General features: G+C 36.1%; 6 protein-coding genes and 1 long non-coding RNA gene across 24 annotated transcripts in view; 3 read left to right on the top strand and 4 right to left on the bottom strand.

Annotated features, from left to right (window-relative positions):
• The window catches only part of LOC136831230 (uncharacterized), a 55,522-nt gene extending 54,490 nt beyond the window's left edge, over positions 1 to 1,032 (bottom strand). The window contains exon 1 of one of the 4 annotated variants that reach the window (XR_010850802.1): positions 728 to 1,032. This is a non-coding gene — a long non-coding RNA (uncharacterized lncRNA). The remainder of the gene's footprint in view (positions 1 to 727) is intronic. The other 3 variants (XR_010850800.1, XR_010850801.1, XR_010850803.1) reach the window with 3 other exon arrangements.
• A 6,470-nt stretch (positions 1,033 to 7,502) lies between these two features.
• Positions 7,503 to 22,315, bottom strand: LOC136831229 (protein IWS1 homolog A-like). Of its 2 annotated transcripts, none has more exons than XM_067091264.1 (9): positions 22,130 to 22,315; positions 19,864 to 19,966; positions 18,046 to 18,108; positions 17,349 to 17,511; positions 16,421 to 16,511; positions 13,718 to 15,466; positions 12,087 to 12,216; positions 9,372 to 9,496; positions 7,503 to 7,901 (listed from the first exon to the last, which is right to left on the bottom strand). In XM_067091264.1, the coding sequence occupies exons 2-9, from the start codon at positions 19,923 to 19,925 to the stop codon at positions 7,660 to 7,662; spliced, it is 2,625 nt and encodes an 874-aa protein (XP_066947365.1). In that variant the 5' UTR covers positions 19,926 to 19,966; positions 22,130 to 22,315; the 3' UTR covers positions 7,503 to 7,659. The 2 variants fall into 2 exon arrangements, with proteins under 2 accessions (XP_066947365.1, XP_066947366.1); XM_067091265.1 differs by having other exon boundaries at positions 22,124 to 22,294.
• Positions 22,316 to 28,835: 6,520 nt separating this feature from the next.
• Positions 28,836 to 92,962, bottom strand: spg (dedicator of cytokinesis spg). 12 transcript variants are annotated; one of them, XM_067091258.1, is made up of 40 exons: positions 92,709 to 92,898; positions 86,658 to 86,744; positions 85,483 to 85,579; positions 84,778 to 84,874; positions 83,851 to 84,014; positions 83,493 to 83,577; positions 82,778 to 82,816; positions 80,905 to 81,053; positions 80,253 to 80,334; positions 78,458 to 78,646; positions 77,214 to 77,331; positions 76,157 to 76,289; positions 74,587 to 74,701; positions 73,104 to 73,263; positions 72,492 to 72,764; positions 71,919 to 72,109; positions 70,206 to 70,306; positions 69,424 to 69,667; positions 68,489 to 68,675; positions 67,504 to 67,649; positions 65,418 to 65,519; positions 64,636 to 64,914; positions 62,771 to 62,930; positions 62,339 to 62,487; positions 60,467 to 60,552; positions 60,287 to 60,304; positions 58,668 to 58,830; positions 57,906 to 58,148; positions 56,311 to 56,505; positions 55,676 to 55,825; positions 55,020 to 55,178; positions 54,646 to 54,828; positions 53,864 to 54,028; positions 52,228 to 52,311; positions 51,478 to 51,638; positions 51,131 to 51,287; positions 48,822 to 48,964; positions 48,298 to 48,437; positions 45,969 to 46,054; positions 28,836 to 30,448 (listed from the first exon to the last, which is right to left on the bottom strand). In XM_067091258.1, the coding sequence occupies exons 1-40, from the start codon at positions 92,743 to 92,745 to the stop codon at positions 30,413 to 30,415; spliced, it is 5,553 nt and encodes a 1,850-aa protein (XP_066947359.1). In that variant the 5' UTR covers positions 92,746 to 92,898; the 3' UTR covers positions 28,836 to 30,412. The 12 variants fall into 12 exon arrangements, with proteins under 12 accessions (XP_066947359.1, XP_066947363.1, XP_066947361.1 ...); XM_067091257.1 differs by having other exon boundaries at positions 30,136 to 30,448; positions 48,298 to 48,440; XM_067091253.1 differs by lacking the exon at positions 28,836 to 30,448 and adding an exon at positions 37,187 to 40,431 and having other exon boundaries at positions 48,298 to 48,440; positions 78,470 to 78,646; positions 92,709 to 92,962.
• A 10,952-nt stretch (positions 92,963 to 103,914) lies between these two features.
• LOC136831672 (splicing factor 3A subunit 2-like) lies at positions 103,915 to 105,260 on the bottom strand. Its single transcript, XM_067092301.1, has 3 exons — positions 104,969 to 105,260; positions 104,602 to 104,832; positions 103,915 to 104,372 (listed from the first exon to the last, which is right to left on the bottom strand). The coding sequence occupies exons 1-3, from the start codon at positions 105,258 to 105,260 to the stop codon at positions 103,915 to 103,917; spliced, it is 981 nt and encodes a 326-aa protein (XP_066948402.1).
• Positions 105,261 to 109,668: 4,408 nt separating this feature from the next.
• Positions 109,669 to 117,793, top strand: sta (stubarista 40S ribosomal protein SA). Its single transcript, XM_067091248.1, has 7 exons — positions 109,669 to 109,780; positions 114,647 to 114,782; positions 114,931 to 115,136; positions 116,230 to 116,388; positions 116,519 to 116,640; positions 116,752 to 116,995; positions 117,693 to 117,793. The coding sequence occupies exons 2-7, from the start codon at positions 114,650 to 114,652 to the stop codon at positions 117,768 to 117,770; spliced, it is 942 nt and encodes a 313-aa protein (XP_066947349.1). The 5' UTR covers positions 109,669 to 109,780; positions 114,647 to 114,649; the 3' UTR covers positions 117,771 to 117,793.
• A 4,045-nt stretch (positions 117,794 to 121,838) lies between these two features.
• Positions 121,839 to 141,800, top strand: LOC136831224 (probable tRNA (uracil-O(2)-)-methyltransferase). Of its 2 annotated transcripts, XM_067091246.1 has the most exons (9): positions 121,839 to 121,931; positions 124,040 to 124,085; positions 124,831 to 125,404; positions 128,151 to 128,273; positions 129,897 to 130,099; positions 130,249 to 130,497; positions 131,959 to 132,561; positions 138,629 to 138,814; positions 141,632 to 141,800. In XM_067091246.1, exons 3-9 carry the CDS (start codon positions 124,843 to 124,845, stop codon positions 141,782 to 141,784), a joined length of 2,079 nt encoding a protein of 692 aa, XP_066947347.1. In that variant the 5' UTR covers positions 121,839 to 121,931; positions 124,040 to 124,085; positions 124,831 to 124,842; the 3' UTR covers positions 141,785 to 141,800. The 2 variants fall into 2 exon arrangements, with proteins under 2 accessions (XP_066947347.1, XP_066947348.1); XM_067091247.1 differs by lacking the exons at positions 138,629 to 138,814; positions 141,632 to 141,800 and adding an exon at positions 136,449 to 136,490.
• On the top strand, positions 132,921 to 135,489 carry LOC136831226 (uncharacterized). 2 transcript variants are annotated; one of them, XM_067091250.1, is made up of 3 exons: positions 132,921 to 132,992; positions 134,185 to 134,372; positions 134,546 to 135,489. In XM_067091250.1, the coding sequence occupies exons 2-3, from the start codon at positions 134,307 to 134,309 to the stop codon at positions 135,047 to 135,049; spliced, it is 570 nt and encodes a 189-aa protein (XP_066947351.1). In that variant the 5' UTR covers positions 132,921 to 132,992; positions 134,185 to 134,306; the 3' UTR covers positions 135,050 to 135,489. The 2 variants fall into 2 exon arrangements, with proteins under 2 accessions (XP_066947351.1, XP_066947350.1); XM_067091249.1 differs by having other exon boundaries at positions 134,543 to 135,482.
• Positions 141,801 to 144,179: the final 2,379 nt, after the last annotated feature.

The following is a 144,179-nucleotide window of genomic DNA, read 5'->3' as shown; positions in this document are numbered from 1 at the left end:
GACTACATAGATATAGGCGGTAGAATTATAGGGTAGGTGAGCGTCGCCGAGGGCACTATAACTTGACCTTTTCTACAGTTTTTTGGTTGCTAGTTATGAATTTACCTTTTATTATTGGCGCTCGAGTCTAATTAACCTGTAATTAACCCCAGAAGTCCATCCAACAAGGGGTTTCCATACGCGATCTTCACAAGACAGTGTTTCGGACGGTTCATATCCCGTCCGGCAAGTGCAGTAACTTGTTAACGTATGGGTACCCAACCTCCCCCGGGTCAGTACTAAACACGGCGAAGGGACATCCCATTTGGCCGACAACAAACAGATGCACCGCCAGTATCAGAACCCCTAAAAGTGTAGAAAAAAAAAGCTGAAAAGGTAAAAACAGAATTACCTTTTGAGGTCGCCAGTCAGAGAAATACCCAAGGCTAGGCTTCGTCACAGCTTAACCAAAACCCAGAAATACCTTCACCTCTTTGCCTAGTGACAACTTCCATAGGAAGAAACTTACTCGTGCTTTTCGTGGTCCGGAGGGGGTGAAGCCCCCCCACCAGGTCAGGTCATGGTGTCCTAAATCTGGTGAGGAAGGTTACCACTCTTTGAATTAGCCAGCAAAGAACTTGACACTTGGGACCACATGGCCAATAACTTATCAAAGGACATATAGGTTAAGTTTAACAAAACAGCCAACACTTTTTTACTAACGAAACATCAATATAAATTAACTTACGAACTAATGGTGGGATGGCATATTGTCACCGTGAACATTAAAATTTCCTGAACGTTATTTGTCTTACACCCCTATCAAGGACTTGAGTAGTGAGTAATGGCCGACCAGAAAACAGCAGCACAAAAATTGGTCTTAGAAGCTCTGTGATGGTTCCTACGAAATTTGAAAACCAATTTCAAGTAATTTTCCGTCCATTGTAAAACATATGTAATTTACAATATTAAACATTATTGTTATTTTGACAAGGGAATTTTATCCTTTCAAAAGACAAAGACGTTATCGTTGTATATCAGATCGTCTGGTGTGAGAGTAGAACCATCAAGAAGTTAAAATTAAAAATAACTTTATATGGCTTCAGTGGGATATATGTGGTCGTAGTAAAAGGGATAAAATAAAAAAAACTAACTACAGTTCTCCCGAAATTTCTTTTAAAACATCTGAAGTAAAAACAAAAAATGCATAGACATTAATTTACATAATATGATATACAATATAAACATCAAAAGGAAATTGTAACTAAAATGGTAACTCTTAGTTTTTCATAAAAAAAAAAAATAAGAAGTGGTTTATTTTATAATTCGTCATATATTTAAATGAGAATTACTACTAAAAATAATGCAAACTAATTCTTGAAAAGAAATTATGATGACATTCAGATAAAGTCACATTAAATTGACAAGATCTAATATTCCTAGAATGCTACTTGTCAGTAATATACTATATATTCTATATTAATTGATCAATATACTTACTGGATTCACCATAATTCTGGGCTTTACTTTACTTTCGGAAATGTACTATCGCCGCTATAGACATCTGATGACATTTTCAGTAACTATAAAATAAACACGACCAATAAATACTAAATGACAACTACGATACTTGGTTTACATATAAGATATTGCCCTCTATTTTATGGAACATTAAATTTTACCAAAATAATATTATATATTTATTATTAATTTATCATTCAATAAAATCTATAATCAAATAATTATGCTAAAAAATATAAAAAATAAAATTAAAACAATGCTTGGTAACTTCGGTGTTGCATACTTGACTTTTATAAAATAACTATTGTCAGAGATTAAAGTATTAATTTATAATATATAAATTCTTATAATTATGTTTCAAAAATAGATAAAAATATTATTTAATTTAGTATTTATTTACAATAGATTATATATTTCGCTTTAAAGAAAAGAATTGTGAAAGGTATTTTCCTATCTATGTTTGGTAAACAAACTTTTGGGATTCGTCTGCTGCTCCTATTACCAAATGCAATTGACGAGAAAACCCTAAAATATTCCAAATAGTTTAGTAAAATTAACTATTATTAGTATTAAATACTATTTTATAGTAATAAATTTTAAATTTTATTATAATTTTATACATAAAAGAATAATACGTACAAAAATCAAAACTTTGGACAATGGTTATTTACTTTGCGACAGCTTAAGCAATAATAGCAGGCTGCTATTTTTATTTATTGGAAGTGTTTTCTTCATAAAATTGAATTAAATTCACTATAAAAATAAACTAATGTGATCCTGAAACTTATTTCTTACATTTTTTGATGAAATTCTATACATTTTATGTAAAATCAAAGGTCATATTATCTTCAGCTAACTTTTGTCAGTTATTATTTATCTTTTATTTTGTCTTTCTAGTTATTTAGTGTCATAGATGTCTCTAGTGCGGTTAACGCGGCCGCTCACCGCCCGCGTTCTAAATGCTAAATGCGCCTAAGTACAGTTATATTCAATCATCACTTTCGGTTTCAGTTGTAAAAGTAACGCTTTCCAGAATGTTAGTTATTATCTTATCAGGTAATAAATGTGACAGTTTTCTTTTTATAGTTTCGTTTCTGGTTTACAAATTCATCTTTTCTAGCCAGCTTTCTTTATCTGCTTAGAGAGGGACTATATAGTATAACTGATAACTATTTTGTCTATTTATAACAAATTCTTAAAATACTTACTCCCTAAAAATTAGTTCATTATTTTTCAAAATTCACGTTTATATTAAAAGATACGGGAAATAATCGCTTCATTACTGAAAAATTAGGAAACCTTTTAAGTTTTTTGCTAAACTTGTTTTGATAAAACAATCAAAGCAGATGGAGAGAGAGAGAGAGAGAGAGAGAGAGAGAGAGAGAGAGAGAGAGAGAGAGAGAGAGAGAGAGAGAGAGCGGGGGTGGCCGCCCACGGGACGGTTAGGGATGAAGAGACTAATTCCTGTTTGATGGCAAATCAAGTAAAACTTATGAATGAACCAGTGACAGACAATTTATAGTACAAATTTTACTCACAGTACAAATCCTGATAATCAGCAATCAATCAGTCCTAAAAATCTAAGCAAAGTGTTAGTAGTAGATTAAGGATTTTAAGCATATTTCTAATAATATTTCTTAACGCACAAGAAAAATTTCTTATTTTATCCATATCTAACGGAACTAACTGTTCCTCCTTTATGACGCAGGTGATGAACAGAATCAACAACAGAGGAACTACCCGTATATTCACCTTACACTGACAAGGCCCAGCACTCATTTCATATGATGGCAGCACTTAATATTTCAGAAAAGATCAAACTTAATTTGACAGTATGACACCAGGTAATGGGTTATTATTCATAATGCAAGATGCAATTAAATGAGATTTATGACTAGAAATGAAGCAGACGAATTTTTAAATAGAAAGCAAATTAAAAACAAAATTATAACATTCAGATGAAAATCATGTCTAAATAAGAAAAATTTCTAAGATATTACTATTCATTAAGATTACAGTAAGTATTCATACTCAGGAGGTAATTTTGTAAACAGATTTGCTCTTATAGACAAACATTGAGGACAAAACGAAAATTAATACATCTGTTATTAAAACATTTTTGGTGGTTTAAACATGTTTTCAGATGTATTTTTTCCCAATGAACTGTCGTGAGAGAAGTTTTAAAGCTAACTGTGACAAAGTCTGAGACAAGGAAAATAATGTGTTCAAAATCTGGCAAAGGAAATGGAACGTGCAGTGGCAAACTTATCGACTGAATTTATAAATGTCTTTGCAAAAATATCCATATTTTCTAGAATTAGATATCTGAACGGAAGCAAGGGTAAAATTTGTAGAGTTTTGGCTAAAATGTGTTCAATGGTGATAAACTGAAAGGCAAGTATATTTGCCAGTTCAATAAATATTATATTTTCAGTAAAACAAGACTGTAATTAACCACAAGTCTGGATCATTAGCTTGCCTGACGAACTGGGAGAGCTAAGTTTCTCAGAGGACGTGGTTGGTGGTGATCGGGGCAAAAGAACTGAAATATTTGTTTCCAGGTGTCGTTGGGACCCTCCCACAACCCTGCTGCACGTCACGTTATCGCCTCCGTACGACGTAGAGTATAAATAGTAACTGGCAAACTATTTTGTTTACACCGAAGATATAGCCTTTGATTTTACATAACACGTACTAAATTTCGTCAGAACGACGTAAGAAAAGAGTTCCAGAATAAAATTATCTTACTTAAAATTGAAATAAATTTTTATATTATCCCGAAAACGGCTGCAACAAATATCAATTAAACGAATAATTGGCAGATGTTACTAAGCGACTGGGGCAGAAAATAACTATGGTCTAAAGTTTTTATTTTGGAAAGTATATTTTCTTATACAAATCAATTTCACGAGTCTCCAATTTTGATAATTTTAAATTAGTGTTTTATACTAATAAAGATAGATTTTATTGAAGAATTCTAAATTCTTAAGGGCTTTCGTCATGAGCATTTGGTAATAAAAGAGGCAAATGAACTTACCCAGTTGTTTTACCAAACAGGGACGGTATGATACCTTAAGATTTTTTTTCAGTGAAAAGTGTCATTAATGGTGTAAAATCTTCATCTTTACCATTTTTAATTCCTGCAATCAACCCCTAATATGGTTATTTTTTTAACAAGCTCGTCCATGAAAAAGTAGTTTGTTTTTAGTATGAATTTTCTCTATCTTTGGCAATAATTATATTTAGACTGCAAATAAATAGTAAATTTTGTAAACCGCATGTCATATTCTATTGATAAAATTCAGTACATCGTCCATAAAACTGAATCAATATCTTCTTTGTAAACGAAATACTTGACATGTAGCATTGTATGTGTGTGCCGTGTATGTGTGTGTTTTTAACTACTGTAACTAGATGTCCATATCAGCTATAGCACGAAATGAAAAAGTAACTGATGGATAATGTCGCATTCCACTCCCCTCCTGTGTGTGTGTGTGTGTGTGCAAGACAAACAAAACCATAGCAATAAATTACCCTCTGGAGCGATATTGGAAGATTGAAAGGGGAAAAAATAGCCTAACATTGTTATAGCATCATTATCAATGCAAATTTTTGGGTATAGTGGTTAAAACCAGCATCGAGACTAATACAATACATGGCTAGGCCGGAAGGTCTTGGTAGTCTTTATATCGTTTCATGAGATGTTCCAGAACCAATCCTTTCAATATCACACAGGCCTGCCACTCGACAAAAAAAAAAAAAAAAAAAAAAAAGTTTCTTCGATGTTCACAATGTGTAGGATATCCAATGTTTTATTATGGAACCTCTAATTATAAACAGAATAGCAACCACAAATACATGTGTGGTCTGGACTTTACTAAAAAATATGCAAAAATATGCATGCTTCGATTATCCACCAAATTTTAGAGTAGAAACATTATAATCTTAGCTTTCACCTATGGAAAATAACAGTTTTTATTTTTTAAAGTCTTCTTTAAGGCAAGGCAGGAAGGTCCCTCAGTGAAAGGGATTTCTTAATCAACAAGAGGCCACGAGCAAAATATAAGCATGACAAGATTTTGAAGCCCGACCTGGGAAAATCTGAAGCTTTTTACTACAAAACTCTTGGAGAATGTATAAATTACATCTTTGAACTGTTATATGAATTCATCTTTCATCGATAAATAACTTCATTATCATTCCATTCAGCTGACTAGACAAACGTCGAAAATATTTCACATACTAAATTCAGCGCCACAAATATTGGACATTTACATCGTTAAAAAAATAAGTTCCTTTCCCCTGTATGGTTAGACCATCTGGATAAAAATTCTCACATCTATTCTAGGTCGGGAAATATTGAACTTATCAGACAGGAAAATTTTCAAGTTCTCACCTGTCATCTTTAGAAATGCTATGGCTCTGTTACACCTTCGTACTTGAGTAATACTTCCTCAATTTTCCCTTTAGAGAATCAACAGGGAAGAACCTACTTCCGATTTTAGAGCCCATCACACTGACTTCTGCACACGTACAGGCCACAACCAAGAGAAACGCAGTAAACAGACTTTCTGATCGTTTAAATCTCTCAACAGAACTATTTGAGCAACTCTCAGCCAATCACAGACGCCTGTGACGTGTCTTTCAAGCAGAGGAAAATAAAAAGTCCCCTGATTGGCTGAGGGAACAAACAAGGACTCATCAGAAATAACACCCTTTTAAAGACGTGATGTCAAGAAGCGTAGCAGTGACATCTGTTGGTGACTTGGAAACTTTGAAATAAATGAATGAATTGAGAGAGAGAGAGCCAAGACTATGCGGCTACTGTGGCATTTAATTTTGTTAATAATTCGAATAAAATACGTATCAAAGCAACGAAAATGTTGTAAAACAATGATTTTTGATGCTGTTTCATTAGTTTTTGCGATGTCGTAAATTTAATTTTAATTAAAAGGTATTTGTTCTTATTCACAATCAAGAGCGACAGATATTGCTGGCTTTACGTCAGGATAGGATCTTGCACCTAGGACTGCCCAAAACAAAGTAACAAATTTAAGAAAAGTTTTTCTTAATTCACCATCTCTCGTAAGTTTCAAAACCAGTGAATTTAGTAAGTGTTAAATAAATAAAGCCATATTTAATGGCACTGATCCCGTTAAAAACATTCGGGATGCTATGTACGTGTCAGAGAGAGAGAGAAAGAAAGAGAGAGACAGGGAGGGATGGGGAGAGAGAGAGATTTTTATCTATTTTGTAGCAACCTCAATATTTTGATGGTTAATTGTGCCGTTTTCTTTTTCACTCACTGGTTACATTAGACGTGAAAAATATCAAATGTTAAGCCTTAGTCATTTTACCTGGTCTTTGGAAACTTTTCTGAACTATGGGTCACCAAGAAAGTTAAGAGCAATTAAGTAGAATACATTAATGATACTCCAGCATCCTTCCACCTAGCTTCCATAATTTTGGTCAGTGCTTGGATGGGTGGTCCCCCAGTGAAAGCAAGATGACACTGGAAAGCTTAAATGACCATTTTCAGGGCATATAAAAAATGCAGTTAAAACTCATTAGGGTTGCACACATTATTTCTGATGGTCGTGGCTTGCTTGAACTTACCAACATATCCCCAAACCCTAGTCTCCATGCACTGTTTGTTGTTAGCCTTGCTTACTCATATGTTTGCCAATTACCGATTGTGATTCCTCGTACTTTTTGTAACGATGTATTTTTAATAGCCACGATGTCCTCTTAACTTTGCAATTTTCCTAATACTCGTATCACTACAAGCCTTGAATCCAGATGGGGTAAAAATAGAGCCCTGGTCTTATGTAGAGGGATTCACTCTCACACACACACACAAGAGTGAGGTTACCAACTTGCCCAATATGCTACAAAGCATAGCAATTATCTTGCTCTGCTCTTCTTCTTTTATTTGTGTGGCTTTCTTCTGTACTACATTTCTTGATTAACCTTACCACAGAGGGAAAAACAAATTAAATACATGTCCGTAATTATTTTATTCCATACTATCTTCATCTACATTTATAACAATAAAGTTAGTTCCATATGCATACAACAATAAATATTTATAAATTATTTTCATATAACAATAAAATTACATATCAAAGTATAGGCTCAATTTATTCCTTATGGAATAACCTAACCATAAAAGTCAAAATCATCGTCAGAGTCATTGTCTCCTCCACTAACTTCGCAGGACTCCGAGTCAGAGTCCAGCTTCAAGTTAAGCGCTCCTGAGGGTTTGGATTTACCTTTCATTGGTTTAGTTCCCCCTGCAGGTACAGGGGCAGCTTCCTTGGCTACAGGTGGCTTTGACTCTGTACTTGAGGTTTCTGTCACTTTTGCTGGTTCTTGGTTCTTGTCCGAGGAATCTGGTTTCTCTGAAAGAAAAGGAAAATGTACATTTAAAATGTGAAAATTAAAAATAACCCTGTTTTACGCAACTATTGTAAGAAAACAAGACTTGTAAAAAACTCATTGTAGGTAGAATGCCAAAAATTAATTTTTGTTTTATTGCAAACACCACTTTCAGCAACATACGTGTGTTTGTGTGAATCTTACACATTGTGTTTCTTGGAAAGTCAAAAGATCTGCTCCAGGTAGGCACTAATTGAATCTTACACATTGTGTTTCTTAGAAAGTCAAAAGATCTGCTCCAGGTAGGTTGGTACATGTGCTTACAATCACTTCAGGTCCGCAGTGATTAACTGACTTATTTTGTGTTTGTGTTGACACAGCTGCTCAAAATCTTCCTTAGACTTTGGACTGTTCAAGATGACCTTTTACATTTTTTCCTCCTCATTATATCTTTTCATCCATTTCCCAGACATTTGTAAATTATTTTCAGTCACTGTGAGTACATTACTAAGGGGGTTCTGTAAAGCCTGATTGCTTTTGATTTTTTTTTTTTTTTTGATTGCTACCAGCACAGCCCCACAGGATTTGCTTATTAGATCTCAGTGTAGATGTCTTGGTCTGGCAGGTGAGATATGTGGCTCCTTTTTATTCATTCTTGAAAGACAGTCATCATCTGAGTAGTGTTTGTTCATTCAGTTCTGTCCTTAATGAATTTACCTACGAGATTTATCAAGACAGGTCCCCTAACCACAGGAACTGTTATCTTAATAGAAAGAGATACAAGAGAAGTTCCAGACGTGTCACTTCTTTGCCTCCTTAGTCATCTGTGGTCTCGTGGTTAGCAGCAAGTGCCTCTCTTACTTCAAAGGCCATATTCTGTTGCCTGGGGCCCATTATGCTTGTAGCTCTTAATTCCAGAGCCATGACAACTTTTGCTTCCCTTCTCAGTTGTCTGAATGTGAATGTCATGGGTTTTTGATAAAAATGTAAATTTTAACTTTGGTGCTGACCTTCCACCACTGCTGTCTTGTTGCAGCTGTTCAGCCACCACAAAAAGTGAGGCAGTTAACCATTAGGATCTGAGGTAACCATCAGAAGAGCTGATCTTCTTGCTTTTTCCAAAGATTAGTATCTTGAGCTTCGTGTACTGTATATATGCATGACTGGCTATGTTTAAAAAATTTAATTGTTTTTATATAAAAGAACGTAAAAGGTAACCCACAAACTTCTTGGTACACAGCATAATATACAAATTCACTGTTGTTATATAATAATTCAACAACCCCCTACTGATTATAGGTTTGTCACCATTAACAAATTAAGAGTACATCCATGAAAACTTAGCTGAGAACAAACTGATAACATGCTGGAACTTACACCAGTATTCTTACAATTAAATGCTATTTTTCAACTGCAAGAACTGAAGATTCAATTATGTCCTCTTACAATCGTGTAACAACTCTATGTAAAAAGTCATAATTCCAACTATTTACCTTCTTTAACCTTAGTCATTGCTGCTTGTATAGCAGCTTCCACACTGTCAACACTATCAGTGTCAGTACTAGGAGGTTTAGGCCGCAGTGATGGAATACTTGAAGCAAAAGGTCGGAATGTTGGTCTGTAAATTAAGAGGAAAAATTAGGAGTAACTTTATTACCTGAAATCTAATTCACATTTGCACAGAATGGCACTGTAAAGGATTGTATTAACAGCAATAAAAATTACACCGTCCTGACTCAACTCAGAAGAGTCCATCCAAGGAAATACAGTAAATAGAAATTTAATAGTGAACAAAATGGCATTCTCATTTTAGAAAACATAAAATTTTGTATCAGAAGTACAAATCATTACCTTTAATTTCAGTAAGCAGCTATAAATCAATCCTTGTCCACTGACATAAGCTACCTAAATTTATCATCACATCTTGGTATGAAGCTTCACTCTTTATTTGATATGTCTGTGGCAAACTGACAGGGAAGGAGACCTAAGTATAAGACAATAGTTTGTTGCTACTAGGCACACAAAAATATTCATATAAATTAAAAATCATTTCAGATTCACCAAATGGGATTATAAGAACATGACATAAGATAGCTCAGAGTTCAGGTTTTCAATTTGAAACCATTAGTTTGGTAAGAGCTGACCTAGAAGCTGGTTGACTGACTGACCAAGGTTGTCTATCCTGCTAGGGATGGTGAAGTTGGAGGTAAGTTCTTGATACCAACCTAGAAATCTAAAAACAAGCTTAGCAGCTGAAATTACTCACAACCTAAATTCAGAACACTTCCATAACCAAATGGGTTATCAATGCATAGTCCCTTCCACGTGAATACTATCTGGGGCCTACTTTAAACCTTATTTGCCATACTGCAAAATACAGCCCTACTCACCTTGACAAAGTATCAACCTTTCACAACATACCTTCACATGCTAGTAATTATTCTATAACCTGGACTCTCCTCGACCTTCATGTTCCAGTGGGTAGACAACATAATCAACTCACCATTTACTTCATTAGCAGACATCGGGCTCAAATATGGCATTGGTTGATACTCATATAACCGCATATATTTTCTAAAAATTTGCAGATATAACCACTGTCTTATAATCAGGTTCATCCCTCTTATCCAACTAGGCGCAGATGCTTACGAAAGCAAAGCTTCAAACAAAGCAAGCAACTTGAGTGAGGGTTGAGGTTACATTCCACTTACAGACCATCTCTCATCCCTTGAAATTCAAGATGTTCATAATCATAAAAATATTAACCAATTTTCCTAGTATGGTGGCGATTTACATTTGCAACACATATTTAGATTTGAAAAAATCAAGGTTACATCTACTATATTTAAGAATAAACACAGACCAATGAATTGATCAACTTTAATGGGACGGGCCTATGTGCCATGGGTACTTTGCATTTTGAAGATACTGTTAACTTAAGAAATATATATCCACCATATGTCCACATTTCCTTGTCAGTTTTGGTTTTATTTGTATGTCTGTTTGCAACATTGTTCTCTGATTAAAAAAAAAAACATACCATCTCCATCTGTAACTGTGACAACAGAACAACAATAAAAATAAAAACTTCTGATCATGAACATGATGGAAGTTCACTGGATGATCTGTTAGAAAACTGAGTCTGAATCCAGTAATCACTTGCCAGTATGGTCAGGTTCTAAGACCTAGTTGTAAACCTGAGCAAAAATTGGCATTATTGGAAATTCAAGGTGGCCTACATGCACTGTCACAGGGATCTTTTTTTTCCCAGCATGTGATACCCTGCCACCAATACTGTCCCCAGATGACACTTGCTCTATCACTTAGGGTAAATTGTTTCTTTTAATATCTAGCATTTTCCTTACTTCTTGGGGTAGTCAGTATACATGCACTTAATGCCACCCAGTTTGTAAATAAGTTTATCAGAACCTTCTGCTTCTGCGACAGTAACCAGCTCTCTGTAGATTTCGTTTAGAAACACTGAAGGCTACACACTGTAGGATACATCAGCAATAAAACTGATACTTATTGTTTTACCACAGTTGTTAAAAGATAATTATATACAAGATATGTTCTGCAGTAAGGGTCTAATAGCACTAGATGACCATTCTCCTATTGTACTGAAAGTATATTTCCATCAGCTGGAAGCATACTGGATAGGTTACGCTTCCACTGCAAACAATGGTGCTAACCTTTAGGTGCAAGAAGACAAATGTAAGTAACATCACTTCTGCTGCCACCACTGGCAGCTTCGGATAAGATCTGGCATCAAGATGCAAAAAGATGCTAAAAATATGCCTATGCAACAATGCCCTAATCTTACGAGTGAGTGAGAGGTGGCCTTAAGTTACCATAATAAATTTCTTTTATCCTTTGTAGAGTGATCATAATCTACAATATTATCAAGATCAGTTTACCTCTACTATAGGAATCCCTACCACTCAAGCCTGTGCTAATCTAGCATTGTTCTATCTAATCCTTATGAATATGTTGCTGGGGTCTTGTTACTTCCTAAAATATCACTTCCTTTGTCTGTCTATTTTCAAGCTGACAAGTCTAATCTACAACTAACAGGAAAATTCAAACACTCAATATTATGGTGATAATGCTGTAAAATCTACGAAAATGAAGTGACATACTATGATCCAAAAATTTATACCAGTCTCTAATTTAATACAAGAAAGACACCCTGTCTCATAAACACTTACTTCTTTACTGGATTCCCTCTCACAGTTAGTGCAGACATTTGTCCCTCAATGTCATCACTGTCACTTTCAGTAGGAATCCCTGGTCCTCCAATAGACATGTCACCCACAAGGCTTTTGTAAGCTCTTGATGCTGAGAGGAAAATAACAAAATTAACACTAAACCACATAAAGCAGTTATTCAAATGATGGTGCGTTATAGCTGAAGGAATGTCCCCCTCTCAAGTGACAAGAATGTATAACACCCATCAGACTGCCTGAGTATCTTATCCCTGATATTTAATTTGCTCCGATCAGTAATCTCTTCTATTGATATTTTGGGTATTCACACCACTTCGGATTTGTATTGGAGCACTTCCTTTACAATTTGGGTGCTTTCTCCTTGGGTTTACTTCTTTACAAGGTTGAACTGAGGGCAATTAATCTAAACAATAACTCTACCCTCACTTCCTTTGTAAAGACTATTTATTTTTGCTAAAAGATAAATCTCACTCTGCTACACAAAGTATTTTAACTATCAGTTATATTAATGGGTGATTAAGATATCCAGTTACATCTTTAGACTGAATGATGATCTACTACTAATTAATGGAGTTAAAATGTCATAAAAACTCTATCTCCTCCCTCTCTTAAACAGCAATTACGTAGTCCTTTTTAACGTTAGTTTATTTGCTTTGCATTTTGAATGTGAAGTCCACTCCTCTGCACTATTTCTGCAAAGCCATTTTTTGTCTAACATTTATAATGCTGAATTGCAGAAAAGTAAGAAACAGAATTATCTAAATGCAAGCTGGATTCAATCAAAACCCATCCTACTTTCATTTCCCTATCTCTTACAAAGTATGAATCACAACACTAGAGGGTGATCCAACTTCCTCCATGAAAATCCATTGGTATATCTAAGCTCTTAGAAAACGACAACATTCAGCCTTACATAAGGAAAGAATAAAAACTGGCAATGAACCTTTACAAATTGAAAATTAAATTTTACCTACGCCAATTCGACTGAGTAATTAAATAACAGTGAAGGAAGAATAAGACTACAGTAAACGCCCTGTATTCGCGTTCTCAAGATTCGCGGACTCATGCATTCACGGATTTCTCTGTGGAACATATCTACCAATCATTTGCGGAAAATTCGCCCATTCACGGTATTTTTCACTGAGAAATATTCACTAATTACTGTATTTTCATATATTTTCATGAATAAATGCACTTTTTGTGATAAAACTATTAAAATACTCAGGTATAAGCATTTTTACAGGGTTTTTCTTGTGTTTAAACTATCAAAATGGGCAGTTCTAAGTGCTTTAAGAGGGGTTTTAAGTATTCGCGGGTTTTAGCTATTCGCAGGGAGGGTGCGGTATGCATTCCCTGCGAATAAGGGGGGTTCATTGTATAACACTTCAAATAAAGTACAGGTACTGCCTTTTCAGGCAATCTAACAGATGTTGGTACTTTCTTCATGAAATTAATTAAATATACTGTATTGTATTCTGAACTCTTAATTTCTTATTTATTAAGTTATTTATATACTGTATTGTATTCTGAATTTTTAATAAAGTAAAATTACTAAGCCTGAAATTATTTTCACATTACAGAACTCTGATTCAGTGAACCTCTCTACTACTCACCAGTAACTGGTATTTCTCTGTCAAAAAAATCAGAGTCATCATCTTCATCAGCTTTGTTAGCTGTGTTCTGAGGATATGACTTGGAGAAACTAGTGTCTCGAGATGGTGACTGGATAGTTTCACCATGAGTACTTCTTTTGGGAGGTTCTGGTTCCTTATCATCACTTGTATCACTTTCCATTGTAACTATCCTCTCATTATCAAGAGATCCTGGGGTCATGTCCTCTTGTCTTTCTGGAACAGATTCTGATTCTTCTTGGCTACTTGTACTTGATCTCTGCGAGTCACACACTTCTGGGGTCTGTTTTTCAACAGGATCTACCTCGACCACTTCTGGGGTCGTTTCTTCAACAGGGTCTGCTTCAGTCTGTTCTGGGGTTTGTTCTTCAACAAGATCTGCTTCAACCACTTCTGGGGTCTGTTCTTCAGCAGGGTCTGCTTCAGTCACATCTGGATCCTTTTGTAGTCCTGCGTCATCAACTGATCTCATTCCTAAAGTAGATCTATCATTATCAACTGTTACACCATTCCTTTGCCTTTCATGTGGAACATCATTAAGAATTTGAACATCAGGGCCACCAACTTTCTCTTCCTCTATAGAATCATACTGGTGTGAAAGCTGTTCATTGGCTGAATGAAGTGACTCAAGAACATTTCTCATTTCTTCTTCTTGCTTAATATAAGCCTCATAATTAACATCCTCCAATCCCAGGCCCCTTTCATGGGATGACGGATCATGCAGCACTTCTAGCTCTCTCATTGAAACGACCTGCTCAGCTGATGGACTTCCTTCCTCTTTGTGACTTGCATCTGGAGCATGCAGATTTACAATTCTTCTATCCTCCATTTGATTAACATAATCTCTAGATGATCTTGAAGTGACTTGATTAGTAGGTGATGCTGTATGGGCTGGATGGAAATCTGTTCTGGCTGTACTCTCCAGTGAGGTTTGTACATTATGTGATTTGGAAGGTGCCGGTAAAGGATGATGCACAGGTTGTAAAGATTCTTGTGGATAGTGACCAGAGCGAGCGTGTGGCTGCAACGTGTTATCTTGTGATGACAATCCTTGTGCATGATATGTAAGGTTTGACGAGGGTTGGAAAAAAGGCTGCTGTTGTCCGGATGCCTTTTCTGGTCCTCTTATGAAAGCATGGTCATCAGCAATTATAATGTTCCTGCTAATCCCTTCTAGTTCACTGTTTTGGTAACCAGTTCTTAAGGATGCTCTATTCATGTTGCTAATGGCTGCCTCATCTTCATCAACAACTATACCCTCTGAAATCTGCTCTTTCCCTGGAATTGTTTTTGTTATATACTGGCTTCTATTACCTTGCATGTGTGCTGCAAAATTGTCCCCAGAAAGATGGGAGTCACCAGTGGCCCTTTTGGCAAGTGTCTGGGGATTATAAGCAGGATCACCTGAATTATAGGCACTATTTCCACCATAATAAAGTTGGTTACGATCTGAAGGACCCAAAACATTTCCTTCACTCTGGGGCACTGGCATTCGAGGAAGGTTTAAATGCTCTGCAGTCTGAGGGTAGGGCATCACCATGGGGCCTTGGGCTTTACCGCTTGGTAGTTGTGAACTTGCAGGGATAGTACTGCTTGAGGGATACACATCTTGAAAAGATGGTACATAGAAAGGAGCAAGAGGATGCCGGATTTGCTGTTCACTGAGTTGAAGTGATGTTCTAATAGCACTAATTGCATCTGGCTGAGGTCTGAGTCTGTCACCGTATTGTCCTGTAAGATAAATATAATAGTGTTTTAGAAGTTTGTTAATTATTTTACAGAAGCCTTATTTCCCTGACTCTATAAACCAGACAAAATATTTAATTCCAAATTTCTTATTAGGCATACAACTTGATATAATTAATGAACACCAAAATGAAACAACTCTGGTTACAATTTAAGACTTTAATGCTCAAATATGTATACAACAGACCTAAATAATACTGCAAGACAGAACAGTAACTTTCACAATAGAATCAAAATCAGAAACAAATAAAAGAACTGGAATCCGTCAAAAAGACCAGGATTAGAGCAATAAAAAGAAAACTGGACAAACAATTAATAGCCTAAATAAAAGAAAACAAAACAAAAATACAGGAGTCAAGGGAAGAAACTCCAACTCCAAAACAAATAAAACCTAAAAACCTTTGAATCTAAGGCATCTACAAACAGAGGAAACTGAATGTGCAGGCAAAGAAGAAAAAAATAACAAAACATCCAATAAAATGGCATTTGATAGTGCTTTAGTTTATCTTATTAGTAACCTCTAAAACTTCTTCCATACAAATGTTTGCTGATTTTGAATACCAATAATTATGAGTTTCATTTGGTTTTTAGATGGTGTCAGATAATTTAACTGCAGAAATATTATCTAAAAATTGCCTTTAAAATAACATAAGAACAAGAAAACATAAAGCTGCTGTATATAAAACCCATCTTTCTGTTTATGATAGGCAAAGGTTGAATAAAGATGAAATCCTTCAACCATCAGAAATAAAATACTGAACCATCGTCAGTTCTTACAAAGAGCAATGTAATGTAAGGTGGCTCTGATGGCTGTATTTCAACTTAAATGATCAGTACAGATGTCCATTACAAAGAACCTAACTACTATTAATCTGGTGGTCCAACCTAAGTTAAATCAGAAGTGTAGTTTCTACATCTCATGAATTATGAACTGCCTACCTGGATCATTGATGTTTTGGGCACCATAACTTGAAGTCCCAACATAAGCAGGCCTTTGGCTTGAACTGGTTACAAACAGTTCAAACTGACGCTGAAATAAATAAATTTATGTTTAATTTAAAGAATTTTCTAAGAATACAGTATGGTTCAAATAACATACGTGTACTACAGTATTAAACTACTTTTTACACACTACAGGGAATTTTACATGATGGTAATTAATATTTGGTAAATAGTCAAATGACTATTTACCAAATATTAATTTTACAAACTTTGAAAACCAGGTTTCTAAACAGGACAAGGCTATACACTTGTTATTTGCAAATCTTAATTTCTTTTAAGTACTCTAATTTCTAACCACGAATCTTACATTAAAACCTGCCTCATTCGGTGAAAATATTTTCTAGTATACCAACTACATAGGTTCTAGTTCATAAACTTTACTTTACATAAGCTTCATACAATACAAAACATGTATATACTAGTACAATATAAAATGTAGATGTTCTGGTTCATAAACTTTACAAGTCTGCCACTGTTTAGTGCACACCCAACCTTTGTAGCAGACATACATTTGAAGACTATAGGAGCTATGAACTGGGTGAGAGGTACTGCTAAAGATTCAAAGGGTTTCTGCAAAAATTAGGTTGAGAGGCATTAAAAATGAAAAAGTTAAAACTGGATATAATTTTTTAAGTTCAACATAAAATCATCAACAGAATAGTAAGATCTGCAAAAATGCACTTTTGTGTCTAAACCACAATTAGTAAATGGCAACTCTTATCTGGCTCCATCCAACACAGATTTTTCTCAGGAAATTCTTGACAATACAGCAACATCTTTCTATTGAAATCTAATAAATAAAAATAATTCTCCAATGGGGAATTTAGCTGGAGTCGAAGAGAAAATGAAGTACATGAATACTTACCTTTTTCTGGCGTAGTCTTTCAGTTCTAGCCTCTAGCAATTCATACTCCCTTCGTACAGAGTCTACCTGAGACAACAGAAGAGTTACCCTTTGGGTAGACTCAATCTCTTCTTGTATTAATTCCTGATGTAAAGCTTTGATCTTGGATCTCAACTGGTCATGCCTGGTATGGGAAAAGCAATTGATAACATAATGCTTATGAAAAGATCACTTTACTACTGATGTTCAGAGGGCTTAAACCTACTTAATAAAAATGAATAAGACTAGTGTACAAACTGGATATTATATATCTAAATATGGCAAATTTTGAAAGTAATTTGTATTTTCATAGATTAGCAAACCATAGTCTTTCATATATGGAGTATCCATCAGTACAAGAATTGGACCAGCTGTGAAATAACTAACAAGGAGGGTATCCTGGTGGACTTTTATAATTTGGACAAGATTGCTCCAAGTGGCTTCTTTTCCCAACAACGGCAATTACGATTTGGAATTTTGCACCTCCCAGTAACTAAGTCTTGTATTTCCAAAACTATTTAATGATTTTTCTGGCAGTACAACTGGTGCTGATGCTCATAAATTTAAGAGAAACATTTATACTAATTTAAAGTATCATTCATCATTACAATAGTTATATAGATATACTGTCTCATTTGAAGTAATGATATTAAGAACTGAAAAAACAAATGGATCATACCTCTTTTCACGGCGCTGAAGCCTGGCTAAGTGTTCTCTTTCAAGCTCAAGACGATGAAGTTCTCTGAAAGGCAGAAATCTGGTCATGACACTATTACACATATAATAATGCCACTTGAAACATTGGAGAGTTCCCCAGATATTTTCTCTAACAAACAGAAATGATCGGATAAACTTAGGAAGAAGGAAACAGACTGGTATTGTACACTCAATTTTTATGCTTTAATAACAATATTAGTATGTCTCAAAGTAATATTATTCAATGTGTTATTCTTTACATGGTATACTGATGAAAACACAACCTGTTATGTCACTGTTACTGAAATCATTTAAAGTAACTAAGAGAAACTTCCAATTTCCTACATGAAATACTGGTCTGTTTAGCATCTACACTACTTCCAGAAAATTATATCATTTTCACAGACATTTTGTCAATAAGATCCCAGTCCAGGAGAATACATTACAGTCTACAGATTTTTTCATACTATACACCTTGTTTGCAGAGCTCTAGTACTGTAATAGAAAAAAAGCTACATAGATGAGTAAAATGGAAGGTCCTCAAGATCTTATGTCAGAAGATAAAAAGGCACTAACAGAAAAAGCCAAGGAAGAGGACAACATTTAAAAGATACAAGAGGAGAATGAAGAAGAGAGGACTGATAATCGATGTAAACAGAAGCATAAGTATGGTGACCAGAAAGAAAGCAAAGAAGAGAGTGTGGTCCTGAGAAAGTGGAAAAAGAGTAATTGACTACGATGCTGCACTAGCAAATGAGAGCATATTAACAAAAAAGAAAAAACTTTCAAGAAACCTATATAAAATCTGTGCTTCTTTACACAGTGGAGACACACAAACACTCACATACAAAATGGAGGACATCCTGATGGGGTGTGATAGAAAATGCTGATAACTGGTGTTAGAATGCACTGCAAAGCTTGTACAATACATAAGGAAGCTGCCAAGAGATGTGGTGTTCAAAGGCTGGAAAAGATTATGATGATCTGGGCACTTGATAAGAAAACAAGTGGATTAAACAGTTATGTAAGTGTATATACAGAAGCAATAGGATGTCGGCCAGTAGAAAGACACCAAAGCAGGACAGATAGACACCTGGGTCAGAAGGCAATTAGGCTGAAAGCGCACATAAATGAAGAAACTGGGAAGAACTCGTGGGAAATCTACCCAAATAAAGGGACAACCACAACTGGTGAAATTACACCTTACAATTAAACCAGAATCATTTGATATTGCAAATACTGAATATGACTGACTTCACAAACAGATGTCAGTCTGCCATGAATGAACAATACCAAAAGTCATATCCCATGAATCCTGTTTCAAAAAGCACAGTTTAATCCAGCTGCTTTCAGAGAGATTTCACAGAGTCTACCCCAACTGACTTCTCTAGGTCAAAAAATCACACTTTTTAAAGTAATTTGCATTTTTTCTAAGTATACATACCAAAGCCTTTTATAAAAGAGTATTCTTTAGCTAATTAACTGCTGAAGTTTCAACAGTATACACTAGTTTTACTAGTAACATAAAAATTGAATAAGAAAAAATTCGGTTTAGAAAATTCTATTGTTTCACGTCTGTTATCTTTGACTCGTAAACCCAGGCACCTAATTACATATAGCATATAGCTACTGCTCTTCAAGTTAACATACACTTCAAAAGCAACCTAAGGTTTTATGCTCGATACTAATGGCATGTAGACTGAAAATAAAAACTGATTCATTACATGCAGACATTAATATAACTTACATTGACCAAAAAAAATTGCAATTATAAAGCCAAAACCTGTTGGAGATGCCTTACCTTTCTCTCAAAGCCTTTTGCAACTGGCCAATCTGCTGATAATATTCTGTGCCCTCTGTCATGATGCATCATCTAATGCAATTTCAATCTACTTCTCCCTTGCCTAAGAAAAATATATCAATTACCAGACATACTATAAAATACCTAACTTAGTTTACCTGTACAAGCCAAAAATGACTTATTGTATACTGTACCACTGCTTTAAGCATACTTTGAGTGAAAAACAAAGCTAGTAAGAATAACCAATATCCACTGGTAAAATGTTTATCACAAGACAAAGGAATCTAGTAATACAGTATTAAATGACCTCTGGTAGCACCAAAGATTTGTTACCAGGATCAACAGTATATGTTGTAAGTTGATTTTCTGAGTAAATCAAAACTCATATAATTTCTTTGTTCTCTGGCAAGCGGCAGTAGTCAAGACCAATTTGCAAAACACCAAAATACAAAACATTGCTATTCAAAACTGATATCTTGTTTCTTGGATAAAGACCAACTTAACAATTATCATCAATCATATAATCTACTTGTATTATGAGTGCTTCATAGTGTTTTGTCTTAAACACACAAAACACTGATGGTTTACGGGTCTCAACAGACCAGTGTCAGGCAAAAATAATTACCTTGCAAGGAAGCATACGGATATCCAAGCTGCAAGTACATCACATTGCCACAGGCTAAAAGGCTAAATTTTCTGAATACAAGTAGGATAACCATACTGACCAAGGCATCATATGGGCTGGATGTTGTTTACATTTTTCTTTAATGTAAACTCATAAAAAACAATGAGCAAAAAGAACACTTTTCAACAGAAATTATTTGCATACATTAAAAAAAAATTATCTTTGCATATATAAAAATACTATTAAAGAATGTAGGCTCATTAAGGTTAGGCCAATATTAATGTTGTACCCTAAAAAATTAAAATAAATTATGCAGAAGATTTATAAAATAAAGAAATGTCATACATAAACATATGAAATTCACTCTAGCAAAAACAAATCAGCAAAATGTCAAGCACCTACCAAACTGGTAATAACGGATAGTCAAGTGCAAATTATTATCTACATCAAAAACAAGGCCACGGCCAGTCTTGGAACCACACCTTGTACATTAGCCTATGTCTGTTATCCTAAATATTAAAGGATAAGTCTAATTCTTAATATATCACAAATCTTTCCGTAACCTACCCCTTATCATTTTATTCTGCCAACTTTCAATCTAGCCTCAGCTAAGCCTAAAGGCTAAAGTAAAATGGCGGATAATTCCTATCATGTCAGGTAAGGCTTTGCTTAGCTAAGCGAGAAGGCCGATTCCTTAACCTTCACTCAAAAAACACCGCTGGGCCTAATTGGATGCAGAGCTTTAACCTTTAAAACTGATTTTCTATTTTTTTTTTAACTTTCATTTTCATATACCTTATTTTATCTGGCCTTGCTTTCACTTGTTATTTATGCTAATGTAGCTTCCACTTATATGATTCTAATTTTAATTTTACATATATGGTTAATTTCTCCTTGGAACTTCACTAATCTTCGTGTTTGCTTGTATAAAAAAAAACACTAATTCTATATAGGCTATTAGCTCCGCACCTGTTTTTACCTTTTCAACTGGTTTTTTTCTACACTTTTAGGGGTTCTGATACTGGCGGTGCATCTGCTTGTTGTTGGCCAAATGGAATATCCCTTTGCCATGTTTAGTACTGGCCCGGGGGGTTGAGTACCCATACGTTAACAAGTTATTGCACTTGCCAGACGGGATATGAACCTTTCAAAACAGACGTAGCCGTGCTCTGTCTTGTGAAGATCACGTATGGAAACCCCTTGTTGGATGGATTTCAGGGGTTAATTACAGGTTAATTAGACTCGAGCGCCAAAAATGAAAGGTACATTTATAATTAGCAACCAAAAAACTGTAGAAAAAGTCAAGTTATAGTGCCGTTGGCGCCGCGGAGCTACTATATAGTTCTACCAAAACACTATTACCTTTCCCTGTAAAAAAATATTTAAAATTAATTTCTTCGTGAATGTACCCTTGCCCTTGTCCGACCACCTCATGAGAATTATATAACTATTTAATTCCTATTTCTCTACGAAATTTCATAATGAAAATTAACTGTTTTTCTCACTGTTAATGTTTATAGTTTTAATAGCCAGTTACTATTCTATCGGGCTAACAGCGTGATGATTAGCTCTCAAGGCTTTTACAGGCTTCAGTCTAAATATTTTAAATGTAATTGAATTTTAAATGTAACTGACTTTTACCTGCGCTGATCATTGGTCACAATGCGTGTCTCATCTTCCTCATATGTCCCTGGAAGAACGCATTCAGGAGCAACAGTTGCAACGAAATCATTGCCAATCCAGGACTCCACGTCCACAGCGGATCCACCAACACAACCTGTGAAAGTAAACAAATGTTTCCATGGCAACGGACATGGCGGATCCACTGACCTGAAAATGGGAACTAGAGTGAGAGATATGTTAAAATTGATTGCTCGGTAGGTCTCAAAAATCTTAAATGAATATCAGTAGTTGATTACTGCTAAATATAAACGCTTTAACTGATTGAAATACAGTTGCTGAGTCAAGTCAGGCTGTATCTAAACGATTTTTGTCTGGACAAGTAAATCATACGCTTGTTGGGGATAGCCATCTTACCACTCCGTATGTACTTTGCAGGTTATTATGATTACTCGTGGTGGCTGGCAAGGTCAACATGCTGATTTGGATTAAGCTGCTTTACGTCAGCAAAGGTTCTTGCACTTCATGCCGTAACGTGTGAAAAGAATTAAGGTGGACCTCCAGACTTCTCCGGTCAACTTACTTCTAGTTGGACACAGATACGTACATGGGGTCTGCCTAAGGTTTTTTGTTTGAATCGCAGTAGTACATTTCATTGGATAATATTGTACAGATTGAAAATTTAGGTTGGATATTGTCTGCTTTGGTCTTCCTTGTTAATCCCAAATGTTGTTTTTTACCGGAGTGCTGGATTCTTCACTTTTTGTTACCCTATATTCTTTCAAAATAAAATAATTGATTTTTTGAGTCCCAATTTATTTTGTATGTATATACGTATATATATACAGTATATATATTGTGTATAACATACATATTTGTTTTACTGATAGCCTGCATGTGGCTTGTCAGGTTTTTTTTTAATGGGGACACATTATCGAGTTAATTTTATTAGATGTTTTATTACCATTTTTCACTTTGCTCATCTTTCCATTTCCTCATGGTTTACAGAATCCTTGTACTTAATAGGAGTAAAGGACTTCTTACTCATTTTTGGCTTTTCCTTTTGAATTTTTAGTTTGGATGTTATTTTCCTTGGAATTATGTTTATATTTCTTTCTGCACTTTATTTGTAGAATTGACATTTTGTTCTAGTGTGATGGTCTTAGCAGCAGTCAACACAATATGATGATCTGTGATACCTCTGTAGGTGGTCGATAGATCTGCACTGTATACAGTTGCTTTTATTTTTGCCTATATTTACTACAATTTTTGCACTTCTGAGGTTTGTCACTTTTGCCATTCTTAAGGATTCAATGACTTTGTTTTTCTTACTACGGTTGTACTGTAGACTTTATATTTACATGTTACTATAACTTTTGTTTCAATATTGTAGTTATCATGTATCCTGCGCACTAATCACTGCATCAAGTTCTGTTACTTTGACACTGATGATAATTGAAAGAAAACACACAATTTGGGTCACATGGCTGAGCTCCAGGGGTGGGGAGGCCATCACCACCAAGGATTGATTTTAGCTTAATTAAATTAACAAGACAGCTCTATGACTAGTTTTTTTCTTGGGTGGCTTCAACCAACTATTAAAAGCATAAGATAAGCACACTTGTTTACAAAACAAGGAAGTTGGTTGTTAAAAAGACAATGGTGGATCTGGTAATACCATCGTTTTCTGACGATAGATCTGTTAGTCTCCTGGAACGGGTAAGTGGTACCTCTATACTGAGGTCGTCTTGAAGATGACAATCAATAGCATGAGCAATGACAGCATAGGTTACTGAAAGTAACTACGTTTCCTGATCAAAGGAGAGGCAACCACAGCATCAGATGTGGCTACAGGAACAACACTTTTATGATGCTTCATATTATTAAAGCTTTTCAGTTATTTTCTGCAAATAGGATCATTGGCAAACTTATCTCCTTGTTTAAAGGATTTATTACCCTATGTGGACAAACCACAATTTATAGCCACACTTTCCAGAAGTCTTCTTATACAAACAGCTCTGCTTCTAAAAATGACTTTACATTCTACCCCATTTATGTGATGGTCGAGTTTCAAACTGTGATAGCATGTATTATATGCTCTTTTGTACGATTAATATAATCATTAGTACAGTACTGTATTTTAACCAGATCATTGAATTAAAATATTTAAGTATCCCAGGTCTGGCTCAAGAGGTCTTCGGGTTCTAAGATATGCAAGTCATGCCAAACTGCTAGCGTGGAGGTATCGCCTACTGTGTCTTGTTCAGCACATTGCAGACTGCACTAAAGGTTCCTTGCAGTGACCTTTTGGCTCCCTGTTGCAATGCTCTTTTGTCTTATACTTATCATCCATTTCCTATGGTCTATTTCCGCCAGCTGCCTGACTCCTTGAACTTTACCTTGCTCCAATCTTTACATTTTCTTTGAGAAAGTCTAATTATGTTACTTTACAATCAATAAAAATACTTATGGTATCTTAAACACTTATGTGGATGATTGATAACTAACTTGAGATGGTGTTGTGGTGTTGGTAACCACACCAAACACATCCTTCTAACTTCATAACTTCTCAACTCAATTATATTATTTCAAACCGGTTTTTCTACATTCCAGTGACTGGCCCAGGAAATTCATTCTTCAGAGCTAATACAAGTGTCTGTTAACAAACTTATATTCAAAGAAAGGATAAAGCATAAAATAAATTACCGTAATGATTTTATTGATTTTTGTGATCTAGTAACTAATAGCATCATTATTCCTTCTCAAAAACATACATTACTTTCCTAATCAAAATAATAAAGTAAATTCACAATTTGTTTTCATAAAAATTATACCTTAATTGTAGATTTATACTGCCAAGTCATCAGCTTCATATATACAGCTCCGGTGTGCTTAGACCAATTTTACTATTCTAACAAATTGTACAATAAAAAATTTACAATTACAATTCTTAATACATTGTCCTACTTCTCAAAGAAGAAGCTAAAATTGTATTCAAGCATATATTTCATTTTGACAATGAACGGTGATCAAATAAAATACAAATATTCAATCCAGACAAGGTATTAGTTCACACAAGTATAATTCAGATAAAACATTATATTTCACATCAGTCATTCTGATTGATATGTTTCAACTTACCAAAATAGGATGTGGTAGGTGCAATATGTGAGATATAATGCTCTCAACTGATAAGAATAGCTTTAATTGAGCAGTGACTAGGAATCCAGACCTTTATAATTTCATCTGAACCAAAATACAAAGCACAGTTGTACATCATTTGAAAACCTGTTCTTGTAGTTGTTGTTGTAACTGTGACAACTCCAATATGCATGACATGGTCTGTTCATTCTTAAATTTATTATTATAAACACAGATATGCAGTTTTTTTTTAGTAAAAAATACTCAAACTATAATCAAAACAAAATCTAAATTAATGTCAATACTATGATCTTCTTTTATCAGATACTGCCTTACTCATCTACCCACAACACAGATTCTTAAATGACTAACCACAACTTTTTTTCCCTATCTATTGGATGGTAATATCACAAATAAAATTGACATTTCAAATAATGTACAGTTATTATGAACTGAGGCATTACATATGAATATAAGTTCAAAGGAGGAAAATATTCATAAACTTATCACTGACCACAGCATAATAAAGTTCACGATGAAGTAACAGCTTATTAAAATAATACTTTTGTGAAAATTGAATTGTACTTACATAAAAAATGTTCTGTTATGTTAACCTAGTCAAACTGTACTAAATTATTGAAAAATAATGCATTGTTATATAAATGTCCTACAATATATATATATTTATAAATATGTAAACTTAATATGCATACATAAAAAGACTGTTAATGGTATATATATACACATGCAAAAATATATGCTACAATAATGTATAAAGAAATATTTTGATCTAGTCTGAACCAAGTAAAATATCGTATTTTACAAAATACAGAGGCAAGATGGAGCACCTTTTCATTCACAAAACATCTTTATGGTGATGACAGTCTTTCTGAAAAGGAAGGTTACAGCTGCATCCTTTGTCCCAAGCTATTACCCTAATCTCGTTCATTCTTCAAACTGTTGGGCTGGCAACGCTCGAGAAGTTTCAGAGGAAATCAAGATATTTTATGCATACTAGTGTTAATCTATTCAATACTGCCTAGTTGTCAGCAAATACTGAGATATCCTTTTACTAAGTGGACTAAACACTGTGCCTATAACATTTCACAGAATAAGAGGAGACTGCCAAGCAACTTCAAGCTTTTTACTATAAATTCACTGCATTACCAACTCATATTTCTTTGGCCATTAGACTGCACTTCCAAGCTCACAAGGACATCGTAAGTCCAGTTTCTGCTCTCTCAGCAGCAGATAACTACCAATGTACGCTAGTCTAGCTACAATTAACTACAATAAATATATATACTGTCCCACATCCTTGGTTTATCCTGTAAAAATCTTGTCATCAGTTCAATTTTGTTCAAAAAACCTTATAATTGTTTTTATAAAGGTTCAAATATTGTAAAGATTGTAAACTTGTACCATTTTCTTAAAAAGTAACACTTCCTCTAATAAAATTACCTATCCACTTTTGTAAAGCATATAAATTACTGTGGAAGTAGTGTATGACCTTTAGATATTGGACACCATAAAAATTCCTAATGCACTAAAGCTTATTTTAAGACAGAGAAAGTAAGCATGGACTGAAGAAAATCATATACGGCAATGCCTAAGTATGCTGCAGGTCACAAATATTTTTGTCCAACATAATGTCACTCAGTTTGTGGTCTCGGTTTTAAAACCCTTCCATAATTTCTTCAAAAGTGAAAGCTATAAAAAAATCTTTGTTCATACGTGACATACGATACAGATCTTGTATATTTCCCAAAGCATTATTTGGTCATCTATATTGTGGACCACTTAGCAATGAAAAGCATTCTTCAAAGCCCATTGTAATAAAAAAAAATAGAATAAAATACACACTAACTGTAATGTATTCCCCCAAGATCTCTTATTCCTTGTAAAGAAACTGAGAAATTTAAAACTAATATTTAAGGGATGATATCTCTGAAGGTATTCTGATGAATTGCCAAACAGGTGGACTTCAGACTATCATTATCATTAACAAACAGTTTTACCAGACCTCTGAGTCAACATTCTTAACTCTTATAGGGCTGGTCTGTTCTTACTTAAAATTTTGCAACTCATACAATTTAATAATTAGATATATTAAAAATGCTGAAGATTCTACAAAAACTTCTTTCAAGGATTTGTTTCTCATACTTAATACACAGCGTCAGTTGATAGCTGGACAATCACTAACATAATATGTTTAACTGTAAGTGTGGTTCCATATTCTTTACATTCATGGACTGGGCCATACAGGATAGTCATCAGTTACCCCTGGGTCAGACAAGTTTGACCAATATGAAGATGATAGTAATATAGTACAAAAATTTATTCATTCTGGAGTGAAAAGCACCACAATCCAACAGCTGATATAATCTATTTCACAATGCCTGCCTTTCACTAAAGATGACGGGTTTTAGAGATACTGTACAGTAATAGCGTATCACTGACAGGACAAGGAATATTTCATCTAGTCATAGGCACAGCAGCTATGACAGCTTTAGCTGCATCCTCATTACTTTAATGCCAACACACAGAGGGACTAAAGATATTTCAACTTTTGTCTGGCATCATAATTTGTGGAATGAAAACTAGTGTAAATCTGCTGGAAACATAGACTTTCATGACAATTTTCAAAAGCTTCGAAAGAACTTTGAGTTGATGAAAGTGACAAATTTCTATGGTGGCATGCTTTGAATAATCTTAACTAATGATCACATCACAAGCAATTTTGCTATGAAAACTGATGCATTACTGGGTGACAAAAACCGACACATTCCACTGGACAATATTACAGCAAATTTTACACCAGATGAAGACTTGAATCCATTTGTATACACTGCAGAATGTGGACCTTTACATCTTAAATGTCTCACTGAATGTTGCTGGTAAGTGTGGACAAACAAGTATTTTGTGGTGGCAAAAATGGGAATACACTAGGCATGAACTAAATTCAAAGCAGTGTATAGCAAACAGTTATCCAGACATAAACTAATTTTATTTCCACTTGGTAACCAATTTGTGGTACTGCTTATTTCAAGGAGATACAGTAATGTGTCATTCAAAACACTTCCCTGAATGATATCATTTTCTAATTAGTGTTTGAATAAATGTTATCTATTAGCACCTGAAAAGTGTGTCCAGTTTGGGGCTTTTTAACGAACAGAGGTAGGTGGCCTTGGATAACATTGTTGTGCATTATAGCTTTTTGGAAGTCAAAAAAATACTGCAATTGTCATTTCTGTTCAAACTCTCTTTGAAGTACTCTTTCAAAGTGATGTATTGGGTCACATATAATTTTATTTTTGTGACCTGCATTGGGTAGGGGTATTTTCTTTCCAAGTTTTGATTAGATGCCATTTTGTATGGCGATTTTGTGAATGCCTGTCTAATTCTGCCATTCTGCTAGTAACTTAATTCACTGTCTGCACACTTGGGGTATTTTTGTCATCAAGCATTTTCTTACATCGGATGGGTTTTGGAAAATACGGTCAGAGTTTCTTCCTGTCCAAAAACAATTATTGTAATTTTTAATGGCATGTGTTTGATTTTTGCTATCTTTATTGACATTCCAAGATTTTTTTTTTTTTACTTTGGATGGTGTATACTTTTACTTGCATGTTATTGAAACTATTTATGGGAGTCAAGTACTACCACTTTACTGGTTGGTTCTTCATTTCCCTTTTCAGTAAAACTACTGCAAACTGGAATAGTTCATTGTGGCATGCTGTGTAAGACTGACATTTACATTATGGAGTATCCTAATCGACGAGTAGTCTCATGATTGCCAAATTTGGTTGCTTCCATTAACCACTCAATTTCAAATGTATGTCTGAAAGATATTTCTTTCCATACACATCTTGTTAATAAGAAATTTTCATGTTTAGTGATTTTACTCTTGTTTCTGTTTTGACAACTATGATCCTTACCAAGGCTGGGTCGAACACCTTATTTTTTTAACATTTTTATCTTCATAAGACTTAAGGGTCTTTTACTAGCCGAATTCTATGGCTGTAAACGGCTAACTAATTTTAATTATGGCTTATACTTAGGGGCTTGCTATGATGGCAAGGTGTTAAGAGTTGGGGGAGGACACCACAGTTAATAGGAAAGATAAAATGGACAAATGCATCAATACTCCCCCTCCATAAGCGTATTCAAAGGGGGAGAATTTGTGCCTTGTACAACAACAGACATAAATGGTGTATGTTACTGTATACGAAGTGGAGAGAAAGATAAATATGGCAGTCCAAATACATTACACAATCTGCTACAAACAGACCACTGAAAAATCTGATCTACACTCTCAGATCCCCACAGGTCAATGGTGTTTTACTTGTCTTTTAAAATAACCTTACAACAATGTGCTAAAATGACAAAATGTAACTTAAAAATCGTACAAAAGAACACACAAAAAATATAAAGTCAAATACAAAACATCTGTTTTCCGTCAATTGTAGAAATTTTGTCTCCTCTACGAAAAAAGCATGAGTAAATGCAAAATTATGGCTTATATAGCTAAGAGAAGAGCAACCAAAAGATACTATGGTTGGTAGATTGAATTACATGATTTCCAGCATCTTTCAACATCTTGTCACTAAATTATTCACCATGTAGTCAATATTACATGTCAAAATTTTTGTCAAGCTTGTGTGTGCGTATGTGACACCATCTTAACAAACATTTGGATGCTAAGAGATTCACAATTTCGTGAAAAACAATTTGTGTAATAAAAATCCACAATTTCTATAGTAAATAGATTACTATATAAAATAAACAAGGAGTTTCGAATACTTGAACGATGTTCCTCATCAGTGCTAACTTTAGCACTGATGAGGAACACTGTTCAAGTGTTTGAAAGTCTTTGTTTATTTTACATAGTAATTTATTTACTATATAATTGTGGATTTTTATTACACAAACATGTGGATATTCAGTTTGCTAACAACACAAAAAATACTGGTTACTTGGTGCAATATTTTTGGGCAAGATATTAAAAAAATTATGGTAAATGTGCTTTTGTGGTACTAATTTATCATAGCAAAATATATTTCTGGTGACAAAGCCTGGCTCAATATGTTAAGAATTTAATTACAATTACAACATCTCCCAGCTACATAGGTCATTACTACATGTAACCTCAACTTTTCCTACTTACAGTATGTTGCTATAAAGTGACTGAGTTCGTATCTGGAAAATAAAATGGCATAGTTTACAATTTGTTTCTGTGCTCTTGAAGATAGGGTCGATGTCTGACAATATTACCTGTCACATGACCTTATTTTCATAATGGACAACTAGTGTGCACTATATCATAAGCACAACAAGAGCCAACTGCTTTGTGCCGCACAACGAATCTTTACAAAACAATCTAAAACTTGTTCCTTTAACTTGCTTCGGAAAGTAAGCCAAATTCTCCATCTACAGCCACAGGGGAAAAAGCACTCTCACAATCAATCTCACTAGTGAACTATAAAATATCACTTACTCTTGCCAGATAGTATACCAGGTTGGATACGAGATTTAAGCTTTTCAAAAACAAGTGTAACAAATAAATGCAAGAAAAGATCAGGTAACCGCTCTGTAATATCAATCAGTTTATCCACATGTTAAAATATAATTGTAGCATTGGACATTTTACCTGCTTCACTAAGTCGGCATTCATGAAAAAATAAGATTTACATAACAAAAGCATGAAAAAAACTAGGACAAAAGACAAAACTACAGGAAACTATTACTGAACTTTCAATTTCATAGTGATCAGTACTTTTGTGAAAAAAAAAAAAACTCTGAGAATGCAAATCTACTTCTATGAGATAACACAAAAAAAAACAAAGAAGCAAGTTATATAAAAGTGGAATATTATATAAACTGTCTTTTGAGATGAGAAAGATTCAATAGATCCTCCAGTGTTTTATTGCTTTGATACACACAAGGCATCCCTGCACTTAAGATTCAAAATTCTAAGACATCTTTGGCACAGATGAAAGGAAAGCAAATGACAAAAGGCTTAGGCTGGTGATTGTTAATGTACGACAATGCTGTATTTGATCAAAGTGATGGAGACTTACCTAATTCTGAGGAAATGTCTGAAAATTAAGGATTAAAATGAGAAGAGTACAAAGTAAAGTTCCGGACTACAACTCCAGGAATTCCGAACAGACAATGTATATAACAATATAAATTTGATATCTAAATAAAAGATAGCATCTTACAAGTCATGTAGCCTAAATCTTAATGTAAACACTTTAATTTTCTTTCTGGAAAAATTGCTACAAACACATTGAAACCGAAAAATGTAAGAGCAAATACACAGAACAAAGCTTCCTTTCTTCTTGTAAAATGTAAAAGAAAAAAAATCATGAGACATAACTGTAAATGAGTCTACAGAATTACACAACAATATATATTAATCCTACGAAAGTTTGTTTAGCTAGCCTTCACTTATAAGTATAAAAAAGGTAATAAATAGCTATTTTGAAAAATCCGATCAGATTTCTATAACAAAAATATATTGCATAGTTTTCTATGGAAAAATTAATAAAAACAACTTATAAATACAGCATACAAGATAATAATACAGCAAAAGCTATGAGAAGCCTGTCTGGATGAGAAACTGAGAACTGCAACACTGTATTTGAGAGAGATGAAATACATCATCTTGCATGCACTTACAAAACAGTACGCTGTACTTAAAAATCTACAAATAAACTTTCTATGTACATTATGGGTACCTACCTATTTGAATGTAAAGCATAGCATTTCATGACAACATCACATATTAAGGAAATCCAGAAAAAAGTATGCAACTTGGGAAGAAGAACACATTATTGCATAAAATTAGTTTGACAGGGAAGACCAAAACCTTATACTTCAAAAAAAAAAAAAAGCAGGAGCGTTGCACATCAAGAACTCACGATAAAAGTTCTAAGGACTGCACATATGAGTGGAAAACTTATCTAATACCATTACAAAGAAAAAGAGAGAGTAAAAGACATTTATAAATCAATCTTAATATTAAATGTCAAACATTACCTTCCTTTACATGTACTCTAGTGATTATTTATAAGCAGTATCATAAGAAGTGTATACTTGCTGCACAGAAATAGAATTAACATATATTATGAGCTTGCCCTCACATTAACTTACTTGAAAAATTTGATTCTATAATTCACTAGCTGTGAACAATGGCTCTCAGACTACAACAGAGAGAAGTGGTTGGATAAATAAGGCATAGCAGCCTATACTAATGTATTTTTCAAAGCCTGGCCTTTACAACAAGAATAAGGCATACTGCTATAAAACCACTTAAATGGCTCTCTACACTCAAGAGGTCAACCCATCTGGGGAAGTTTTACAAGTGTATGAACTTTACATACAGCAAAAAAAAAAGAAACATACCAAAGAGAACTATTATAGTAACCTTACCAAGCTCTCAGTCAGCTATTTCATGGAGCTTACCTAAATTATAAGATAATATCTAATCTGTCTTTAAAGAATATTACAGATATGAATATAAAAAATACAAAAATAGTATTCTTACAAAACTGAAACAAATCATTTTCTCTTCATAAAAAATCATCACTGATTTTGGTTTAGGCATTACATTTCAAACAATTTCCAACTTCAAAATGAGGATGAAACAAAGACTATGGGAATTTTAAAAACGATCCTACTTATATATAAAAAAAAAAACTTATTAAAGAAAACTACTGGGTTTTCTATCATCACTAACACACAAAATGCTTTACGCTATTTCTAAAGATAAATATTAAACAAATAAAATATTAATTACTCACAATGTTGCTATAACAAATGTTCACATATATGTAGAAGGAATGAGAAATTAAATTACCACAAGGGAAACAAAAAAAGATTGAAGAAGCTGAAAATGAACTCCAAAACAATGGTAAAGGGTATATGGAGGAGAAAATGCCTTGCTTTGAAAAGAATTTTAGAAGTTCAGGAAGAAATATGAATTCAAAACAAAAGCAAAGAGCTGGTAATACATACATCAAGAGACCAGTATTTCACATAAAGGAATAAGTTATGCATTGAAGGACAATGGGTTGATTACTGCCATTTAAAAGTTCATGACAAATTTGAGATTAAAAATTATTTCAAAATTAAGAGCACACATCCCTACTCGAGGAAGTGGTAGGAAAAACAGGAATCAGAATAAGGTCACACGTAAATACTATAGGGTCTACAGAAATCTTTGAAAGTTGTGAAAAGCTAAAAAAAATATTGCTCAGAGCTAGAGTGAATCAAGGTAATCCTTGTCGTTTATGAAAATGCGCCTGGGTAAAACTTGTTTTCTAATAACTGACACTCATGAGAGAATAATGTCACAATGTTTCTTCCTGAATATGTATATATATCCCTTTACATACACACTTACTTACATACATACAGGCTGTATTCCTAAACAAATATAAGCATAACTGCAGGTATATCAGAAAAGAATTACACCTCTGTAACACAGGTTTTGTGCTGCTTTTTAAACTGAAATTTTACACTTTTGATTACTTTTTTCACATATGTCACCGATTACTTTCCCTAACTCTTACATCCCCTTCACACTTTCTATTCCCTTTCTGATCAACAACAGATTCCATAAGGTCCTATTCATAAGAAGTGTATACAATCTTACCGTGGCCTTTTTATTTTTGGAAAGCAAGGAAATCATATAAAGTTGCTCTGCATGCTTACAAGTTACATGTCAGCAAATACTGGACGTTTTTTTCTATTTGCTACTTGATAGTAATGTAATCTCAAGTCTGCCCACTGCTATGCAGTAAAGTATTCCTTCAAATTAAACGGGTCTTAAGGAGTTCACAACAACCCTTCCCACCTGCTTCGGCATCTATCATGCTGTATTTTGTACATCAGTATCTGTCCTGAACAATAGGTACATAGGCTTAATAGATCTGGATATAAATATTTAACCACTGTAACTCACCAAAATCATTTCCCTTTTGTTCAATTCAATCTACCTATGATCTGTGTCTTACCTCAAGTCTACTTGGTAATACTCAGAGTAACAAGAGAAGGTCGGAAAGTCACTGCCCTTCATATATCCACGACTTTAGTCTCAAAACAGTATTCGGTTAGTCGCATTATCTACCTATAGCTTCACTCTCTTGCTATTAAGCTGGTTTTCACAGTGGTTTCTCACCTGGTAATACTTCTCCAGTGTAGTTGGAGGTGCTATATCTCCTATATTTGGGAGTATTCAACATGAAATTCACTTTCCAAAGCCACAGGTATTTGTAAAAAGAAGATGCTACAGTTTATACTATCAGATGCATAGCTGTAATGCATTATGGCAGTGTTAAATTAATTGCTGACTACTTTGACATGTCTACAGGCAGAGACTGGTTGATATATACTGTTCATTTTGATACAGTTTCTATGCCAAGCATAATAATCCACTACAGTATATCTGTTCTTTCAATAAAGATTGCCATCTAACAAAAGATGTGTTGGTAAAACTTTCAAGCAGGATTCATAATAATTAAGGTAGTGAGTTATAAAAGAATTCCTAGTACAGCTAATGCCAAAGTTTCCATCATAACTGTTATAATCAGCATCACTACAACCATTTTGTTACAGTTCAGAAGACTACATGCAAAACAAATCTGAACTATATAACTGAGGAAGCTTCTGTAACCTCAAAAATAACTTATATCCAAGAATAACATACCACCAATCACTCCAGTTCATCTCAGTAATATTTATGACCAATTCTCTCAATTATTTTCTGACAATTTTACTCCGCTTTCTTAACAATCTCTACCTTGTCTTCTAATGTGACTGATCCACAAACCTGTCATGAATGATATACCAACTGCTACTTTCTTATCTTGTATTCCAAATCCTGTCCAAAATAATTTCACTTCCTAGTGCTGATTGCAAACGATAACTCGTGAAACCAGCTTTCTGCTTATTAAAAAACCACTACAATTTTATACCTCTCCACTCTTCATATTGTTTCTCACAATCCAACTGCAAGTACATTTTAAATGAGCAGATGTTTTAAGATAAATAAACTTAATAAATATAGAAAAATTACTATTATCATTATAATAAAATTTACTGAGAACACTCAACCATACTATCATCATAGGACCCCAGAAGGATTTGTTCTTAAATGTGATTGGAAAAGAGAAAGTCAGGTTAAAGATCTTAAATAGCTAATTAAGAACAGGCTACAAGGATTGGATAAAATTACTAGGCTGTAGCCTAGGTACTCCATGAACTTACTATTCTCAGGGTAGATTGCAGGTCAGTGGACCAAGGCTATACCTGGCGAAACACTAATGATCACGTACAGCAAGAGCTGTTTTGTGTGCTACATGTGAAAATGATCTAGCTATTCAGTCAACTGCATGTGGGAGATTCAACAAATTTACCATCTTCAGACATTCAGCCAAGTTCCCTATGACACAAACATGAGTTACGGATTACTCAGTCTCATAGTCCTTCCAATTCCAGCCTAGTGGTTTGTCAAACTACTGGAGTGTGATTTGAACACTTGTTTTCAAACAAACCAATCGCATGCATTGGTCAACCAGGGTAATACTCTAAGTTTTTTTTATGTAATAGGAATGACTTTTTGGTCATCCATATTTACTGTGAGCCCACAATTGGCAATTTTTATTTAAACCATAAAAACAGACGGAAGGTTTGAAGAAATTGTTGCGATGTGATATCACTGTATATCTTATGAGGAACTCAATGTCTAAAAAATTTCTTTGCCAAGGCAACAGTTTTTAAAAAAGCAACAATTTTCAACAAAGTGTGAGAAAGAATTTAGCCTTGTTTATCTAGCCCCTCAGTGTCCCCCCCAAAAGAAAAAAAAAAAAAAGCAGCTGCTTATAGACTGCAGATAGTGCTATACTGCCATCAGGATGCAAGTAAACTAAAAAAAAAATTGACATCAATGATTTCAAATAAGGGGAAAAATACTGATTTAATGCTTTACTAAGGGGAGTTTCAGGCCATACCCCGCAGGTGGGTAAGCAAGCTAGTATGGTAGCGTTAGGGCAGGATGTGTGGTCAGGACAGTTTTCAAAGCCCCAACTAGGTATGCATATTAGTATGGTTAGGTTATGAAAGTGTGGTTGAAATGGTTTTCTGACTGGGATGGAAGACTAGGCCAATGCAAGTGCTTTAACAGTCATGGGTAAGTTTGCAATATGACTGGTCAGTGTGTCTTCTAGATTACAGAAGAAATGAAACAAAATTTACTTATTGTTAGTTCATAACTTTCAGGCCAATTTAGAATGACGGCATTTTTCAAAGTATCCCCTGTCAAGGAATGAAGGACCTGGTGTCAACCTGTGGAAAATGGCACTTTCTGCTATAATGCTACTTCTGAATTAATGACAACATAAGCCTGAGATAAGTCATTTTCATTGCATTTCTTCTCAGAAAGACATTTGACTTGTCAGTACAAAAATACCATAATTTTTGTTATCTCCCATAATAGTTATTAATGATGATAAATGGATATAGGATAATGAGAGAGAGGAATAGAGGGTTTTTCATTCCCCTAATACAGAAATTTTAGCTGAAAATACAGTACCAAATTGTTTGCTAAGTCAGTTGATATATTAGTTTTCATTTTAATCTCTTTTCTTGTAATTACCTTTGATTTCTAAATATAAAAAAATAAGAGATGATTTTAGATCCATTTTCCTTTCACTTCAACCATATTTCTGAGATGAACATTTCCTAAATACTTATTACTTCAGTCCTGTTGCTAATATAAAACAAAAACACACACACACACACACACACACATACAGATGCTTGAATTTTTACTTTACATGACCAGGGGTGGGATGTATTGTGTAATTACCAGATAATTGCCCTTTTAATTAACAGATTGATTCCCATTAGCATTACAATCACATTTCCGTCTTTATTTTTGTACCGTATAAGGTGAAACTCTTGTTCACAACAATATAGCCGTTTGTTAAAATCTTGGAAAGTTAAAATAGTTAAAATTGCTGGTTGAGACTGCCACTAAATAGTTATTAGTTATGTGCTCTACTGCTCTGTGCGTATAGACTTCAATCAATAGAAATATTTAGGATAAACCCCTCAATAGGTTACAGCATATGCCTGATACATTGCCACTGTATTATACTGCACTTTGTTATCAATGATCAGTGAACCCTATACAACACTAATCAGCCGGCTGTGTCACTCTCAACTTCCTTTCTTATCATCAGATTTGTATTTGTACCCTTTCATCTTCACCTTCAGTATCACAACACTAAAAAAATAAGTCAATAAACAACTAAAAATAAAAAACACTTCCACGGCATTAACCACCTGGGAATTCTGAGACAACATTATGCAAAGTTTTGACAGTAAAAATTTTACTTTTTGCACAGCTATGGTAAACAGGAGTCCTAACTGTAATGTCACTTTATAGGCCTTACTGGGCAAGGACCTACATAAATTCTAAGAATCCACAATGACTGCTTGACTAACTGAATGACAGAATAGATTTCTAGCTCTTGAACTTAGCAGCTCTGGAATCTTTTAGCTACAACATTGATTAATTTAAAAACATATTAAACGCCTGAAATAATGAAATACCCAAAAATAGTTTTATTAACACCTATTCTTCACCCCAAACTGAATTTTATACTTACTTCCTTTATACCAAAACAGACATAAGTAAAAAATTGCTATACATACTCTATTGATTAATAAAATGTTTTCTTCATTCAGCGTATGTCCTCCCACTGAAAGTAAAACTGCAAGTACCATCCACTAGTCTTCTGAACATCATTTAAAACTTGCCAAATCGATACGCTGGAACTTACATCATCGCTACTTACTCTCAGGAGTAAATATCACATCAGGTTTCAAGTTATTCGTTCATATTAGTACAGAAAAATAATGTAACCTCAAAATAACAAGAAATTAAAAGGGTCTTTGACTGACATTTCCTCTACATACAGTCTATCTACAGAACTGTCATGGTACCTAATACAGATTTTATATATGAAGAGATCTATCAACCCTATTATTTCTACTAACTGAAGAAAATATTAAAAACGACACAAAATGGAGCACTCAAAAGTAATAGTACACCAACCTAAAAGACTCTGAGTATGAAATATTTTTCTTAATTTCCAAGAAGCATTGCAAGCTGAAGGAAAAATGCTTTCTGATTCTAATGTGTCCAGAAATAAGAAAAACTTCTGCACCTCTGATTCATTAAACAATTCTCAGTCTTGTTTCTTGCCTAAGAACAGAGCCTGACACCACATCTAAAAGCTTTGCAAAAGACTTCGCCCTAAAATTGTACCAAATAAACTAGAGCGCACAGGTACCGGAGACTAAAAAATAACCTACTTTCCTAGAACTTCATGTAAAAATAACAAAAATCTTCTCTCAACTACTTTCTATAAGCCTTTTGCTGCCCGCTGTGACAAAGCATTGTCATATTTCAAAGGTGAAGTGGCAATATTTCATTACGATTTCCATAACAGGCATAGAATAAGCAAATCTAGTCTTCATTTGTGCACATAAAATTTTGACTATATCGTGGAAAGGGATATGCTATTTCAAGAGTAGCTTTCAAAGAATGATTCACAGTATATTCTTTGCCCTTAGATACAAGGTCTTGTTTTGAGTCACTACCAACCGAATAAGTAAAGGATATAATGTACGATAATAGATCTAAAATGACTTCCTTGGATTTGATTTCAAATTAAGATCTGCAATGCTGCAACAGAAAAAACATAATTCTTTAATACCTAAACTACATTCTAATTCTATGTAATCATCCTGATTTGATATTTGCATTTAATAGTCTGCAATTTTTGTAAAACTTTCATCAGTAATGTGTAATCTCATATTCACTCTACAAGGAATATGATTACAATTTATCACCCTCACATTCTACTATTTTGTAATATGCTGTTGTAATATGCTGAAGTCATGAACAGCAAAAAACTATAAATATAAAAACTAAACAAAAATTTGTTAAGATTTGACTGGACAAACAAGTTTTAAATTCCCACTACATGTAATCAGTATATGCAAATAAAGTTACAACTGGTGAGGGTTATACGTCAAAGAAGAAACAATATTAATTATTGGAACTATTCAATAAATTACCAATTCCATTTTTCATTAAATAACTCCAATATTCAACAAGAACACAGCATACCAAATACTGTATAATGGAGGATCTAAATCAACACTTACCACTGAGTAAAACAGGAATAAAAATCAAAACAAAAAGCTCTTCAGCTTGAAAGTATTTACAAAATAAAATCTGAACATTTGGGTGTTCAATTGCTGTCTCATAAGAAAGTCTTAGTATTGTCTGCTAGACTAATACCTTAGCGAAGAAAAACTTAAAAAAAAACAAATATATAATTTATATTAGTCTCTGCATTGCTATACTTACAAAAGTAAAACTGACATAAGATTCAGATAGAGTAAGTGAAAGAAAATGAGTGAGTTAAGAATGAACAACAAAAATAAAAGCAATTATAGCCAGTGCAAACAGCATGACAGTAACAAGTGGTGGCACATTGGTAATATACAGCAATGGTTAGTAATGGAGAACGAAGGTAAGAAATTAGTAAAATATTTCAAAGCAAGAAACAAACTATATATATATATATTATGTATATATATTTACATACACACTACTGTACAGGTAACACAAAAAGGGTACAGTAGATTTAAAAACATAAACAATGAAACACACACACAACGCAAGTGAAAAGAACCAATAACAAAGAGAAAAAAAAAAAAAAAAAGGTTTATTGAGAGGGAGGGGGAAGTTGTGGCTGGAGTCTGGTTGGCACGGAATAGTTCTCGTGAAGGCTGTTATGTGACCCATCCAGATGCTGATCTACTATGACATTAGTTGGTGTGGTTGGTGTCAGGTCATCGCCAGAGGTGTTGAGGGTGAAGCTGGTAGGTGGAGAGAGCGGTGTGATCGGGGTGGAAGTTGTCTTTGGAGGTATGGGTGGAGGTGGGGGAGTGCGATGGTTACGTGGGGAGAGTAACGGTGGGGTAGTCGGTGTGGATGCAGGTAAGCCGTTGCTAAGGCCATCACCACTACTACTGCACCCATCCACATCATCACCCAAAAACTGATCAGATCCATACATGGCAGGAGATGGACACTGTGTGTAAAATTACTTATGAAAAGACCCATAGTCATTGCATATAGTCGCTGTAAGCAACAGAGGGAGAAATTTCTTCTTTATATACAATTCATCATTTGTGCTATGGATGAATTCTAGTAGCCCCTCAGTGAGACAAATGTTTTAAGACTTACAAGGCCATGACCAGAAAAAGAATGACTAAAAATGAATTCTTTCATATTTACAAGTGTAGAGAGAGAGAGAGAGAGAGAGAGAGAGAGAGAGAGAGAGAGAGAGAGAGAGAGAGAGAGAGAGAGAGAGAGAGAGAGAGAGAGAGAGAGAGAGACTTACAGTGTATCAAGAGTGCTAATGTGAAAATCATGTTAAGCAATTAAAACCACAAGAATACAAGGAAAGAACATGATTAACAATTTCTTTACAGCCAGCTTCCCATTCCACAGAGTCTAAGAACACAAAAACAATACAAACAGCTCAAAAAACCAAGGACCAATGTAAAAAATTTTAAAAAGAAAGTCTGCACAGTAGATTTTGAAGAAATAACCAATGTTCAAAGCATAAACAAGATCACCAAACAAAACTAAAGAAGAAGAATAATGCACGCAAGACAAAGAAAGATCTTTGTATATTCATGAGGTTTCAAATTAGCTATATAAATATGCACAGACAAAAATGCACTCAGGATATATATAAATTACTTTTTTAGTTACAAAATCATTAAACAGGTTTTTCTTTATTCTGCTGTGACTGCAAAGTTAACAAATTTCTCAAGGGAAATCTGCATTTATGTTCTTTGATAATAAAATCACCTTTTTTATTCTATAAAAAAATTTTTCATACAAAAATTTTCTAGGCAAACCCATTACTTTTACTTAGCCTATCTGTTCATGTGTGTGAATCTCCACACACAATCTACACAGAAAAGAAATAGCAGTAGTTCTCTGCATTCATGGTAGGGTAGTTTACTGCATTGACAGCTGGTTTCCTTGGTCACTTTTAGTAATCTCACATCATGTACTGTCTGGAAAGTTACAATAGAGGTGGGCTCTTATGAGGAAAAGTTTTTGTATATAGAGAACAAATTAAGCTTAATAAAATATTCTGTACATTTATTTCATAAAAACTCATCACTTCAGTGGGAGAGGATAAGCTGCTGGAACCCTGGAATAAAAGAAAGTGACTCAAGAGGAAAACTGTTTGGAATCCACTGACCAGAGTCTAACAGAGGTTCAAAGACTGGACTGGGATCCCTTTAAAAAAGCTGTGATTTGAAATGTTTGTCTGATTTCGGGTGAAGTTGGGGATAATTTTCCTAATCCAGATCCCCTAAGGAAGGGAGAGGCTAACTTGCCACAACATCCAGAACTAGAGAGATAGATTCCACAAAATTGTACAATCTTTTAGTAATCATAACAAAATTTGCAAAAGTTGTCTGGAGGTAGAATTGAACCGAGACCCAAATTTCTTTTAAAAAGTAATGAAGTCACCAAAGCCCTGGCTTCATCTGCTCAAACTTTGACATTAGCAGCAGCAGCAGCTTCTGAGACGGCCTCTTACAGTGCTGCGACAACTTGTCTGGCCAAGGAGATGATGTTCTTAGTGACCTGCGCCTTAATCAGATAAATGGATAAAAATATAATTTAATTATCCTTCCTCATGGCTTTGTCCTACTGGCAAGTGTAGAACATCATCCCTGCTTAGAAGAGAGAATAAAGAACTTAAAAACATGACATGGGGTGATTTCAATAACCCGACTTGTTTTTGCCTAAAAGTCTGGAATGAAGGGGAATTTGAGTTCTAGTCCTACATCTCTGCAACTGCTGGATGGGGCATGAAGTTCACTAGCCCTATGAGTAGAGACCAAGCTAAAAGAAGGCTAGGGTAAGGTTCACCAAGGAAGCCTAATTCAGAGGTTCATAAGGAGGGCATCTGAAACTTCTCAAGACTAAGGGAGGGATCCCATTTGGTCATCTTTATTGATCTTGGAGGTACTACTCTTGCAAAGTTCTGCTAGAACTTCTGAATATGTGATGTCTCAACCTTGGTGTAATCCCTGATGGTGAAAAGTGACATTTTCTGTCACATACAAAAAAGTAGAATCCTCCACTTGGATTGTTGGAGATTGACTGCAGATACTCACGAGGTCCTGCACTGGCCTTGGTGGCCTCTCCAAAAAGATCATTTCTCAACAAGGCTTCACTGGATAACAGCCCAGCATGGAGGGCTGAGCATATCTAGGTTTCAGGGAAACCTAAGATGTGTGACTGCACAAAATGGTTTTTCCCATTTGGATAGCTGTTGCTCTGTTAACAGGCAAAGGAAATGACACATATTACAACTGTGGACCTGAGAAGCAAGATGCACAAGCACTAACTTACCAAGACTACATGGGACTACTGCTTATTCTTTTCTAATATGACCGGAGTGCCTGGGGATTTTCACAGATGCACAGATAGGCTAAGTAAAAGTAACGGGTTTCTTTTGAAACAATTACTGCATACTGTCTTTCATTTGCCAAGCTCAAAGAGTACACCATTCCCGGTCCCAGTCCCAGTACCAGTACCCACTAGTGTAGCTTTATGGACAGGACAGCCTTTGAGGCGAGGATTTCCTTGCCAACCTTGCCTATAAGTTTTTGTAAATGCAGCTGTGAAGGTCAAATGGAGAGCTGAGAATAAAAATCTTTTTAAAACAATGTTGTGTATAAGAAATCAAAAACTTTACAATTGCTCATGTTCATATGAAAGTACTGTGCATCTCTTGCTTTTAGAAATCTCAAATCACTAATAAGGCCAAAAGCAATTGCAGCCTACTTAGCTTTGGCAAATTCGTATTCATCTGCTATAGTCACATCAAATCTGCATTAACATTTAAATTTTAACAAACTAGAGGCAACTTACTTTTCATAATGAGAGGCCTCACTCTATTTACTATAGCCCAAAATATGCCTGAGACAAGGTCTGGCCTTATGAAATAGCAAAGAAAGCATATAGGGAATTAAAAGCAGTACCAATGAACTGAGATGACAAAACTGATAATGCACACTTTGACAGACAATACAACAGTATGGGTAAAAAGATCTACTGAGGTTTCAAGAATACGTGAGTGAAATCCTCAAAGTAGTTGCAGGTGATGGACTCCTTCAAAATCCAGTTTTGTAAACTTGATCAATAATATTATGATTAACTTGCTAAAGTTCTAAATTTCTTAAGTAGTTGCCTAAGTCAGCAAAAGATTGATCTTATTCATGCACAGATTTAGTAGTGTATAAACCCACAACTTTGAGAATTGGCTTTCTTTTTCTTGAATGCCATACATCCAACATTAGCAATGACAGTAATTCTAGCAATCTGACTATTACAAGGTGGTACTGGCCTACCAGCCATGATTAACTAACAAAACGAAAAGCATTGAAGGAATGGTTTGCACCTTCACATGAACATGTTTTCCACAAATGACAAGCAAGGTTCACATTAACTTCTTGTTTAAAGGACACACTACCACTTAAAAAATAAAATGCATCTACTGGAGGCATACCCTCTACCATTTGCCACAATTTTACTGCACATAAAATCCCAAAGAACAAAACTGGGAATATTGCATGAAAGATATTGTTCAATTATGTTTTGTCTACTTCACAATCAGAACCTTTCCTTGAAGCAATGGAATAAAAAAAAAAAAACAAATACCAGGATATCCATGATAAAAGGATAATACTGAAAACTAGATGCTAATAACTTGCAAGTTTGTACAGACACCAAAGTCATTATCAACTGACAGCTAATTTCCATTAATATTCTTAAGAAAGTTTCTTCAAAATCAGTTTGCTATCAGCAACATTCACTCACAGAGGAGCAAACTGTAGCAAATATCTACTTATCTACCAGTAACCACATGAAAATGTGCCACAACATGAGTGGAGAGATATCTTTGGTGCAGGGATTTCAATAAAAAAAAATTCCTAGCAAAGCTGTAATTGTAAAATTTTTTCATTAGCAAGTCACAACTGGAGAGTCCTATTTTATGCAGAACACTATACCAAAAAGAATAACACACAACCATTCTAAATATAAAGTGTGCTAAGTTCTAAAATAGAAAAATGTTAAGGGTCTACAGCTAATCTAACACAGAAAAAACACAGCAGTATTTCAAAATCTACAAAATCACACTTAAAACCAATGAAGAAAAACTTTTAAAAACATTTAAAGCAACATCACAACATACATACACATCCAACACACAGATGACAGAAATAAGTTGAGAACTTTAAAAATGTATTGTAAATTGTACCGCCTAAGTGCTAACATCACCAGAGATAAAAACAGTAACAAACCATGTGTATTTTTTTAAAAATCCTATCTACAACTGGCAGAGGGCAGCCTTTTAAAAACTAAGAAGCAGTAGAACTACAACACTGCAAGCTAATATTTTTTGAGGAAAATGCATCTTGCAAATTCATCTGCAGATCAGCAAAAAATAAAAAAAAAATCCTGTTGGTTTTGATTAAAGTACCATCCAAGTATATAATTCTTTCTGTTTGGAAAACCAAAAAAATTATCTATATCCTGAGAACATCCTTGTTTTTAAAGGACAAAGGTGAACATACAAAAGGCAATTATACTCTTTTCAATTTCATTGTCTCCATTAAATGTTTATAAAACAAAATGACTTGTGCTACCATTCAGTATCTCTTGAGATGACATAGCACCAGTCTAGCACACCACACCATAAATGACTCAAAAATCAACATCTGTCAAATGCAAAGAAAACCTTCCATGATATTACCTCAAACTGTGATACTACTGTATTACTATACCTTAACAACTAAAAAAGCAGTACTCCAAAGTTACCAACAAGCAAAATGAGCTTGCTAGCAGTATGATTTCTACAAAACAACCCTTAAGAATAAACATGCCGCAAAGTACAGCTAATACAAACATCACCTTGACATGTTCCAACTCCTCTCTACGAGGATTAAAAATCCAATGGAAGATAGAATTTTGATCAATATTCGTAACAACACAAAACATCCACACTAAAATAAACTGCCAGTTCCAAAGTCACCCTAGAGGACCTTCGTCCTACTGGCATTTAGAAATAAACAGGAACTTCAACTTTCCTTCAAAAAGAAACTGACACATAGCAATAAACAGGAACTTTGACTTTCCTTCAAAAAGAAAAAGAAACGAACAAGACAAAATACTCATACAACAAGAGGAAACAAAACCTTCACTCAAAAACAAAGTATAAGTACATGACTTTTGAGGAAAATATATTCTATGACAAACTGTCCTAGTTCTTTCCCGACATGACCTGGTAATTCTGAATAAGGATAAACCATCAAATCAGCTCATTCCACATAGCACTCATGATTTTTACTTGTTACAGGATTAATTGAAGTGATAACTGCAAACCATTAAGCCCTATAAATACAAGAAAATGTACTATATGCTTCCTTCCCAACACATACATAATATATGAAAATATATCTTCCATTTTATACAATAAAAAAATCACGAATCTTTTCTGTCTCCTACGGTGAAACTAGATGCACGTACCTTTTTGCCCATCCTTTTTGGCAGTACTGGAGGAGGTACATCTTCCTCTCCTCCAAGACTTACAGACCTAATTTGCTTCTCACTGCCTGAAATAGATAGGGGAAAACATTGAAAAAGTCACATACTATTTTAGGAAAAGTTTTCCATAGAAGGGGTAAGGGATGAAAATTTATAAAGACCCTACCATAAGTGAGGCCAATTAAGACCATCAGAAATAAAACTTGCAACTGATCCAAGTACTCAAGTACTATAATATGAAGCTTTTGACTAATGAAAAATCTGGGGTAGAAGCCTGACTTCACTAAAGATCAAAGCACAAGTATCCATCGTTAAAATGTTTACCTGTTTTCTGGTATCTCTAAACCATGTACAGTAGTAACCGACTTCACATTTGCTGGCAAACGATATTTATCACAACTCTATTATTCACATAAGCATATTAGAGGTGTTATAATATCCTCAGACGCTTCACTCTTTTCTTTAGCTGACCGAAGACGATCAGTAGTAGCACAATGTCCACACCACCTAGAGCCTCAGATACCCATCAATCACCTGTCTCGCTTTCAGTGCATTGACAGTGGTGTTAACAGCTGAGCAGACCCATCTCCAGGACCTTGATGACCTTGATCGCTCCACTTGGGCTGCATGACCACAGATGATTTTTGCAGAATTCACCTCCGCAGACAATCCAGCAAAGTGTCAGAGGTAAAAGACTTTCATCAGGTGCAGTTGAGGCCATCACTAGACCTTGCAGAGCTCCAACCACTAACCTATACCAAGCCAAATCTAATTCCGTCATTAGTGCAGTGAAATGGGCATCAATCAAGTTGGCTCCATTAGTTCTTTAATTATATATTTGGTTTTTTTTCCATCAGATTTAAAAAGTAGTGAATCTTAGCCAAAGAGTGTCATGGGGATTTCCTCCTAAACCTTTGAGCTTCACAGACAATGTGCAAATTCTTCAATGGAACTGAAATAGCTTATTCATCCCTTTGAGAAGGTTCCTTAAGCATCAGAATAGTAGAATACAGAATTTAGGTCAAAGGCCAAGCTCTGGGACCTATGAGGTCATTCAGTGCTGACAGGAAAATTGACAGTAAGGTTTGAAAGGTGTAGCAGGAGGAAAACCTTGCAGTTGCACTGTGAAACAACTGTTACAGAGGGTGGAATGTTTGATGGAAGAAAGAGAATACGAACAGAGGTACAGTAAAAGGAATGAAAGAGGTTACAGCTAGGGGCTGAAGGGACGCTGCAAAGACAATAAGTAATGCCTACAGTGCACCATGTCAGGTGTACTGACAGCATTACCCCCCTATGGTGCTTAAGCATTAGAGCCTTTGGCATCCCTCCCCTGGCATCCATCATCTAGTTACAGAAAACCTTCATTGGCTCAGTGAGGACAAAACATCTATACCCAAGGAGAACCTGATTCCAAAAGCTGCAACTCCACATTGTTGCTTTTTACAGGTCAATCCAACATGCATGTTTTGAAGATCATGGTCTCCTACTGGCTCAGGTAAGTCATCCACAGGGTTTCCAATGTATCAAACAGCAAAGAGGCACATACAGGAGTTCTAGTCTTTGAAATCAAGAGCCCTCTTTAATTCTTTGACTTTTAACTGTAATTTGTAAGTGAACATTATATCAAACTGGTCTCTGGAGAGGGCAAACTACATGTGCAAGCCCAAGTGGATGGGTCTACATTCAGTGAGATAAGTTTTAACCTTCAGAACGACTAGGCTGAATCACTATCATTTTCTTTCTCATTATCTCACCTCACCTCTCATCCATTTATATATAATATTCCAAAGTTGCAGAATTCTGGTGTTAATAGCTTCTATGTCACACATTTACATTAAGAGTAACGGATTTCCTGAATCAGCCAAAACCTATTCACTTAGTTTTTAATTGTAACAATGCTCTTACCAGAACCTAGTAACTAAACTACCCTAGTCTTCAAGTACTCTCCTGGATTCTTCAGATCTAATCACCACATTGACAGGCATATATGAAAAATCCAGACTAAAAGAAAGTGGGGCTGATGATTTTTGGCACTTGAGGTTGCAGGTGGCCCACGTGACAAACTATTACTGAATTGTCAGCTAGACAAAACCCTTCATGGTCTAGAGGCATCTGAAGACCATGAATATGGGTATATTTTAGTGCCTGGTTTGTATAAAAAAAAAGTTAATTTTGCTTTTGATAAAAATTGTGATTCTTGCACCAGTTTTCATAAACATGGAAAAATGAATGTAGGAATTATGCAAGGACACAGATGAGAGGCTTCAGAAAGACAAAACATTAGCTTAAAATGATTAACAATGCAAACCTCTTGGAGGCAATGGAGGTAGAGATTCCTGGGATCCTTGTGAATCACTCCAGGATGTATTGAGGGAGTCGTGGGTTCCTGAGTTTCTTGGTGCATGTGGACTTGGAGGTCGGGAGTGCCTCCACCTTTGGCTGTCGTCACTTCTGGGAAAGGAAAAATATTTTTAACTGATAGATACTGTTACAGATGATGTCTTTAACAGAACACTTACTTAATGTTTTACATTTAATATGGAAAAATGTAAAGAGTTTAGATTTTTGTAAATTCACTTAAAAGTAGCCTGTCTCTCCCTGTAGGGGGTACTACTTTAAATGTGCCCTCTGCAGGATTGTCAATGGCATCAAAGGTTCTCTGCAGTAGATATAAACTACTGTACTTTCAAACTTAGACAAAATTTCTGCACCATGATTACTCTGTCTTCAAACCAGTGGGAAACTTTACCATAACACACACACATGCTAACATAATACTACCTTTCCATTTACAATGTAATATGCAAGATACATTCTAGCAACTGTACTTACACTGCCTTCGATGATGGTACTATCACATAATCACTGTTGAGGGATTTAGTTAACGACTTGGGTGAAGAGCCTCTGCTGTCCGTAATGAATGCTGAACGAGGTCTGGAATCCCGTTGACTTCCTCCTACACCTTCATCCCATTCCTATTAGTTTTGACAAAAGAATAAATCATTAGTTGAGGACCATAAATAAGAATATTTCCCATATTTTCCTTATATTTGAAATTGCAGTGTATAAGCACTAGAACATCATAAACTTGCAGTGTGGTACATAAAATTTAATTAACACTCTGAGGATATACATGTATTAGTATTCTGTTTACAAACATTATTTTACCTAGTCTTTTCCTTATGCAGGTAAAACAAATCTCTTGGAAATTAGTATCCAGTTAACTACAACTAAGTGTTAGATGACACAAAATATTTATTCTGCTGGTGTACAAAGGACCAAGCTTCCTTGTTGAATGAAAACTATGAAATGAAGCACAGGTTTTAAAACACAACATAGAAGACTTTTGGGTTGAAACAAGAGCATTTGAGCACACGTTGTAATCTAGAATGAGAGCGAATATATTCACGACTTCTTGTGTCAGGCAGCCTATAACTGCTCCTGAGTACTCAATGGTTCCCGTGGCCATAGCAGCTGTTGCATCTTCAACTTCAACACTGCTCTTTGTCTGTAATTTGGCTGTGCCCTGTCTTCCTCAGGACCTCACCCACGGGCTATTCCTCTTCCCACCAACTTGGCCCCTGTGGAACATCTGTCAATGGTTTTAGGTGAAATGCCTCCTCCTCCTAGGAGCACTCCTCTCCCAAAATTTCGAATACTGAGACGAGAGCTGACCCTTCTCACCATATCACGAGGCCTTCTAAGGACTCAACTACCAGCAGTCTCATGTATGCAAGTTTTCTCAGTCTCCCCGACAGTCATGACTTGTACTGGCCTTCTACAGGTCATTGCAGTAGTTCTGAGTCACTCCACCTAGGAAAAGTCAAGTTACTAACTACCCACCTGTTGACTGTAATGAGGCCAAAAAAGACACCACAAACTGAGCTTCTGGATCTTTCTGTCCCACAATTAGCTCTCTTCTTGTAATCCATACATGAATAGTGCCACTACCTGACTGTCTTCTCTCCAACTGTGTCCTTAAGTAATGCTTCTCCTCACACTTCTCCAAGTCATTCTTCCCTCCCTAATCTCCTTCAAATGCCAACTCACCATCTTTAAGTAAGGTTTCTTTACACACTCATCCACCAGATCCCATGGACTCAAGATCCCCACCCACCCCCGACACCACTGTACTCCTATGAGCCAGTTTTGATTCTCCTAAGGATAGTGTTGATCTCTCAAAACTCAGATGAGGCAAATGCAAAGGATTTGCAAGCATTGGACAATTCCTTCATGGAAATCCTCAACTATGCCTACAACAGTTTTTCAAAGAACAACCCTCCCAATCTTTGCACGATGCTTTGGCTGCTGCTCCTTAGATAATGATGATGTATTGAGAATGAAGACCTTTGAGCTTCCTCTGGGAAAGTCACTGAATTCCATTCTTAAGAGTGTCTTGCTGCATACAAAGGGTAGCAGTTCCAGCTAGGGTTTTGACCATCCTAGTAATGCTCCCCATCACCTTCCTCTGCCAGAGTAGTGCCTTCAAAGATTTTATCAAATAAAGGGCTGCTCTTCTCAGACTAGGATTCCTTCATTCATCATCAAGTTAGTAGCTAGGGATGTGCTTCTGTTCTTGATGTTAACTATATCTACTACATGCTGATGAATGTGATGATCAAGAGGAATAGAGATTTCCATGGCCTCTACAGCATGGTCTGGGCATACACAATAGGGTCTTTCATTTTTCAACATATACCAACGTCCTAAGGCTATGATATGTTAGCAAAAAATTAAGACTATTTATTTATCATAAATAGGTCTTTAGGAAAGTTTTTAATTGGAAAAAGTACTTACAGGTCTCAATCAATACTAATAATAACTTACATAACCTCAATCCATTTCTATCCCTTTCGAGAGAACCCTAAAAACACAAGCTACAGGCAGTCCCCGGTTATTGGCAGGGGTTCTGTTCTGGTGTGATGATAACCGAAAATCACCTCTAACCGAAAATCGGCGATTTTCGGGGCTTATCAGCACTGAAAAGTGTCAATTTTTGGTTATCGTGCCTCTGTTAGGTATGTATCGGTGCCAATACCCAATTTTCGGCACCGAATATTGCTGATTTTTGTCGCTAAACAAGCCCCATACAACCGAATCGCCGTTAACCAGGGACTGCCTTCCACAGCTTAATACATTACCTGAGGTTTGGCATACAATTCATCATCATGGGATGCAGACTGAAAGTGAGCATAGAGGGAAGATGCCTGTGATGAACGTTGTGATGAGTGTCCTGATGTTGATGAAGAACTTAAACTAGCAGCACACTTGTCTGAAGGCAGTGGTGGTAAAGGAGAACTGTAAAATAAGAGAAAAATTAGAATAAATTCAGTACAATCGTTTATCATATTTGAGATTTAATAACTATAATAATTTGGAGATGGAAAAAATACACAATACCGTATGCACCATTCTATTAAACCAACAGGACATCTTGGAGGAAGTTTTTCAATATAATTTTCAAAATACATCAAGAAACCTGACTAACTTGATAATGGAACCAATTCTCCTGAATTCAGTGGCAGGATCAGAGTCAGCTCGTCTGTGTGTGAGAGGTGGAGGAGGTGTGGACTGCAGAGACGAAACGGATCTCTGGGACTGAGGAGTTGAGCATATCTTTCGTACCTTATTTCGTAAGTCTTCAAATACCTAAAAATAAAGGATATATGATGTATCTGTTTTTACGTTCCATTTGCCATCAAAATTAAAAAAAGTACCACCAGCAAAGAGGATATCAAACACAAGAGTGAAACTAATATAACATTACTAAGAAAGCTGATCCATTACTATCAAATGTAAAAAAAAAATTGATGAAACAAATTCAAATATACAGTAAAAGTCAATCTGAACAGACCAGCAGTAAAGGTAAATTAAATTACTCTAAATGAGAATTTTTCCAAAGGTACGTGATTAGTATCGTGGAAGAAACTAATCCATACAAAGCCCCTAAACTGGCAACATCCACCTAGGTGGGAGAATCATTTACTCCAGTTTCACTAGAAATTAGAATGCTTAACTGTATGTCTGAAGATCAAGCAAGGGTGGTAAGAAGTAAATTTTGGCTATGCCATCCAAAAGTTTAAAACTTCTATAATTAACATCTACCAGTCAAAATTGAACTTTCTGTGATTAATATCACGAAAGACATTTTAATCAACACTAAATCTCTGAAACTGGCAACAACATACATCTAAAAAAGTGCATGTAGTAAATATCAAAACTATCAATACCAAGTTACCTCTACTAGACGTCTATGCAAGGGCTGGTTGGCCAGTGGTGCAATCTTTCCATGAAGTTCAAGAGCACCCTCTAGGATCAAAGTCTGAAACAACAACAAAAATTAAAAACTGCAGAACTAGTGATATATAAAGAAAGTTGCACCAATCAATAAAATCTCTTCAATGTAAATTTGAATATGACATATTGCGAGCAGGGTGTAACTTACTGCATAAGTTCTATTCCATCATGTACACAAATTAAAGATAACAGAATTGAATTTATATCTTATCACTACAACTATATATTTTTTCCAAACACTGACTACCTAATTTCCTTGATGCTTACTTCAACCTTTTTCTTCAATACAGTATTGCTTACCATCTAAAAAAACAGTATCAAAACATTCATGTTTTGATAAATCTAGTTAGGCTGCTTTCTTTTGGCCCTTATCAACTTAAAACAACAAATGAATATAGAAAGCTTAAATAAATCATTAATCACCCCCATATACCTGAAAACCTTTGCGTAATCTTTTCTATGATTTCAGTTGCATTAAGTCCTACAACTTCTGAAAGAAATATTAACTTCTGCCTTTCCCTTCCCAGCCTTTGCTTTTGGTCTTCCCACTCTGCAATCAAACTTCAACTTTCTCTTGCTTTAATTTTCATCTCTCATTAAAAACAAATCCTTTGGGCCAATGCTAAAAGGGTCTAGAAAAGTCTCAGAAGTCTCATTAACCCAGTACAATTATTATTAAACTATTGATCCTACTGACTAAATTTACTTTCTTCATTCTACCAGAGCTGGTTATTTATTTAAACTTTTGTACAGATGGGCAATGCTGCAGCCACCTACATTGTAATATAGTCTAAAAAATGCTTAACAAGAGTTCAATAGGAGGTAAGAATATAAATATGAGACTATTATTTATGATTAAACAATAGAAGAGAGAAGAATATACGACATAAATACATGGCTCAAGTTTTCCTACCCTGAAGCAAAAGCCAATCATACTTAAAAAATATGTCAAAAGAGTAAAATTCTTATGAAATAATGTTCGATAGTTTACTTTTTATTTTAAAACATGTTATGCAATAAAACTACCCTCTATATTTCTTATCCATACATACATCTACGATAAAGTCTTTTTGTCTGCCAACAAATTTACAATAATACCTGCCTCTACATATGAGTAAATAAGTAACTTCTGATCAGGGAAAATTAAAGCAAAAATTCTTGTATAATATAGGTACCGAATTAATACAATATTATGCTTTCTCTTTAAAAGGTAATACAGACACCACCCTACTTGCGAACATTCAACTTACAAACATTCATAGATACAAACAAACATGATTACAAATTAAAATTGTAATTAAGAGTGCTCCCCTTTTCCACCCAGAAGTTCAAATTTTGTTTTGAGCACCTGTTCTGTGCATACAGTACTGTTCGTACAGTGTAAAGTGTTTTAGAATGAAAAAATGCACAGTACTGTATTGATTTCATTTCATGCTGTACTTAAATAGACATGAAGAGTACAGTAACCAACTTACAAACAATTCAACATACAAACGGCCATCCGGAACGTAACTCGTTTGTAAGTAGGGTGGTGTCTTTAACAAACTGTATTTACCCAGTCAAACAGCCAGCCTTACCTGCTCATTAAAAAGGACTTTTAGCCTATTAACATGTTCTGAATTCTCGGGATACATGTGGAGATAATCAGGGCCAAAGAAGGCATCTTGATATTTGGCTATGCCTCCATTTACTGCAGCATCAATGGTGCCTTGAAGCCTCATTGTAAACGGCTGGATGTTGTCCTGTCACAAAGAGGGAAAATATGCTATAAATTATAACAAAGAAAGACTTTTTGAATAACACTCTTACTTGTGGACTCTTGCATTGAATAAATCACAAAATTTTGATACAAAATTAAATGAAGAGATTAACTATATGGTCATCATCACACCCTCTAACACAATGCAATGCAAGGGGCCTTTGTGAAATCTCACAACTCATGTCTTTCTTGGGCTTTAGCTTTTACAAATCTTGACTCATCTCCAGGCTACCCCCCTCATACTTACCCTGAAAAATAGGTCTGGGCCTTCTAATTATTCTGAGGCTCAACAGACAATTTCTAGTTATATGTAAAGCTTGGTTGATCATTAATTAGTTAAAATTACTGAATAAAATAATGACAAATATTTAACATTCATGATGTGTCAATTCACTCTTTCCAACATTGAAAAAGTAAGAGAGAAGATACCCCCCAAAAAAAAGATGGATTCAGAAAATAAAAATACAGGGCTCTGCATTTAAATCTAAACTAATGAATGACAACAAATCCTATGAATGCAATTTAACTCCTCCCTTAATAATATTAATTGTTTAAGGGACTCAAAAAGTTAAAGCCAACAGATCTTTCAACACTTCTTACATGTGGATTAGCTCTGTACTGGAGGGACATCTGTTTCAGTTGCTTATTATTTTTCTCCACAGTCTCACAGGCACATTGGGGCGGACACAACTGTTCTATCCTCTGGTCTATTATTTCAAACCACTTGAGAATTCCTGGCAACTCTGACTCGATTGTGTATGTTATCCTCTCAATCCAGAGATTCTATAATAAAAGCACACAATATTTTAGTATATTTTGTATGTTGTAGTACAGTATTTACAAATCCAATCACTTTCATAGAAGACCTTTTAAAAACTACTAGTAAACCATAGTGACCGTTAACAAAATTGAAACATAAATAAAAGTTGCAAACACTAGTCAAATGTATGCATACAAACAGAATACATGAATACCTTAAACTCATTATCCTTGTCTGCACCTCCACGATATGTGGCTCTGTCATAGAAGAAACAGCGAACATGATTGACAGCATAGTACTTGAGAATCCTCTCATCAACTTCCAAGCCATCAAACTTTGGGTTAGGTTCTGGGATAGGTTTCACAGCGCAAATCTGAAACGAGAAAATAGATTCGATTAGTCCATAAAAATTGCCTGCCTAATAATATACTGTAAAATCTCAAATATTTCTATTTTTCCAAAAATTAGAATATACAGCTTTGGGTATAAATATACTTGCTTGCATCAAAACAGAAACTACAAAAGAACTAAAAACAAATATTTCCTGACTGAAAACCAGCCAAATAAAGGTTTTCCATAAACAAGAGTTTCAGATTATACATTTTAAAAGTGACAGAATGTGATACCAAATAGGAACAATAATTTATACAATCAACAGTTACTAGTGGTGGAGTTTAGTGTTAAGACGCTGGAGAAGATAACCCCTATTTTACTAACGGTTGTGAGATATTTCTCTATTCCTTACTACTGAAAGGATACAGTACAGTATTTATGCATTACTTGGCTTTTGATACCTATAAAGTACTCTATCTGTAAACAAGGGAGATAAAATGTAATGTATCAAACATCAAAACTGAATAAGAGACTTACCTGGATATACTGCCCATCAGATGAACGAATGGTATCATCTGGAGGAGTGTTAGGTGGGAGTATTTTTGCCTGGGGGAACTCAGTTTGTATACGCTGAGTAAAATCTCTTATTTGTTCGTATTCCAGGCCTCGATAGATAAATGCTTTATTCTGGAGAGACATGAAACAAAATCAATTCTAATTATCTAAGAGCTGACAACAAAAATACTATTAGAAAAACAGACAAACAAGAATGAGTTTACAGCCAACATAAGACACACAAGAATAAAATTTCTGTAAATATCACCCAATTATTCTGTAAATATCAACTAAAGAGACTGGATTATTTTATACTAAGTATCAGGATTTCATAAACAACTACCGTATCATCAAAGAAACAGAATAACTTTATACAGATATGGGCCATGTATAACCTATTTTCCAACTACAAAAATTAATAAATGCTCTTAAATAAAATTTTCAATCATCTAATACCGCACTTGATATACATGTAAGGGGAATAAAAGTTGACAGTGACATCTAATGCTGATGGTCACTGAGTTACATCTTTGCAGGCTCCAGTAAAGACTGAATACGTCACTTTTATGTTACACAAAGTTACAAGCAGCTACAAACATAACAGAGAGGAATCTTACCCGAACAAACAATGGAAGACCCAAGCCATAAAAGCCGACTCTAAAATACTCATTGTCGTGACGGTTGCAACTCAAAATTTCTTCATAGAACCTTGCTTGCCGTTTCAACACCTCGCTCAGCTTTTGATAATCAAATAGCCGAATTCGATACTGGGCTGCTAATTCTTCTAAGAGTGGAATACCTTCTTCCCAACACTGAAATAAAAAGAAATAAATTAAATTACATTAAATGTACTAAGAGTGGAATAACTTCTTCCCAACACTGAAGTAAAAAGAAATAAGTTAAATCACATTAAATGTACTAAGTACAAATTTAGTATATTCATGGTAATCAATGAAGCTCCTTCACAAAGCCAGTGCTCTTCTCATTTCCAGCCCTAGGAGAGCTGTTAATCAGCTCAGTGGTCTGGTAAAACTAAGGTATACTTTTTTTTCCCATCCCAAACAATAAAGTGACAAAGAACAATTAAACATTCACAAATATATTGTAATAAAAATCGAGATTCACAATCAGAATATGCTACACACAAAATGTTACTGAAATTACTAAACTATGTGCACAAAAAAGTGACAGTGTGCAAAATCCATGTTTTACATAAAAAAAATCATGAATTTTCATAAAAACTATTTGTCACTACTGCAACACAGTTCCTTTATAAATAGCACTGCTACCTAAATCATAACAAAAAACCATCAAAGATCATTCATAACCTAAGAAACAAAATAAATAATAAAAGATAACCAGCATGCCACTGATGACATATGAATGTCTGCTAGTTGTGCCACTCAGTGCATTACCAACAGCAATTGTTCAAAAGAATGCAGAAGATCAAAATTCAATTAACTACAAAAAAATATCAGAGAACCCAGAATTGTAAGGACCTTTCATCCCAACACTGTATATAGAATGTATCACAGAGAGTCACCAAGGAAAAAAACCTTCATGGTAGGAATTCAAAAGGATACTGGTTCTGGCAAATATGTAAAAATTTTACAGCATAGTGATTATTATATAACTGCAATTGAGTTTATTATCATTATTATTATTATTGGAGAAACATATCCACAGTTATGTACATGTACATATATTTAAGGATAAATCTGTGCAGATAGCTTTCTGGAATCTGTTCGATTCCCCTTTTCAATCTGACACATTGGTGTAACACCCCAACCAAGTACTAAATATAAAAGGACTCAAGATAAGCACAGTTCTTTATTATTATTATTATTATTTTGTGGTCATCAAATACCCCAAAGGAACTTCAACTTACAGTTTAATAGAAAAAAAGGTAGTATTTTGGGCAGTAGACTTTATGAGAGGAAAGCCCACACAAAACAAATATTCCATCCTGAAATAACTATATAATAAATGCTCAAAGTGAATAACTGGTAAGTAACCACTGTATGTGAGATGCAAGGACAAATTTGACACGTAGCAAAAGTGTGAAAAGGTTAAAATTAGATTCCTCCAAGACAGCTGTGCAAAAAAAAAAGGAAGCAAAACAAAAATATATTCCAATTTTGTACTACATACAATTAACTTGAATTAACAACTCTGAAACAACTCAAAATGGTCTTTTTAAACTTTCACATACCTTTCCTTTATCAAAATTCTCAATGATCTTCATGTAGATCAACTCTTTCCTTTGTGTTTCTGTCTGCGCAGGATACAAATGATCTGCATGCAACATCCTTTGTGTCCAAGCTAATTGACTAGCATGTAGTTGAAGGGTAAATGCTGCTTCTGTGAAATTGCCCGCTGGAAGGTGCAAATCGTGCAACTTGTATATATACCTAATGTACATCTCTTGGCGATTGATTTCATTCTTGTAAAAGTTCTGAAATACATATGCATTCAATGGGTAACAATATATGTTAAATAAAGACTTAAAAATTGATTCACATTTACAGTTACTTTTTCTGATGCATACATCTAATGATATACCTAATGTACATCTCCTGGCGATTGATTTCATTCTTGTAAAAGTTCTGAAATACATATACATTTAATGGGTAACAATATATGTTAAATAAAGACTTAAAAATTGATTCAAATTTACAGTTACTTTTTCTGATGCATACATCTAATGATATACAACAACCTTACAATAATGTTGTGTATTATACAAGGTAATGATCATGATTTTGCTCATCTCCAGACACTGCACTCCCAAGACTACAGTTAATGCAACAATCTTTACTTTTATAACCATGAATTTAAAACAAAAGTACGTGATTACTGTATAAAGTTTTACCTTATCAATATGGGCCAAGAACACTGCCAGAACTGATATGAATTTGTACTCCTCCTAAATAACACATTCTACAAAATAGGGAAAATTGTTTGTTCAACTTACCAACAGATTGACTGTACAGCTCATTCTTTTGTCACAATTTTCATCACCTTGCATTACATTGCGGTAATCTAAAAGACGCTCTAGAAGTCTTGTTACAGAGTTGATAAATGCAGTGCCAGATTCCCGCCATACGGGGTCATTAGATCGCACCCTTTCCAGTAGTCTGCAAAAAATATATAAACATTTATCAAAGCAATTGAAAAAAAAAAGGATTATGAATTTAGGCCAAACCACTAGGTTGTCAAACAAAAGAACTGAAAAGTATAAAATTTTAAAAATTTTCATGTTCCATGAATACAACCTCTTACTCTACTTAAGCCTTGATGACTGGTAGACACAGTTCGGTGACTAATAACTATACACGTTAAACAATAAATACACATTGCAAAAAAAAAATTACAGGATTATCAACGTGTCTAGTTTACAACTACAAGAAACTTATATCCCAAGATATCCATGAAAACACTAGGATACAAATACGTAGTAGTGCAGAAGCTTAAAAATTACCTTTTACACATGGCCATAAAAGTACCAGTTACAAAGTGCCTCCAGAAACAAACTGTAGTTGGAAACCTTTCTCAAGGGGCATGACACTGTAATAGCTAATCAACTTGGAAACAAACATTTGTATTGCATCTATCCATACTATTTACACAGAACTGAAAAGGCTTTTAAAAATGTTATACCATCTTAAAAACACTACTATACCAACAGAAATTCAAGATGGTAGGCTGGCAGTCAAAAATCCACTTACTGAGAAGCACTTCTCCCTGGAAAGCTATGATATTTTCTACCAAAAAGATTGAGGCCCAACACAATTTAAAGTTAAAGAATTCAACTTCTCTCAATGCTCTTTTCTCCTTTCCAAATCACACTATGTTTCACTCCAAACACAGTGGTTGTACACAATGAATTAAGTCCTTATGCATTAGAAGATAAGTGGAATAGATGTTGTGCTCATGCAACCATAATGTTTCTACAATAACAAACTCTATTCCACAACTATTAATCATACGGAACCTCATTCTATGCAAAGGATTCTAAGCCACATCAACTTGACAGATCTTGAAAGATGAAAGACCTCAGAGGCATCAGCCAAGGTCTCATGAGATGATCTGGTGAGACTGTACAGAACCAAATTTCACTGTAGCCCAAAGAATTAACTTGATCTACAAGCTTCTTTTGTAAATTTCAAAATGCAAAAAAAGTTACAGGAATTTAAAATGCAATTTTCTTGGTTTCCTCATCTGTAAACAGCATCCTAAATTATATCATAATGGATTCTCATGAAGTCTGAGCACCTCTTAAAAGACACCATCTAAAGATGATACAGTCTATAGCCTAAATGGTTTATATAACAAAATTTTCATTTTCATCTCTTCTGGCGAAGTAACAAAATAAAGTATATTTTCCCTGGAACCTAAACATAATTTAAGAAGAAAATCTGCTCGCCCTGTGACACCCTACAAAAACTGTTTCAGAAACTTAGCATCATCTATGCAATATATAAAACTGATAGGAAAAATTAAATTCAAAAATTACTACAAAATGAACAAGATGCTAGCAATGACCAACAAGTGCAAAAACTACTTGACATGCACCAAATTGTAAACACTTACACAGCACTTAAATGTTCCCTGGGAGTAGGCATGAAATCAATTTGAAAGGCTTAAAGACATATCTCACTGATCTTACAGGCAACAAGTTAAAACCCAAAAATATTTCACTGTACAATTCATACTTCAGTTACATATATCACCTGGACACTTCTGTAACGCTCCACTGACATTCATACTTACATGGTGTTGAAAAGCTGCCGATACTCGTCATCGCCTTTATTTTCACTAACCAAGATATCTAACTTGTCTATCAGTTCTGTTTCAACCTGGAATCAAGAAAAATACATCATTACATAAAACCAATGAAACTATTATGTCGCCTTACTAAAAATTTTTAACATTTCAAGCATCTAATACTGGCGATAGTGCAGAGCTAAAATTTTCGATAAATTATCTTAGCTAATAAAAAGGGTACACTAATTACAACTGTCCAATACACTAATTTTCTTCATATTGGCTTTTGTCGAATATCATGAGCTACAGAACAAAAGACTGTCAAGTCTGGGGATATTCATCAGCACCAATCTTCTCAGCTCATTTTTGATGAGCCTTTTCCAGGCATTTCTACCAATCATCTGAATAGCTCATTTCAAAGTTCATATCCAGTTTAAGGCTTGATGTATTTCATTGGCAAACCACAACATTATTGTCCCTATGAGACTGAGTGGGAAGTTTTGAGGAGCCTACAGGTCTACCTGATGAGTCATTAGCAGCCACTGCCTGCTTCTTCTTAGTCCTAGCTACAATAGCTTGGGTACTTATATATATAAATATTCAGTCTCTAGGATATTTGCTCCAGTGCAATGGGCCATTCCTTGCTTCTGCCACTCATAAGAAACTTTTCCACATTTACAAAATGGTAGGATCTTCAGTCACCTGCTCACATTCAAATTTGGACACCTTGCATAGCATATGAACATACCTTACGTATTTTGATATTTTACAGCCAGCTAAGTTTTTATACTAAAAGTGTTACAGTATGGATAAATTTGGGATTTTATTACTGCATTCACAAATGCAATAACAATGTTTGGTAATTAATGAATTAAATTTATCATAAAATATATATATACTATGGTGTCTCAACCTAAAGGACAGTTGGGGTCTGCCTATCCTGGTAAATAATGAATTCTGTTAGGTACGGAGGACTTAATCTAAACAACAGTACCTAAGGGCCAACTTAAATAATTTACAGTGTACATCAATTCCATATAAAGTAATCAACAGCCTATCCTAACCAGTATGTTGTAATTATCATCCAATTTAAAATAATGGTATACTTACCAGTCAATTTCTTAGATAAATCAGCAAAACGAATACCTTCTAAAAATACATACAGTACAGTACACTGTATACTGTATAATATAGCCTAACAAAAACAGCAGATTGCAGTAGTTCTATTTGCACTTACAAGATACTATAACAACACAAAACACATATAATAAAAAATAAACATCTTGGCACCTCTGTTTTCACATAAGGTTCAAAGCACTACACAATTACTCTGCCCCACCCTTTTGAGATAAAGGCCCTAGCACTGGAACAGCCTGACTGTGGGCTCTTAAGTCACAACATCACTTGCACAAAGGTTTCAAGGTCGGTAAGGTTCCCTTTGGTGTTGCCTGTCTAATACTGTTTGGTGACAAAGCACCATCACTCATTTTTTATGGTATTTATTCATTGAAATTATTGTAGTTTACTGTAACATACAATATACTGTACTGATCCAATCCAAATCTAACTCTCTGGTTTGTGTGGTTGAGGGATATCTCCTTTAACAGCAAGATTTTTATATAATAATTCAAAATCATACCAATATAAGTCATATATAGCTACATAAAACATTCCAATCTTTTTCGTTTCTTCTAATGGTCATTCATTTATCAGCAGATCATCTCAGACATGAGTTTGCTCCCCAAACTCCAGAAGCAACTCTGCTACCTACTGACTTGAAACTATTTTTCTGTAACCTCTTTATGCCTTCTGAATGATGAAAAAAAATCTACACAGCCACTAACCTAAGAAGAAAAAGGATACATGCAAAAAAATTACCTGTTTGAAATTGCCCTTTGCTTGTTGTTCCGCCTGCATCATGTCGAAAAATATAGGAAGAGTTGCCTTACGAAGTTCTGGTTCAGGTACTAATGTAACCTCTAGGAATGGTCCAACCATCCCAGGTATAAAATGAAGGCGATGGTCATCTGCATAAAAGAGAAGAGAAATTAATGACGCATTCCACCTTTCCCAAAGAATACTTATCACCTAAGAGGTTAAGTACTATGAGGACAATATGGAATAAGACATAAAAATTCATCTCTGAAGTTTTCCTACAGTACTGTGTTACAATATCACCTTAAATAAAGTTTGACAACTAAAGGAATAAGCTTAAAACTCACAATAATATGACTGCCATGAATAAGAAATAGGGTTAAATGCTCTTTTATGAAAATCTAAATTACGAACAACTTGAAAAAATAGTTATACCTAGATTATGCCACATGGATAGGATTTGGAAGCCCATGAGTACTCTCATGTCATTGTACCGTTCTAATACTTTGTGGCGCTTCTGCTGTGAAAAGTGTTCTAACTGCAAACAAGGCTGCGTTAAGAATCCAACTGCCAAATTCAAATAGTTGCTCCATAGCTGAAAAAAAAAAAAAGGATGAGTACATTAATAGCATAACAAGACCAGAGATAAAAAGATAAAAAAAATCACCTTTCATATTTTCTGGAAAATAAAAATGATCTAGAAGTCTGCCAAGGATGGTATGAGTTGATCAAAACAAAGAGGGTTACAATGTAAAAATCATATGACTACATATGCAGAGGGTGTGTAAATAGCAGTTTTATTATTTTTTGGTCAAGAAAACAGTTTTTCATATCAGTCAGTCAATCAACTTACGACTTGCCTCTTCTTGTTGCCTTGTCTGATTGTCATCTTGACACTACTGCTTTAGCTGCTTTTTTCATGAATGTAATGAATACTTTGTGTATCCATTATGTAAAATGACTTCAAAAAGTCTTACCAATTCAAGGCTAGCAGCAACCATATAGAACAGTGGGAATATTATCTGGCATATTGGTAAAATATATATTAAAACAAAGAATGAACCAAACAAAAACTTCTTTCAGTTTTCTTCTGAAGATGGAAAGAGAAACCCACAAGATTCTTGTGTATAACTTGTAAATATTTATCAGTAAACAAGTTATACACAAGAATCTTGTGGGTTTCTCTTTCCAAAAACAAAGAATGTTACCTATTTTCTGTCCACTAGTACATAACTTCAAGGTATTGTAATAATTGTTTCAGTAAACCCCTCGTATTCATGTTCTCACGATTCGCGGACTCACGTATTCGCAGATTTCTCTGTGGAATGTATCTACCCATTATTCATGGAAAATTCGCCCATTCGCCGTATTTTTCACCGAGAAATATTCACTAATTACTGTATTTTCATATCATTTTCAGGACTAAATGCACTTTTTGTCATAAAACTATTAAAATACTCAGGTATAAGCATTTTTAGAAGGTTTTTCTTATGTTTAAACTATCAAAATAGGCAGTTCCTAGTGTTTTTAGAGGGGTTTTAAGTATTCGCGGATTTTAGCTATTCGCGGGGGTGAGGTACGCATCCCCCCCAAAATACTGGGGGTTTACTGTATACACTTGCCATGAACATGCCTTGATGTGGATATCAATGCATAACACATACGATCCCTTATAAATAGTGATTACAGTGAACCCCCCGTATTCAAGTTGTCAACGTTCGCGGACTCATGCATTCGCGGGTTTCTCTGTGGAACATATCTAGCCATCATTTGCAGAAAATTCGCCGATTCGGGGTATTTTTCACTGAGAAATATTCACTAATTACTGTATTTTCATATAATTTTCATGAATAAATGCACTTTTTGTGATAAAACTATTAAAATATTCAGGTATAAGGATTTTTACAGGGTTTTTCTGTGTTTAAGCTATCAAAATGGGCAGTTCTAAGTGTTTTTAGAGGGGTTTAAAGCATTCACGGATTTGACCCATTCGCAGGGGGGTGTGGGACGCATCCCCCGCGAATACGGGGGGTTCAATGTATAACAGTGAATATGAAGTACAATTATAGCCTTCAGTACCACCATTTTTATTCTCCAAGAAATTATGCAAGATCTTCGGAAACACGGCCACAAGAGAACAATATAAAACTGAAAAAATAAATGGTACATCTACTGCAGTCTAATGTATAGAAATTTACCTTACAGAAAGACTGCTTAAATATGTAACAAGATGGTAATTGTGAAAACCAAGAATAAAGAAACTATCATCAACAGCAGGAAAAGAACACTGCGTATATTACCTGATTATCAAAGCGTCCCTGTTTCAAGAATGTTGATATGAGTGGCTGTGCTATTTCTTGCATGGCAGTCAGTATTGTGTGGTTGGTTACCATCCTCATGACAAACCAGTCGCTGGGGAAAACCGCTGCCCTGACCAGATCTGACAAAAGGACTGTAGTCGAATACAAGAGATGCCGGAGGCGATGAGCATCTGCCCCTACATTAGCATCCCAGAGTCTGCTGTAATGAGCTTCTTCCATTAACTGCAAGATCCCCATTAAACAAGCAACTAGCGTACCCTGCAAATAATTAATAACAGGAAAAATGAAACATATTTCTATGTATTCCTAATGAGTGCCAAGAAAACTCTACTCAATATACCACAGCAAATGCTACATATTCATGGCTACAGTATCACATATTTATTTTACTACATGAAGGCATACGGAATACGTAATTCAAAGAAGGTATAGCTCTCTTAGTTATTTTCTTATACAGTTTATTGACCCATGATGATAAAATTTGAGGTTAAACCTCAAAAATGCATCTTTTCAGCTTGAGATGAATGTCAACATAAACTATTCTCTTGATACAGTATTACTGTACTGTATACTGAAATTAGTATATACGTGATGTTTGTTAAAAGATATGAGAGAGAGAGAGAGAGAGAGCGCACGTGTTTACACACTTGTACAGTATATTAAAAATGTTATTACAGTATTCCATAAATTACGAGAAGAAAATCTTCCCTAATTTATAAAAGTAAACGTATAGAATATTAGTACAACAGCGCACTACTTACTGAGCTTGGTGCCGTCCTCTCCAAAGAAAGGATCAACTGCACGACAACATCAAACAATGTCAACATGACTGTTTCAACATCTTGATGCAGTGAAGGTGGCAACTGAAATAAAAGGATACCATATTAAATAACTATAGTACAATGTATATAGTTAGATAGACACAAATTTCGGTAAAACAATGGAACTCCATCAAAATTATTTTTTCCAATTTGAGAATAAAGCTTCAAGAAGAATATTAGGAGTCAGATGGCAAGATTAAGTTAGAAATTATACTGTAAGGGATAATACAGAAGCTCCATATGCATATGAGTAATGATGAAAAGGAGATGTGATGGTTTGGACAAGCCCAACATTACTGCACAATTTGATTACAAAATCACAAATCTATATATATATAAGTACTCTAAAGAAGCTTCCATAAAGCCACACATACAAATTAGTACATTCACTATTTTTCTTAACATAATTCAATCATTAAAAAAGGAGCAGCAGCAGGTCTTTTCCTAAGAGCCCACTGACTTTGCAAACCGGGTTAATTTGACAAAGAGGTAAATTTCAAACAAACTTTGTTTTCATGATTTAGTATATCCAACCTGGTTTCTGCTCAAAAAATAGAAAGATGTAAATACCATCAAATAGAGAAAAAACAGTGGCCAATGGAAAGAGAAATGAATTTACCATAAGGCAATAAATTAGAAGTCAGCAAAAATCTTGGGGGATAAACATCATAAATTTGTAAGTCATTTTGCCAATCCTATCCATAAATCCCATTGTAAAAACAAAAGTGAAAAAATAAAAAAAAAGGAAGAAGCCAGGGTACATGTCATCAATAGTAAAGATTAAAGTTTGCCTTACATGGAGAAGATTGGAAGAAATCTAAAAAAATGTATCAGGGAGCACAAAAGACCCTTTAATGTTAACAATAAAAATAATGCAACAGCATTACATACTTGGGATTCTAGTCATAAAATAAATGTTAAGGATAATAAAATTCTATACAAAATCAGTAAGGTGAAGCACTGTAGGGTTGTGGAGGGGGTCCTAAGTAAGTCAATACCATTGGTGGCTGAAAACAAATCTTTTAATAATTAAGAGAAACACCAGCCATATTCTTGAAGAAACTTTGCACTCTCCAGATTAGTAAGAGAAGCTAATAATCCAGTATATTTCTCGGACTGATGGAGAGTCAAATACCTAACCTTCATGACCCACACCCAAGATTAATGGCCCCCATTGAGATGCAGATAGGCAGCATACCTGCAATAAACCAAACTGGTCAAGCAGCCAGATGATCAAAAAGGAACAAGATACATATAATCTGATCATGTAGAAATACTGATTTAGATTCACTCCCTCTGATGAGGATTTGAGTGTATTCCTAACAATATACCAAGACCTACACTAAAGAGGTGGGTCTCATTTTATTCTAATGTTAACATTCTTAAGGACCACCTCTTCAAATTTGTTTTGTTTCTCAGGACATTTCTAATATGTAGTAAAGACTATATGCATCCAATGGATGTCTTTGCTCTCTCTACGGATGGGCTATTCACATTTACCAGTCATCAAACTTTCTCTCTGCATTTCATTATGACTGGGGCTAATCTGTCTTTCACTGCCTTTACAATTCCTAATTCATAGTCCAGTGTATCACAAAGTCGGGAACATAATATACAAAATGAACACGTGATAATGAAAAAGTTGATGAATTTGGTGCCAATACAGGCCAAGCCTTAAAAAAACTATGAAAGTTTCGGAAATCTCATGAGAAGTGAACATAATCACAGGCAACATGAAAAGTGAGCAACTTGGCAGCGAAAGACCAAGGCACTGATGAGTGAAAGCACAGAGCTATCTTTCAACTAACTCAATCTACTGTTTATTTTGAGGAAACTAAACATAAACGTCTTAACAAGTATGAATGTCATACTTTAATTTCCGACAAGTCTTGCAATTGCTGTCTATTTCCAAGAGGCTCAAAAACACTGTAGAGCAAGCATACTTTACCGATTACAACTCAGCATAGAAATGGACACTCGCAATAAAAAAAAAAAAATTTTCTATACATGTTCATATACAACTCACCCTTCCACTGTAGTGGCTCTTGACATGCTTATGAATGACAATAACTAAATCAGAGAGGACATCCCCACACAAACGTAGCTCCTGCCGACCCTCGAGATGTTGTCTCAAATGAGTGCAGATTGTTTCTAAGAGAACAGCTCTTCCATCTGTAAGAGGATAGCACCAAGTTATAGAGCAGGCACATATAAAATCCACTGCCTATGGTATACGATGAAATAAGGCAAGTACGTGTAAGCAGAATAATGGCTTACAGCATGTGAGCACAGATTACCAATCTATATGCTGTAATTCATAAAAAAAAATATTTATAAAAAAATATGTAAAAACGACAAACCACCTCTAATTCTCTAAAGGATGTTTAACATACCATGCACAATCATCAATCTAATTACAATACAAAATCTTGAAAACTCCACAAATATATGTAATAGAGTGGAAGAATAAAAATACATTTACTCACAAGACTAAGAATAAAGAAGAGATTTACTTCAACAAGAAAAGTCAAGTGTAGGTAACCATGAGCCTGACAATGCATATAAATCTTGCAGAAGTGGTAAACACCATGACCATGAACCCGACAATATGTGCTGACCATTTTTGCAAGATTTATATGCATTTTCATCCAGCATTAAGACTTAATGACACTAAAGTATTGAAATTCAAGAGAGAATTCTGCATTTACTATTTGCTTTCAATCTTTCCTAGCTTTTTGAAAGACAGCTATGCAAAATCTTTTTAGTAACCGAGTTCTAAGCTGTTACATACTGCATCTATAATTAAGATACAATTTTCAATACATAAACACATCATTACAATTATTCACCCCAATAAACTCACTTTAGTAAATGCACGATATAATGCAGAAATAAAAGGAACAAATGCATACTGTACATAATGTCAAAAGATTGCAACTAATTAGTCAACCCACATGAGAGGGATGAGATTTATGGTAAAACAAACAGCTTCTCTTCACATATAAGCTTACCATCATCATCAAATAAAGACGAGTTAACGGAATTCTTCATGGCATTGAGTTTGGCACGGGTGAGCTCTCTCGTGCTCTCGAAAGGTGTGGCATTGAAGAGGTTGCTGAGGTGGTTAGCAACCTCTCCAGGACTTAAAACTTGGCAGAGTTGATCACATGCTCCTTGCAGATGCTCCAGTAATGTTATCTGAGGAGGGAAGATAATCCAATGCTCACTTGCAACACAAAAAACATGTTGAATATTTGTTTCCATCCATTTCAACTGAACTCTCAAACATGAAGTGGATTTCAACTACTGCATGTATTCATCTAATAGAATTTCTTTCCTTACAATGAAAACTAATTTCTTTCCTTACAATGGAAATTAGAGTGAAAATTATCTATCTTTTATAGAAGGGGAATAAATTTTGTTAGTGATATGAAGTAATGTACTGTATTCATGGGATATCTAAAGGTATGAAAAAATTGAAAATTTTACCCCCTTTACCATTTTGAAGTCCCCCAAGCTCAAGAAACTACAGTACATTCCATATGGCATAAAAAAATACTATTTACAAGAAATATTTGACTAGAAACATCTAGATGATAACTTTCACAATAACATTGCTTATACTAAACCAAATGAATTAAGTGTCAATGACCCCTGGAACTATTAGCAATCAAATTGTGTCAGCACTTCTCCCTACAACTTCCCAAAATGCTACAGAAGTCAAGTAGTAGCTTCTCACATACACATCACACAAACTTTAATATTTTCTTACTTCACAAATATCAGAAAGCTATAGAATACAATTTTCAAACAGCTAAATATGAGTTTATGGTTTCATCCATGTGAACTGGATGGTGTATTTACACATAAACTTCGCAGAATGTTGCCTATTTAAAAATCTTTATAAATAATTTACAATTATATATAAGAACATATAAAAAGTCACCTGTGAATTTTCAATATTTTCCAGATGCATATTCAGCATGTGAGCAAAGGATTCGAACAAGTTGTCCACGTCAATCCTAAACGAGTCCTCATTCTGGCCGCCTGTTGCCCTCGCAAACAAGAGCCTGGACTGAATGATAAACTTAAAAATGTACTCCAGTGACCGAAAACACCTCATGATGGGTTCCTGCTTCTCATTCTGAGGGCAAAGATCTGACAAGTGCTTCACACAACTGATAAGTCCCCTGAAAAACAAAATCTGCTTTCAGATTACCGTCAAGCATAGCCTCAACACAACTGATGATGCTTCCACACATTCAGACTAAATTTTTTTAGGAATGATGTTATGTCATAATTTGAAATTTCATATCCTGATGGTGCAAAGCATTAAGAATGAAATGTAAATATATAATCTAGGAAAAAAATATTTCAGTATTTCTATAAGTCAGTCAAGAAGAAAGTACAATACTAACTGTATAAGGCACTAATAAAACTAGAATCCTTTCTGTATGAACATTAAAATTCTTATTACATTTATCATTATCACTGACAGTTTCTACCTGAGCAGTACTACACTTCTTGACCAAATCTTTAAGTCAACAGCAAAATAATTTATGGTATAAATCTTTATGACTTTTACTGATGAATAACCAAAAATTGCAATAAATAAACAAACTTAAATAACCAAGCTACTCTTTGGGCTATTATCTCCTTAAAACTTCCTTACAACATTACTACAACAAGTCTCACTTCCAATCATTAAACTAAACTCGAATAACTTACTTGTAGACTAAAGCAGCAGCAAAATGTCCAGTAATGTAGGCATCCATGACTGGCTTAAAATGTTCAAATTTTGTGTCTTCTAATAGGCTAAATATAAAGACCTGAAAAATATGAAAAAATCAGAGAAGCATCCTTGAACTAATAATGTGACTCAAGTTATTTGAACTCCCTTTACAAACACAAAAATCCCCACAAGTCTCTCATTTGTTTCCTAAACAAAATTATTTTCCTGTACAAATCCTTCAACTGTCAACCAAAAAAACACTGCAGTCTTCCTCAGAAGAAGAAAAAGATCTGAGGCAGTCAGTAATTTAGTGCATGTACATACGGTATCCCTAGGTCCAAAGACACTAGATGTCTCTCTTCTTCTATTGTCTGATTCAGTTATGAGAAATTAGTAGGGTTGGGAGGCCAGCACATTAATTATATGTAATGAGTGTCTCTCGACAAATGTTTTAAAAAAAAATGAGATTAGCGTAACTACAAAAACAATACTTATGATAGCAACTTTGGGGAGGAGGGAAGAGCTGCCAAGACCCCAGAGCAGTTGATAATGACTTAAAGGATCCAAAAAGAAGACTCTAACAAGAAAATTTCTCTAAAATGTAACAAGGAATGCCTCAGAAATATTGTTTCTATTTATTACTTATAATGTTCTGAAATTTTGGCCATGGTTATTTTTATCATTTTTAAATCATTAAACAAATAAGTCTTGAGAAACATGGCTTAAGCTTAACCTTTCAAATACCTGGCCATCCAGCCAATAAATAATCCATTAAACAAGGAAGGAATAAAGTCACAAACTGTGCTGGCTGAGCTAGTCAGTATTGAATGAACAAAATTTTCAGGAGAGAGAGAGAGAGAGAGAGATATGTCCTACTGCCCATAACTAATGCATGTTATTCTTCTCTTGGACTCCTTCAGAGTGGGGCATATACTGTGCTTAACAGGATTCAAATGTGTTTTTGCCTTTCACAGCATTTTGCATTTAGTCAACAATGTCTCACTGCTAATGTGTTACTGTGAGTATTTGTCATTTTGCTTTGGATATCCATAGCTTGGACTGTCTTTCTTGCCAGGCTTTTCCTGCTTGTATTGAGAGTATTTTCTTACCTTGCTGAGCCCATACTGGAGATTTTCATAACTTCTCCAGTAATTTCAGTAATGTGTTTAGTAGCTCCCTTTTTAAAAGTTACAAACATCCTTTTTAAGTTTACTTATGAATTCTAAACTAAAATCATCGATTTCGAGAGAATATTCTTTTATTATGTACAGTATTAATGGTGAATTATTCTTTTTACATGCTAACAGTGAATTTTATTTTGCTCTACGTCTCTTTCATTATTAAATCTTTAATGTCTTACAACAGTCCTAACCAAAATCAAAATATAAGCAAAGGTCATCTACCATCGTAACCACAACCACAGGAAGGAAAAACAGCTTCTATAACAAACATGTTTTACGGTATTGGTCCAGCAAAGCCTAATGTGATGACAGCATGGTGGCTGAAGCAAAAGTGACTGACAGTCAAGCGAGAGGGAGTGCCTCTCACTGACTTACTATTAGTGAACTATCATTTTTAGCAAGCTCCAGCAACTAGAATAGCTTTTCCTAAAGGTAATCCGTAAAAAACCAACAGGTATATATTCTCAAAATTAAATCACTTTCTCAAAGAACACATGAAAAGAAGCTACAGAACTACGATGGACTCACTAGTGCCTGGAAGACATGTCCTGAATGCTGAGTGGAGTTGCCATCGTCTGTCGAGAACATGGCAAAAAGGGCATCTAAAACATCTTGTAGGAACTTGACAGTTTCAGCGCCATCAACCCGAGTAACTCTCGACAGAGTTTCTCCAATGCCATCGGGCGCTGAACGCCATCTCAAAAGTGAAAGCAGATCAACTGGAAAACAAAATACATGGAGAGTCATAAATCAAGAACAAAAGACAATAATAAATGTAACGACGCAAGATACAAGGAGTTAACCATTCTTTAGGGTAACCTTTTATAAAATAATGATTACACAACTTTATAATAATGAAAATACTAACAATAATAACATATCATGAAAAATATATTTTACATAGATCAAGATCCTCAAGGATTGGACAAAAATGAATCCCTCTTGAATTAAGGGTGAAAGTTGCAGGCAAAGTAGGAGTTGATCAGGTTCGGATATAATGTGGGATGAGAACCATTAGAAGATATTCCTAATAAGACTCTGTAAAAAGTTTCACAGTGTAACTGATCCAGCACAAATGCAAAACAGCAATCTGATCCTTACCATTTTGTGTAAGCTTAGTTGAGCAAAGTAATGTATCAATAACTATGAATTCTTTGGGGGATCGCTGGAATGGTAAAGAATATATGCAGTCTACCGCCTCCTTGGAAAGAAACGGCATGGTCAGGTACTCCGCAGGATTATTTAATCGTGCACGTTCATCACACTTATAAACACAAAGTTCATGAGAGCCATCGCGGAAGGTCGTTCCGCCTTCATCGTCCATGAGCCGTATAAATGAAAAGCCAAACAGTTTCTTTTCATTTTTTTCTCGAGCTGTAATATAAAAGACATACAACTATAAGTATTTCAATAATTCTTTTATCATCTTATACCTGCAATTATGTATTTTTCTTCATACTGTATACCACTCTTCAAAGTCACAGAATACATATTGTTCAAGTACCTGTGAAAAGGATATATAAAACACAATAAGTTCACCTACAAATAATGAATAAAATGAAGATTGTTGTACCTTTTAACAAATCTGGTACTACACATTGTAAAATGTCATTAACCAAATACCAAAAATTTTCTAATGGAAATCACTTGGTATCTAACAAATCTGAAAACACACCGAAAGAAATCACTTATCAAAAACAAATTTCAACTTACTTGAACAATGTCTGTATTCCAGTCTCAAGTGAGCTCCTCCAAACTGGTCTATAGGGATGGCAACTTTTAATCTTTCATTCCAACGTGGAGAATTGTTGTGATACATGATCATTGAGGCATACTCAGTGCTTCCTTCATGACCCATACCACTGTATATGCACTGAAAAGATAAAAAATAATGTGGTTTCATACAGAGGCAATACACCAAGTAAAAAAAACAAAGTAGTTGGTAGCCTCTGTATTTCAAAACCCTTCCAACATTATCTTAACGCTTCTTTCAATTGCTACTAATACTTTTAATCCTTTACTTCATAATTCCAAATTCAAACATGTCTTGTACTCTTAACCTAGAAAACGGCACAACTACAATTCTAGTAATTTCTATTAACTACATGCAAAAGATAAACAATAAACAAATCATATGCACTGCACTGAAATAATCTCATAAAATAATAATGAACACCAATGTCAAGGGTAACTGTATTTGATATACTATCAAAAAGCATCCTACACATACAGCCTTGAAGTTTGCCACATGGATATACCTTCTGCAAAAGCTAGTACAGTCATTAAAGGTTGGGAACGAGGTAGTTAATTAGTGGCATCCAAGTGAAGGGGTTGGGAGAACCTCCCATTAACCCGACTGTCCACATTATCATTCAGCAACAGACTAATGCCAGGTTGGCTGGAGGTAAAGGACTTCTGGTTTGTATACTGGACTACTGTAACAGTGGAAAAAATTAACAATATCCTGAATTTGAATTTTATTACCACAAGGATATAAAAGTTCATATTTTACATGGAGACTCCCATCTTGGGTGGGATTTATTGACCAAAGAACGTGTGTTTATTTTTTCCCACCCAGAAATGCCAGCTTCCTGGTCTCATTCATGACCAGGAAAAGGACGACTTTTTTAACTAATTGTTAAGCCTGGTAAAGTATACATGATGCTGAGGCTCTGCAGGCCCTATGCTAGAGTTCGGCTTTATTATAGCCTTAGCCTTACTCTATGAAAACTGAGATGAACCCCAGTTACTTGTTTGTGACAGGGATACGAGCTTACAATGTAGCAGTCTTACTGCAGTTATATCACAAGATGATCATACACTGCTTATTAAACTTCATTTTATAAGGAAAGACAGGGAAGGAGAGAAAACAAAACACTTCCACAACAACCACAGTAGGCTCCAGCAACAAGCAAGAAGTCTATACAGCAGTGACACAAATATTCACAAGCGGGTGGTTCTCCCACCTTCAGTCGTTTGTGGCCAAACTTCAACAACTGAACCAGCTTTTACAGAAGGTATATTCTTATATAAGATAAGGATGTTTATCCATGTCAAAACAGACTCTTTGACATCTGTTATACTCTTGAGAAAATTTGAAATAATATTCTAAAACACTGACACACAAATGCAAAATTAAACACATGACAAAATCAGCAACTAGGATACAAAGCCAAGTTTCTAAAACAAAACTTACCTCGAGAGGCTGTCCATCTACATCCAAGGCCAACACTGTGACCTCAATGTTCTTTGCTACAGATTTCCCACCTCTCTCAAATTCTCCACTGTTCAGCGTTACATAAAGATCATTTCTGAAATTAACAAAAAACAAGACTTACATCAGTGTTAGAGAAAAGCAAGTTTAGCAGACAACTGTCTTTATCTTTTCCAAGGCAAAGGCCACCGGAACAAAGAATACACAGGGCTTAGCCAAGAAGGAAGCAATAGACATGCCTCTTACAAGGTCAAATCATCATTTTCTATCTAAAATGCTTCTTCTTATTAGTTTGTCTTTTTCTGATACTCAGCAAACTCCCACTTCAATAACAAACGTCTCTTCTACTTTTATAAATGAGTCTTTGGATAAAAGGACGACTGACTACTTATACCTTTTCAGTTACTTGAAAATACAGTAGAATTTAAATAGCGTATACAGTATCATTACCAACAAACACCAATTAATTACTCACAGCTCATTTTTGTTTTGGCAGAAAATTGGCATATTTGCTGGAATTGTAATCTTGAACATTTCATTTTTTAACAATGTGCTATACTGCTATACAAGAACTCTAATCAATCATTCAACTTTATGAAAATTTGCTATAATGCTCATCTCCAACATTTCATCTTATCAAAATTTGCTGTGATTCCAATCCTAAGCATTTCATTTTATAAAAATATGCCATAAATATAATCTTGAGTATTTCATTCTATGAAAATTTTCTATAGTTTTAATCTTGAAAATTTCCTTTTTATAACAATTTCATAATATTCTAATCTTGAAAATTTCCTTTTATAACAATTTGCTATCATTTTAATTTACATTTATAACAATTTAATATAATTCTAATCTCAAAATTTTCATTTCACAACAATATACAATTCTTCTAATCTTAACATTTCCTTTTACAATAATATCTTAATCTAATCTTGAACATTTCTTTTTTTATAACTTTCCTAATAATATAATCTTGAACACTTCCTTTTACAATTCTAATATTGATAGTTTCCTTTTACAACAATCTGCTATGCTACAATTCTATGCCCAACATTTTATTTACAGAAAAATTTATAAATGGTGCAAACTATCTCCTTTTTATTTTTTCTGGTCTCAACAAATTGTTTTCAACTGTGGCAGTTAATTCAAGTTTCACAGTAATAGAAACAAATATGGACTCCCATTTCTACAAGGAAAAGGAGTTCAATTTAAAATTCAGAATAGTATACAAGATAGAGTATTTCAAAAGTGAATGAAACAACAGGAAATTGCATCAAGGAAAAATATTTAAGTTCTGTAGTGGAGACTTGAAATGTAGTGAGAGCTAACTTCATGAGCAAGTAAAGTCAATAATGAGCTATTTATCTGGTGACACATTCTTTTTACCATTAATTTTCTATACAGTAACAACCCATAAAAATCAGAAAACTCCCTGATTAAGGACTCAATAAAATACAGTACCAAGTTGTTATACACACACTGTCATTTCTGACTAAAACTAAATACTGAGAATACATTATTATACCAAAATATGCAAAACAACACAAACCTGACATCTCCCGGCATGATGACATCAGAGAAGCCAAGTTTTTTAGTGATGCACACGTTCTTCAGTAATAGCGGATTTTCTTTTGTAGCCTGTTCTAGTTCACCATGGACCACCTTCACACTCACAACCAGGCCTGGAAAATTTATTGAATAGATACAATATTAAACCAATAAATAAATACCAATAAATAAATACTAATAAATAACTCCTTCAGAGAAAAATAAACATAACTTTTCAATCGCTGTGAGACCCACTACTATAATGCCAAATAGATTAGAAAACTGGCTGAAAGTAACCCTCTGACAGTTTAACATCTAGTTATATTACAGTTCTGTAATGACTTACAAATAATTATCTGGTTGCATGTCATGCTAATCCAATTTTTTTTATAAATTCTCAAGACCAGCTTCCCTATGCACTTACCATAACATTATACAAAATTTCTTCTACATTTATAAAAATTTCATATAATTTTCAAACAAGATGGTCTGTTCAAAATAAAAAAAAATAGGTCGTTTTCCTTATGAATTTAAAATATGGGTAAGAACCTGAGCTGCCACAAAGCCAGCTGCTTAATTGAACACCTAAACTACAATGCAACTGCTATCCAAAACTATACTGTACTATTTTGGCAGCCTGTAAGCTACATCTTACTCTATCTTTTATTTGGTTTTTATTAGCATCATACTGATCTGAACAACAGCTGAGGAAGTGCCTGGCATCATTTATCTTCTGTAAATTCAAAGATATGTTATGATCAAGTATGATGAATTTCTAAGCCTGATCTTTTCATTTCAAAAACTTAGACAAAAGCCGACTTTCTTGTACAAGTTTACTTCAAGTTTACAGTTTACGAGTAATTTTCCAATAGGCTCTACTTATACAAGAGTAATTAAGTTCAATTACCACAGAAATACAAGATAGACATTAGGTATACAATACGGTACATAAAATACATATAATAAATTTGCAGTCAGCTGACACCAAAAACCATAAAATACGGAATTCTGATTCTATTTGGCACAGTTTTACTTATTATCTATTCACTCCTACTTACCATAACTTGCGTTATTTGACATAATCGAATATTTGTTGGATTGTTTCTTGAGAACTAACTCAGGTAGCTGCCAGAAGTCCTTCTCATCAGAGGAGAAGAGTTTTCCTGTTAACTCAACCTACAGAAAGGCAGAGAGAGAGAGAGAGAGAGCAAAAACTCAAATTCAGTCACAATTACAAAAAAACTACAGTAGTTGGTAGGGTTTTTAGCATTTGGCATAGATTTTGTTTATTTTGCAATGTCAGGAGATAAATACTCCACTTTGTGACTACTCAATTGATCTGTTAGCTAACCTCTGTAAGTTAAAAAAAAAATTCAGTAGCTTTAAATAGTTTTAAAAAGCTAAGAACATATGCCATGCAAAGTTTCCCTTAAAATACTCATAAATCTTCAACTCTTTAATATGGTTAATAAAAGATTGAAAAAATTGCAATGCAAATATTCTCTACCTCCACAGGAAATGTTTCAATGAAAATATTAACAAAATTAGCAACATATGAAGGCAATTTCTGATAATGTTCGATATAAAGTCAAATACAGTAATGATAGAGAAAAAATCACAAAACAATCTGGTTTAACATCCTAAATAAAGAGTAGGCCATCTCCATAAAGTTATAAATTCACAATGTCAATCTAAATTAATTTTCATTTTTCTATTGGTATTCACAAGAAAATTAAAACAAATCTTTGTAAAATGTTTTACATATTACCAAGGTTGATTTTAATCCAGAGCCTATATGCTGTACTGTAAAATAAACTACCTTTGCATTTCTCTATTAAGAAGAAAATAAATATATATAAAGAAGAGGTACTGCTATATTCAAACTAATACCAAGTGAACATAAAAGTCCAAACTGTGAATCTGTAAGAGGTAAAGTAACTACTGTGCAATTTTTAACAAATTTAAGCCAACACTTAAGCCAGTCAATTGCAAAATGACCACTTTACATATCATCATCATCACTGCCTTCAATGGTGTGATGCAACAGGGGTCTCTGAAACTCTACTACTCATGTCTTTCCCATGCTATATCTTCTAAAACACTCCACTTATCTCTATCACCCCTTCTCACAGTTCTTATCCAAGGTCTGGGTCTTCCCACTCTTAAGGTGCAACAAACGCCCACCTAACACTATAATACACTATTTTCCCTGGGGGTTCAATGGATACATCCAAGCTATTGCCTTCTTTCTTTCATCATTCTCTCATCTGCATACGGAAAACTTATTTCTTAAGATACTGACATCATTCCTTACCTCTCCATCTGCTCCCTGCAGCACCGATGGGGCTAATCTGAAAAGAGCCACACCATGCGGCCTCCTGTAACTGTGAGACGACGATTTTTTAACAGACTCAGAGAACAGCATCCGACCTACTCTGACGACGTGGGCAACAATATACAACTCAGAGGAGAGGTCGGCACTTCCTAAGTCCTGTAAGGATGAAAAGGGTTGCTTAATTTCAGTCAGGTTCTAAAAAATATTAATACATACATTTATCTTAATATCATAGAAATACACTCTCAGCAAGGATGGTGGTACAATTTCCCTTCAATTTATCGTAAGTCTGGAGGTCTGGCCAACTGATGAATGGCAAAATTTGATATGAAGGCCTTTTATAATAGACTACATTTTAACATTCTGGAGCTAAAGTCATGGTGAATATTCCATAGGCCCCACAGAGACCAAAAAGCAAAGAAACTTCCTACAGAAAGGGTGGATCGTTATGCGAAAGTAAGCATTCCTCAGATCTATCAAGATAAGGTAGTTCCCTCTGTCTATCAGCCTCTTGACAAACTTTAGTCTCCATCCAAAAGGAAAAAAAAAAAAAAAAAGAGAAACTTGCTGAGGTGGCCGAGATCTTTAATTTGTCTCCAACCACCAGAAGACTTAATTTCAGAACTAAAAAGAGCTAGCTGTAGAACTCTAGCTTATACAAAAGAATTTCCTTCCTCAATGGGCCCCTTCTTTTGAAAGAGAGAGTGTCTTTCCATTACTGAATTTCATATTTTATACTATACTGAGGGTAACTCTATGTTGACAGTTTCTCAATCATTATTATTATCAGTTTAAGCAGACCACTGAACTGACATTCGTTATTAACTCTCATAGGCTGGCCATAATGGTTTGTTCTTGACAAAATATATTAGCATATATCTTACTTAATAAATTGTAACTCTGAAAATTCAATGTCTGGATAAATTGAATATGTTAAAAATTCTAAAAAAAATTCTTGCAATAATATGATAGACAATGTTGGTCGAATGTTGGACAATCACAAAAGGTATATTTGACTATGAGTGTTGATCTACATTCTTTACATTTGGAGACTTGATCTGTGTTGGTTAATCATGAATAATCTTTTAAAGAGTGAGGAACACCACAATCTAAAAGTTGGTTTAATCTGCTTTAACTTGTTTTCATATTCATTACTCTAAAATTCTTGCTAATTACTAAGTATGATGGCTGAAGACACAGTAATATAAGCATATTCATCTCCTTTAATGCCTACACAAGCCTTCAAACCATTAAACAAAAGAAATGTATCATCTTGAAAAAAGAAGTTATGTTAATGCCGCTGAAATTTACTGTGGGCAAAGTTAGGATTATGTTCATGTCAATATTCAACCAATCAACTATTCTTTTTTATTACAAATTCCATAAAAAGTTTTACAGCGGTTGTAACTATGGAGCATTTATATTGTTTTATGTATCATCGGTAATGCACAGATGATTTATAGTGTATGATAAACAAGAGGATGTCTGATGGTTATATTTATGTGTGAAAATACTCGGCAAGATTGTATTATGCTATTTTATACAAGGATTTTAAACCTACATGGCTTTTGAGTTTCACATGAATCTTGGGCCCAAACCCACATGAAAATCATATCCTAACTTGACTTGAATTCCAAGTTACAAAATTGTACTTGACAAACATTTCCATCAAAAAATACCCACATTATCATTTTATCCCCATTACCAGGGAGTCATTCACATCATACATACAGACAGACATTACATAAAATTATGCCCTTACCGTAAAAATCGTACAGTTGCTATGGATTTTCTCTACATAGTTGAAGAAACCTTCTTTTGATAATTTGACTAGAAACCTTTCACTGAAACACAAAATAACTTACATTAGTGGTACAGAAATGGCAGTACAGTGTGCACATCATACTTTTACAAGCCTTCCAAAAAAAAGAAAAACAAATGTACCTCTGAAAACAAAAGTGATTCAAATCATTACACAAAAGGTACAATTACTCTTGTAATTATAAAAAAATTACCACTCCTTATACTCATCTAAAACATTCATATTAACCAATTAATAAGTAAAAAGAGGAAACAACCTTTTACAGTTGAAACTTAAGAACATTAACACTTCAATACCAACAGGGCAACATGGGATAGCTATGGCTGTGTTTATGAAGAAAAATTTACTGACCTCATGTATGATCCTAAACAACAAAATAAGCATTTTTCAAAATAAATTTAGCACTACTATAACCGAACTAAACCGACTGGAATACATATGCTTAAAATTCAGCATGATTGTTATGATGTATAAACTATACCTAACCCACAAAAATATTGAAAATGAAACAGAATTTAACCAAAACCGATTCTCCTTACACAATCATTCCTCAACAATTATCATTCTAACAAGTACTCTTGTAGAACCTCACCTGATAAATTTTCCCTTACACGCATCGTAAAGGGAAAAGAAGACCTCAGCATCTTCACCAAGGTGATACGAAAAATCCCGCATACAAAAAAACAAGTGATGACTCTGAGCTTTCCTCCTGTCTTTCTTTTTGGCTAACGTACCGAGTCCCTGGAAAAAGAAAGATTATAACTTTTGACAACAGCAGGGGCATGGCCTAATACTAATAAAAAGTCCATCAGGGGACCTCACCATTTCTGCAGTGACACCGCAAATATTAAAGAACAATGTTATAAGGCCATATACAGTACTACACATGAAGTTTATCTAGTCCATTTCTTCTTAGAAAATAAAAAACATCCATGAGGATCCTATCTCGTGAATACTGTATACCCTCAACTAGAAACCAAGCAATTTAAGCACTGCGAAAATAAGAAAAATTTCAACACCATCACCAGCAAAATACTAACTAAACTAATTCCAATTAACCTCCCACAGGATCCTTCATAATGCAGCATAATAATAATAGTGCAGTGAAACTTGGAGGGATTCCCAAGTATGTCGTTGAGCTGCCTGAGGTACTCCTCCCACCTAATCAGGATGAAGGCAATTGTCTTGTCTGCACGACAAATCACAATGTCTCCTCTTTCCCAAAGTCCTCCGCAACATCCTTCATCCCCCTTGTCAACAGGTGGGTGTGATACGACCATGTTCCATCAGAACCTTCACCAGGAGGAGAGACTGTAGCTGGTCAGGGATGCCAATGTGACCATATCTTCCACTGACAAACTTCAGCCTCTCCTCCTGGAAGGGGCTCTGATGGGGTGTGGGTCATGTTGCAGCCACCTGATGACCAATGACCAGGGAGAAGAGAAACATTGTCAGAGGACTTCAAGAAAGGGAAGACATTGCGATTTTCCACATGGGTAGCACATCTGCCTTTGTCCTGATTTGGTGAGAGAAGTACCTCAAGAAATTTGACAACATACTTGGGATCCCTACAAGTTTTGCAATACTTATTATTATTATTATTATTATTATTACTACTACTACTATTTAGTTTAGTAGAAAATCTTACAAAGAATTGGTCATAAATCACTATTTAATCTATAAATAGGTCACACTAAAAGACACAAAATATATCTACTGTACAGTATTGGACCATTCAATAACTAGTTATCATTAAATAGTTAAATTCATTATCTTTAAGGAGTGTAAAACAAACTCTGGGTCACATTGCTAGAGTCTCATAGCAATTAAGGCATAAAGGAGTAATGAAAAATACAAGACAGACTGCAACTCATAACCCTATTACTTGGAGAAACTTCAAGGCTAACTGTATCACTATTACGATGATTGATATATCTTATTTTTCTTTATTAAATCATTTTGCTTGAAAAAGAAAGAAGGTTTCCAAAATAAAATTGGAAAGAGAAATTTACTTGAAAATTGTTAAAGGACAGTGACCTAAAAGTGACCGAACAAAGTATATTCAATAATTCAGAACAAGCCTACTGGTTTACTGACTTGCAAAGCTCACTAATATAGATCATTATACCACATGTAAAAGGAAGAAAAATTACAAATGAAAATAACAAAAGTAAAAGACTTCCACCAAGGCTGAGCAATCCAATCCCTAAAAGTTACTTTCTTATCCCTCTCTGACTCTGATCTCCAGCTGGCTGCCACAAGAACTACTTTTAATCAGTTTTTTGTGTCAGACAATACAACAGCTGCAGAATCCTGCCAAAAAACATACAAGCTGAAACAAAAACAACCTCCCTTGAAGAAGTAATAAAAGTAACTTTAGAAACAAATACATATTTACCAGAAGAGACTGACTTACATGTGTAATAGCAAATCAAAACCTTCTTTAAACCAAACCTCTTCCTCACCTGTGTATGACCCTGGGAGGTTTCTGCACTCAGGACATGCTGTGAATAAAAAGTAACAAAAGTTAAAAATAAGCGTAATAATGTATACCATAACATATAAATAAAAAATATTCAACCTCATATTCAACTAAATCAAAACATCAGTTAGTCACAGTTTAATGGATAAATAATAAAAGGACTATGAGGAAAACATTTTCATCATTTACAATTAAAAGATAATTTTAAAAATTTCTACATTCATAGTAAAGTACAGGTGCCAGAACATTACAATTAAGCACTAGGTCCACCAGCTGCTGTTTAGGTGTTCTGAATTATTAAACACTTAAACACTTTTGACGTGTCCTTTCACAATACTAATTCTCCTTCTTGACTTTAATTTTTAAAGCCTTAGGTTTGCAGCCTTACTTAATAACAACATTAGGGAAACTTTGGGCTTCTTATACTTTCATTATAAACAACACTAGTAAAAAATGGTTTAAATGTGAATGGTGTATATAAATTCAATAAATGATTCCAGCCTTAGGGCAATCACAGTTTGTGAACAGATGCATGGTCTCAAGCTGGGATAGATTTTCCCTGGCAAAAATAAAACAGTTCTCTATTTTCTTACCAAACTGATTCAAGCACAAGAGCCTACACACTTTATTGTATCCTACAGCTGGCAAAATTCTCTACTTAGCACTCTGTAACATTCTATTACACTAGCTCTACTTACCACTCTGTAAAGCTCTACTACACTAACGGCATCAGGATCAACCATTTCACCATCTACACGAGGTACCAGATCTAAACCCAGTCTCCTGTGAAAAGAAACAAAAATATTTTCATTACTACACTAAAAGTGAAATGACAGTAAGTGCAGTAAAAACAATTATGGTTAAGGCTCCAAACTTCTCATGAAAACTCAAAGTGAATTTCACTGGTAGTTCAAGTTTAATGTTTTAATGGAGTGATAAACCAGGGAATGGACGCCACATGTAGGTCCAAGTTTGAGGATAAAGAATAGGTCACAAAGGGGGTACAGAGAAACAAGAGATTGATGAAAGTATAGAAATCCGGTCTCCTCAACTTACCTGTTCCCCCAATCAATTTTCCTTGTAATTTTCAATTTAATCTGCCCTATTTGATCTGATGTTAATGTCCCTGTGATCAGCATTTTACGCCAGTCAGCGATGTCCATCATAGTCTTGCGGACTGCATCCCATAGCTCTTGGTCGCCATGAGGGGTTCCAAGAACCTTAAATAAGAATTAAAATATTAACTTAAGATCTTAAAGGAGTATTTAAATTAATTTGTGTATTCTCAGAACCTTGAGAAGAGCTAAAATAACTGCTACAGTATTTTACTGAACAATGGCAATTATTATTAGAACGCCCTTCTCAATAAACCACTCCAAGTTCCTTCAATCTGCAAATGGTCTCTGTCTCAATGTTATGCTTGGATAGATCAGTTTAAGATGTATAATTATAAGAAGGCAATACAGTAACCATAAAGTCATTGTCCATACATTATAGGCAACATAAAGCTGCTGCTAACTCAACATTTAAAATCATTCAATGAGTGAACAGCAGCAAACAATATGAATATCATACAAGTGCTTCCAGACTCAGCCTTACAAGAGAACTACCATCAAAGCACAAAAAAATGTCCTCAGACCTAAACAGCACTAGGTTACTGTAATTCCTTTCATAAACATGTTTCGTAGATGCAAGGGACATTGATAATTAAAGGTTGTTCAGGGTCAACAATTCCAAATGTAACACAAATTATCTTTACAAAATACACCCAGATACTGTATGCAGCTGCTGAATACAGCATTCAGCAATTTACAGTGAATCTTACTTATTCAATGAAACCTACAAACTACAAAAGCTGTTAAAGATTGGAGTACTTCCACAAGAACTTCCATGAAGCCCATGAACTATACACTCTATTTAGAGATTGGTTTTGAATTGTTGTCACAAGTTCTTTTCTAATGAAGACTGAAAACTAGAACTTACCACATATAAGTCCTTCCATATTTGCCCCCATTCTCTCAGCACTGAAGCTGCTTCCTGTACAACTGGGTCTTCAACTGGGGTTACAGTTTCGTAAATCCTGCAACGCAGTTTAATTATTAAAATAGCAACTTACCAGCTAGTCAACCAATCTTATGCTTAGCAGCTTAGAGGTATGATCAAGCTAAAACAGAGAATACTATAAATAATTTACAAGAAGACCATTCTTCAATGTATGTGCCATAAAAAAGTGACAGCAAGAAATTCTCTGAGTTTCACTAACAACTATTATAAAAAAAACAAACTGAATACTGTATATACAATATATGAAACAAACCACAAAATAAAATACCCATAGCTACTACACAATTATCTATAAAACAGGTTTCTAAAATGCTTCAAGACCCTATAATATTAACATCCAATTATCATCATCTAATCTTCAGATCTAGTATACAATAAAAACTGTAATTAAAACCAATTTGAAATAAAAGTGTACAGTATTCCCTATGAAACTTAAGAAATTATCACAAGCAAATTACTCCATTATCCTAAAAGTCAAAACACAGAACACAACAAAGAACACATCAAATGTTTAGTTTTGATCAAATGGATTTAATCAGTTCAAATTTTACAGCATCTCCAAAAATACTAAAGCTAACCATTCAGATTGCTTCTAAACACCAACTCCCAAAATTAAAAACTTACCCTTCATTGTCGATTTTAAAGGGCTTCAGGTGGATGAACTGGGCGGGAAATATACCCTTGAGATTCCTGTTTTTTGTTGAAAAGCCTCGATACCACCCTGAAATTTGAATAACTGGTAAAAATGCCTTGCATTTATATTAAGCACATCTTCTGATAGCTCATCCCACTGTACTGTAATACTATTATTCAAAATGAGCAAACATCTATTAGGAAAAAATATTACAAGCCTTATCTTACATAAACAAGTTTCCACAGGCTAAAGGTGTTTATGTGATAAGAGAAAACTAAGAAACATACACAATGAACAATAGTAGAGATGCTTCAGTAAACAAATAAAATCTACAGTACACTAATACAGTACCTCAGTTGCTTCGAGCACTGCTGCCCATAAATGCTTTCCATTCTAGTAAACCAAATTCAAGTAAATTATCCCAGTTAAAAGTAAAGCTGAAAGCTAACTAAGAAAATGTCATGGATATACTTGACATGTGTACTTTATGTAAATACAAATACAAAAATAAATTAGCAGAATTAAAGCACTTCAGCCTTCTGAATGGTATATTCTTATTTTTATCTGTGCTGAGAAAGGACCAAAAGCCCAACGTTACAAAACTTTATCTACTGCATTCTAGTAAATGAAACTAATGATCAGCAATACAATTTTGAAACAACACTTCCTCTATACTGTAGGCTACATAACTTTGTATTTGTTATAACTGAAAAAAATGTCTAACATACAAAAACTAAGGTATAACATATTGCAAGTTTTCACTCAAGCCCAAGCCCATCAATCATATTAAGCGAATCGTTGCAGTCAAGATGACAGGCTTAACAAGATTGATGGATTTTTAACAAAGAGCTTTAAATATCTGAATCCAAAACTTACAAATGGACACAAGAACAAGCTGTTTAGAGAATGAAACTGCTCATTCAATAAACTTTAAAGTATTAAACGGCTTGGATGCCAAGCCAAAAGTTGTCTTTTTCCTTCTATAAGTACAATCTGGTGAGGTTTGGGAAAGCGATTGTGTTGAACATCTTACAAAACACACAAGTTTTTATTTCTACATATACTCAAACCCTTCTTGTATAAGCATATTAGCTGTACCAATGCTATAATTAGTAAATCAATGCTACAAATGTGAAGGCATGAGAACTTAATACTAGCTACTCACCACAACATTCCTCCAGGATCTGTACGGTTTCCCCAACATCAAGTCGCAAAGCTTGTTGTACATGTTCAGCTTCAAAATTGTAGATTGCTGGAAGAAGAAAACACAGGTCAGTATCAAAAGCAAAATGTTTTCTCACTAATATTACAAATAAACAATGAACTGTATTCAGAAATGCAATAAAAACAGTTATTCTTCACCTTATCTAATTACTTTATGATAAACACCACTATAGCAGAATCCACTGTTCTTTGCAGCTAAGCCCCACCCACTGCTTATGTTACAACCATCCCTTGAAGGTGACTGGTTAGCAATGGTTTCGAAAAGTTGGTTAATCTGCGGTTCTTTCCATCTTCCATTAATTTTGCAATGGTTGTTTTACCGAACTAAAATATGTTCTGCTGATTATCAAAAGGAAATGTTATATTATTCCATGAAATGAAATCATAATACACATCTCCCTAAAAATGGTAAAAAATAGGAAGATGTTAATGAAGTCAGGAATGTTCCGCAACGCTGCAATGTTTTTTTTTTGTAAATGAGGTTCACCTGAATACCGAGGCGACACAGGGAATGTCTTGTGTTCGAATCTTTGTAACGATATTACTGTATAAAACTTACTATATCTTTTATCAGAGATATCAACTGCATACTTCACAATTCCAGGAACTCAAATCTGTGGTGTCATCATTCATGCACGGAGCTCAACATAACTGAACGGAGTCAAATCCGCAATGGCAATCATTTGGGCTGCTAACTAGTATGACATCATTCCCCTTTCAAGAGCTAGCCAATCACTGGTGTGCAGTGGGCACGGCTTAGCTTCAAAGGGCCGTGGATTTTGCTATAATGTAGACAAACATGGACAATTTCTAGTTGTTACTACCATTTACACAAATGATCAGCTAGGCCATAAAATTTTGGATCCAAAAGGACATGAACTGTATATTGTACTATTATTATATTATATATAATACAATATTGTATAGAGGGAACAGTTCTGAGGGTACCATACAATATCCACAATGAACCATGTACTAGTTTGTTAGCTTATAAAAAGTTTATATTCTTTAACCATCACATCCCTCACTAAAAATGAGTCACAACTTAATTGTAAAGCTGCAGGAACCTCTTATATATCGGAACCGGCTGCATAAGTCTATGCTTCATTTTAATTAACATGGTCTACGTGGAAATCGCTTATTCGGCCAACCCCAACTTAAATGAAAAAAAGCAAGACGCTTGTGTATTTAGGCTTTGGTTCAGATGATCAATGAGACTGCTGAATTAATGTTTTTTGACACCGCACACTTTTTTAAGGCAGGTGTGGTATCCTGTGTGGAAGGGGTGAAGTCACAAAAGGCTGAGTAATTTGGCATGAGAGATTTTATAGTATTTTTTCTCTGAATATTCAATTATTTTATAATTTTCTAAACACCTGCTGCACTTATATTCATGGAGCTTTTGTGGTCTTCCACAATTAAGTATCCTTATATGTCTAACTTATCAAAACTTTATGTGAGGGAACAACTCCACCACCTCTTCATATGTGTTGCAGGGAATACGATATGAAAGAAAGAAAAAAAAAATGGCTCAGAGCAGTGTCGAGTAAAGGACAATACCCATAAATAATCAAGAGTAACTACCAATGGGCCATTTGGCTTTTACTTCTCTTATTTAGCTTCAATTGGAATAGAAGTTTTCAGAACTTATTGCCATTTTTGGGAATTCAACTTTAGGAACTATTATCTTTCTGTATTTCAACAGGCACAAGTACTGCACTGTCACCAACAGGGACAAAGCACAAGCAGCACAGGGATCCATGTAACAAACGCCAAAATAGCTCACGAGAACAGGAAGGCAAGTGGGGTTAACATACAAACAGTAACTGTTCAAAAAACCAAACAGATTTCAAAGTATCCACAGGTGCAGTCTCAAAGGCAGACCCACTCATTCTTAAGATACCTGAGATAAGCATGGGAAATGCAGCGGTAACCATTAGCAAACAATCAGTACATTAATAATCCAGGCCTGTGGCATATGTATGACCTTCCCATCAAAGGGAAAGAGCTAACAGACAGGAGGAAAGGAGAAAACAAATTTTACTGCCTCATGTTCACCCCAAAGAAAGTAACTGAATTTGTGGATGAAAAACATCACTGTAAACTGACATGCATGAGAGATTTTAACTAAACAGATAATTTCTCCCAGAGCTCAGGCCCTGGGGGAAGTGAAGCCAGTGTGATCTACAAAAGGATATGCCGAGTGATCCTGGAGGCACTATAGATTCAGAGGACGAAAGGCGAAGAACCCTGTTCCAAAAAAGGGCCTTCTGGGTAACCACTAGAAATTGTAGAAGCAGATTTGTTGCTGCATAACTCAAAAAAACCAGGACAAAGTGACCACCATTCCAGTGTTGTAAGAAGAGTAGTGAAACCCTTATCTCCAGACACATGCCCAGTACTGGCCAGTACACGGTAGTCAGGGTCATAAGGACAAACCTAGATGCAAAGAGGAGACACTGCCACTAAAAGGAGAACAAGACTGAAGGAGTAGAAGAGCACATATGACGACTCAACCTCCTTCATTGCAATCTTCTCATAACCTCTTGAAAGCCTTTATGATGAATGGGCAACACAAACACGCACAGCATGGTAGACATGTCGGCATCAATACAGAGTAGCCAGCGAAGAGGGAACCTATCTACTGCTCCTTAAGAAGTCTCACTGAAAGTCAGTCGCAAACCTTTTGACAAACCAATGTTCATGACCAAATGACAACTCCTCCTCACAATCTGTTCCAATGAAGGGAACAAAAACCAACGTGTCTTGCACAGGAAAAGGGAATGCTCACAGGAAATCACAAAGGATAACTCAGAGAAGACTCGTAATGCCTGCCTCCAACAAAGTGGTCCAAGACCCCTAAGGAAGGAAACAGCAGGAAGTTCAGAGATGGAACCTTACCCACCCCTCTACAGAAGATCACAAGCTGTAACTTTTTTTAATATCACACCAGAAGTCTTACCGCATAAAAATCTTGACTATGGCTAAAGAAAAAAGTGACAGGTTACAAATATGAAAGTGAGCAGTGCTGCTAGTCACCCGCTTGCAACCTATTAAGCACCTTGTTACCAGGCTTCAATGACCATTTCCAAATCATGCATGGAAAAAGTATGATTTAACATGTAATTTCATGCCTAATAGATAACGTTAAATCTGTATATACTACATTAAGATCGCAAAGGGAAGGGAACTATAGCTGAGAAGGAAGGGCCATACATATTACTTTGAGACCTTAATGCATGCATGCATCCAAATGTTAGATATTTACTAATTATATAAACTGAATTGATAATGAAATATATTTATGTGGACACACGAATGTTATTGTGCACCTCAGCATAAGACCAACAGCCTGGTGTTAAGACTATTCTTTAAAATCTCTTGGCAATTTACTGTGACAGCCTCGCCAATTCTTTGGCTAACAGTCTAAAAATAACCTTAAATGAACTAAGACTTTAAGAATACTCAAAAATAAGAGTCATGTATAGGCTGCTCCTAATACACATCCTTCTTTAGTCCTTCGATCCCAACTATGACAGCCTAAATGAAGCATCCTAAATGCTTAACTAACTTTGGCCCTATTATAATTCCCTGAACCAAGGATGCAGATAAAAAAAAAACTAATTTAAGGTCAGAGCTATCAGTTCCACATACATTAAATAAATAGGGAGCCCACTTCACATCTGCACATTCAGCAAATTAAGGCCTAGCTAAGGACAATGCACAAACACGACAGCTTGTGGAATAACCTGGGCCCCGTATTATATTACAGCCTACCCAAGACACTGTAATTAGGAGCAAAAATAAATTTGCTGGGTAATATATGATACTTTCATTCATTGGCTAGTTTAAGTTAAGTGCACCTTAGTTTAACCAGACCACTGAGCTGGTTAACAGCTCTCCTAGGGCCGGCTCGAAGGGTTAGACTTATTTTACATGGCTAAGAACCAATTGGTTACCTAGCAACGGGACCTACAGCTTATTGTGGAATCTGAACCACATTATACCGAGTCACTGGCCGGCCGGAGACTCGAACTCGGGCCTAGCAGAGCGCTAGCCGAGAACTCTACCGACTCGTCCAACGAGGAACTAGCTTAGATTTAATATAAAGTTAGCTGAATGGTAATTTTGGCATCTTTCCTGCATAGAACACAGAGGCAAAAGAATATTTTGTGTATTTACTGACAAAAATTGCAGGCTTGCAGAAGCTTCCTGGTTGCCATTATTGTTTTGAGGCATTCTGTATGTTTATGAACAGTGTTCAAGAAGTCATAGGTTATTATAGCACAAGTGTTTCCCATGAACACTTATGCAAGTTTTCATGTTTTTCTGATCTACTGAAACTCCCAAAACACTGGTTTTTAGTGTGATTCAGATAAATCACCATGACATATCTACAATACATATGGCTAATTGTGTGAGATAACTGCACTTACCAGTACAACCTCTAATTACATACAAGACATAGGTATTAATTGTCAATGTTTTATGTTTTTTTAATGTTTTAAGAAATGTTCTAAACAAATTAAATACATATATAGCCTGTACCGCCTGCCACCTATTGAAAGACATACAAATTATAGATTTTGGGTTATTCAAACAAACCACAGGGGTAAACACATGCCTGTATTTTTCATCTAGGTTTAGTGATAAATAACAAAAGCTTTGATGTTTTAAGATCATATCCAGACTTTATATAATGTTAAAAAGCCATATTTTTAAAATTAGTTTGCACTTTTTATAGGTTTACAAACTGGAGCCATTTATATGGGAAAAGAATGAGTATTCCCTGTGTACATACGAAAAATACCAGTTTTGTTTTTCACTCAAAGTACCTTTAATAATATTATGATACAGTTTTAATAATACTTCAAAACAGTATTTAAAACTGACTACCTGTATCTAAGATAAAGAAATGCCAATTTACAGATTAGTATAAATTATTTCACATATGCACAGAACTACTCAAAACCACAAATTGATATTAGAGTTTTTATGTTATACTCTAAAGTCTCCTTTATATGCTTAATAAGAAAATCTTACTAAAATCCACCGGAAATTTACTGTTACCTAGATATTTAGCATCTTTCCCATGGGGCTGGTACTAAACACACCAGTCATGGGAGTGGTTGTGATCTCCAAAGTAAAATTTACTGTATGTACATATAGGTGTTCCATGGTGTTCACAAGAAAAAATTGTTTGTTATAGGAGTGTCTATGTAACAACAGTGTGAGCGAGGTTAGGTTGAAAAGAATTTCTGCACTTGATGTATTAAGCCTCTGCAAGTCTACACGTACAGGCCGGGGAAGGTGGGGGGAGCCAACAGGGGTCCCCTCCAAGCCAGGTAGAGAAGGTACCCCAAATGCATTCCAGTAATTAGCCTTAAAGCATCTGTTTCCTTAATAATTTGTTTTGTGATTAATACATTTTATAGAAATGAAAAGTGTATTTCTTTGACTCTTTACCTTGAGTTTCATGCATTTTCGACCATTCCTGTTTCTAAAATCCACTTTACTCCCGCGTCGCCCCCTTTAAATCTTGTCCCCCCTCCCTGGGGTTCCCATGATTGTTGCATATATGGGACAAGGGAAATACAAAAACGAACGGTTTGGGCCAACAAATATGATCAGAACTGCATAATGCAAAAGCCACGCTGTTATAAAATAAAAATGACTCGTGTATTTACAAAGAAACAGAAGCTTCATAGCATCACCATCAGCTGTTCCCAAGGATGCGATGCAAAAAAAAAAAAAAAGCCTAACCATAAACAAGCCAAGTTACGTCCATTTCAGCCATTTCTTTTCACCCAGTCAACAAGAGACAAAGCACACAACACCAGACAATCTCAAGACGACAAAAAAAGGCGTGAAATCTTCGACCTAACAGACCAACCCGAGCGAACAACGCAATGCCAGCCCACATCAATGAAAATAAGGAGCAGGGCTGGTCTTACCAGGCCTACGGTAGCCTTGGATCGCTGAGGACACTTACCCACACCAAATTTCTGATTTTTAGTCGGCGTCCACATATTCAAGTTCCCATGTGAACGGCTGGAACACTTCTACTTTTTTCTAGCATAGACGTCTAAAGAGTTCCGTGCGGTTTAGAGCAATTAACTTCATGGTAATCACTAGAGATTGGAGTTGTGCATATTGACTATTTACTTTTGAAGCTTAGCCATCTGGCCGATAGATGGCAGCACGCTCATTGACAATCTACTCGGAGGGGCGTTCCCCATCAACACTAATTCGCCCGCCTCGTTCAAAATGTCAGGCGAGGTCACGCCCTGATCGAGTATGAGACGAATTCATAGGCGCATTACGTGATAGTGATGAATAACGTCACCCTTCGCAATGGCTGCATATCCATAAACAGTAAAATGTACAAGCAACAAGTAAGAGAGTTGGGTGAATCAAATATATCGGCGTCAGAGTTTATTGACGCACCCGCTTGTGTCAACAACTGTTACCACGACGAGGCCATTTACACGAACATTTATATAAATGTCGTTGGAAATACTGAAATGTCAGGAATGACGTAAACTGAGACCATTCTAGCATATAAATATATATCATTTCTTAAGTCGGAAGGATGCAAATATGCGTAAGCATGGGCGACTATTATTATTGTCTTTCAAAATATTGGTTTTAACTTCTGAGAATTGCTCGTGAAACATTATTATTATTATTATTATTATTATTATTATTATTATTATTATTATTATTATTATTATTATTATTATTATTATTATTTAATAATAATAATAATAATAATAATAATAATAAACATTATTATTATTATTATTTATTACTATTTCCTCGCCATAGTCGTAAACCCAATTAAAATGTGGGGTTTGGGAGTAATTAGAAAACACTAAATAAAACACGCAACATACCTTACATTTACTGTACAAGGCTAATGAAACCAACAGCTGGTCACGATGTAACCTGAGAGTCACTGGATTTGGTTTAATTCATTTTTTCCAATATTAAGGTTTTCCTAACAGCGGCGGCTCCTCAGAAAAGAAATAACAGTGTTCATTGTCACATTCACACGTTGAAATTTCGGCCCTTAGTTTCCAAAACCTTTCTCACTCCATCTATCCATTTCTTTGTAAGTCTTTCTCTTCTCCTTCCTCTGAATACTTCTGGATGGGATATTCTTCTCACCAGCCTATTATCATCCATGCTTCACACATGACTAAACCATCTTGAGACACTTTGATCCAACCTTTCACCTACACTAAACCTTTTAACATTCCTTTATTTATCTCTGCATTTTTCACTATTAATTTTTTCTTATACTTCAAATCCTATGAAAAAAAATTCATCTTTACATTTTCCACCATATTACTCTTTCAAAATCAACGCCCTAGGAGAGCTGTTAATCAGCTCAGTGGTCTGGTAAAACTAAGGTATACTTTTTTTTTAACTTCAAAACTACACTTTCCCCGTAGAAGAACTGGTTTAACAATCCCTTCAATTATTATTATTATTATTATTATTATTATTATTATTATTATTATTATTATTATTATTATTATTATTATTCATGAAAAGCATATATTCATACGGAACAAGCCTATGAGACCTTTAGTCTTTTGGGAAAAGTTCCATGTAATAGAATGTCTTTCCGTGAAAATAGGAAATGGAGAGAAGAAACTAACAAATGAATGACAATTGAGGTAAAAAAGCAATGGAGGTAAAATAAGAAATAAAAAAATTATATTAAATCATTATCTCTACATTCTTCAAGCCGTCATTTCTTATCAAACCAGTTTTATGATTTAGATTCCTACTTGACTGATTGATTGAGTAGTTGATCCCACTGGCGTTACATCCAAAGTCATTAACTCAGAAAGAAACGACCTGGCTTTAATAACCGTTATCATCCTCTTATTACTTATCCTTTATTTCTTTAATGCAGAGGCTATTGGGAAAGGAACAAAAGTGAGGAAAGCATGGAGGGAAGGGGTGGGGGAGGGTGGTTAAGGGGTAGGTGCTTATATCATCAAGCATTCAAGCAAATAATTTCCGTTTTCGTCACTTCCTTCACGAACCATATTTACAACTCCGGATGCCTGCTTTGTTATATTGCTGTCTATTTTTACGTCAAAATAACATTAACGGAATTTGAAGTCCGTGAGTATACTCGTAGAGTCAGACTGACTGCATTATTTTAGATGAAATATTTCTTAAACAGACACCGGTGGGTGATTATAATCTGTAAACTTCTTGTTGATTTTTATTCCGCAAATTTTACCGACATATCCTTTATCTTCCTTTTGAGTTTCTAATCTCCCTGTCCCCATAGATTCCAGACATCCACAGAGGAATATCTTCTCCGTAGGGGGTGGGGGGTAGCGCCGTCAACGCACCTCATGCGGTGCACTGTAGGCATTACTTAAGGTTAATCTTTGCGGCACGCCTTCGGCCCCTAGCTGCAACCCCTTTCGTTCCTTTCGTTGCACCTCCTTTCATATTCCTTCAACCGTCTCCTAACAATTGATTCATAGTGCAACTGCGAGGTTTTCCTCCTGTTACACCTTTCAACCCTTTTACTGTCAATTTCCTTTTCAGCGCTTAATGACCTCATAGGTCCCGGTGCTGGGTCTTTGGCCTAAATTCTATATTCAATTCAATTCATAACATATCTTCGTCAAGGCTCTGTCTTCGTGCCAAGCCACTCCTTCCTCGTCCAGATATTGTGGCGCTGGGCTCACTAACTCCACGACTTCCAATGGGTCTTACGAAAACAACCAACTCGACTTAACATAATGAGTACCCTCGGCCGTTTTCTAGACGTATATTCAGGTTTTTGTCAGTACAGTGATTTCAGAACGAAAACTACGTATACTTGCCTTCTTCTTAGCTCAGACCCCTGAAGCTCTGCCTTCATTAGTCCTTTTGTCTCTCTTTTTCATCGTACACAGGGGCAACTATCTCCTGTTCCTTAAGGACTTTAATTTGAAGTCTAAATACTTTACACACACACACACTGGCCCATTACCTGGTTATAGTCTAACCGTCATACTGCAGTCTCTCTTGTAATCTCATCAAATCCTAACACTCTCCAGTTCTAAAAGCCTCTTAAACTTCTTTTTAAAAATCTTCCTCTATGACTTTTCAGCCAGAACTGGCCCTAGGCCTACTTTAAACGCCTTTAAATCATGTAACATTCAGGGGTGCGCCTCCTTATCAGCATTTAATAACGTCAGCCGCTATTCGTTTTATTGAAGCTGTAACTGAGTTTCTACGGTAAATAAATTTTTCAGGATTTTAGACTATCCAAACACTAAGATTACTTACACTGGAAGTTAATTCTTGTGCCTCTCCAAACAGGTCAAGTTTACGATTAGCTGAAAGTTTACTAGAGTGTCATGGCTGCAAACACCCAAGATGTTTACCTTCCACTAACTTGAATTTGCTTACCTGACACCGCGGATTCCCAAAACGAGCAATATAATAAATGGCTGTTATAGTTTGTGTACAAACCACTCGAAGTGATGCACATGAAGCCATTATGCAATTCAAAAACTATGCATATTTGTGTACGGGATCTGGACGTGGGTCTAGATTTCACAAGCTGAACTAGACTGTTAAGTCATCAGTAATGTTGTCCAATAAACCTCGCCCCCCTCCTTAATCTTCTTTTACGGAAACGGTTGCTGATTAGATACGAACGGGTGAACATATTAACGGGTAATGGTTGCGCGCACGTACGCACATAAACATTCCCGCACACACGCACGCAAACATATACATACATCCACACACACGCACACACACATACACACACACACACACACACACATATATATATATATATATACAGAGAGAGAGAGAGAGAGAGAGAGAGAGAGAGAGAGAGAGAGAGAGAGAGAGAGAGAGAGAGAAATTCTCACGCCCCTGCTACGGACGTCAGAATTTCTTTATATTCGCATTTGGATCTTAGTCTTTGTAGTGAAAGGCGTATCCAAAAAGAGTGGCTAATTCGAGAAGTTAAGAGGGCACTGCAGTCCTTACAGTTACATATGTGTCAATGTGCCTCCTAGTCAGACTTCTCAGTTCCAGAGTTCCTTTATTCCTCACACCGTCAGACTGTGGAAGTCTCCCTGAGGATGCTGTCTAATTAATACCTCAAAAGTTCAAGCGAAGGTGCAATACGTCACTACCCTAAAACAGTTCTCCTTGTACTTTTAATAATTTATTTACATCTTTAGCTGATTATCTAATAATTTGTTAACTTACTTTTGTTTTCTAATATTAGATCTCTCCTTGCTGTATTTCCTATTATCTTCTGCAATTTATTTCCAACGAACACCATATTCTTTGGAAGCTTGAATTTCAAGTCAATGACCTCTGTGGGCTTGTTCCATATATATATATATATATATATATATATATATATATATATATATATATATATATATATATATATATATATATATATATATATATATATATATCTTATTCTCTTTCTTGTTTAAATATTGTAGACTTCTAATTTTAATGATATTTCTGAAAAACGAATGACTCAGTTGTATGAATGTTTATCTTTCCAAAGGAAGAATTTAAATAAGACTACTGTCTGCGCTTGAATGACAGGAAGTTGTATCATGAAGGATAAAGGAAACACACATTAGGCAGGCTATCGTGATAAAAAATGTTCGTCATTTATACCAAGTAACGTATGGCTTTGGAGAGCAAAGGAATTATGTTTCAGTGAATCCCACATTCTGACATAGGCCTATCTTTCTTTCCGATTTCCGCCGTTTAGTTTTAGATTTTGAGGAAAACGTTATAATAGACACTTTTTGGGAGATTTCATCGATCACTGCTTTCTTTTGGTTTCAGGCAACGAGCTTTTGACGAAATGTATAAATATATAAAATTCATCATTTCTTACTTTTCAATACTTGGCCTTTCAAGTGATGTCGAACGTGTCTCAGAGAGGTCAGGCAATTCTTATGGTGGTTTATTTATTAATCTATTTTGAAGAACAAATCTTTTTTTATATTCCAGTGACTCAAGCTTCCTATTAGGATTTCGCGTTTTTTCTTTTGCCAGGATTCAGGATATCGCGTTATTTTGACACCAGGATATCCCATTTCCCTTTTTAATTGTCATTTTTTTTATTTTTGGTAATTTTTGTTCATGTTCGGAACCTCCTGACGAGAAAATACAAAGAATCTTTATGAAAGAGAGACTCGAACTAGGCCTATCCCATTTCAATTTAACCGGTAACCATAAGGAACTCCACCTTATCATTAATAGGCTTAAAGGGTCCCTAAATAAGAGGTGTCTCTAAAGAAATCATGAGACATCTGTCACTGCCACAATCTTTCCTTAGTTGCTGAGCAAAGTATCACCGTCGAAACTATTCAGAGCCAAGATTTACAAGGAATGGGTCTAGGCAGATTTTCACATGTAAAGTGAGTTTCTTATCAATAGGGCAAGCATGTATAGATAAAGGGGAAAATGTAAGGGATAAAAAAACAAATATATAACAATAAAGATAACGAAACGAGAAACAAATATCTACATGAGCGGCAAATACAAGTAAACAATGACTTGGGAAATGATGCGTGGCAAATCATAGTAGGAATGACGTCATCGTCATTTGCTAATAGTGGACTGTCTCCGCGACTGTCGAGATACAGTAACAAAGAGGAGAATGTTTTTAAGTGAAGGGGCCGATGGGATTGGCAACATTACCCCATCATTAAAAGATAATAGAAAGAAGAATAGTGGCTCTCGGCTACGAAATAATACCTAAAGGAGAAATAATAGGACAATCAGAAGATGGAAAACGATTCGTTCCAAACGGGGCCCCCTCCACCCTTCCCTCGCCCCCGGGGCTGAGACTAAGGCGCAGTGGCACCGCTTATTGCGGGGCCGGGGTGAGCTCGGGTCCCCCGGTCAGAGGCATGGCCCCCCCGGCCCCCCAGTTGAAATTCCCTTTGTAGCTAAACTTTAACCCCCCTTATAGTATTTGATACATTTGCATATAATAAGAGTTGAAAATTAATTGAAAATTGAGCTCTATAATTTCAAATACAGGTTTACTAATTACTAATACTATTATTTTCCTTCATTCATATGGATAAATATATTCCAGAATAGTATATTTTACTAATTACAGAATTGGTACATCAGTTTTGTGTAAGTTCTTGGCCGCCCAAAAAATATCTTGGCCCCACCTACCACCCCCACCACACTCATGGGATACCGGCTATACTTCACTGCTACAGCGACATTTCCAATGGCATATTTCTGCCGGGGTCAAGTATTATTATTATTATTATTATTATTATTATTATTATTATTATTATTATTCACTGGTAATCTCGATTTTCACCTTAATTTATTACCTATTACTGATTTTTAAGGCATTTCAAGTTTAAGTGAATCCCAGTTTATTATTATTATTATTATTATTATTATTATTATTATTATTATTATTATTATTATTATTATTATTATTATTCATACTGTATATACTTGTTCGAAAAAAAAAAACAGAAAGGCCTTTAATTTGTTTACGAATCTTTAATAGTACTGAATTTTACCTACGGAAAAATCCTGCCATACCTAAGAAAGAGCGGATCTGTTTCTTATTTTTGGGAGTAAGAAAATCCGTGATTGCCCTGACCTTATCCTTATTTACCCTGACACCTTCCTTAGAAGTAAAATGACCTAAATATACTATCTGCTTCTTCAGGAGATCACATTTGGCTAGCTTGATTTTCAAACCTGGTAATCTAAGTCTCCTAAGAACCTCCCTAAGCAGCTATAAATGTTTTTTTTTTGCAGAATCAACAACTTTCCCTAGCAATCCCTGTAAAACTGTGTTTACTAATCTCGTAAAAGTCATGGGGCTACCTGACAAACCAAAAGGCATTCTTGTGAACTCACAGTACTCACAGAACTGATAGTTCTTGTACACAGTCCAGTGTTTCTGTAGACTTTATGCTTCGTCTTATCCTATGAAACCAGACGCCACCTTTTTGCTATTCTGGTACCTTTCCCACAAGTCATCAAGCTATTTCTGCGTCGAATTAAGGTCATGCAGTGTAGAATTTCTTAGTGCATTGTATTTTAGCAAAATATTCTCCATGCCTTAGGATCGAAAAAGCCGTGAATTCTCGACTATCTCCACCAAGAGGAACTTGCGAAAACCTCGCATGAGGTCCATTCAGGAATATAAGTTCATCCCTCCAATCTCCACAAACAAATACGGTAGACACGCCACAGGATACCTGTCAGGTATGGTTTTCTCATTCACTTTACGGGAATCCACGCACACGCGGACCGAGCTATCATTCTTAGGCACTGCTAACAATGGAAAATTAACGGGTGAGGAACTAGGCCTAATTATGCCTTCCTCCTCCCACTTATTGACCTCCTGCTCTGCCTTTTCCCTAATCTTAAAAGGAATCCTATACGAAGGGACGAAAATGTGATTCGTCTTATCTTCCAGGTGTACCCTGCGTTCTAACTCATTAGTTAACCCTAACTCATCCCCTTCCAAAGAGACAATGTCTGAGAAATCAACCAGAACGTCACCTGAATTCTCTCTCTCTCTCTCTCTCTCTCTCTCTCTCTCTCTATATATATATATATATATATATATATATATATATATATATATATATATATATATATATATACTGTATATATATATATATATATATATATATATATATATATATATATATATATATATATATATATTATTCTTTATAATCAGCATTAGATAAATGATCCCTAAAAACCTGTCTCCTAACTTGCAATTCTGCCTCCGAAAATTCATTGTCGTCCACTGCAAGAGCAACCGAATTATCCTCATCAACCCACCCTTTAAGATCTAAAATATAAGTATCCTTCTGATATCTACTGACTGAATCGCTACAGTTTAGTAATTCTACCCAAGTAACCCCTGTATTAGACACTTTACATATAGAAAATGGACTTACTATACCCTTGAGCTTTTCGCTACCCTCACTCACACACATTTGTCTGGGCATTTTCACGTCTTTCACTCGTGCTTTCACCAGAGAAACCATACCCAGGCCCAAAACAACTTCTTCAGACAAGATACCCTTATAAAACTTCCTCCCCCAGAAACATATTCAGTATCGGCCTGTAAACTGTTATCAACTCCCGATTCCTTATCATTATCCCCGACCAAATCACCCCCATCAATCTCATCCATCCCCTTGTACAGGACAAAAGCCCCAGGTACCACAGCAGTTATACCTCCTACCCCCGTATGAACCGAGGTACGGTTCCGTCGACGTGCAAATGTGTCACCCAAAGCAGCACCCTGTGTAACCAAAAATGGCTCTATGATAACTCTGTTACCCAGGGAAAATCAGACATCCGTGGAACCTAAAACATCCAACCTATGGGCCTGAACATCACACACTTCCTCTTCAGTAGGTCTCAGATAACGGTCGGAAAACATCGATCGATATAAACCATAATTCATTAGATTGGCAGAGGCGCCAGTGTCAATGAATAACAAAACATCGACTCTGCAAACTGACGCTCTCACAAATGGCTTCGGCTCCGGGGCCTCAGCTAGAAGTCCTGTGTGACAGGAGCAATTCACCCTTTCCTTTTTTAACTGATCGGCCTCCCCTTGAAAAACCCCCTTGAGGAGCTTACCTGAGTTACCAAACTCTGAAACTCTGAGACGGACAAGACCGCCAAGGGCGATCAGAATTCTTACAACTGCCACAATAATTAACTCGGCAAAACCTTTTAGTGTGTCCGTGCATATCACAATTAAAACAACGAAACTGTGGCGTCTGATACACAAATTTCCTACCACTATCAACTCTGGCAAAAGGGCCACTGGAAGCTACATTGGGCTTTCTGTCAATTTCCACTTTCCTGCAACAACTGCCGCGAGCAAAGGCTGAATCCCCTTGGTATAGGTTCTTTAAAACACACACAGAAGTCTTTGATACCCCATCATAAAACGTACTATCAACTGTCGGGCATTTTGACATATGCTTACAAACCTGAGATAAAGTTAATGCCTCATCAGACGTAGAGTCTGTAATCTTGTCGAAACTATCCACTATAGTATCAGGGACATCACTGAATATCCAAGTTAAATGCAACAATTTATGAAGGTTATCCAGGGAGATAGTGTCAAACAGTAGCCATGGAGACCCTTTCAATTTCTCTACAAACTCTCACACGGCGTCGAAAAGATGTTAACTAAACTCAACCGTCGACTTCTGGCCCTTCCGAATTTTATAAAAAACCCTTAAATCGAGGACTGAATCTCCGCACTCCTCAGCACCATAGGCTATCCTAAGAAATTCTTGGAGACCCGACCAAGTCTTGCGCCTGGCGAATTGATGACTTCGACAATGATGACCCAGATCGTCTTTATTAAAATCTAACAGAGCCTTAGCTTCCCTGAAAACCTCTACGTCATCTTTAATTCCCTTGGCGTTTAGAAAATTGTTAACACTCTCAATACAAATCTGCACTGGTTGAGAAAAACCACCGTCCACGGTCCCTTGGAATGGACGAACTCCTGATGCGACTGTTGTGATTTTAGGAAGCAAAGTTTGGTCATCGTCCCCTCCAGCCATTTTCCCAGCTTTCCCCTTCTTAAATAGCTTTGCTAACTCTTTAACCTTCCTCGAGGGCATAGCCTAACCCCCTGTTGGCTGATCACAAATGCAAGAGTTGCAAAAAAAAAAAAAAAATACTTCCTAAGTCATGTGGAAGGAAACCCTCAAAAATAAAAGAAAACTATTTATTTCCCACTCAGTAGAAAGAAACTAAAGAATAGCAAAGACAATTAAAACAAAAGAAATGATTCTTTCCAAAAATCCCATACAGGAAGAACCCCACGATGTCAATCTCCCTTTATTCCAACAATTAACCCACAAAATCAAAAGGAAGTATAAACTGAACCCACAATTAGTTCATAACTCCATGAAAAAAAAAACACCGATGGGTCCCACACACAACTGACCATAAAGTAGGTCAATATGAACACCGAGTCTCCAAGGGCAAACAAAAAAAAAACCACACCAGTCCACCCTCCACGAAAGAAAACGCAAGTCTACCCTCAAGTAAAGAAAACGGGACTAGAGCAAACGAAAAAAGAGGGAGGAGACAGAAGGAGAAGAAAGAAAAATTGTTCCCCTCCCCCCAGTGCAAAAAATCTCCCCTCCCATACACCAGGTTCCCCCCCTATTCCCCACAACACTTTGCTTTGCAAAACCAAACAGAAAAATCACTGAGCCCAAAACCTTTGAGTCTCGTCTGCTTCTCGACTACAGTTGCCAAGGCAAAAACTGCAGAGTAAGCTCATACTTCCAACACCAGCCCCAAGATGAGAACCCCTCTTACACAAGTATGCACGTAACTAAAAAAAAAAACAGTTCAAAGTAAAAGTATGCAATACTAGTAAAAAAAATCATAACCAGAGAAAAAAGATGTCGTCGAATCGTAACGAATGATAACAGACATTCACGTCATGTTCCTGAAAAAAAAAAAAAAAACGCACAATAAGGGAAGAAAACAAAGAACCAAGGTGATAACTGAACACCTACGGATGCTCCTGCTTGACAACAACGGTACAAAATCTTCCCACCAAAGATAAAACCGACTTCTCTGCTTGTCTGCACAGAAATAACATGCTGCTTGTATTTATACACACATAAACGGCTGAGATACCGCAATTAAACACACTGTGCTTACTAAATTCTTCCCCAGACACTCCTCAAGATAAACTAAAGTTCAGTATCACCCATAAAAACACAATAAACACCGGTGCAACATGACGCATAATTAAACACACACCAATTTGCCACACACAAGAAAGACTGACCAGATGGTATCCCGCAAACCTCACCCTTGACTGAATTGCTTAGACCATCAAAAACCTATTCCCAGATGACATAGTCACCAACCTTCCAGAGCCGAGCATCACCTAAATAACTGACTTATAAAGCCTAATATAACAACCTACTGTAATTTATGTCTCTTCGGAAGCATAACCCATAAGGTGAGCTCCTATCTATTTCCGCTTGCCACCAAACCTTCAATAAGGTAGGCATGCCTCACCTACCTTTCAAAATCTCCGATTGGTAATGTTGGTTGAATATCCGTTGTATGCTGAATTTGAGCTTTCCAAAAATGTGAGCACACTCTCACTGTCTCTATGTGCGAGGAATGATGTTAACGGCTGTATGTTCTCTGGCCCTGGAGGCTGGAAGGTGGCCTGGCCTGGACTTGTGTGTTACCAAGGTTGGTGGAAGGACGGCGGTTGGGGGCTGCTGGAAGTTCTCTGGCCCTAGAAGCTGGAGTGTGGCCTGGCCTGGACTTGTGTGTACCCAAAGCTGGTGGATGGACAGCGGTTTGGGGGCCGCTGGAAGTTCACTGGCCTTGGAAGCTGGAAGGTGGCCTGGCATGGACTTGTGTGTTCCCGAGGTTGGTGGATGGATGGGAGTTGGGGGGGGCCGCCGGAAGTTCACTGCCCCTGGAAGGTGGAAGGTGGCCTGGCCTGGACTTGTATGTGCCCAAGGGTGGTGGATGGACGGCAGATAGGGGCCTGCTGGAAGTTCACTGTCCCTGGAAGCTGGAACGTGGTCTGGGCTGGACTTTTGTTTGCCCGAGGCTATCAGATGGACGGCAATTGGGGCGCCGCTGGAAGTTCACTGGCCCTGGAATCTGGAAGGTAGCTTGGCCTGGACTTGTGTGTGCCTGAGGCTGGCAGATGGGTGGTGGTTTGGGGGCTGCTGGAAGTTCACTGGCCCTGGAAGCTGGAAGGTGGCCTGGCCTGGACTTGTGTGTGCCGGAGGCTGGCAGATGGACGGCAGTTGGGGGCCTGCTAGAAGTTCACTGGCCATGGAAGCTGGAACGTGGCTTTGCCTGGACCTGTGTGCGCCCAAGGCTGGCGGATGGACAGCAGTGGGGGGACCGCTGGAAGTTCTCTGGCAATGGAAGCTGGGACGTGGCCTGGTCTGGATTTGTGTGTGCCTGAGGCTGGCGGACAGACGGTGGTTGGGGGCCCGTTGGAATTTCACCGGCCATGGAAGCTGGAAGGTGGCCCAGCCTGGACTTGTGCATGTCCAAGGCTGGTGGATGGATGGCAGTTGGGGCCTGCTGGAATTTCACTGGCCATGGAAGGTGGAATGCAGCCTAGCCTGGACTTGTGTGTGCCCGAGGCTGGCAGATGTATGGCGGTTGGGGGATCGCTGGAAGTTCACTGACCCTGGAAGCTGGAAGGTGGCCTGATCTGTACTTGTGTGTGCCCAAGGCTTGCAGATGGAAGGCGGTTGGGGGGCCGCTGGAAGTTCACTGTCCCTGGATGCTGGAACATGGCCTGGCCTGGACTTGTGTGTGCCTGACGCTGGTGGATGGATGGCTGTTGGGGGTCGCTGGAAGTTCTCTGGCAATGGAAGCTGGAAGGTGGCCTAGCTTGGACTTGTGTGTGCCCAGTGCTGGTGGATGGATGGTGGTTGGGGGGCCACTGGAAGTTCACTAGCCCTGGAAGCTGGAACATGGCCTGGCCTGGATTTGTGTGTGCCCGCGGTTGGCAGATGGATGGCAGTTGGGGGCCTCAGGAAGTTCACTGGCCCTGGAAGCTGGAATATGGCCTAGCCTGGTCTTGTGTTTGCCCGAGACTGGTAAATGGACAGAGGCTGGGTGGCTGTTGGAAGTTCTCTGGTTCTGGAAGCTGAAATATGTCCTAGCCTGGTCTTGTGTTTGCCTGAGACTGGTGAATGGAAGGAGGTTGGGGGGCTGTTGGAAGTTCTCTGGCCCTGGAAGCTGGAACGTGGCTTGACCTGACTTGTGTGTTTCCGAGGCTGGCGGATGGATGGCGGTTAGCGGGCCGCTGGAAGTTCTCTGGCAATGGAAGCTGGAACGTGGCCTAGCCTGGACTTGTTATGCCTGATGCTGGCGGATGGATGGCAGTTGGGGGCCGCTGGAAGTTCACTGTAACTTCCAGCTGATCTGGATTCAATAATGAGAAAACTTTTTTATACAAATCCTTTTTAGACAATTGTTACCCTTCCAGACTTTTTTATACATGTTTAAATAAACTTCTGAATAATAAATATATACCCAAATTACAGACAACTACAGTTCCTAAGATGTTTTTTTGCCAGTCATGTACATGTTAAGTCTTTTTACAGCACTTTCAACAGCTTTATTCAACATTATGCACCTGTCATTAACTGTAAATTGATTCCAGTTAATCCTTTTACTATTAAATCGATATTTCAGTACAAAGACAAAATTAGCCCTCTTACGACTTGAAGCATCGTTTATTTATTTTCTTTCCCCACGCCACCTGCTGAAAATTCGAAATGACTGTCATAAGGAGGTCAGTTATAGAACTGAAGTCAAAGTATCTAATCCGGAGTTCTCAAATATTCGAGAAAACACACCAAAAGGTGTAAGACTGAAATTGATTATAAAGATTTTAAAATACTTTCCAAAGTTCCCAATTCTTCCTCTTCCTATCTTTGAATCACTTTTTTTTAAACGACTAGTACCAAGATTGAATAACCAAACTACCTCAACAACTCTTTACCTGACGTTGAGTTTATCCCGGCCTGGAATTCTTTGTTTATGTCACTCTGCTTTTGTACTTCGTCCAACTGGTAACGTTTTTCTGCTTGTTTTTTCTTATATAACTTTGTTTTATATTTTGGTTGCAATTTTAAGCATGAGTCTGTTTTTATAATTATATTTTAATGCATTATTCCAGCTTTGATAATGAGACAGATGTCTTGAAACGTCAGCAATAAGCAATAGAGAAATGCCGTTTCTGTGGACGTCTTCCTCTGCCCTTGGTCATATATATATATATATATATATATATATATATATATATATATATATATATATATATATATATATATATATATATATATATATATATATATATATATATATATATATATATTTTAAGGCCACAGAAAAAATAAGAGAAGGTACTCCTTTTATTTTTCCTGTGGCCTTGACTAAATATATTGTCACGCTTATTTAGTGACATATAAGCATATATATATATATATATATATATATATATATATATATATATATATATATATATATATATATATATATATATGTGTGTGTGTGTGTGTGTGTGTGTGTGTGTGTGTATGTGTATACACTGTATATATATAAATATATACATACATATATATATATATATATATATATATATATATATATATATATATATATATATATATATATATGTGTGTGTGTGTGTGTGTGTGTGTATATATGTGTGTATGTGTGTCTATGGAAGAAATGAGAGTGTGGAAGTGTCTATGTAGAAACAGCTTTAATTAACGTTCCTGGAATTCATTGTAGTGATATGGGTCTGCACTCCTCTAATATTGTAAAATACCAGAGCTACAATGTACATACTGTATCATTTCACAATATTAAACCACCTATTCACAGGTAGGCCTAATAGTCTTCATCAGAACAGAATGTCAGGCACTGCTCTTCTTCTGAGAAATTTACAGATATCACGTGGACCCAGTTGTCAGCAATGAGTAGCCTAATACTTTCGTAGTTAAAACCTAGCATCAACAGGAGAACTTTCTCGCTGCAATGTACACTCGGTCATTCATTCAGAATTCAAAACTTCATTTTAACATCGCTGACTTCTTAGTTCATATGATTCAGACAACTTTGATTAGTCTGTCATTTCATTTACAAGGTCTTTCAGAAGCCTCGTAACACTTTAACATGTGAATTAAAACCTTTGGATACATATAAACCCACCCTAAAGGAAGTGATAAGTAAGGGCAGAATAATAAAATGGTTACAAAATGTACTATTTCCCCTTTTGTGTTAACAAAAATGGATCAATGAACAAAGACATATAAGGAACCCTGAGATACGAAAGCACGCAAGTGTCTGATCTACTCTTGTTACTAAACTATGAAATAAGACTCATGTGATCTTGCTCAATTAAAAGAGCCTTGGCGCCAAGTTTGAACTTCGGAAGTTCCACCGATACAGCTGTATGAGTACGAAATTCATTCCATAATTTGGTGGCAGTTGGCAAAAACTCCTAGAGAGCTGTGTGGCACTAGCCTTCATTAAAGAAAAGGCAAGACTGATAAAGTTAACAGCGTATCCAGGCCTACATGGCGGATAGATAGTTCAGTCTGGAAAAGTCATCATATAAAGGATAATCAGATAGTCTGTTTCAGCACCGTAAGACACTGGGCAAAACTGGAAATGACAATAATCGGGTTGCTGTGCCTTATTTATCGTGGAGTTGTTTCATAATATAGTCATGTGCCATTTTAACGTTCCCAAAATGAACGGCATGCATTTTATCTTGAATAAAGTTTTATTTTCTAATCAATCTGATTTTCTATATACAAATGAAGGTAATTTGTACAGTGAAAAATCCCTTATAATTCGCAGACATACTGTACATATTGATATGCATGATTTGGATGATAAATATTGGAAGAGAAGAGAATAAAGTACGCTATAGGAATAAAAGACATGATGAGGACAAAAAAAAAAAAAAAAAAAAAAAAAGCGCCCTGTGGGAAGCGAAACTTCACCAAGGCCTTGCGACAGTGAGGAAACAAAAAATGGAAATAAATTCTCATCTCTCGCAAGTGAATGAGATGGTTTCTAATACAGCAAACATAAATCCCAAATTTTATCCAGTTCTGTTCCCGCGTTCTTAAGATATAGTGAAAACGCACAAACGCATACACTGACACACGCACACCCACATACACATATATACCTAGAAGTACAATCTCTCTGTGGGTTAAGAAACTGTAGCTCTAATTTTCTAAAATCTGCAATGTATCTTCTTCTGCCAGTAAGAGACGGCCTAAAGAGAGAACTAACACCAGTGATAAAGTTAATGAAATCAACTATAAATTCCTATCACCAAAAAGGGGATGATAAACGGGCGTCCGTGAATAAACGCAAAAAAAAAAAAAAAAGACGAAGAATCACTCAAACGCTTTACTTGATTGTAACAGACGTTAATATAATTTAGTATTTTAAACTTTGGTATATATATCTTTCGACATCCTCTGACTTTGCTCTCAACGATTCGTGTACATACATCGGACATTCTATTTTCTTCGACCCGTTGCTTCCATTTTATCTAAAAAGTTTCCATTAGTGTTATTTATTTTTTCCCAGCACCACAGAAAATAATTCGTTTTAGTGCTACTTTCACAATTTTATATTTAGGGAAGCCCACCGTTGGCCTTACATTCTTCTTGAATAAGTTGAGTCTGTAAAATGTATCTTCAAACAGTCAACACAGATTCTGTATTTTAACTCATTTTCCATTAATGATTTTCTTGGATTTCTGATATTATTCCCTCATTTAATTAAAAAAATTCAAAGGGAATAACTCCTCGTTAGGAAGTCTTATTTTGAACAAAACTCATTATCTGTAGCCTTATGGAGATTAATCAATGTTTCTTGAAGTTATTTGTTGCTTTTCGTGGTGAAAGACTTCTTGACGTAACTGTTATTTCACCTGGCAGCAAGAAATTTTGGTTGCTGGTATTAATGATCCCGCTGACAAATACATTATTTACGTCGCCTTTTAACGCCATTTTTATTATATTAGAAATGTTTTGACTACATACAAAGTTAAGAATTTATCTATGTTTATAAATGACCGTACCCTTTCTCAGGAAGTAAGAGTTTAACATAAACACTTTTTATATTCACGCTAACTTAAATCACTAAGAGCCGTTGGAAAGAACTAGTACACGAGACATTTGAGTTTGTTTGGTGAAATAATAACATAATTAGTTAATTTAAAGCTCAAAATTACAGTGACTTAGTCAAATAATTTGTTAAATTACATAAATATACTTTAGTTATTTTTTTTATGAATAAATCTTGATAAAAAAAGTTCAAAACACACATGAAAAGTAAGACAGCAATGGTTAGGGATCTATATAAAACCAGCCACCTTGACTGTTCGCTATACATCTATTTACCAAATCCCTTCTTTCTTCCTTTCAATTCGTCCCCGCAGTGCGGAAAGCCGCCGTAAGTTACGTTAATTTTATTCGTTATCTTTATAAATATACATTTTGTTCTAACATTTTCTGTTTGTAATTTTCAAGTTGAATAGTCTATAAAACGTTTGAGTTACCTATATTGTGTATATTGTTCAATATAAATGGGATGTTCATGGATGAAACTACGTGACCGAATGGTGCTTCTGACAATGTAAACAAGGTGCCGAACGTAGAGATCACGAAAATATTTTTCTGAAGAGTGTTTTTAATGGTGGCTGAAGGTTGTTATTCATATATGTGGTCAGTTATAAATCCGTATTGAGTTTTGTGTCGTTTTTAGTTATACAATCGTCGAATTATAACTAGAAAGACTTCGATGTATGAGGCTAACTTAACCTGCTGTTGCACATTCTAGTAACCACCCAATGATATAAAGTATAGTAAAAGTGGTGCTGTTCCCTATTTGGCAGCTTGTCACGAATATTGCTGTTCTATCTCCCAGGAAATTAGGTCAATTTTGAAATGTTTACCAAAAGGTCTTGATACCACCTTTTCCTAGAGCTATAATGGGTTAATCCAGGCCAATGCTAAGTTAATTTTAAGAAGACAAAATAGTTTGCTGTAATATGTTAGGGGTAGTATGCATAGTAGGGAGACAGGTAGTTGTTGCTAATTTCACCTTCTAAATTTAGTCCAGCACATCTGTTTTTAATATTCAGTGTAACTTGGGCAGGTCGTGGGTGGGACCAGAGCCACCCCTCCCCGGTCAGGGTACTGTGCCCAAGTCAGGTTAGGAAGGTAAGGCCTGGTTAGGGCAGGATACGGCATTCATTAGAACGATATAGTAGCTCCGCGGCGGCGACTGCCTTCTAACTTAACTTTTTCTACAGTTTTTTGGTTGCTTATTATGAATTTACCTTTAATTTTTTGTGCTGGAGTGTAATTAACCTGTAATTAACCCCTGAAGTCCATCCAACAAGTGGTTTCCATACTCGATCTTCACAAGATGGAGCACGGGTACATCTGTTTCGAATGGTTCATATCCCGTCCGGCAAGTGCAATAACTTGTTAACGTATGGGTAACCCCCCCCCCCCCGGGCCATTACTAAACACGGCAAAGAGACATTCCATTTGGCCGACAACAAACAGATGCACCACCAGTATCAGAACCCATAAAAGTGTACAAAAAACCAGTTAGAAAGGTAAAAACAGTCAGGGAGCTAATATATAGAATTACCAGGCATTCTAGTAAAGGTTAAGTTTGGCTTGTTTTCACAGTTGGATTTCTCAAGTCTAACCCCGTCTCCCCATTCTGCATCTGTTCCTAGGTTAGTAATGGACGATTGGCTAATAATAAGGTAATTTTTCGGAAGACTCCAGCCAGCCATTTCCAAAGGTGCCAGCTAGCCATTTTTGCATGAAAAACCATTTTGGATTTTTCATGCAAAAATGGCCAGGAAATGATAAGGTAGTAAAAGAACCTAAAAATACCAACCTAACGTAAACTAGGGATGTTTACTGGTTACAATTTTGCCGTATTAGTTATGGAGGGGGGGGGGGCTGGTATTGTCTTACCTTACAAGTCCTTATTTTTCTCTGCTATTAGGCATTTGCGAAGGTTATGTATTGAGAAGAAATTTTTTGTTTTGATGTGATTTACCCAAGAAAAATATAAATTATAAAGCGGGAGGTGGCTGGAGTCTAACGAAAAATGACCAATAATAATTCATCAGTAGTTTGAAGAACAACCCACCTTCCTTTCTGTCTGCTCACTACCCCAAGTGCATATTTTCATTACAGTGCACCCAATCCAGAAGTAGCGTCAGAGTTAAGCCATCCAAAACTAACCTTATTTATCTTAGTCAGACATTGCAAGTTCAGGGGTCACTAATATTGCTGTGGTTACTAGATTTGCTAGAGTAGCCTAACAGTTCAATGAGAATTGTCATGAAGATTACCTCTTTCAAATAGTTCCTATGATTCCTGTTTTGTGGTGCAGTTGAATGCTGAAGAAATAGGTCTCAGGAAATTTAAACCTGGCCGATTGGTTTCCTGGGTTGACTCGGTTCACACCCAGTGCCTATGGGATTTATTAATCCAACCAATCAGAGCAGTGTGATTAATGTGCCACGCTTTGATCCAAAAGATCTATTCATTTGATTTCCAGCTGCCAAAAAGCACCGCAAAATTCATTGACCAGCATTGATTGTGAAGAATACTGGAGAGAAGCCAACTTTCTGCCAAAGAAACAACCTCTAGTAATCTTAATTCCCCAAACTCCTTGATGAGCAGTATCTGAGTTTTTAAAGATAATATTGTATTAAATCCTGAAAGCATACAAACTTTTTTTTTTTTTTTTTTTTGTACCTTCCACACAAGCTGGTCCAGTTGTTTAAAGTTTCCAACAAGGGAAATAGCCAGCAGCAGGTGAGTGAACAGATGAGTGACCCTCCCATTCACTGGACCGTATGCATCACTTTTTCTATGTCTATATAGTACATATTGCTGTAAAGACAGCGGTGCTTCACTTTCCCACACGGTTGCAGTTGCTGAAGTTGTAATTTTGGTAATACAGCAGAACAGGAGTGCACTTGTCATAGTTTTGATAATACTGCAGAAAGAGTTCCTTGTGTTGTACTGCTGAATTCATGTTAGGTGTTCCTTGGGGCCTCATTGCTGTTCATAGAAATAGTGTGCACAGCACTTATGCATTTTTACTGTAATTTCTCATTTTGATCTTCCACTTTTATGCACATCAGGACTAGATATCTTTAAACTATTTACTGTGTTTCTTAGTTGCCTGCCTGTGGAAAGGTACGGTTTAGGAGGGAGATGTCAAAGATCTTTCTTTTGAGGGTACACATCTGTTTTCTTGTGTTCCTGCAGTGTCTGGTTACCCACTTGGTTTTTTTTAGGAAGAGGGGACCAACCTAACTACCTATCCTTTTGCGCTTTTGAAGTACGAAAGAAAGAATCCAACTAACCAGAGTATTGGCTGCCCTGGCTACTTGGAACCACCTCTGCATGTCTTAAGACATGCTTATGGTTCTAGGCCTAAAGGTAGAGGTAATTATGTTCAGTTGCCTTTGATATGTTCCGATCGTGACTCATTGCCTGTGGCTGGCTAAAGGCCTTTTGTGTTTATGCTGCAGTGTAAAGTCTTTAAAGTTGACGATGGGTTAGCACCCAGAGTTCTCTATAGTGCACACCTTGAGTCTTGCTTGCTGTGAACTGGAGGAGGACACGTCTCCAGATCGTAGAACTTCCTCCTAATCTCCCTCCAAGGTGCTTCCCCCGTGTATGATGTATCAGCAGAGCTACTATGCCCCAGAGGACATTGAGAACCTGCCACCAGTAGGTGGACTGATTAGTTTTCTGACTGTTTGAACTGCCATTTTACATAAAATGCTTTCAAGCAGAAACTTTCTTAGCCAATGAACCAGGGGCCTTATCATTCACCATGTGACTCTCCAAGCCCCTTAACTACGTATGCAAACCCAAAGTCTTTGGTCATAGTCCCACCCCTAACCTACCCCAAACTTCTCCCAGTTACTGAGGAAAATTTATCTTGTGTGTTACCCACTGCCTTCTTTCATTTGCTGCTAGTTAACTACCATGTTACCAACTTCATTGACAGGACCAGCTTTTCTTGAAGGTGTATCCATGTTAAAGACATCAAGAAAATGTAAAAGATCTTGAATTTGCCATTTTTTTTTTTTTAATATACAAGCCAGAGTTATAAACACGACCAACCCTGCATGTTAAAAGTGTTCATTGAGAGGTGAACACTATACCCACCCCTTTTCACCAATTAACGATCTTGTTCCCAAACTCCAAAGACCATGTCTTGCTCATGCCACGAGTAATTTACATGAACTTTGGGTAGATCTAAGCCTGCTGTCCGCGGTGAGCTAGGCTATGGCAGTTGTTTTTTCTATAGAACGACCTGCCGAACAAGAATTTAAAGTAATATTTTGTCGCTCGGCTGTAATTAAACTGTAAATTATCTTGGAACTGGTGTGGTAAAACCCTTTCGAGAATAGCTAACAGTAAGGGGGACCCGTTGGGAATTCGGGGTTTTTATGGGGTAAATAACTTGGGAAAAGGTTTCGGTACCTTATTGTTGTATATCCTGTTCTATAAGCCATTTGGAACATGAAAAACAAGCGTAAAAAGAAGGGCAAATAAATGGGTAGTGGGAGCCGTTCCAAAGACACTTTTCATTCATTACTATTACTACTGATTCTAAGCCATGACATGCATGCGCTAGCTTTTGATTCACCAATCAGCAGCTGCCGGTTTTCTGCGCTTAGCGAGAGCTGCGAGAGACTGGCAATTGATGTTTTCCTGTGTTATTTTACTTGCTGAACTAAAATTTAAAGTAATTACCTCTTGCCAGAACATACGAGCTTGCCAGGAATCTTAAAAAATGCAGATAGGGCACGCAGTGCTGTTCTGCCACGGCAACCTATAGAGGCCACCCAAGTTGAAAGTGGAAATGGTAATTTTTGTTTCCCATTTATGAAAGCTTCGAATAGTGTGCAGTGGAGCTAGACTATGGCAATTGACGTTTTTCTGTTATTTTACATGCTTTACAAGAATTTAAGGTAATATTTTGCCGGTCGGCTGCTGTTAAACTGTAATTTACCCTTGAGCTGTGTGACCCACTGGTACAGACGTGCAGGTTTGAAAGGTCAATTACATTTTAGTCACAGCCAACTGACAAAATATTATTTTAAATTCTTGTTCAGCACGTAAAATAACATAAGAAAACGTCAATTGCCATAGGCTAGCTCACCGGGGACAGCCGGCTTAGAATTACCGAACTCTGCATAGTAAAGCTGGGAATAATGCAAATTGGTTTTAATTTTATATTTATTATTGAACTTTTCAGAAAATGTCGGGTGGACTAGCTGTTATGAGCCTTGAAGAAAATGATGTAACAAGGTTTCTTGCTGCATTAACACACATTGGCTCCAACAATGTCAACTTCCAAATGGAACAGTACATCTTCAAGAGGCGTCAAGATGGTAAAATCACTTAAATTTTAGTAAAACATCACAAAGTAAATCAGCATAATTAATCTGAGGATAATGTGGCATTTGTGATAAACTGTGCAAAAATTGTTGTGAAGTCCCAGCATTCCTGCTGTATGTAATCCATTTTTCCATTTATCAGGTGTACACATTATTCATCTGAGGAAAACCTATGAGAAGATTCTGCTTGCTGCTCGTAGTATTGCAGCCATTGAAAACCCAGCTGATGTTTATGTCATTTCATCACGTCCTATGGGTCAGCGTGCTGTGTTGAAATTCGCACGCTACACCGGAGCTACTCCCATTGCTGGACGTTACACTCCTGGTGCATTCACCAATCAGATTCAGGTAGGTTACTAGAATTGATTTTGAAGTTCATTCCACACAGTTTTAAGTACATGATCAGCATTGGAATTCTAATCGTCAAATGTTAGGTGCGACTGGAGATGAAAAAGTACCGTATATGACGGCATATAAGGCGACCTTTTAACTTTAGAAATTCTCCCCCAAAATTGGGGGTCATCTTATACGCCGAGTATAAAAAGCAAACCTTAAATCCTGCCAAGATTTTTAATGATAGGCTAACCCCTGAAGTGACAATAGTTAACTTTCCAATTTTAAAGGAATATGCTCATGCGTATCTACAGTACTTCCAACGGGTATTACTCAGCCAAAAGCAACATCACAGACGTTGAGCAGTTTGTCTTAATGTTTACTATACATTTTTCCTGAGTGAATAACAAAGAATTTTTTCTCAATGGTGAGCTTTGCCAAACATTTTAAAATCTAGGAGATACAGATTTCACACATTTTTGGTACGATACAGTGGACCCTGCCTATTCGCATCTCCACCTATTGGTGGATTTCTCTGTGGAGCATATCTACACATTATTCACGAAAGTTTTGCCTATTCGTGGTATGTTTCATATTCACAGACTTGTATTTTCATATTTTCATGACTCAATGCAATTTTTTGTGATAAAACCATTAAAGTATTCAGGTATAAGCATTTTTAGAGGGTTTTTTGTTGTTGTTGTTGTTTTGAACTATCAAAATAGGCAGTATAAGCATTTGTAGAGGAATGTCAAGTATTCACGGATTTGAGCTATCCGTGGGGGTTAGTGGTAACCCCCCCCCCCCCCCACGAGTACCGGGGGTCGACTGTAATTCCAATAGTTACTGATTTTATTTATGTACCAACTAACTTACATCAGCTGATAGTGTTATTTATAATTTAATGAATTCGGTTCATCTTTTACAGCGGACATACCTCTAAACCTACATTTTTACATGGAAAATAAGCGGTCGCCTTATACGCCAGCGTATACAGTAGTTACCGTGTGTTTAGGCAAATGTTTTAAGAAATTTTCACAAGTTCACTCATATTATGAACTCAATTCAGGAAATTATTTTTTGTGCTAACGAATTTTGTTGATTTTAGGCTGCTTTCCGTGAACCACGTCTTCTGGTTGTAACTGACCCTGCCTGTGATCACCAGCCAATCACAGAGGCCTCTTATGTTAATATTCCAGTCATTGCCTTCTGCAATACTGACTCTCCTCTGCGATTTGTGGACATTGCCATCCCATGCAACAACAAGGTGAGGGATTGTTACAAACTAATGCTTTAAGTTAATGGAAACATGTATTGTAATGAATGATGGAAAGGATGAATTGCAAAAACTCGTTCGTTAGACTTCATGAAAATACTTTTGTAACGTTGGTTTTCAGAGTGCTCACTCTGTTGGCCTTGTATGGTGGATGCTGGCCCGTGAAGTACTTCGCCTGCGTGGTACCATTTCCCGTACATTGCCTTGGGAAACTGATGTTATGCCTGATCTCTTCTTCTACAGGTGAGTGTCAAGTTTTTGGTTGTGAAAATTTTCTGTACAAAAAATTAGATGTGCCACAGCATGTTTGGAAAAAAATGGTTTCTTTATTTTATTTCATTTTGTCTTACACAGGGATCCTGAAGAACAAGAAAAGGAAGAGGCTGCTAAAGCTGAGGCCCTCAAGGCTGAGGCTGAACAGCTGAAGGCTGATGCAGCTGCTGCCGAGAACTGGGGAACTGATGCTGAGATACCTGATGCTACTGTTCCTGCTGTAGGCACAGGAGCTACTGTTCCATCCCCTGTGGCTGGAGCTGCTCCCGGCGCTGCACCTGCTGCTGCCGCCCCTGCAGGACCTGTTGATGACTGGGGTCAGGCTGTAAGTACCGCAGAGTTCACTCGCTAAATATGTTTCAGTAGCCCCTCAACCAATCAGATGATCTGAGAGTCAAGACTTAAAATAAGTTAATTGACAGTCTTACAAGTAACAGACCATATAGTATATTGTGTACAGTACTTTAAATTCCAGGATACCCACAAGTCTCGGTCCAGTAATTCTTCATTTCCTTTGCCAAGTTGAACTGTACCAGTACAGTAATCACACTTATTCAATGCAGTAGAGTTCTACCAAAAATGCTCAGTTCAGTGAAAGATATCAGGGAAAAAGTAAAGAAATGTGATTTGAGGTTACTAATCTTTTACTTGTGGCTAGATTTATGGACTGGATATTTAGTGGGCATTCTTTAACTGAAATTTAAAAGATATTTTACCAGATTATTGGCCTAGCATGTTATGTCAGTAGTTTCTTTATTATTAATCTAATAATGACCTCAGGTTTCACGTACACTTTGGCGCTATATTTTCCTTTGGATGGGATGAATTCTCTCGTCACTTTGAGGTTATTGTTAAGGTAATTTGGTACAGCAGCTGCAGGATATTTTCCTTTGGAGGGGATTAATTATCTCGTCACTTTGAGGTTATTGTTAAAGTAACTCTTACATGATACAGCAGCTGCAGGATTTATTCAGTTTTGAGTGATGGACGAAAATTTAAATCTGGCTTTTATTTTATGACAGGGTGATGATTGGGCTGCCACACCTGCTGCCGGAACTGGTGATGACTGGGGAGGTGCCCCTGATGGTACCTCTTGGTAAACATCAATAAAATCTAGTTGAAAGGAGAGTTTGTTTAAACCTTTGTGCGTAGTCTTTTGTTGTTAATGCTTTGAAAATGAGTTCATATGTACTTGGAATTTTTGTGGGGCTAAGTAAAGTGTACAGGGGAAAAGCTGTAATAAGTGTGGTAATTATGTTTCGTCTTTATATGATATTTTCCACTTTAGGTAACTATGAATATGTAATGAAGGGAAAATGAAGTTGGTTTATTGTACAGTACTGTTTAGGTATTACTACTGTATAGATATTTAATACTTTATAAAACTCTGCCTTTGTGGACTACAAAACTAAAGTGGTATGTAAACCAATCTGTTTTAAGAAACCATGGGAGTTTGTGCAAGTTAGTTGCGTTTCTTTTACCAACCTGAAAATGCAGTTGGTTTCAGTCTTCAGAAGCAAGTAAGCAGAGCAAAGGGGTCAAAATACGAATGCATGAAGACCCCGGGCGCATTGTTACATTTCATCTGAAACAATACCAAATTGCTTAAGTCTGCTACCAGCAAAAACTGTTAAATTAAAAAACAAAATCGCCATGAAAAGTGATAGGTATTAATAGAAGAAACAAAATATCTTGAGCTTTATACTAATGCCAAAACAAGAACTTTTTGCCATTTCATTCGAGCTACTATGTTAGGAGGTCGAATTTTAGAAAAATATCAGAGTAACGTTCCCCGTACGAGCGAGCAGCCGTACACTGTAGGCCTTGCTGGTATTTGTAGCGTTCCTTCTGCTCCTATCAGCAACGCCCTTCGTACCTTTAACTATACCCACGGTCTATATTTTATATCTCAATTCTCCAATGTGACGGGAAACAAATTGATTTTTGCATCGTATTGCATTAACATACATACGCTGTGTATGCAGAAAATACAACTTCCGTAGATGGTAGCTTTAAGTTGAATACAAAAAAGTTACTCTACGTTGAATTTTGCTGGCGGACAATTTTTATGTTGAAGGTTCCATGCCCTTTCAAGTTAATTCCCCCATCGTGTCTCGAATGTATTTCTTTAAATCTTGAGCTGAAGTCTTTTATGGACCTGAGTCAACAGACTAAACCAAAAGGCAGATCATGCTTCATTGTAACTTGCTGAAATATACTTTTAATTTATGGGTAGACAATAACACAATTTGTATTTTATTGTAGATGCCAAGTTTATTGTGACTATATATTTCATATTTCCAACTGATATTTTGAGGTTAACCTGCTCCATTTTTTATTTTCATGCTGTAAGTAGCCAGCTGAACGGGCTACATAGCCTTGTTTGGTCCATACCATACAAAAAAAAAAGTAAAGGAAAAATATGAAAATAAGGCAGCATACTTTCTGGAGAATTAACGTATGAAGGTCATTTCACGACTCTGCAGTAGAGGAAATAAACTAATTTTTTTACCGTTAATCTATATGACAAATATCGAATGACTTTCCCGGTAGCCTATTTGTATGTGGTCACTTGAGGTGAGGAAAGAGGTTTTTTAGGTCTACTGATTGGTAGAACACCTGTAGAAAAAACAAAGATATAAATATAAAGAGTAACAGCCTTAATTCAAACCAGAATTTTGTGGATGCAATAATCTAACCTGGAGTGGACTAAAGAGAAGAAAATATTACTAATGAAAGAAAAAGTTATTTAGGAACTTTTCATAATCTAATGTTGGAAAGATCGGATAAATGTTGCATTAGCGAGATAGGCAGAAAATAAACCTAAAACAATAGCTGCTCACGAAAAGAACAGCAATGAAAACCTATAAGAATAAGGAATGTTATTGGTCAAAGGAAAGGTACTAGGCGAGTGTCACAGCCCTAGAAGATCCTTACTTTGAAATATGTATACAGAGGAACTCTGTGACCATTTACAAGTGAACAGTGTATTGAGATTTGCGGATCTAAATAAAAACATTGTCACACTTTAAGTTTTGGTGTCACGCTACTACGCTATCAGTATACTTTTTTCAGGGTTAATCCTACTTTTTATTACAGATATAATAATAAGGAATTTCGTGATTAAGCATGACGTTTGTCTTGTTCTATACAAGTTTTACTAAAGAAAACAATAAATGCCCTTTATCTTTTACTCGTGATGACAGTATCCCATATTCAGCAGCTTACATTTTATCTTCAGTGTCAATCATTTTCTTTTCTTCCCCTATGCATATGTTACTCTTTGAACAGTAAAAATTTCAAGGCATGACCATTGCTATAGGAAGTTAGGTGTATGTAAGGACCTTGGGCATGGCAGGTTTTGTCTATTGAACTTTTCAAGTTCGTGACTTTGGCTCAAAGTTGCGATAACGTTCCCAGTTGCGCGATCTTACAATGTAAACAAACTTGGATTTCGGTCGTTCGTTGCCGGATCGTTCTCGTAATGAGAGTAAACAATTTAACTTCCAAGCAGCTTTACAAGTATTTACTGAGAGAATGTAAGAAGCTTCCTGAAAACGCCCAGAGTCATTACAAATATCATATAAGACAGGTAACGTACAGAAGTGACTTTATGGGCAATAGGCAGCCAGAGATGATATTGCAACTGACCCCCTAGCGGGGTATTACCGTCAAGGCGCTTCACGTGGTGCACTGTAGGCATTACTGAAGGGTCTTGGGGGCGAATGCTGAGTAAAGAGTCAGGGCCACGGTAGTTCTAGTAGGTATTTTCGTGGTAGGCATTTCAGAGGGAATTTGGCCTAACCTAACCAGAGCCTAATCATGGACTCCATATCCTAACCTGGCTGGGGAGACTTCTTCCCTCCCTGGACCCCCCCCTGAGTAATTCATGACCCCCTTAGTCTACTCTGCATTCTACCCAGGTCCTGTGTTTTTGGTGGCCCATATGCCCCTGGCTCCAGTCACTTTTAGCCTTTTACTTTCTTCCATTCCTATTCCTTTCTTCAATCTTGATGTTCAACCTTTCAGTAGAACTATATAGTAGCTCCGCAGTGCCTACGGCCCTATAACCCTATAACTTGACCTTTTCTACAGTTCATTGCTAATTATGAATTTACCTTTCATTTTTGGCACTCGAGTCTAATTAACCCCTGAAGTCCACCCAACAAGAGGTTTCCATATGCGATCTTCACAAGACAGCACGGCTACGTCTGTTTCGAACGGTTCATATCCTGTCCGGCAAGTGCAATAACTTGTTAACGTATGGGTACCCAACCCCCCCAGGGCCAGTACTAAACACGGGGAAGGGACATTCCATTTGGCTGACAACAAACAGATGCACTGCCAGTATCAGAACCCCTAAAAGTGTAGAAAAAACCAGTTGAAAAGGTAAAAACAGGCAAGGAGCTAATATATAGAATTACCAACCTTTCTAGCTAGGGAAAAATTTATCCTTTCCTAGAATGCCGCGTCCTTACCTAATCAGATCTTACCTTCCTAATTTAGCTGTGATTTTCATTGCATGTAATGCATTTGATAGCTGTTAAGGTTGTCACCAATGTACAGTACTGTATGTTTTTTTTTCAGAAATTAGTTGAGATCAGTTGAAAAATGTAGTTGTGTGGAAGTTTAAGTCAGCTTCTACTAACTGTAATTAAGATACTTGTAGTATAATTATTAAGGGTCATATTTTGTTCAAAAGAAAATATGACACGTGAATTTGAAAAAAAGTTTCAAGTTGATGTGGGAAAGGAATGTATGGTGATAAGGAAGTGACACTATTTTTTGTGTCTAATATTTTGAGGGCATCGATTCCTGTTTTTTTTTATTGAGAAATAATTTTTATTTATTTCAGTATTAAAAAGTCTTGAATTGATACTTTCTCACAGTGTTGAGGAGCATTTCAGCTTAATTTCTACTACTCAGATTTAAGTTGACGAAACCCCTAACAGACCTTACCGCTTTGTTTTTCCTAAAAGAGGTACTGACTTTATGTTGCAGATCAGTGGTATGGCAGAATCATAGCATATCTTTTTATAAATTATTTGGCAGCTACTATTAACTAATCATGCAGATATATTCTAATGAGTGTACAATACTGAATTTACTTTCTGTTGAGGTGACAAAGATTTTTCCAAATTTTAAAATGAATTTAACTATCATTCCAGGGATTTGAGCAACATGCAGAAGAAACTGACCCAGAACGCATTAGTCAGATAATAAGTCGGGCAGTAGAGGATGGGAAGTGGGTTATTGAAAAGGTATGTGTTGTAACTATTTTCTAAGTATTTGAAATTTGTAGGATATTCTTTTGCCATCATGTCCAAAGACTGTAAAATAATTCAGATTGTAAAATAATTTTTTATATGTTATAAGAAGTATTAAGTTCATTATTGCCCTTTTGTTCCTATGAGAATACAAACATTTTTTTTTTATATGGCAGTCTTCAGCATCGGTTGGTCCAGACATGGAATATGACTTGGTTTGTGAAGTTTTGTGTTAATTGTATTTTTTATCAGGGTTGGTGGTTGGTCTTGAAATTTGATCAATGTTTATTTTGATAACATAGTTACATTATAATGTGTTTGTGGTTGTTCAATATGTCAGGGATATATAAGCAACATTTATTTTTATGACGTTTACATACAGTATATTGTGTTTGTCTTTGTTCAGTATTTCAAGGATACTTGAAAAATAAACAATGCTAAACACTAACTCATCTGCAGAACAAGACTGGTTTGTGTGGATTATCAGTTATGATAGTCTCGTGCTTCTTCTTTATGCAGGAGTGGATTGATGAGTTTCCTGAGCAGCAGTTGGGTTTACCTCAGACCTCCAGCTCTCTCCCTTATTCTTGGTCTTTGAATGACTGAAGATGATGGCGGTGCTGGGGGTCTTCAGGATTTCCCTTGAACACTTTCCTCTCCTGTAGAAGAAAGTCTTTGGCACCTTCATTGGGAGAAGTTTTGTATTAGTTGTGATAGCTTCAGTTGGTTCCCTCCCTTGACTTATCTGTGCACCATTCAAGACTGCAGCCACAGTCTGGGACTGTCCATTAAGTGATGATGTCCCCCGTTGTCCGTGGAGATGACAAGATGTTCACCAGGTATGGGCTTGTGCCCCGTTGTCCTCAGTCTTCCAAGGGACTGTCCTCATATGATCCTTTACAATTTCTACCATGGCTTTGGATGTATTAAAAAACATTTTTTTAAGGGGGGGGGATGGTTGGGAGCTTCTTGTTAGAGGAACCAGTACCATTACATAGGATTCTAATGTACCTTTGAGGATACTTTTGTTTGAGACATTCATAGGAAGAAGGAGAGGCATCCCATCTTCACAGTCATTGGTTTCTGCCAAAGATTCCTTTTACTTACCCACTTGGCTACTTCACCTGGAGTTCAGTCGTGCTATCTGTCATAATTCCTATTATTTTCTGCCCTGTTCTTCAGGGAATTGGGCATAAGCGGCTGAAATATTGGGCTTGATGCTACTTCTCAGTGCCTCTATTGGGGTGCAGCGCCTACTGCTTTCTTGTTTTAGGTGTTGTTCATCTGGAAAGTTAACCTGGCACCTCCCCTTCTGACTGTTTCCTGTGAGTGAAAATTCAGGTCTTTTGTTTTTTGTGAGGAACAGGACTGGGGTTCAGCTTGTTTTTAGTTTAGAGGGTTCAAAGTTTGCTTCAGTTGGCGTGTCGCAGTCTGTTTTGCATGGAATAAAAGCCATGATGAATGGGTTTGTATAAAACTAGTCTTTAATGTAAAACATCTTGTTTTAGTTTTCTTGTTATTACTGTACCTTTAGTCAGTTAAGTAAAGTCAGTGTTTTGTGAAAAAGTACCGAATTCTAAGTTAATAATTACCATAATGCAAATGCATTTTGGTGGTTTAAATATTATAATTACCATACACAGTTTATTTTGATACAATGTGGGTGGTTGGTACTTCTTAAGACAAATCAGATTCAAACTGTAGGGAAGCTTTGTGAGATTCAGATGTGAAAGATGAATTTTTTGTAGTCTCCTTTCATGGGGAAGCGTTCACATATCTGAGAGTCCTAGTGCCACATTCCAAATTAGCAAAGTATTTGAAATTTTATAACATCTCAAAGCAGAAAAGGAGTAGGCAAATGTTGTTGACTAAGTTTTGAACTTGGGGTGTAAGTAGGGGGAAATTTTCAGTTATATTTAGATTGAGCCTCATGTACCATAGCTAATTTTTTTTATGCTGAATATTGTATTATTTGGGATGACTCTTATCTACTGTTTAAGTTATCCTTGAACAGTAAGTAGGTATCCAATAATAAATTTTATGAAAATTTATATTTTGTGAATGTTTAGAAACAAAAAATAAAACTTCTTTTAATTTTTCAGTATACCAAAAGGAATTGACAGTACAGAGTAAGCTATCACTCAGAAGGTAAGATAAATAAATTAGTATTTTTAATCTATGGGAAAAATAAGCAATCATATATCAGTTGTTGGTATTTTACAAAACAGAATCTAGAATAAAGACATTGGCTGTAATATCAGAATAATTTAAGGTAATTGTTTGTGTCCATCAAGGATCGGCACCTGGTATTTTATTGCATTCCTTATTAATAGAGGTTTCTGGAAAGAATTTCAAAAAAGGGAGCCCCATGGAAGCTGCAGTGTACAGATGACTTGGTTTTAACACCTGGATCAAAGGGAGGAGTCAGAAATTTTTCAAAGATTGGAAAAAAAGTGCAGAGTTGTTTGGTGTTTTTATAAAACATTTGGTAATTTTTTTAAATTGTGGTCATGCATTACAGTACAGTAGTAGTGATTTTCATACATTCAATAATGCTCAGTTTTGCATAATGGATCAACATAAACCCCTTGAAGAGTACTGTGTGCAAAAATTAAGCAATTATGTAATTTCCTATCTGTTTTACTGTTAAGTTGATGTAAATATATTTTATGTACAATACCTGGATTCAGTGTTCAGAAAAAAAAAGCCCCTCTATTGTAATTATGAATACAGTTAATATTGATTGTAAGGAAGGTCAGTTCAAATGTGCATTTTCCTTGTGGGAGAAATGTTTTAGTAGATATTACAGCATGTATTCATGTTTCATGAACATGGTTTTAATTTTATTTTGCCCATTTTTTTAATTTATTTACTTCTTGATTTTTTTTTACAGAACTGGAGTACCATGGAAATTTCCATTGAAGAGTCCCCTTTCGCAGGAAATAGAGAACATTTCTGGGGTGCTGTGCAGATATACACCGAGAAGTCTCACATTCTGAATCGCAAAATATGTGGATCCTCTAATATAGCCATTGGATTTTGCAATGAAGACTGTTACAGTGATAATATTACCTCAGCATTTGTTGATAGACTTTCTCAGGATGTAAAGCCCTGTGAAAGACCTCTTGAAGCAGGTGCTAATAACATTCAGTCAAACAGTAAGGTACTTCTTAATAATGACCATCAGGAACTACAACAGATCGAATGCCTAAGAAAACTTCTAAAAGAGAGAGGCTTCACATTTCATCAGACCAATACCAAAAACTGTTCTTTGCAAACTCAGCTGGCAGATAAATTGGATAAAGATGAACCGTGTTCAGAATCAGATGTTACCTCGGTGAGGAATGGAACAAGCGTACCATGGCAGGAGCTGTCCTCTCATAAGAAAATTGCCATTGCTGTTATTCGAAAAATTCATCCCAAACAACTGCAAAAGTTTGCTCCTCAGTTAGAAGTGGTTTTACTAGGTAAGAACAGCTGGTGTACTTAGTTTGTTTTATACACTTTACAGCAGTCGCAAATGGTGTGCCAGCTCATTTTTCCAGACACGCTCAAAACCGGAAGAGTTCCCACATTGTCTGCAGATCCAGGCTCCAAAGCACCTTTGAATACTGTAGTTGTAAATCATTTCATGTGTCAGCTAAAGTTCAAATTTTCATGTTCATTTCACTTGGGAATTTGCTTCTGCACTAACCATTCATTCCTTGCCACTTTAATTTCCACTCTGGTGATGGTTATTCTTGTCTTTTCCAACAAACTACTAATTCAAGTGTGAATAAGTTTCATATGGAGATTGTTTCTGACTGGTGCGCAGCAGTCAGAGTAAGTGGTGTTTTGTTCATGAGACTTACCTGCCAGATATATATATATCTGCCAGGTAAGTATGAACAAACTTTATTTTATCATTAAAATATCATTTTTTCCACTTTGGAATTGCCATTCTGTTCAGTGGTATTTATTTACAGTTAGCCTAGGGCTTGTGAGGCTGCTTGTATATTTTCATGGCTTTGAGTGCATCATAAAGAGAGTGGTCTTTGCTAATATACTTTATTAAGTAATGCTTCATAGGTAATGAAGCATTTCTTAATGGAATATATTTGTTCCTGCTGGGATACAAACCTTTGCTTGTCATATGTGGGGTTATCCTCATGCATGTGCACAGATGTCTGTGTATTGGTGGAGAAAACAAAAGAAGCCTGCTTGTTCTCAGCCTACCTATGCCACTGGGATTTCGGCTGTGGTCGTGTGCAGACATTTTGTGTCAAGTGCGTGATGCACTTGTTCTGGCATCCTTTGCCACTTTTGGCATTTTCACCTACGTACCTGGGGAATATCAAGCAGGCTGTCATTAGGAGAGGCTTTTATGCTAACTGCGGGGGTCATCGCCAACAGTGTCAAACATCTGCAGCCAAGCTCTACTAGTCCAAGTGCCACATCTTTTCTAATTGGCATTGTAGAAGAAGTGATAATCCACTGTCTCACTATTCCCCAGGTAGGTGGCCTCTTGCTGTCTCTCTGCTGTACAAAAAGTCTTTACGTTTTAGCTGTTAAGGGTTGCAAGTCAGCTTTATCACAAGATTTTGAAACCAGGTCCGGACTTTAGCTCTTCTAATGAGCTACCAAGGATGTGTCAGAGTTTAGAGAGGAGATGCCTCCATGAATCATCAAACCACCTTCATGGGATATTTCACTCATTTTACAACACCTTCTTATGATCCCATGAAGGAAATTTCACCAAAGGATTTGTTTATACAAACTGCTTCCTTGGTAGCACTGACATTGGCAAGGAGGTTGAGTGAGTTGCATGCCTTTCTGGTCTGTACTGTATATTCACACCAAGAACTGTTACATATTGGACTTTCATACATACGTGGATTTATGGCTAAAACCCAGCCTGCTGCCTCACATTTTTCACCAGCCCCCACTGTTGTAGCTGGTACAACTAGTGAATAAAGGAGAATTGTTCTTGTGTTCTGTAAGAGCTGTGATAATTTATCTTTGGAAAACCAAACCTTATGGGAGGTGGTTCTTTATTGTTTTTCGCCACCAGCAAACCAAATTGAGGGCGTACCAGCACACTACCACATCACAGGCATGAAATTTTAAATCACCGGTTATGAAATCAGGGTGGTATCTTTATCACCAGCCTTTTAAAGATAACATGGAAGTGGACATTCTTATCTATTGCATTTCCATGAAATCTAATATTCCAGAATTCTATTTTAGCCCTTCTCCGTTGGCCTTATCACTTCTGGTATTCATTTGGAGCAGGCTTTTCTGACTCCTCTTCATCTTTATAACCATAATCTTTAGCACTGAACTTTGGAGCATCTGCCTCTGTGCTCTGTAAAGGAGATTGGTATGTTCCTTTCATTTCATTTTCTTATTAGGAGTTTTGACTGTTACAAAAGTAAAGGCTGACTAACTAGATGTTTATCTGTTATCATGAACCCTTTTTAGCCCTAGTGACTTACAGACTACTAGGCTCCTAATTCCTGTGGTTCATCTGGATCCAAGGCCCCAACTGGATAAAATGATGGGTGACATGAAGTGGCTGTAACGTTTATTATTGAATACAAACAATTTTCATGTCCTTCCCTCTGACACCATTCTCTCCTTGGCAGTAAGTTAGACAGCACTTGGAATAATTTTAATGCTGTTAGAGGGCACTTTTAAGCCTGGATGTGCAGATGGCAAGGTGGGAGAATATCTGGGAAATGAACTGGGGTGAACTTAAGGGCATTGTAAAGTGATGAGTTCTTTATAGGAAATACTCATTTTAGTTCTTGAAGAATTATCTTAAATATCTGTTTGTTATGCTTATTTTTTCAATAATGAGACAAATTTTTCCCCCCTCAGATTTCACTGAAACAAATATAGTTACAAGTTAGTGCACTTAACATGAAAAAGTCCTCTTGGATATCTTAACTTCCATAATGTGTGATGATATTTCCATCAATTTTATTAGTCATTTATTATAAAAGAATTATTATTAATTATCTTCCAGTCAATGTCCACTGATGTTCTTACCCAGACAGGGCACTTGCTTTTAAAAATCCCTCATGCTATTTTTTCAATAATCCCTGTCTTGTCAACAAATCATTTAATTGTTTTATGAAGAACTTACAGCATAAATATTTTTGTAGTCTAAATAATTTTGGTATACAGAGTAAAAGTATAACTAAAACCAGTGATTTGCATTTTTTTTTGTAGATGGTTGGAAAACATCTGCATCTTATATAACCAGAATAGTGCCACAAGCAACAACTGCTCTGCCGCGCATCAATTACTCCCTCCAGTTGGGCAGCAGTGGAATAATATTAACTGCTGTTGTTGGTAAGTACTAGTAGAATTACTGTTTGTTGTTTGAAAAATTGTCCAAGCTGACAGTCAAGAACTTCAGTAATCCATTCAACTTGTTCAGTAACAACCCATTGATCATAAGATGCCATATTTTGTGCGAAAATAATCCTGGTCACAGCATTATCCGAAAAGGAACATACCCACGCCATCTGATTGACCTACTGACTGCTTTCATGTGCACTCAATCTTTGTTCATATGCAGAACAAACCTGGGTCTTAACGTATGGATAATTCTTGTAGCACCAGCTGGAAAATTTGTCCTGTTTTGTGATTTGTAACCCCAGCATCTCAGCAGTCCTCTCCCAGATCTTTATTGAAAAACAATTTCCATCTTTCATTTCTTGACTGTAAATAGGGGATTTTGCTCTGACAATGTTTTTTGTATTATTTTAACTGTATACAGTATTGACAAGGAGACTGTAAATTATGATTACTTTATGTCCTCTTACACTGTCAATCCTTGCCATTTCTGTCCTTTTGTTGGGGTAGAGTCTGGAGTCCTGGTTCACTATGTGACTGGTATGGGAAGAGGAAGGCCACGAAATTTCTTGCTGTTTTCCTTTGTGGGGAACACACCCCTGTGACATTACCAAACCTTTTTGATTTCTTTTTGTCACACTCTCCTACCCCTTCTGTGTTTCCTGCTCATTCTCACCCAGCTTGATTCAGAGTGGTTACATGCATGGAGAGGGCTGCCCAGCACATGCTCTGGGATAGTGATAGCTTATACAGTATGTGCTTGTGGTCTGTCACCTGCTTCTTCTTTGCCAACTGCTCCTAGCATGACGGCAGAAAGCCGTGAATACCTTAAATTGAAGTGGCGTGCCACTGATGTGCTGGGTAGCCCATGACCCATTGTTTTCTACATTCTTTGATCACTTAGGTTTGGCTAAGGCCAGTATTGATGTTCTTGTTGCTGTTCCTGCTCAGGAAGTCAGCCTTGTTCACTTTGTTCAGAGCATGCAGTTTCTTTAAGGGCTTTTCTACGGTGCACAGTTTCAGCTTCGTGTTCTGTATTGAAGAATTTTTGCTCTAATGATGTTGCAAAACATTGTTATTTCCTGTCATATTATGGCTTGGTCAGTAGTTGCTTTAGACATAAGGTAGAAAACTTTTTGTAATCTGAAAATTGCCCTCATCTTAAAATTTTGGGGTACTTAATGAAAATATAGTCTTTGGATAGACAAGTTATTATAATATACATTTTGGCCAATGTATATTATAAATGTATAGCACCCTATTTTCATTGTAGTTATTGATGGAAATCATTGGTGTTGCTTATTGGGATGGAAGACAGTAAAGAAGCATGTACCATCTTTGTTTGATCAGTTTTTTCTTTCATCAGTTGTGTATGGTTTTTTAATCACATTTGTTTCCAGTCGTTTAATGAAAATGTATTTTTTTTTTTAAATCTGAAAGAAATTATGTACTTCTGTCAATAGGCGTTGCAATCTTTTTGAGATCAGCTATATTAAGTTATTCAGTTTATTGCAAATTTGTTGATATCATTTTAGGAATCCATTTCATCTGCTATCTAATTGTAATTATTATACATGTAACTTTTTTAATGTGTTGATTTGATGTTGAAATTTCTAGGTGAAGGTTGTGAAGTTAAAACATCTGACAGTAATGTTTTATGGTTGAAGAACAATGTACTTCCAAAAATTGTTAAATGGGCAACAGAAGTTGAAGATGATGGGATGAAACCAGAGCGAGGGTCACTCACTCTTGTAAATGTTCAGGAGTACAATGAACTTTATCAGAATCTGAAAGTCAAATATGGACAACCTTTAGTTGAGGTAAGTTCTGTGCCAGCCATTGATTTTCTTAAAAATGTTAATTGGCTGTTATTTTTTAGATGTTTTCAGTAATGTTTTATTAATGGAATATGAACAAACTAAACTGTTTATAGATTAATTAGGATAGGGGTTACTTTTTTCTTTTACAGAATTGGCCAGAAAACACAGATCCTCAAAAATTCGTATTTGAAGATGTGGCCATTGCAACCTATCTTATATTATTATGGAGAAAGGAGAGAGAAGTCAAAGGCATCACTGATTACCAGACATTTGTTGACTTGGGATGTGGAAATGGACTCCTTGTATACATTCTCTCAGGAGAAGGGCACAAAGGACTTGGAATAGACCTTAAAAAGCGCAGTATTTGGGACACTTTTCCAGAAAGTGTGGTTTTGCAGGTGAGCTTATTTTAACATTTTGTCCTTTGTTGGTTGGGCGCTATGACCGTGTATGCAATTTACTTATATTCTGTGTGACCAAGCTTGAGATGTTTATATTAGTAGTAAGAGCAGTTATACTCACTTATTCATTTTACTTCTTTAGTCATTGGCTCATTATTATGCCACTGCACAAGATTGTTATTATTTCTGGGCTCCAAAGAGTTGAAGAAATCTGTACTTTACATTTCTGTAATATTATTGACTTGTTTTTTATAAATTGGTTAACCTAGTATTAATTTAATTGGCATAATTTTCATTTATATTTTTGTACACTTCTCTAAACTGTTTTCCATGTTTTCATTTGGACATAGCAAAGTAATGTCTTTTTTATGGTTTGTTACGTACAAATATCTGGAAATCATAAATAATGGGGATGACAGTTTACTCTCTTGTCCCCTGTTAGGCTGGTGAATAGGTTGCTTTACATACTTTGCCATTTCTGTTTTTAATTTGATGAATTACTTAAATTCAAAATTTCGCTAATTGTAATCTTATTTTTTAATTAGTCTTAGATCTTAGTGCTTTTATTCCTCCGTAATGGCATTGTCAATGAAGCCATTGAGCTTTATTGCCCATGGTTTGTTTGCAGTTGTTTGCAGGACATAAATGTACTGAGGTACAGTGTATAGGCAGTCCCTAGTTAACGGTGGGCTTGGTTAACAGCGATCTGGTTTTATGGCGCTTATCTAGCGACGAAAATTGGCAATTTTCGGCGCCGATAACTGAAAATCGGCGCTTTTCGGCGACGATAACCCCTGAAAATCGCTGTGGCGGAATTCAAAACACAAAAAAAAAACAACACACAACACTCACCCTGATCCTCGGTTGCTGGGAGATGGATTAAGGCCGCCGTAACAACCACAACCGCAAACAACCACAACCGCAAACAACCACAAACACAACAAAGAAATACAAAAAAAAAGGAAACAGAACACACACAATAAAACAGCACACCAACAAGAAAAACCAACAACTCCCGGAAAAGCATACGATAACTGTCCAACACGAAAAACACTGACCGGCACTAGCTCTGACTAAAGACTCTCAACAACAAACAAACCCTCCTTCACATTCTCACAGACAGACAGCGCCGTAAACAAACTCCAACTAACGACCCTTATCCCTCTTCCAACAACCAAAACACTCACTAACGACAATTACACACACTCTCTCTCTCTCTCTCTCTCTCTCTCTCTCTCTCTCTCTCTCTCTCTCTCTCTCTCTCACAAAACGTTGGGAAATGCTAAATAAAAATCCATTCATCCCTCTATATCGCCAAAAAAGCCCCGAAATCGCCGATTTTCGGTTAGTGGCGATTTTCGGTTATCATCACACCCTCAGAAACGGAACCCTACCGATAACCGGCGACTGCCTGTATATGTATTTCATATTTGTTACGATGTGCAATTTCTTTTCCAGGAAGGTGTTGTTGAACCCTCATGCAAAAATCTCTTCCCTGATTATGATTGGCTGATTGGTAACCACTCTGATGAACTAACTCCATGGCTTCCTGTCATAGCAGCCAAGTCCAAGTATACAACACGCTTCTTTGTGATTCCTTGTTGTGCCCATGATTTTGATTGCAAATACAAAAGACAGCATGCTGGGATAAGCCAGTATGCCGACTATATTCAGTACGTTAGAGAAGTGGGTTTAGCTTGTGGTTTCCACATGACACAGGACAAATTGAGGATTCCTTCAACAAAAAGGGTTTGTCTCATTGGGCAAGAGAGAACGTACGGTTTTGACGATTCGCCTCGGGTCATGAGAGCCATTGATGAATTCATACAAAATAGGAATGAGTTAAATGCAAAGGCAGCTGCTTATGAAAATGGAACCAGATTTGTTAACAGTGTTGATGAAAGTGGCGTAAGGACTGCCGATTCTCTTTGGTCAAGCAATTTCAAGGCCAGGGAAGCAGTGCAACCAGTCCGTAATTGTACAAGATTGAAGGAGGATGTGAAGCAAGACTTACTTGCAACTGTTGTTGATATTCTCTTAGAAAAGAAGCACCTAGTTGAGGTAATTATGAGCTTTTTTGCTTTGCGTATTTATTTTTGAGTAAAGCGGCTATTACACGGGCGAATTTTCACGCAGCACGGCTCCGTTCGCTCAGCATTTGCTGAACAAACGCTCAGTACGTCCAGCAAAACCCGATTCGCGTATACCCATCACTGCTGGGTGAAACCGCCAGGCGCCAGCATTTGTTTACATTCGTTCGGCGATCGACGTTCACGTGTACGAGCTGCAGTGCATCAACAAGGCCTTCACCATGCCTGTGCAATGGACATTTGAGATTGAGGAGAGCCTTATTGAAAAAGTGAGATCGCGACCAATCCTGTGGAATCAAGGGATCCTTCCTACAACAAGAAAAAACGCTTAAAAGTACTTGTATGGCGAGATAGCGAGGGAACTTCAAGAAGCGTTTCCACATGTAGAAGGAATTGATGCAGGTATGTATATGGTTTTTATGTAGTCACTGTTTAGTAGTAGCAGAACACTTTAGGCCATATTTGGTTGTGTGAAGTAATGTAATCAGCAAAATCATGGCCTAGCTAGGCCATGCAAAGCCATGGCCTAGCTGGGCTAGGCAAAGCAATGGCCTTGCTAGTCCATGCAAAGCCAAGGCCTAGCTGGGCTAGGCAAAGCAATGGCCTTGCTAGGCTATGCAAAGCCAAGGCCTAGCTGGGCTAGGCAAAGCAACGGCCTTGCTAGGCCATGCAAAGCCATGGCCTAGCTGGGCTAGGCAAAGCAATGGCCTTGCTAGGCTATGCAAAACTATGGCCTAGCTAGGCTATTCCTTTCACAGTTCTGTGGCCAGCCAATGTTAGAGAACTGCCATTAGAGGCTAGCTTAACCATAAACACCAACCTAAACTTTGTCAGTCATGTGATATTATGATACCATTAGCATGTGACAATATGTAATATGGGTTATTTCGTGATAAATACTATTAACACTCAATTAGTGGTAAGCCTACTCATATTGCTTAATATACTGTAACAGATATAAGCTAGAATTCAGAGACCATAACGGCACTCTGGGTAGGATAGTATAATCTGAGTACCAAACAGCACCATTATAATTTTTTTGGTGTTTAGTTTAGGAAAAGTTATAGTAGAAAAGTTGTTTATATTGTCCTAAAATGTAAGTATGTGAAGGTGGAACTCTTAAGGGGCCTTGGGGGTGTAGTCCCCCAGCTAGGAATTAACCAAGTTAGGGACAGGTGAGGTAGGTGTTTTGGGTTAGGCTAGTGCCCTATAATGTCCTAAAACACCTACCTAACCTCCTGACCTGTCACAGAATTATTGCATGGTTACTATGAGAAATTCTCAATATTGACTGTTCGCATCTCAAATGTTGCATGTTCATAGAGAGAAATTGTTTTAAGTGTCGTTTCATTGAACAAGTATGAACATACGCTGGCCAAAGGCCCTTTGGATCCCCCGTATTGAGTATTTTAGACTTTGTTTTTTGTTTTTGGATACCAGCCTTAAAAGTTGAAATTCTAACCTATCATACTTAGCCTGGCCAGGAGGCTTCACCCCCTGGATCCCCTGTTGTGCCAACTTATAAAATACCCCTTCCATTTCATTATTTCTGTGATTATTGTAAGTTAATCAAACTTGAATTTTTCTCTTGCAGATGCTGTAGTGATGAAATTTAGTATCTTAAAAACATAATTTCGGAAGGAGCTGGCTAAAATCAAACAAGTAAAAAGTGGCTCAGGAGGAGACTATGTTCCAAAATGGAGGCTCTTTGAGTTGATGTTGTTCCTGACTGATGTTGTCACCCCAGGGAAGAGTACATCAAACCTTGAGACTACTGTGTCTGTAAGTATTAAGAATGAATTACTGTTTCAAGTATTGTATGTTTATTTTTGCATTTCAGTGTTTTTACAGAAGTTGCCTTAATTTGTATATTCCTTTTTTTATGATTTACCTTTTTTGAAGTTGCCTTAATTTGTATATTCCTTTTTTTATGATTTACCTTTATTTTTCAGCAGGAGTCCCAGTCCTCCCATCAGCAGGAGTCCCAGTCCTCCAATCAGCAGGATTCCCAGACCTCCAATCAGCAGGATTCCCAGTTATCCCAATCTCTTTTAGTACAAGTTGACTCCTATCAGTCTGATGATGAAGTCGTCCATGAGCCATTCAATTATGACAGTAGCGTAGATGAAATTGATCTGCTTACCCCAGCATCTTCACACACTGTGCCAGGAACAAGTCGATCATCATCATCATCACCACGGAATAAAGAAACTTGGGGTCGAACTCGTACTCCAAAACGTAAAAGGAATATGACACCAGAACGTGCACCCAGTGCAACCGAGGTAGCATTATCTTTTTTAAAATCAACTGCACAAGCACAAAGGAAAGAAGACATCCCATACGCAGCAGGGGTTTTTGTAAAAGAAGTAGTATCTGAATTTCCTCGCCATAAACATCCAAGACTTATGCTTAAACTTGCTGCATTCCTAAACAAGTTGAAAGAGGAGGAAGGCAGTTAATCACTGGCCATAAACTGTTGTAAGGTGGTATTTTTTTTTCCTGTATGATTTCTTTCCTGGGGTACAGATATGACACACAAAAGAAAAGAATCTGTACCAGGGCCATAATTTTATTTTTTACACATTGCATTATAATGTTAAATAAAAAAAATACATTGTCACAGAAACTTTATTTATCCTATAAAATTTATGCAGAACACTTTTTATTGCACTCAAGGTTATAAAATACTAAAGTCCTGGATGTACACAGTGGTAAAATTTTATTTCCTATACAAATATATTTGTAGCTCTTAATTATTATCATCACCACAAAAAAAAAAGAACTAGTGTCTGAAGGCCATTATTATCATCACCACAAAAAAAAGAACTAGTGTCTGAAGGCCATAGCATCCTGAAATGCTACCTTGCCTTCATTACTGAAGTAATCACAAAATGTGATCCTCTAAAGCCAATTCTTGCACAAGATTATTGAATTGGCTGCCCTCCTCACGTCTCTGTAACCAGGGTTGAGTCCACAACTCCTCCTCCGTCTTCTTCCGCCTGTATTTCTCTTCCCTTCGTCTTCATCCACGGCAATTACTACCAAAGCCATTGCCATGGCCATATTCTGGTCATTGGTGTACAGATGAGACATTTCCATGATTATGATGCGCCTTGATGCCAACACTATGAGGACTTTCTAGCGTTTGTTTTGATTTTCCAGCTGCTGCTTCTCGCTGTGGGGACTGAACAGCTGATCACATGGTGGTACCGTTGTCATGGCAACGCACAGTTTGCTTGCTGAAACTGCTGCGTGTGCTCGAGACCGTGTAATAGTTTTGTTCAGCAAATGCTGAGCGAACGGAGCCGTGCTGCGTGAAAATTTCGCCCGTGTAATAGCCGCTTAAGTGGAGGCTTTGAAAATATATATGGTAGTTGGATGTCATAAGATTTGTACTAGATTTAATGAAATCTTTTGTTCCGAAACTATTACTAGTAGCATTAATTGTAATTGTATACAGTAATCAGTCTTAGTTTTAAATTTGAATATTATTTAACATATTTTTGGTAGACTAAGTTTACAGATCAGTAGATAACTTTACAGCCATATTTTTTCTTGTGAGAATACAAACCAAAGACTTTTATTTAGGAGTAATCCTGGTGCCAGCTAGATACAACCATTGAAGCTAGTAATATGGTGGTTAATTGGTGTCAGGTTATATGTCGGTAACACAACACTTTTTTATTTTTTTGGCCGCTGTCCAGTGCAGATGTCTCATCTGTTCTTGCTGGCCTTCACTATTAAAGCTCTGAAAGCATTTTTCTGTTTGCAACTGTTTTCCATTTCTTATTATGAGTGTGATTTGGAACTTAATGTTGCCCTAGTTCTTTAGATCCTCACTGGTTGTTCCTTTTGCAGGAATAGGGTCTGCACTGTGGATTGCCCTGTGAGGTATATGCTGGTTGGCCTCCTTGACAGTGGAAGAAGAAAATGAAGGACCAAAAGCATTTTCCAGTTTCATAGGGGTGGAGGAAAACAACTTTTCCTCTTACAAAGCCGAATCATTTTAATCCTTTCATGTTGAAGTCCTCTGCCCCTTCCAGTGCTTCTCCAGATCACACTTCCTATCCTTTTCAGTCTCTGGGCTGGATACGTGCATGGTGAAGGAATCCCAACACTCACCCCTTACTTGGTGTGGATCTTAAGCTGCTCTGCCAAACTGCTTGCCTTACCTGTTACATGCCAGAGGAAGTTTTACTTGCTGGAGGACAGTGAGGCTCCTCCCCATCAAGTTGACCCCTTGGTCTGCAGGTAGACAAATAACCCTTGGAGGGACTCAGAACAGAAGGGATATCTTTTCAGTCTGGAGCCATGGAATTGGTCACCATGATATCCATCCAGGGAGTGTTATGGCTCAACTTCTGGTTGAAGGGGCTGGCTGACCTGTCACTTGTATCTTCTTCAGCAGACCAGTATAGGTTCCAGTTACTGGTGTCAGGTGGAAAGGCACTGACATTCTTCCCTCACCAGTTGGAAAACCTGTGGCTTAGGCAGTGGTGGAAAACCATGTTTCAACAACTGGGACACATTCTGCATGTTTTTAGAACTGGGACCTGGGGTCAGCAGACCACTTTCATCACATTTTACCAAAAAGAAGTTGCCTATGAGTATTTTGAAAGTATCTCCTTAAGAGCTATGGTGGTTGCTCTGTAGGTTTTGCAGCTACCCAAATTCCACATGGACAGAAAAGCATCCTGCATAAGGTACAAGGAATGATGTAAAGCTGGGTTAGAAGCTTGAGTGACTGGCACTTCCCTCCCTTCTTCATTTTTCTCTTTGCAAGTCAGCTGTTAAGTCTAGTATGAGCTAGAGCAGGGATTGATTCAGTTGAGTTACATGACTGAACATCCTATCTTAAATGTGATTCCCTCGTCTCCAATTTTAACAAGGGAGGCCAGGAGTAGAGCATTATTTAGACTGCATTATATTGGCCCCAGTACAGTGATATTGCTGTTTACCAGCTGGTGTTTTTCAGATAAAAACTTTAAACTCAGGGCTCTGGTAGCTCTTGCATCCCTATGTTTGACTTTGTAGAAGGTTACAGGAGTCATTTTTCCTTTTCATGACCAGTAAAATGACATCAGGTAAAGAAGAAACATCTCCAGTCAGTTGTGCAAGACATTCTTCCCGTCGAAGGAGAAAGTTTCCCAAACAAAAGGTGATGTTTGTATTCTTGTAGGAACAAATGCCAAATTACAAAGATTACATGTATTTCCCCTAGATATTCAAACAGCATCTGTTATCATATTATCCCCTCAACTATTGCAACATTTCCTGATGCCAAAGGAGAAGGGTAGGGTTACCATCATTCACCTTTTTACCAGCAATTAACCACCTTGTTACCAAGCTTTAGCTAGTGTTCTTAGTTGGCACAGGAATATACTGGTTTGTATATCTAGGAACAATACAAGTTATTGGTAATTTTTTTTATTTTTCAGTGTCAGTGTGGACAGGTCTTTTTGCATTTATGATATGATTATATGAAGTGAAAAAATTCAAATTTAACTATTTTGCACATCAGTTTTCTTTATTTTTTACCATATCTTAGAGGATTATTGAAAGATAAGGAAAAAATTGTTAACAGATTTTTTTACTTAAGAAACAGTACAGCAAACAAAAACTATTAACAAAACTCAAAAGATAAGTTTTACATTAACAGTACAGTCTGAGGGTTTCACCTTACCCATGATAGCATGAAAGTTCTTTCATTTTTGTGTATTAGTAATTGTTGCATATTGAACCTGGAGCTGTGGTATGTGGTTGTCGTAATGGACACTTGCATTTGTTTGTGGGCCCTATTCAAATTAGTGTTGTTACTTGCTTCATTTAAGTAAAAGCTTTAGTTATGCCATGAGCAGTCCATTAACATTGGCTTGTCTGTTGCATCAGCTAATTATCATGGTTACTGTATTAATTTTGTTCTAATTCTCAGTCCATTACTACCTCAGACAAGATTTAGGATTTGATGAGGTTTTGCATGTAAGTTTATGAGTCTCAGAAATTGTTTGGAAGACATAATAATGAACTATACTTTTCAGGTTGATGCTGGTTGCCAAAAATCGTTTTATTGGGATAAAGGCAGAAGTATAAACTTGGGAGACTTAGCTAAACGAATTGGCCCAGAGCGGTTGTTATCCTTGAAGAAGGAGTGTGGAGGCCTCCAGACATTATTGAGAAATCATAGACACATGTTTTCTATTTTGCAAGGGGAAGTTAGTCTTCAGGTAAATGGTAGCTTTCAAGATGTTTTAAGTGTACGACTGATATGCATAGTTATGTTGGTCTTTCATGTATTTATTCTATTCAGGAATGTTTTGTCTTTTGGAGAAATTGGCTCCAAAATCTTAAGAGTACTGTAATGCTAGTGCAGCAACTCTGACAAATTTGTAGAATAGAGGAGACAGGTAATTGTTTAAAGACTAGGAAGGGATAAGGCCGGTGTGGCAGTACATGATCTCCCCCCAACTCTTCAGCCAGCTTGTTCTTGCTCATAGCATTCCACTTCTTCAAATGTCACTTGAACGTATAACATTAGCTATGTCCATGTAGAATTGGTATTAGGTTAATTAGTATATAATTCCTTTTGTTATTTCTAATTCTTGTCCCTTCACCACTGATTGCTCCTCTCTCATCTTTTGCCGCTGTTTCACGTCTTAGTTCGTATACAGATTTTAGTATTTTTCGTAAGTCTTCTCATTCTGGTTTATGTTACTCATCTATTCCTCTCCAGCCGTAGAAGATGCAGGCTTTCCTGTTCTTTTTTTTTTTTCATGTCCCTCTTCTGCTCCCAACTGAAAAGTCATTGCTCTTCCCTTTTCATTGTATGCTACCATTATTTCTGATTCTGACACTTTGTGTTGTGGCTGAGTGGCCCTCTGTGGTCCCTTGTGAGACACTTCTGAAGACATTCAAACCTCCCTTAGAAACAGAAGACTGACAACCAGCGCCTCTCATTTTTAGAAATTCCTGTCTTGTAGGCTTTGGATCCTGGTCTCCCATTCCTCTCCTTTCATATAGTTAATAGCACAGTCTAAGAGACATTGACTTGGCTGCTAACTGTATTTCAGACTGTCCTAGTTGCTGTATCTCCAGCTGTGCTATTGTCACTAGTGACTATATTTATAAGGACCCTGACGACCTTAACTGTCGGTTATAATGAGTTTTGTTAAAGGAAAAGCATTACTTCTTTTTTTCCCCTTATTTTCCCTCTTGTACACAGAGTATATCTTGATCCAGTTTAGATCTTTTGTAAAGTGAAACGTACTCATGAACACACTCTCTCTTCAACCTCGAATGCGAGGCAAAACGAAAAACATGACAAAAACACAAAATTACATATGGATAAATCTTCAATAAGATATTTAATTGAAATAGACAGAAAAATCAATATCCCTGTATAAAATACAGTAAATGTTATGCCATGATTCGACAAGCTGACAACAGTGCGGCATCGTGACTTCCTGATGTAGATGTGATTAGTTAAGCACATTTTTCATCAACATCCCAAGAAGAGTACCTCTCACTCCATCATCATGCACACTACTAAACAACAAAACAATGGAAATGGTATCATAAAAGCATCACCAATGTTGTTATTATGATTATTATAGTTTCATATACATATTAGTAGTTGCTTTATTACACGTTATCACTTATAAGGAACCCTTAGTACGGCACACCCAAATTTGGGATTTTGAGAATAGAGAGATCTATTGGACGAAGACCTGTGATAGTGGAGTCCACTCACCCCTAGTGCATACCGACACCGTTATGGTGATCGATCCCTGGGTAGTAACCCCGGCATTATGGATAGCTTTTTTCTCGGGTATATTTAGCAATAGTTATACCTAGAAATGAGTACTATTGGAACCATTTCACTGGGTGACACAGGTCTTCCCCCAGAAATAGATTTTTCCTTTGTCAAAATCCCTTTTTCATGTACTTCATTCCTTCAGGCTCTAGTAATAAGATTACTGCGTGAAGGGAACCACTGCCTTACCCAGAACCTCATGATCTTTATTAAATGATCAACCTCTCTTTGATACAGATGCAGTGTTGTCCATTGGGACTATCTTCAGGATTTTTCTGTTAGGGTTCCACCCAATCTACTGACTGTTTAATGGCGATTCACCATTCCTCTGACTTGTACTTTTCATCTACAATTCTACTGATTATTTTATTTAGCTTTTACCATTTCCTTGCTGTTCTATGTGATCCATCATTCTACTGACCACTCTGATGGTTTTCTATAATTTTCTTGAATTGTATTGACCATTATACACTACTGTTGTTCCGTTGAATTTCAACCGCTCTTTTGATCATTTATACCATTGTTCCACCATCATTTCAGCTATTCCACTACCATGATGGCTCATGGTGTGCTGACAGTTTGTTCCTTCTAATACTCCTCTCTTTTTGTGGCTCCACCTTCCTTCATCAGCACCAATGCCTTTTGTTGCTTTACGTTTCTTAGTTTTCACACTGGATTTTTTTTTTCTTGAAATACCATGAGAATTGTTACATACTACAGTATTATTAAATGGCTTAACCAGAATTGAGTAAAATTCTTAATATTTGTAGGACTGGCTTGAAGATGTTGCTCTTGTATATGAAGTGTTGTCTATTAATCTTATAAAAATAAAAGATTCGAAGGTTATAATTAAATTTATTGTGAATTTTATCTCTTAAGATATTATTTTATAATGAAAGAAATTAGATAGCCAGAGAAAACATTTTGTTGTAAACATTAGATTGCATTCACGTTTGGGTCTTGAGGAATATTGATCAAGTGTAAATGAGTCAGACCAATGTGACCAATTCTACTGTACAAATCAAGTGTAAATGAGTCAGACCAATGTGACCAATTCTACTGTACAAATCAAGTGTAAATGAGTCAGACCAATTCTACTGTACAAATGTTGAATTAAGCTGGGTTATACAGTACTCATGTAAATGTTGAGGTCATGAAACTGTTATTAATTTTCTTTTTTCTCTCAACCATTTTTGGGTTTATTCCTCAACCATTTTTGGGTTTATTCCAGATTCCTGTGCCGGAATGGAAAGCCAGCGTTCCAAAGGATCGCATCAAGACAAAGCAGTGTTGGTTCCATCACAACCACTACCAGAAATGCCCATTGCCCTCATCTGCTTGTATATATGCTCATGGTGAAGATGATATTAGAACTAATTTATAGAAATTTCTAGTTTGTTCTAAGTGCTTTTATTTCTCCTTTCTAGTTTCATTCATGATTAACATATTAAACTAATATGTTTTACTGGATTTGTTCGAAGAAAGTATCGATGCTAAAGAATGAATACTCTGTTTTTGTCTACAAAGTGCAATGGTTGAATTCTGCTAACTTTAATGCATTTTATTACAGTACTTGAATATCTTTGAGTATCTTGATAGGATTTTCTTGCTGGAAGTTGATGATTTAATTGAAACAGTTTTCATGTCCACAAATAACATAGCTGCACCATGGTAGATAAACCTTTAGGTGTCTTATCACTTCAACAGGATATTGTATCAAAGCCTGTGGGAAATAAAAGAGCAATTGGAAATGTAAAATTTACTGAAGAATTTAGCAAATATAACCACAATATTTGTAGTTAATAATTTTGGAGTAATGGAATTGCTATAAGAGGAGAGTAATGGTAACAATAAGTGTATAGACATAATTATGAATTTTGACTACTAACAGAATGGTAGCATAGCCTTGTAATTTCACAACTTGGGCAACACTGACCTCTGAAGCCATGCAAAAAAGTATCTAAATAATAAATTACTTTATGAGAATACCAGTATAAGGAGGGGGTATGTTGTTATATTTATTTTAATTTAATAGGAATTCAGTTTACAAACACTGCAGCATTTGATGTTGCATAATAAATTATCATGACAGAACCTGTGTTACAGTGAAACTGGGTCACACACTGAGCCCCTTAATACTGTATAAAGTCCCTTAAACTTTAGAGAAGCAACAAGACAGGATGCTTGGCCAGTGCGCACACTTTTTTTCTCCCTTATGCAGCTCAAGGAAACCTCTTCTGTACCTTCAGGAGTCTTGTGATATTGCCAACATGCGGTTGCAGCACTGAGTTCATCCCCTTGAACTTCCCTTTTCTTCTAAGATATATAATGATTTACTTTAAGCGGTCTGCCAAGTAATTATTCTTATGGTTTTTTATTTTGACTAAGGAAAAACTTCAGTCACTTGGAAAAAAAAAATTCAGTGATGTAAATATGTGTAAGATTTATTTACAAGAAGGTATCGGAGGGGTGACTGCAAGACTGCCAAAACACCAAGGTGAGGGTTCCAACTTCAGGCAGGTCATGAAAATGAGAATTACAATCTCGTTTTCATACCACCAAATTAAAGGCAGCAACATGACAAAATGGGCATCAATCATTCTTTAAGAATACTTAATATCAATTGTTAAAACAAATGAAAGTTACATCCTGGTGAAATTTCACCTCGCAATGCATCAGTTGAAATTATAGTTTCTATTTATTACTAGAGCTAATGGAGACATGACATAATGTAAGGAAGCTTTTGTCTAATACATGAATGTTAGTTATAAGTCTAAAAGTCATATTAGGTTTAGGTGGAGGAATAGAAGGAAGGAGATAGCGGATATGCAAGTAGCAGGAAGAAGACTGCATTAGAAGGAAGGCCAAGAAATCATGGAGGAAACATAGATTACCTAAACCTAACGGGAAATTAACCAGAAAATGCACAAGGCAGGACAGCAGAGAGAACTTACATGTAATCCTTGGAAGGAAAGGTTTGACATTAAAATAATGAAGATTACCAAGTTCATTCATCGTAAGTAAAGGTATAGAAGGTACACAACTAGGTGAGGAAAACGCATGGTGGGTATAAAGGGGAAATCAGTGCAGATGGCTTCCACAAAGAACCATTCGTTTAAAGACTGAGCAGGCTGGACAACTGGAAATTTTCAGTGTTCAAGACTAATACCCAGCATGCAAATTTCTTGTCTCACCACAGAGCATTAACTTTAAAAAAAAATGGGGTACATATAGTCTGAAACCTTGCAGACTTTTGAAGTAGACTTTAGTAAAGACCCATTAAAAATTTTGCAAGGAAATATGACTCTTTTGCATTATTCTACCTCAGCCACAGACAGTAGATAAATAATGAGTGGTTATCACAATTTTATTGTGTTTTTGTTATACTTTTTTATGTTTTTTTTTTTTTTTTGTAATGTATGGTATCTAAAAAAACATTTAGTATATAATTTTACTCCACACACAATGCAAGTTTGCCAGGTTCAGTACTTATTTGTGAGGCGAATAGCTGTTCACCTGTTGAGATTCTTTGCAGATAATCCTGTTTGCAAGTTGAATAACAAGAAAACAATAAAAACATTTAACAGATACGTGGGCTGAGTTAATGAGTTTGGTGTAGAGACGTCTGAATAAGAATCACTTCTGCATCATCGTAAAATCACAGTTCATATTTTTACAAGCTCTACAAATAAGAAAAAACACGTATTAGCAAAATTAAAAGTTCTGCAAAGCAGAATATAGAGTTGTACGGCAAACTGATCTCTCACAACCATGAAAAG

This window comes from Macrobrachium rosenbergii, chromosome 48 (genome assembly GCF_040412425.1).
Source record: "Macrobrachium rosenbergii isolate ZJJX-2024 chromosome 48, ASM4041242v1, whole genome shotgun sequence".
In the NCBI taxonomy this organism is placed as follows: domain Eukaryota; kingdom Metazoa; phylum Arthropoda; class Malacostraca; order Decapoda; family Palaemonidae; genus Macrobrachium; species Macrobrachium rosenbergii.
This window is presented reverse-complemented; position numbering and strand designations above follow the sequence as displayed.

What these genes read in the sequence shown, in the direction of transcription:
- LOC136831672 (XM_067092301.1), bottom strand. Translation starts at nt 105,260, where the DNA reads ATGTTCCAGCTTCCAGGGCTAGTGAACTTCCAGTGGCCCCCCAACCAC. An exon ending in GCCACCTTCCAGCTTCCAGG is followed by an intron (nt 104,833 to 104,968) that starts GTCAGTGAACTT and finishes TCCATCCACCAG; the next exon opens with CCTTGGACATGCACAAGTCC. An exon ending in GCCACGTTCCAGCTTCCATG is followed by an intron (nt 104,373 to 104,601) that starts GCCAGTGAACTT and finishes TCCATCTGATAG; the next exon opens with CCTCGGGCAAACAAAAGTCC.
- sta (XM_067091248.1), top strand. Translation starts at nt 114,650, where the DNA reads ATGTCGGGTGGACTAGCTGTTATGAGCCTTGAAGAAAATGATGTAACA. An exon ending in CATTCACCAATCAGATTCAG is followed by an intron (nt 115,137 to 116,229) that starts GTAGGTTACTAG and finishes TGTTGATTTTAG; the next exon opens with GCTGCTTTCCGTGAACCACG. An exon ending in CCTGATCTCTTCTTCTACAG is followed by an intron (nt 116,641 to 116,751) that starts GTGAGTGTCAAG and finishes TGTCTTACACAG; the next exon opens with GGATCCTGAAGAACAAGAAA.
- spg (XM_067091251.1), bottom strand. Translation starts at nt 92,745, where the DNA reads ATGTGGACGCCGACTAAAAATCAGAAATTTGGTGTGG. An exon ending in ATCATGCCGGGAGATGTCAG is followed by an intron (nt 74,702 to 76,156) that starts GTTTGTGTTGTT and finishes TGTTAATTTCAG; the next exon opens with AAATGATCTTTATGTAACGC. An exon ending in AGTACAGAGCTAATCCACAT is followed by an intron (nt 54,029 to 54,645) that starts GTAAGAAGTGTT and finishes TCTTTGTGACAG; the next exon opens with GACAACATCCAGCCGTTTAC.
- LOC136831226 (XM_067091249.1), top strand. Translation starts at nt 134,307, where the DNA reads ATGTTGTTCCTGACTGATGTTGTCACCCCAGGGAAGAGTACATCAAAC. An exon ending in ACCTTGAGACTACTGTGTCT is followed by an intron (nt 134,373 to 134,542) that starts GTAAGTATTAAG and finishes TTTATTTTTCAG; the next exon opens with CAGGAGTCCCAGTCCTCCCA.
- LOC136831224 (XM_067091246.1), top strand. Translation starts at nt 124,843, where the DNA reads ATGGAAATTTCCATTGAAGAGTCCCCTTTCGCAGGAAATAGAGAACAT. An exon ending in CAGAAAGTGTGGTTTTGCAG is followed by an intron (nt 130,498 to 131,958) that starts GTGAGCTTATTT and finishes TTTCTTTTCCAG; the next exon opens with GAAGGTGTTGTTGAACCCTC. An exon ending in AAGGGGAAGTTAGTCTTCAG is followed by an intron (nt 138,815 to 141,631) that starts GTAAATGGTAGC and finishes GGTTTATTCCAG; the next exon opens with ATTCCTGTGCCGGAATGGAA.
- LOC136831229 (XM_067091264.1), bottom strand. Translation starts at nt 19,925, where the DNA reads ATGACAGAGGGCACAGAATATTATCAGCAGATTGGCCAGTTGCAAAAG. An exon ending in AAAGACTACGCCAGAAAAAG is followed by an intron (nt 16,512 to 17,348) that starts GTAAGTATTCAT and finishes TATTTATTTCAG; the next exon opens with CGTCAGTTTGAACTGTTTGT. An exon ending in CCAAAACATCAATGATCCAG is followed by an intron (nt 15,467 to 16,420) that starts GTAGGCAGTTCA and finishes TTTATCTTACAG; the next exon opens with GACAATACGGTGACAGACTC.